Source organism: Podarcis vaucheri, assembly GCF_965113315.1.
Source record: "Podarcis vaucheri genome assembly, chromosome: 6".
NCBI lineage: Eukaryota > Metazoa > Chordata > Lepidosauria > Squamata > Lacertidae > Podarcis > Podarcis vaucheri.
The window spans coordinates 63419221-63563399 of NC_138764.1; the positions used below are offsets into that span (position 1 = coordinate 63419221).

Genomic DNA, 144179 nt, shown 5'->3' on the forward strand with positions numbered 1-144179 from the left:
GGGGGAAAGACTCATGAAGAGAGACAGGCATAACACAAAGAGGTCTTACAAGAATACTGGTTGCTATCTAGAACAGCTAGCCAAAGTTGCTACAGCCAAAAGGCCTCCTGTGTTTTGAAATCAGCTTGTCAGAATTGAATTGTTAAAAGTGGATTACGTTAGCAAGGCAGAAATCAAGAAAGCGTTCTTGTCTTTTATTCTCAACAGGCCGATTTCTTAGAGGAACAAGTCAAGCAAGCTGTATTTTAGATGCATTTGGTTCTTTTCAGTCTTATTTCACCCGGGAAAGACGACAAGAGAGTGCCAATTTTAAAAAATGCTTTATTGCAGTATGGTAAAATATCAGTAAGGTATAATTTCCTTAACAGGAGGGTTTTGAGTGACAGTGACTATCATATTGACAAACTTTATTCAAAGCTCTAATATATAGTTGGGTGGATGTATCTATAAAATACATTCCTCTCGTCTTCAAACTTGTTCCAATAGACTTACTTATCAGAAATGCTGATAGCACATTAATTTTGACTAATCGGCGTAAGCACAATGAGGGAAAAGGAAAGGCAAAAACATAGTAAGAGAGAGGCTTTTTCCTGTTGGCCAAGGTGACGGGTCTCCAGTGGTGTTTTAGGTAGCATCAGTTCATGTTTCTTTTTCCAGCTGGAGGGTTGAATAATGAAATGCCACTAGAATTCAAAAGACAAAGTTTGCTCCCATTGCTACAGTTCCCCCACACCAAAGGTTTCTAAAGTCTCTCATAAAAGCAGCATTTAGGAAAAACACATACACACCTTTTTCCTGAACAAAACACACAAGAACAATACAACTCTCTAGTCCAGTGCAGTCGCAGCTCATTATATTGTAAACTCTTTAGGGGAAAGAGATCACTCTTGACCCCCTTTTTATTTGCTCAGAATAGATTTGTATAGCTGGACTTCCTTCTCCTCCATCACCCATCCCTTGCATGTAGCTCTCCTGCCCTTTTTTGTTTCTTTTTTGGCAGTGAAGACAGGAGGGATTTGTACATACAAGTATAGCAGCACTTGTTGGGTGTACTCTGATCGGGAATGACCTTGACTCTATCAAAGTAAGCAGCCCAGAGAGGTATGAAGGAGGACGAGGAAGGACATTAAGGCACTCTGTTATATGGCAAAAGGGATGAATCAGGACAACAGACCCTACTGAGCTTCTGATCGTGCTTTGTGGCTTTGTAAGGTTTGATCCTCACAATAAATAAAGTAACTCCGGTCTCACAGGAGTAAGAGAAGGCAACTGGTGCAGCAAGTAGAAATTTTCCCCTTGGGTTTCTAGGGAAGAGGGGATTCTCCCCAACCCCCAATATTTTATATGGAAAGCAGCACTTTACAAGCACCTACAAAAAGCGAGCCAAAACCCACTTACTTCTCCTGAACGGGCTAAAAGACTCTGAAGGGTTAATGGATTGTGATACTATTAATAATCAAAGGAGAACTAAGACGTCCTTGGGACTGGTCAAGAGATTCCAGTGCTGGACTTTAAATATAGCCTGGTCTCTCTCAACCAGGTGCCCACACATGGCTGGGTGAGCAGAGCGGCTTCAGCCAAGGCTGTCTCAGGTGCATGTTTCAACTTCTTCATGTTAAGGTGAAGGCGGTCTATATAACAAAAGTGCATTTTCTCTCTTGACACACATGCAACAGGCATGCAGCAAAGATTGGGACAAAACAGCAGTGATCAGCAGCGCGTCCTCCAACGAAGCAAACCCAAACTGAAGAACTTTTGAACTGACGCTAAGCTCACCTATCCTTCCCGAGTTCAAGCGTGGCTCAAAACACCACAGGAAGGTCCCCTGATCCTAGGAAAAACCAGGCTAGCAAGGCAGAAACAGTCCAACTGCAAGGGGCCTTTTCCCTTTTGGAGTCCCTCCCACGCCATTCCTCCAAGACCCAAATCCCACACGGTCTCATTACAAAGGTTATGCTCATGGGGTCATTTTCTCCCACTCCCCTTATTCTTCAGTGATCACATGGCACAGGCAGAATGTTCCGGGAGGCTTCTTTTCCTGCGTTAAGTTCTACTTGCTGGGAGCTGGGTGATTGGAGGGAGGGGCTGGTCACAGGTTGATGTCTGTGACATCCGTAGGTGTGCTGGTCAGGCTGACATCCTGGCTGTCAGGGTAAACGGCATCCTTGGAGGGGCTGTACTCTTGCCGAGGCTGTGAGGTCTGTTTCAGGTTCTCTGCCAAGGCCGCCTCAATCTGCTCCTGACAAGCTTTCAGGCAGTCCTGGGGAAAAAGAGAGAAGAAGGAGGTGCTCTTCATTTCCACTTAAATTTTCACTGCAGCAATAACAGAGCTCCTTCAAACATCTATGCTTTGGTTGGTTTGGACAATAGGCTTTTCTGCTCCAGTGAAGGTGCACATTCACAGTGAATTTCTTCTTCAATATCATGCAAAGGGGTTTGCGGGGCAACTAGCATCCTAGTAGAGTTCTGATTATTCTATTATTCTTAGATATGTATGAACAGGAAGGTCTTATGAAGTAGGGTTAGAAATACCTTATCCTTGTTCTGTATCCTAAGCCTGAGACCAGGCTCAAGCATTCTATATAGGTGACCAGTACCTGACAACAGAGACTTTGCCTCTACTTAAAAAAAATTAAGTGTTTCAAATATGAATTCCAGCAATTAACCCTACAGTTGTGCCGCCACACATCTAGCAAATATTGAGTCTGAATGCGGCTTCTGTGAGTCTTGGAGCCTTTTGAAAATACTCATTAAAAAATTCAATGGCAATAGTCTCAGTCTGCAGTTCTCAAGACTACGATGCCTGTTAGATCAGACCAAAGGCTCATGTAGATCTCACAGTAGCCAACATGGTGCTTTTGGGAAACCTGCAAGCAGTACAGGAGAGCAACACCATAGCTGGTACTCTGAGACATGCCACCTCTGAGAATGGAGGCGGTACAAAGTCACCCAAGCTGCTAGCCATTTCTATATCCTGTAGGGGCGAATTTCACAGTTTATGTGTGAAGAAATACTTTCCTTTGTCTGCCCTGAACCTTCCCGTGTTCAGCTTCATTGAATGACCTCTAGTTCTGGTATTATGAAAGGAGGGGGGAGACTTCTCTGTTTCGTTTCTCCACACTCTGCAAAATTTAATACGCCTCTACCCTGCTCCTCCTTACATAAAAGACCTCAAATGTTGTAATTCTTCCTCACTAGCGAGTTGCCCTTTTCTGAACATTCTCCAGCTCTATGATACCCTTTTTGAGATTTGGCCACCAGAACTAAACACTGTAGTCCAAGTGCGGTGACAACATGCATTTGTGTAACACTTTTATGATCTTGGTAGTTTGTTTGTTAGTCCCTTTTTCTAGTGCTCCCTAATACAGATTTTGCCCTTTTTAGAGCTGCTGTACACTGGGTCAACATTTTATTCAACCTATCTAACACACCAAAATCTCGTTCCTGGTCAGTCACCAACACTTTACAAACTTTTATGTGAAGTCAGAATTTGCCCTAGTCCTTATCATTGCTTTTTCTGCTCAGGGCTTGCAAAGCTGTGTTAATCAGCTGATTGCTGGCACTTGGGAAGTCCTGTGCACCAGCCAGATCCAATTCCCCAACTCTATCCTAGAGAGTGATCTAATTTAGTGTGTTTATTTTACTTATATGTATTATGCAAAGCTAAAAACTTCAAAAGTGCCAAGCTTGTCTCTTACTTATTTGCAACTGGCACCCATCCTTACTAAGGAATTTAGAAAATGGAAACACTTCCACGGACAAGTAAGGCATTGCAAAAAATTCCCCTCCCCAAACCACTGATTGCTATATTAAGTACCTGAAAGATGTAGGGTTTCAACCCTAGCTACTCCACACATGGAGTATGTTCAGCCCCACCCCCAATTCACCCACTCCAACCGTGCAAAGCTTCCATTATAATCTATAAGCCTGTCTTAGAATATAAGCCCATGAACTTTTTAGAACAGTGGTTCTCAATTGGTTGGTCTGTGGAACGTACTTGTCAATTGTCCGGGATATCCCGTTTTGGGGGGCAGTGCTCTCATGTAGGTCAGAAGACACGTGTTCTGTCCCGCACCGCCGCACATAAACAAAAACTACCACAGAGATATCAAAATTTTCAAAGGTAGGGAGTCCATGGCATGGCTTTTGAAAAATGGGGTCTGCACTACTTGGCTAATTGGGAACCACTGTTCTAGAACTTTCTTTGAAGGCTAATTGCTTTTACGTCATAGCACTAGAAAGTGTTCGGCAGTACACTGAAGCCCACCCCACTAGCCTGCATGGGACTGAAAATGCTACTGCCAAGGCAGCTGCATTAATGCAAGGGGAAATCTTGACCTTACGCCTGGGAGGAGCCGCATACAGCAGCGCTTTGAGATGAGGAAACCCCTCTCGTTTTGCAATGAGTCACGGTGGTGAGCCCCAATGAACCCCATCGCTGCTGCTGCACCTCCTCCTCTAAAGGCCAGGGTTTGCGCTCTTGCCCCAGCTCACAAGAAAACTGACATTTTGCACTGCAGAGCGCCGGGGTTCTCATTGGGATCCCCAGCCGGCTCCCCGAGGCTGGGTCCATTTGCAGGATCCTGCCACATACATAATCTTACAAAGAATCCACGTTTAGTTCTTAGAAATTGACAGAGGATGTGGCAAGTAAAAATAGCAACACCCAACACTCCTTCCCTAAGACAGTTCCAGTAACTGTGGCCTCTAAAACCTCCACCCAACAGAAGCCAGGGCTCCGCAAAGGCCATTCTAAATTTATTGGCCAGTTTGTGGGTGCAAGGGAAGGAACGGGAAGCAACGCTGTGAAAGGAGGAGGATTGATTAAAGGAATTCAGAAGCACGTGCATGGGAAGCAAAAGCTGCTTTTTTGTGAATTGAATCTTGCAAGTCTGTTTTGCAGCACTGTTCAGAAACCGAGGGACTATTAAGACCTTTAGAACGCATGTGTTGCATGAAGAAAACCCCAAGTTGAATTTTCAGTTTCTTCAGGGCGGTCTTGTACCCTGGAGAGGTGCTACTGCTCAGTGGAGAACAAGGCAGCTAATATCTTTGGCGCTCCAGATAATGCTGAAATACAATCCCTAACAACTGGCCATGTGAAAGAGTTGAAGGCCAGAAACATCTGGAGGGCCACTGGGCTAGCACTGATGAACCAATGGAAGGCACCCTTCTAAAGAACTTGTGACCTTGCAATGTGGCTGTGGTGAACCAGTGCTGTATGTCTACAGGAACAGCATGGCTTATTGCCAGCCATAAAGATTCCAACTGACCCTTCAAAGCCTGTTTCTGAGCTTCTGGAAGTGTCCAGTGAGTTGCAGGCAAGAGAGATGCCAGCACAAGACATGGGGCGATTCAGGGATGGAGGGTGGGCAGTAACACGCTGGCTAATGTGATGTAACACCAATGACAAAGCAATTCGTATCTAAATGTGTTTATCCTCAGCTAACCCTGACAAGCAATTAATTAAATGGATGAAACTGACATATTGATAGGAAAGGAAAGAATGCAGGTGTGGAAAAGATATAGGAGGTATAAGGTAAGTTCAGATCACACAAATACTATTCTACATCCTTTTCTTTTGTGAGCCAGTCTCCACTACCCTCAGTCTCACACTTAACTTTCTTTGACAGTGAGGACTAGAAACATGAGAACAAAAACTCAAGTCTCAGGATTTTAAAAGTTGTGCCAGGTGATGTGGCTTGCAACAAACAGATACCCAAAACAGGAAGATTGAATAACTACAGACAGCATATCGCAGTATGTACAAAGTCCCAGACTAGCAGCCTAAACTCATGTTCTGAAGTAGATACAGAGCATGTTCTCCTTACTCCAAGTAAAAATCAAGCAAAACTGGAATGCAGCAGAAATCAAAGGTTGATTACGACTGAAGATGTTATCTAGCCTTGAGGATGCATGTTTACTACAGAAGATGAACCGGCAGAGAAAAAAATAGGTACTATCTGGGTCACTGGAACCTGCACAGTAGCCAACAGCTCAAGAGGTAACCAAAAAAACCAAACCATGAACCCTTTGACTGATATTAACCAAACTTCTTGGTAGGCTCCAAGCACAACATCTTAATTGGACTGGTGCCTTTGTAGGCAAAACATCATGGAAGCATCTAATAAAATGAGGCACGCCTAATATAAATACCAGAAAGCCTACCCAGATATATAATTTAGTGATGTATGCTTCTTTAATATGAAGTAGCATTTTCACCTCAAGAGGGCCAACCAAGTGAGAACAGAGCCACAGTTTGAAGCCCCCACCCACTGAACCTTCAGCAAAAGCCTGTTAGGCATAGCAGATGAGATGGCAGGGGACGCCACAAAGAGACATCTTCACCCCGAGCTTGTCTTCTAATTAACTTCAAAACGACACAGAGCAGAAGAGCAGCCAAAAGGAACTGGGCAAGGGAAAGACCCTCCCAGCCAGCAAGATAAGCTCAGCGTTGCAACGTAGACTAGGCCCAAGCTTCTTTGTGGCACCAAGCCTTGGCTACTTTTAGTGCTTCTAATCTGCTCTTTATGGGTCACTTTCGTAATCCTCTCCCCACCTCCCACCTGTTCTCTGCTGCCTTCGATCAACTGTGCTCCCAGGACCAGCATTCAAACTCCGCCTCCTTCACAGCAGCAGCTTGCAAGCAGCTGGCTGCGGGCAATTCAGAGACTAGGGCAAGAGGCCAAAGAAAACCCAGCAACAGATAGGTTTCTGCTCCACGACTGTCAAGCAGCGATGGCTGGATCTGTGGGAGAGGTCCAATCCCAGAGCCTTCGCTCCGCCTTTCAGCTTTCGCCAGGTAGCGGGAGACATGAAAAGCCTAGCTTCCCCCTCCTCTCTGATGCCCCTCTGGCACCCAGGGGGGGCCCTGGAATTCTGCTTGAAATGAACTTCTTTGGACTCCATGCTTGCCCCTGACAGGAATCTGACACCGCGCCACATGAACAGATGCTAAGCTGGTTCTATCCCTTCCCCATCGGCCAGCCCAATCCCTAACACCTGTCCGTTGAGGTGTTTTTCAAAGGCCTCCTGTGTGCCCGGGACAAAGAGGAGCAACTGATCTGGGACCTCATGCAAGCCATCGGTGGGAGAGCCACCTGCATCATGTAGCCATCACCCATTCAGCAGCGGGCCAGGAGCTGGCACGGCACATTTGGGAAACGTGGTTGGGCTTTAGAGAAACAGCCAAATTCATGTCAACCCCCACCGGCCAGGGAAGAGACACAGCCACTTGCTGCGCTGGCTCTGGACCAAGAAGCGAACGCTAGCTTGGGAATCAGGAGGGGAGGGAAGGATAGAGAGGAAAGCCTGCCAACCATGCAGTCTTTGCATTGAGTAGGCGAAGAAAGCCAACGGTGTCTTCCGTTTCTGGAGGATGCAAGCCCTTCCGCATCAGACAGGAGTTTAAGAAAGAATGGGCTCTTCTCAATGGATACCCGGACATGATGAAATAAGCTGTTCCGTGCAGAATCTCGTGCCAAATTAAGTAATTAAGTCTCCAAGCTGCTGAAAAAAGGTCCATTGTCCTTGACGTCACAAGCTGGGATGGCTGCTCTTACAGCAGAGGTGAGGTGGGGAAGAAATGCAGCCCTCCAGACCTCTCTGCCAGGTCCTTTGGAGCCTCCTCAGGCCGTGCCCCTAGCTGGCCCTGCTTTGTATCCTGAGCATTTGCAGGAATGCATCCTCTAATAATGGCTCCTGCTTGTCTGGATGGAGGATAAAGAGGGCTACAAACGTTTGTAGAATATAGCTGCAGTACAAAAGTGAAATTTACATTTGGTTCCCCACCCATTTTGCCTCTGGCCAGGGCCAGAGCTTGTATGTGGTCCCTGAAAGGATGTCCATAAAGGGAACAGAGCCCTCCAGCTGAAAAAGTTTCCCTACTCTGTCTAATGGGATAACACGGGTTATGGAACTGCCCTCATGGCACATCTGGGCTGCCCAGATTTCTCCTTCCACTGCAGCTTTTCACGCTGTATCCATCCAAGGGGGACCAACGCAGAAAGGAGAGGCTGCAGAACTCCAGAAGGACACCTTGCACAATATTTCTGGGCAGCATGAACAGGACGATAAACCAAACCACAAGAACTGTCCATGTCCAAAGGATCATTTCAAAGGATGGTAGTGTAATGCAGATACTTATGACTCTACCCTCTCTGCACAATATGATGGCGCTATCAGCAGACCCACAGGGTAAGAGAAACAAAGGGGGCCCAGGCTGGAAATGTCACAATACATGGTACAATAGGGGCTTGTCAGACATATCTCTCTCTCTCTCCCCCCCCCCCCGCTTCCATGCACTAAGTGAGTGAATGTGTGAAAGGAGGACTGCATCTGCTAGCCCTGTTCCCACTGACCATGCCCTTCTGAGGCCTGCATGTAATAATAAGAGCCCTCCATGTGTACAGCTGTGAATTCCTGTGGAAAAGAAATAGCCTATCTGCTAAAACCAATTTTGCTGACATATATTTTAATTTGTTTTAGTGTAACTTTAATTACTTGGGACGCAGGTGGCGCTGTGGGTAAAACCTCAGTGCCTAGGACTTGCCGATCGCATGGTCGGCGGTTCGAATCCCCGTGGCGGGGTGAGCTCCCGTTGCTCCATCCCAGCTCCTGCCCACCTAGCAGTTCGAAAGCACGTCAAAGTGCAAGCAGATAAATAGGGACCGCTTTATAGCGGGAAGGTGAATGGCGTTTCCATGTGCTGCGCTGGTGCTGGCTCGCCAGCTGCAGCTTCGTCACGCTGGCCACGTGACCCGGAAGTGTCTTCGGTGGCGCCGGCTCACGGCCTCTAGAGCGAGATGAGCACGCAACCCCAGAGTCGGACACGACTGGTCCGTACGGGCAGGGGTACCTTTACCTTTACTTAACTTTAATTATGGTTCGAAATACTTAAATACCGCTTTTAACATTGTATTTAAACAACAATTTCCACGTTTTTGTTTTTGGTAAACCGCCAGGGGGTTCTACTTACAATCAAATGGATTATAAATTTTGCTAATAAAACACCCTTCTCAGATGAAATGAATGATTTTTATATGGCAAGGGGCCCTGGGGGCTGGTTAAAGATACAGTTCGAAGACACACTTACTGCACAGCAAGGCCAATGAACTCAGAAGGGCCAACTTCTGCAGAGGATTACACTAAGTCACTGGCATGGAATATGTTAAGGAAATATGCCCCCAAATTGCCTTACCTTGACACAGACCCTCTTGCTTGATCTTGCGTACAGTATGTCTGTCCCATTCCCCGTTTATTTCTCTCTGATATAATGGGCCCTTCCTGCCTCACAGGTGCGCACTTCGGTTATAAAATAAGACAGCAACTTTCGGTCCTGAAGCCTTTCTTCCCAAAAGAGCAGCTACTCCACCAAGATGAATGGAGCAGAGGTTCTCTTCAAACATACGTCTCCTCATGTGCTTTGTACACTTAAAAAAAGAGGTGGCTGCAGCTCAGGCACTTCCTGGACTTAATGCTACTACTTTTACAATGTATTCATTGTGGTGATATGCTTTATTGCTGCCTTATTAGCTGCCTTGGACATCTAATTAACATAAAGGTTGGATTGAAATAATCGTCATCATAATACTGCATGGCTGTCGTGTGCCTCTAAAACAAAGAGGTCGGCAGGTAGAAGATGAGGCACATTAAGTCCATGCAATAGTTTCTGCAGAGAGATGCCAAATGCCACTCCATAAGTAAAAGCAAGATCTCTGGGCTTGGGCAGATGAAGCCAGAGTAAGCTTGCCTTGAGTCAAACAGCAAAACGCAAGCCAGATCCCACCTCCCCAGAACCAGAGCCCTGTTCCCCACTGAGCACATACTCACCACCTCTGTGCCAGTAATGCTAGCAAGCAGTTCCGTATGCTCCTCGCCAGAAAAATCATCGGATGAGGTAGAGAGGCCATGGACTGCCGCTCCAATGCTTCCAGTAGCAATCATGGATGGGGGATACATAGCAAATGTGTAATCTACAAATTCAAGGAGAAAGAAGAGAGGGTGTCAGGATGACACGAATTCTTTGCTCACTACAGCTTCCAATAGGCCTTTCCTATTGTCCCCAAGAGGTCCTAGGACTTCCCACCATCCAGCTACAGTATCTTAAAAAAACACGCAATCCATTAGCTTACAGAAATAGTTTGCCAATAGAATATTATGAGCAGGTTTTCCAGGAGTGGCCTGGCCAATGGACAGGAGGAACACTGAAGTCCTCTTCAGGCATTTCTCATGTGAAGGAAAAAAGTGAGTTGACAGGAGCTCCCACCCCCACTGTGTTGAGGTGTTAACTTCAGATGGACAAATGGATTTTACCATTCTATTTGGTGGGCTTACACATTTCATTCTCATTTAAATCAAACAAAGACAGCACTCTGCAATGTTGTTGTACAAACTGTCCCAGCCCAAAAGACTATCAAGGGAGAGCCAATTACTTTAGTAGCCAAATGCTAGATGCTTCTGAGAGCAGAGTGCTGGGGTGGATGTGTCTTTAATATGCAATGTGGCTTTTTTGTGACAAATTTCAATAAGGAAACCTTTTAAACAATAGTTTGCCTAATATTCATCATCCTTGCCTTTCAGTCATGAGAAACCAAAGAGGTCAAGGGTTCTAGTATCAATGGGGAAAAAGCTGGGTGTCTCTGAAAAATGAGATCCAAAGATGCCACTGATAATTTGTTTAGTATAGCTAGGGATAAAAATCAAGTTCTGTTTCATTTTAGCCTGTAATGTAACTATGCTCCACCATTCCAAGGAAGTTCACCTGTTGCAGGACATACCTGTAGCACACAATGCAATGAACGTCTGTGCATGCTTCTTCACCAAGTCCACCTTCTGCTGGGGAAGTGAGAGCCGCTGGAGAATATGATCCAAGAAGTCATTGGCTATCACTGAGACTAGGTCCCACTTTAGCTTCTCAAGGACTAAAAACTCCCAGTCCTGAATGAAAACACAATAGAGTGTTAAAACAGAATGGGCCTTTTTAACCAACTTCACACTACAAAACAACAGTGGTTCAAAAGTCACATGATGTAATTCGTAAGACATATCAACAAAAGGTTACAACAGCCAATGATTAGGGATGCAAGGGGCCTGCTTTGTTGGGATAGTCCTGTGGAGATAATGTGGAATCTGCTAGCATTCATAAAGATAGGAAGATATTGAATCCTGCTGCAAGACAGAGATCAGACAGTGGCTTGATGTATTAGCGAAGAACTGCAGCTTGTACACTACTCCTTTCATAACTTCTGCTCTTGATTAACCACAGAATGCCATGTTGTCCAGACCCAGAACTATGGTTAGTTTAAACAAGTGAGCTTCAGCCACCATGGTTTGTAGCTGGCTTGTTTGAAAGTAGCTGCAGTTAGTATAAACCTCAGTTTGCTTGTCTGGATGACACAACAAACAGGAGTTAAGTAAGAGTGGAGGCAAACATTTCTGAACTCCCCCTGGCCACTTGGCAGGACAGGAGAATGGCCAAACATGAGGCTCACTCTGTCCCACACATGTCATACAGAACTGTAGTGAGTGTGACATGAGAATGTGGCCAATTGCTCTCTGCCCTCTTCCGTCCTTTAGTTGGAACTGCAGGCAAGTATGCCTTCTGCTATTGCTTGTGGTATATGTTGACCACTCTTCCTCTCTACTCTCCTAAGGAATGAATTTACAGGTTTAAGTAGAAAGCAGAGCTATACGACATCCAAACTCACCAATGATTTGTCATCTAAGCACAGAATACAGTCAATTAGACACATCAAAGTGGACTTGGTGCACTATCCCTGTGGAGAGCAAACTGCATTCTAGGCTAACATTCACCAGTCAATGATGCCCACAGAAACTCCATGATGCAAGGTGTGCATGTGTTATTATTATTAAGACCCAACACTTCAGAGGTTCAGGTGCTTTTGGGGTCAGCAGCAAGGAAGCTGCCTTCCTCTTTTGCTTAAAATGGTATCTCATTTTTATCACCTCTTTCCACTTGTAGCAATGCCAGTTCATGGCAGTTTCCAAACTGCTTTAGTTGTAGAAGAAGCAACCCTGGCAAATGGAAAGAGAACAGAGGAGCTGAAGCGCTTTGCTCAAAAGAGCAAACATCCTTTTCCTGAACTTTCCCCTGACACTTCACAGGCTCAGTTTGGGTCACTTAAAAGAAAACAACCACCAACACAGAACAGAAAGCTGAGCATGCCGGACAGCAGTGATGTTACATAACTACCACTGCAGTTCTTCAGATAGCGACAGGGGACCTGAATGCTTGCATAGCTGTGAACAGAAAGCCCCCACCCCAAACACCCACTTTACCCCAGTTTCTCCCTGAGGAGGTGCCCCCGCTCCAACACTGCAAACTGCCAAATTCCTTAAGTTTAAAAGCTATGCAAAGATCTGACACAAAAACTATTTAAGGGAGAAATTGTGGCATTCTGCATGCACGTGTCTCTCTCCCCCCCCCCAATTTGCCCAATCAGCAGATTTTGTGCCTAAAGCCCAAACTGCATTCTAAACTCAAGAAAGCTGGATCCAAACGGAGTACATTGCAGTTAGATCCCATTCGCTTCAATGGGAACAAAGTTTTAAGCCATGACTAACAAGTCGTGTTGATTTTACTGGGACCCAAGGGAACTAGTTTACTCTGGATCAATCCCAGAGCGATTCAAGAGCAGTTTTGCATTTCTTCTGTATCAAAATCCCTGGAGAGGGGAAAAATACAGACCTGGACAACTTATGTGGAATTTGCACATGACCCCTTCTGAATCTTGGACAGGGCTAAACACACAACGTTCTGGAATATACTTTGCGCGTGCCTGCCCTTGCTTTCTCATCAAGATTTCTTTCTACATTTTTTTCCATGGAACCCTTAGTTTACTTTCAATACCACAACTTCCTCTATAGACATTTCTCAATAGGCAGCTGATGAGCTGCATCAGGCCTCTAAAGCATCTCCAACTGGCTCTCTGGTTCTTGCCCGCCTTCACCACCCATTGCTCTCTCCCACCTTTCTCCAAAAGCCTGCAGTGGCTGCCACTAGGCCAGCTCCAGCCACCATGTTTTCTTATGATGCTACAGCTGCACGATCAGCCACTTGGGAGACATGGTGACTGGGACTGGGATAGCAGCAGCTACTGTGAGCCACAGATATATGGACAGCGCTACGTCACAGAGACACCTCTTAAATTCTTTGGGTTTAAAATCCAGATTCTGAAGATGTCCCAAAGGCACTCTGACAGTGCAATTTTACACCATGTGTTACTTTATGGAACAGATTCCCTCATCACATCAAAAACAGCATATCCACACATCAAACTACCAGAAAAAAACTGCAGAAAAGGACAACTATCCCAAATGCAGTTTGCCACCCAACCTACTCAGCAAGAGATAGTGAAACAGGGAGGAAAGGAGTCCATTGTGCAAATAGGAAACTTCAGTTGAATGTGCACTGTTGCCTCTTCTGCAAGAAAGGAAAGCTAAAGGTGCTATAATCCTTGGTGAAAACTGAAACCACTTCAAGCAGTATCCTTCATAGTTTAGGGTACAGTCAGCACCCACATCCACATTACCAAGTTGAAAAAGAAGTGTGCGTACTGGGTAGCCTTAAGAAACAGAAGCTGCCTGGTTTTTGCAGGCAGATGAAAGAAGCAATAGAATCCTGAAGTAGCAGATGGACCATCAGGCTGCAGGCGGAGGGATGCCATTTTTTAAATGCTCTCCAATGTCAATATTCACCACAAATATTCTGCTCGAATATATGTGGTGCCTTTATAGATAAAAATACTAGCGTATCAGAGAGAAAGATCCTAAGTTAGCCCTCTCTTATTGTTATGCTTTGTTCCCTATTTGTAGGGAATGTTTTATATCGGGGAGCATTAAAAATGTGACATACACACATTCTTTGTAACCTGAAGTGGAACAGTTCATTCTACCACTTCATGCCCAGGGAAGTTCATAAAGAGCCAATTTCATGCCCAACAGATTTCTAAAACACTGGGAAAGTTTTCTTGCTCCCCATGGTGATGCCATAGCTTATGATCTTTGGAAAGAAACAGTCTCTGATATCTATGGAGCAGTCCAGAGCATCTTAGAGAGCAAAAATCCCAAGCGCTAGGCAGACCAGATGGTTATTGAATGAACTGTGAAAGCAGATCCCATCAAGCCAAAGACCTTGTGACCTGCTGACATGAAATGCTCCTCTAGCCATCTCTGCAGCTAAATGTGCACGCAGCAAATTGGCTGAATGAATGAAGTGCAAGGCAACTTAGATAATACCCGTGGACGGAAACCCAGCTTCCTTCAAGTGGATAAATTCCTTGTTGCATCATTTCCTTCTGCTAAGAATAACTTCATCATGATCTTGAATGCTGAGCTGCTGTCAAGCAGGCATCCTCCTCTTCTGCAAGAGGAAATTGACCTACTGGGAAAGTGAGGCGGCTTTCCTTCCAGGAGCGGCTGAGGAGCAGGCTTGATGCTACATCCTGATAAGGCACCAGGATGTAGCCATTGTCCAAACCTTGATGAAGACGCTTTCTCCTTCCTATCCCTGGATCACTCTCACTGCCCCGTTGTGAAAGTAGAGAAGCACGGGACATTATTAGCACACAGGAGGGAAGTAGCAGATCTCTGCGGTTGTGTAAGTGAAGCATTAACACTCTCAGTCCCAGGGGCAGATGCCACCCAAGCATTACCCAAGGGAGCCACTGACCCTCAGTCACCTGAGAGTCCCTTCCTGAAGACCAGAGAGTGTTTCAAGTGCAGGTCTGGGATCAAGGGACAAATTCCCATCGCAACCTGGTCTCCTGGTTGTTCACCCACTGGCTTCTAATAACAGAAATTTTCTATTTTGTTTCTGCACTAGGCAATGCACAGTGACTCTGGGTTCATCTTGTGTTAAAGATCCACTTCCTGGCATGTGTGATGCCTTTAAATAAAGAAACCCACCTTTTCTTCTTTTTCCTGGAGACAGGCAGCTGTAGCTCACAACCAGAAATATGGCCACAATGCATACTTTTCTAGTGGGCAAAGGTGGCCAGTCTCAAAACATTGAAAGCTGTTTCTTTATATCTGATTGACATACTTTGCCTAAGAACATTGCTTAGTCTGGACTCCTAACTGAAGTAGGAGGAAGCTGAGTCAAGAAGAACCTTCTCATTCTTCTTACACCTAGTTTCTTGATCTCTAGTACCCAATGAGCAGAATCTTTGTCTTAGCAGCAGTGCTTGTACTTGGCTATCGGTTGCTTCTACAACATCCCCCATCTTTACAGGAGTATTAACAGCCTGGAGTAGCTGGGGCAACCCAGCCAGATGGGTGGCTTATTATTATTATTATTATTATTATTATTATTATTATTATTAACCAGTCAGATATCAAGATGAATTAGAGGCATTCATGAGTGAACAGAAACTGCTTGCATGGCCCATTCTACAAGATTAGGAGCAAAGGTACAGACAAGTATGAAATTTAAATTCATAGCAGACCTAGATACCTTGCCAGAAAAACTTTTGAACACCAACGGGGCAGAACCTCCCCACCCCTATGAACATGTAGTACAGCGGTAGCCAACATGGTGCCCCCCAGATGTTCTGTACTGCAACACCCATCATCCCTGTTCATCAGCCTTCTGGCTGGGGCAAAACATCTGGAGGGCGCTACATTGACTAGCCCCGGCCTATTAAAACCCAGCAATGCTTTCTGTACAAGCAAACCTGCAACCACCTAGCCTGTACCAAAAAGGAAGGCCCATGGAAGCCATGGGGATTCCCCTGTTTGCATCTGCCTTAAGAAAAATCCTAACTGCTCTGACATCATATCTCTGTTCTTCTCTGCCCACACATTCTAATTTGTCAGACAGGGTCATTCACAGATCATCTCAGCCTCCTTTCAGAAAATTCCAACCAGGTGGTGATTACCAGTGTTTGCCTCTATAGGCAACCTTTCTGAAAGAACACCTGGCACACTGAGTGACATGCACTGCAGTCAAAAAGTGGCTGTATATATAAAGCCAGATTTTAAAATATTTAAATCAGATTGCAAAAAAATTAACTGCATAAGCCTAGCCCCACAATCTGTGGGTTGGGATGTAGCTGCCACTGCTGCACAAAACATGGCAGACTGAATGCTACTCTGCTAGCGGGAGCCAAGGTAGGGTCCTGAAACTAGCATTACAGGGGTGGGAAAGGGCTGGATCCTAAGCAATTCCATTCTCATGAAAGGGGCCTGGCATGGGGCCTTCAATTGTGCCAATCTAGAGATGGTGCAGCAAAAAATGAAAGACAACCTGCCTCCTTTTGCCCTGGTCAGAAGAAGCAGAGCTTTGGATGTGGTGGCCCCCCACATTTCCAATTTAGGCTTAGGATTGTTCTGCCTGGATTTCAGTTACATTAAGTATCATCTAAAACACACACAATATAAAATGGTATCTGAATGTAATACAAACAAGCACATTAAAAGGCTACATTCATCATCTTTTAAAAGTAAATCCACCACACTTTGTCAAGAATATTGTTAACCTACTTCTCTATTAAGAATGACCCAAGAACAAAACACTGTACTTTGGAAATCAAAATTTTAAGCATGACCCAATGGGTCATGCATTATATTTATTATTGTGCAAATTGTGAATATTTACCCCCAGCCTTTCAAGCATAATTTCCAGCCCTTGCTTAAGCAAAATCCTGGTTACATAGTCTTCAAGTAAACAATTTTGCTTAGGTTCCTTACATGTGCATAAGGACAGCAAAGCAGAAATCATACCTAAAATAAATTCTGCAGTGGAAAATGGGAAACCAGAGATTTTGTATTATGTGAATGATTTTGTTTACACGTTTATGAAGCTAAACAGAAAAATGCTGTCCTAAAGATTATAAAAGCAAGACTAGAGATGCTGTATTATGTATAGAAGCCCTGTTTAGTGGCAAACTGATTATGTTTTAATGCTTAAAAGCAACCAAGTAGAATGTTTATATGTTCAGGAAATATATGAATTAGGAAGTTGGAAAATTGGTTTAAATCAGTTGTTTAGTCCCTTTGCTTTGGTGGTTTAAACGTCCCTGATTTAAATCAATCCATCCTGCTGATGTCAACGGATTGCAGTCTCCTTAAGAAGTCCCTCAAAGAGAAGACACCACTTTCCTTTCCCAAGGGGACTTGTTCTAAATGCTAAGAGCTCTTCCCTGCCCTGACACACCAGCCAATCTTTCACCCCTAATTAGGCTCTCAATCCTAAATGCAATTATTAGGGAGGAAGGCCTTCTGTACACAGCAGGACTTACCTCTTAGCAAACATGCCTAAGATAGGACTGTAAGTAACATTGCAACTCATGCTTGAATTTAACGTGCCTCCCAATAGAAGCTTTTGGTCTCTAAAAGTCCAGTGCCACATTCAATCCAAAAGGTTCAGTCAGAAGACCCAGTGAAAACTCAGCAGCAGAGAATCTTTGGACTCCCTTTTTTAACATTTTCAGAACATGCATTGCATTAATATGAAGTCTGCAGTTTGAAAGAACTGTCAGGTTATTAACCAGTGCACCCATCATTGGCTAAAAATTTAGATTAGCGCATGTCTTCTCAGAAGTAGGACCCATTGAGTTGAATGGTGCTTACATCCAGGTAAGTAGGTACAGAACTGTAGTCTTAGTCTAACAACTGATGACTTACCTGTTGGTAAAGAAACTATTTGCCATCAGATCAGCACCAGAGAATATGGCCATACCTTGAGAACAGAGAATCCTGCCCATACTTATGGAAACTCTACTGAAGAAGTACCATTATCCATAGGATACATTTATGCCTGTTCATCATGCTACTGATTCACAACTAGACCTGCTACTGGCAATGGCGATACTGCTATAATGTCTGCACTTCAACAATGACAGTTCAGTTCGGTAAATCAGATTTTGCTACCTCTGCAAAATTCAGTGTTTGTCCCAAACATTCCAGGGCAGCCAACATCAAAGGCACAGTGCAAACAGTTACTGGATTCAGAGTAGCGTGTTCTGTCCCAAATAGAATTGGTTAGCTAGTGTGTCCTCTTCAAACACTGCATCCTGCACGATTCCTTGCTCATTGCAAGAGAATATGAGAGAGGCACAGGCTTCTTTCCAATATAAATTGTGCATTGGGAACAAACCTGGTTAAATGGGATGAGTGAACTCTCAGGTGAACTGTCCATACAAAATAATCAACAGCTGAGTTATTACGATGGGGATATAATCAAGAATAGAAAAATGGTGGTTCCCACATGGAAAAGCATCATGTCTACTTGGGTGTAGCAGGAGAAAGGAAACATATAGGATGCATGGAAAACAGAAACTAGACTGTCAATCCATGATTCAGTGGCAGCGAAAGTAAGCCTGTGGAAACAGGGAGAAGGAATCTTGTAACTGAAGAGGAAGAAACAGCTTACCAAAACTTCACGCGGGGTGATGGAATTGTCTGTGTAAATGCAGAGTTTCTCCACTGTTAAAGGCATGGTTTCTCGCAGCTTGGAGGCCAGGAGCATACACACAGCCCCAAGAAGCTGCAAGTGGTTTTTGCGGGTGGGGACACAGGACAGGTAACGATCCACGTAATTCATGGCCAAAGGGAAAACCTCTTCTTCGCACTTCTGTTCCTCACAAACCTGACAAAAACAACAAAAGAGAGGGTTTATAAATAAAACAGTCATCCACTGTGCCCTCTGTATGAAGGTTTCAAAAATAGTTGCTATCAAAGTGCAAAGATAAAGCAAGACACACTTAGTGACTTCACTGAGCCATACTATCTTTCCTGTAAAATGGGAATAGTTCCCTTCTCCATAGTAACCTGTAAAAACACATAAAAGTTGACACAATCAAGACACTCAGGTACTGTAATTTTCAGTTCTTTAGAGAAGGATTCGTAGCATTTTCTAACAGGAAATATCCATGTCATATGGTGATTTTATGATATTAACTACTTAAACCATGCTGTTGTAGCACTCTGATTTATTGATTTATATTTTACCTCTTTATTTTTCTTGAAGAGACAGTGAGGCAATTTACTGCTCTGTAAAATAGGCATATTAACAAACCTCTCTTTTTATTAATCATAACCCCACCTTTCCACCAAACAAAGTCAAGGGAACTAACAGCATTAATAAAAACAACAACAGAACAATCCCTGGAGAACAATTGCCTAGCAGAGGCAATGAGCACCCTCAGATTCCATATATTCAAGTTTCATGTACGGAGTACAGAAGTCCAAATGTTTCAGATTTTGAATATAGAGTGAGGAATTGGGGTTTAAAAATGCTGGTAGCATCGCACACACAATGAGCAAGAGCCCAATCATTCAGACCCATCTTATCCCAAATTCCTCAGGCTGCAAAACAATATGAGCCCAACCTTCAACCTCTTAAGACTTGTGCCATTGATTTGACTGGTGCTTGCCCAAAGGAAGCCATCAGATGAAGACAGTACTGTATTAACTAAGACCTTTCTCCTCAAATGCAAACCAAAAAAACTTCTGACTTCCAGTCCCTTATTCCGACCACTGGCTAGACTGTTACCAAGGCGCTGCCCACACTGAATTAAGTCAGCTTAGCAAATGAAACACTGAGGTTTCTCCTTTTGCAGAAGCCCATTTTTCTTTGCTGGCAGTTTTCCTATATCCTATGAGGCACTTTTTGTAAGGATTTACTGCCACTTTTGCTTCATCATTTATCTGTAAGTGACATTGAAGCAATTTACACTTCTGTAAAATGGGCGCAATAAAGGAGGAACTTTCTAAGCTTTTGATATTAACCTCAGTCATCAGTTTTAAATATCTATGAAATAAATAAAAAAACAGCCCAGCCCTACAACAAAATTTCATACTTCAAAATCCAAAAACTCTATTAGTCTACCTGCCTAAAAAGTGTGCTTTGGGGAATCAATTACTTTCTATGGAGGCCACTCTTACCTGCCACGGGCAATTGGGAAAGGTACTTTTTACAAGCCTGAATTTATTAACTTCCTGACACGCAGGACAAATGACAATTTATTCTGAATACTTTTCAAAAGCAATCCTTTGCAGGGAGGAGGGGAGGGGATATATGCATCCACATATTACTTGTCTCTTAAAGAAACCAACTGCAAGGCAAGCATAACAGCCCTGTCTCCCACAGGCTCTTCAACAAGTGTTGCTCTCTCCATTTCCAAGTCTGGGAAAGCTTTGCCTGTTAAACTTCTGCCTGCTGCAAAGCAGTGCAACCTGAATAAAGGCAGCGAACCTACCCTAGTTCCATTTCTGATACTAACCCACATTTATTTGCCTGACATGCGGAGCAAACCTTTACCCGACTTTTACTTTTGATGCAATACGTTTAAAATAACCCCCCCCCCAAAGGTGGCGATGATCTTAGTATTTGTGTCAGCCTGTACTCGCAGCCTCCCTTGCCGCTGCCTCTTCATCCTGCCCCTCGTTTTGTCAATTTGTAGATTTTAACTGCGGGGAGATTAATCAACCCCATGATCTTGCGCACGAACCGGGCGAGCGACTGGCGACCCCTAGAGGTCACGTTGCACACTGCGGAGGAAAGGTGCATGCCAGGGTGCTTTTGAACTACCCCTGCACCGAAAGACAGAACCGGAGGGGGACACGCAGGCCTCTTGGAGCCCTGCTTCAGTCATTCCCATCCACGCTCATCACGACCCACCGGCGTCTCTCTAACCCAGGCAAGCTGGCCCACGTACCCGCCTGTTTTAAGACGCATCGGTTCCGGTTATAATACGTCTTCGATCCCCCTCACCTACTGCTCCAAAACGCCCCCCACCCCCCGTTTTCAGAAGAGGTTGAATCCCCCACCCCGGCTCTCCCGCCGGATCCAGCCGATCGCAAGGCCTCAATCCAACGCGCACTTCACCTAGGGGCGCCAGTTCCATTGAACTGCACGAGATTTACTCCAGAGTAAGCACGCCCAGGATCGGGCTGTGATCCTAGACGTCCTCGCCGAGGGCAACCCAGAGAGCCTTACTCCAGAGTAAACCCGGCCTTAATGGGAAGGAAGTAAGGGAAAGGGTGTCGTGCGAGCCGGGATCTGATCCCGCGAGCGGAAGGGGCGACGCAGGGCATGAGGGGGAGGGGGGGCAACGGGATCCCGGCACAGACCTCCAACATCCAAAAAGCCAACATCTTCCGCATGTAGGGCTGGATCTCCTTCTGCACGCACTGGAAATAGGAGACCCGGGGGCTGTAGCGCTCTTCCTGACTCAGGAGGTTCTGCAGGACCCGGCGGTCCCTTAGCAGCTGCGGATCCCGCTTGGCCCGGATCACCCCCTCCACGCACAGCAGTTCCATGTGTCCGGATCCGGGGATGGGAGGAACGGAAGAGCGGAGGGGGTCCGAAGTGCCGGTGGGGGGGATCTGGCTGCTGCAAGGCGGGGAGCTCGGAGGGAGGGAGGGAGGGGAGGGCTCTCTCGCGCTCGCAGCCCGGGAGCGGGCTGGATCACCCAGCGGCAGCACCGAGCCCAGCAAAGCAGCCTCCCCTCCCCCTGGCTAGACTCCTCCAGGCTCCCGGCTGCAGAGAGGCGAATGAATGTGCGGCGGCGAGAGCTGCGGAGAGGCGGAGCCGGGGCCCGGATCCTCCTCCTCCTCCTCGGGAAGGTGGAAGGAGGAGGTCTGGTCTGCTAGGCTGACTGATGCCTCCCTCCAGGCCACGCGAGGCAGCTGCCATCATAGGGGAGGAGAGACCTCCTTGCCACTCCACCCCTGCAAACTTTCTTTTCCCCCCTACCAGAATGTTCTTTGCAGCAGAGGCTTTCAGATGTGCACCCCCCCCCTTTCTCCATTGTCATTTCATGACCTCTTGCCCCTTACGCTCCGGCTTCCTCCTGACAAGCCAGGGGCATATTCTATTCCTAGGGATCACGCAGTGCGCGCTTGGCAGGGAGAGGAATGCCGCCAGGCATTGTCGCGCATCGCTTTGCCATATGAATGGAGGAAGCGCCGTCCTGCAGAATGGCAAGGCGCAACATCCGTTTCCAAGGAAGGGCCTTGAGGACGGCTCTGGCTGCAATAGCCCCGCCGCCCGCTGTTGGTTCCAAAGACGGGGTTCCCACGAATAGGATTACGTCCCTGTGGAATCCCAGATCTCTCAATGGAGCTGATAAAGGCTCCGCATTGCCATGCTATCTTGCAATACTCCCATTGCATTCTGCAGCTGCTGTTTTGCCTCTTTTCAAGGCTGTGAGAAAAAAAGAGGCTGTAAATTGGTAGTGGTGCAATGGCTAAATGTTTGCAGCTGCAAAAAGCAAAAACAACAGCAGAAAATACTGCGATAGCCTCTGGCATCTATATCAGCAATGTAGCCAATTTGATGGTTTAGGGAAACAAAGAGCAGAATCTATGCAGGGAAGGGGATCTTGTTCTCAGAGATATGTAGGGCCAGATTAAGACCTTTAGGGGCCCTAAGCACTGAAAATATTACGGTGCCCCCCATATGTAATTCAAAATAAAATGAAATGAAACAAAAGTTTAAAAATCCCATAAATTTATTGCAGCATATGACAGGATCTGATTTCCTCGTGCAGGTGCACACACATACACACACAAATTTGCACCCCTGCTTTGCTGGTTCCCTACGCACAAAATGGGTCTGCCTATTGGGTAATCCAGCACTGGTTATATGGTGTCCAAGTAAGTGGACTAGCTTAGGGTTACCAGATGTCCCCGTTTTCCGGGGACAGTCCCCGGATTTGCGAATAAGTCTCCGGACAAATTCCATCCGTGGAATGTCCCCGGATTTCATCTAATGTCCCTGAGAAACGCAGCAGGGCAGTCTCAGCAGCTCAGAGCAGTTGGCTCTGGCTGGCTTCAGGAGCTGCTCAGAAGTCCCCATATGATGGTAGTGCGGGGGCTCTAAGATGCAGCTTCCGGGCTACCTCCACCTTCCCTGACCCCAGCAATTAAGCTGTGAAGGGAGGCTTCATGCTGCCTATCGGAGCAGCCTCCCAACTCCTACTTGCATGCAAGCAGGAGTGGGGCAGGGATATCTCAGCTGTGAAAGGAGGCTTCACACTGCCTATCAGAGCTTGTGTGCAAGGAGTCAGGGATCTCTCAGGCAACGGGAAGCCTCCCTTCCCAGCTGAGGGATCCCCACCCCCTCCTGCTTGCACACAAGTAGGAATAGGATTGGGGCTGCTCCGATGGGAAGGGAGGCATCTTGCTGCCCGAGCCTCACTCACTGCTCTCGGCCCTCCTCAAGCCTTCCATGCTTGACCCACCATGCACCACTTCACCACCACCACCACCAAAGAACCAACAACAAGCCTCGAAGGAAGGGGAAACATGGCAGTTGAGGTCAAGGTGGCAGCCTCTGCCACCGCCATCGCTGCAGCATCAACATCTCGAATGTGTAGTATTTATTTATTTATTTATTTATTTATAGCGTCCCCAGATTCATTGAAAAAAAATCTGGTAACCTTACTATGACTATGTACTCATTACTAGCTTAAAACACAAGTCTTTCATTTTCTCAATTCAGATTGAAGCTGGTTTGGGGGGGAATGCATCAAAATACAGTGGATGTGTACACATTGTACTAGCACCCGCTGCTAGTGTTGAAGTCATGTATATGTGATGCTACCCATAGCCCATATCTTGTAGTTCCTTGACAAATGCAGTTTGATGTGTTTCCCTTCAAACCAGATTCCATCCAATTCGAAAACATAATCCATAATCACTGCAGTTAAGCTGAAGTGTGAACATTTGAGACAGTCATTCTGCGTGCACAGATGAACAGGGGTCTGTAGGGTGGGTGTTTTTTGTTTTTTGCTTGCAGGTGCAGAGAAACTAAACAGGTAAGGCATACCGGGCAGAGACACCTCTGCTCCTCTGTGGTGTGTACAGCAATGTGCAAGTGTGTAACTTGCAACACAGCAGATGGAAATTACCTTGCTGTGCTTGAAGCTGCTAGTGTGCACATAACCAGTATTTCATAAGAAACAAGATGAACACAGGATAGACATGGAGTGTGGCTAATGTCATGTGTGCATTGCTTGCAAACCAGTAGTGGGATTCCACTGGATACAGAGTAATACACAGTCTAAGAAGCATGGCATAGTTCATTCTAAGCTAGTTCATTCAGAAGCAAGTGTGATGAAATAAACATGACTTATTTGCATTTATGTTTGGGACACTGCTTTCCATTGCTTATACGTGGCGGCTTACAACAGTTTTTATGAAGCACCTTTTCCTCACTAATACAATTGTTTTTAGTTAGGGTAACCATCTCTGCACAGTGCAGTACTGCACACAAGATTCTAAATTTCCAGAGATATAGTCATGTTACCTATCTCTTGAAACAAAAGCAGAAAAGAATCTTATGTTATTAGTTTTCTGTAATGGCGTTATGAAACTAAGCATTTTATTCTCAACCCTTTCCCTAAGCATCTCTAACACAAAAGTTGCCTTTTTAACAATTGCTGCCCAATGAGTTGATGTTTTCATTGACTATGTCCCAAGGTCTCTTTCCTGAGTAGTCGCATCCTGTTCTGATCCCATCAGCCTATACTGTATTTTAAGTTGCCCCCCCCCCCAATGTGCATACAATGAAATTTGCCATTATTTGCCATTTTGTTGCCCATTATCCAAATTGGAGAGATCCTTTTGAAGTAGATCGCAGTCTACTTGGATTTTCATCATCTGCAAACTTGACTGCTTCCCCAGCTCCAGATCATTTATAAATGTTAAATAGCACTAGTCCTCAGCACAGATCCTTGACACATTGCTCTTTATTTCTCTCCCATTGTTCATTTCTACCACTAAGGAGGGGCCCACTGATTATGGGGCAAATTCCAGAACAGTAACCATTGTAGCAGCAAAAGGATTTGCCTGCCTTAGAGGACAATCACTTCTAAGAAACAAATAGTTGTCCTGTGGCACTACCTTTCATATGCAATGTAATGAATTGCTTTACTGTGGCACTAGCTTTCACATGCATTAGCCTGCTTCCTTAGACAAAGTATTTCTTGAAAATGAAGAGGACAGGTTTAGAAGACTGAACAGGCCTTGAATACTAGAGCACTAAACATATGAATAGCTGTAGGAGAGAGGGAGAAGGTTTCTAGGACAGAACTAACCACCTTTGTACTGAATAAAGCCAACTGGCAGCATCTTCTGGACCTAATAACATTTGCTATGCAATCAAAGACTTATTCAGATAGTTTGATATATCCACACACACACACACACCCTGCCACTGTCAACAGTGCCCTTCTATGTTGGCTAAGCATGGCAATTCCAGAGAATTTAATGGTCACAAAGGAAAGTATTTCATTGGAAATGCAGCCTGTTGACTCATTACCTGCTTAAAACACACCTAGGTCATTCTTTTTCTCAATTCAAATCAAAGCTGGTTTGTGGGGGAAAGATTGAGGGCACGAGGAGAAGGGGACGACAGAGGACGAGATGGTTGGACAGTGTTCTCGACGCTACGAACATGAGTTTGACAAAACTGCGGGAGGCAGTGGAAGACAGGAGTGCCTGGCGTGCTCTGGTCCATGGGGGCATGAAGAGTCGGACACGACTAAAGGACTAAACAACAGCAACAAATAGGAGTGTTGGGGATACTGTCTTCCAAGTCACTCTCACAGTTCTTAAGGAGATATGCAAGGATGAAGCATAAATAAAATTGCCAAACTGTTAAACTCATCTCCCTTTGGCAAGGGATCCTGCCATAACACATTTAAATATTTATCACATGGACCACATTATTAGTCTTTCTGCCCCTGCCCCAGTTCATTGACTGCTGATGACAAAAGCACGGAGATGCTTGTGGGGAGAGATTTGTGCAATGAGCAGTTCTCTATATTATGACCAGAATGGGAATAATTTGTCATGTGAAGCCTCCCCCCCCCTGCATATTTCTTGGTGCAACAATAATATGTATTCCAGGTCAAGTTGAGAAGGATATAAATAATAACTAGGACTCAAGTCTTAAATTTGATAGCAGTTCTCAATGATAACTTCAGAGCTAAAAACTGAGATGGGGGATGGCAGCTGGTCAAAGTCTGGTCTAGATTGAGATTACTGTGATGATGACAAAACTTTACTAATGAAGCTTCTCTGGAAAGCTTAGTAATTAACAAGTAACAAAAGCATGGAATAATAATCAAGAAAACTCAAAAGTATTATGAACACAAATACAAACAAATAAAAATACTCCATTAGCAAGTGCTGTGTCAAAAGAATTTCAGAAGGTGATATCACACTCATAAATCCATCTTTAATAGCTTATGCTTGGATTGCATAAAATCTTCCAGTCTCTGTGGCCATTAAATATTTGAAGAATCCATGAGCCAAATATCTGTGTTCACCAGTGCAGGCCAGTCAGCTGAATTTAAACGATGGTTACCTACCATTCCACTTTTTTGGCCGACATTGCTTGGTTTGCACAAAGGCATCAAGTTCTACATATTGAGTGAAAAAAGGCAGAGCCTGTATTCTTTGCCAAACATTGGGAAACCAGAGCACTGGATTCTCGTTCCTTAGGTTTTCTGGATCATGTATTTTGAAACTGAAGAGCCAGGCCACACACTAAACACAGTCATCCCTGGCTTTATCCAGTGTTGGCTCCAACTCAGCATGGAATATTCTGAAGCAAAAGCTAGCAACACTTAGGAGAACAGTAAGGAGGAGAAAAAATAAGGTTGTTGCAAAATAGACCAAGTGTTCCCTCCAGATGATGACTTGGCAAAACCAGGGCACCCAAAGCCACAGTATCAGGCCAAGATGGCAAATTATAGACTGCAGCAACCCTGAAAAGCCCATTGAATGGCTATTTGGAAGGAAGGGAGAGGATGTTAGGGAAACAAGAGTTTGTTCATTGTTGACTAAGGATGGACAACTTCCTGGCTTTCCTGGCGCAGAACTTGGCAATCAGAAAAGGAAATTCTTGTAGATTTTTTTAAATGGCACTGGGGGTTTCTGGGCTTCCAATATAACAGCTATGTTTTTCTTTGATGAATCACAGAGAATTATCAAATTTTTTTGGTATGTGGATGTTAAAAGAATAATAGCCAGCTTAACTAAGGGTGACAGATCACAAGCAATTGAAGTGGCCAGCTTTAGCAATCTGTCAGGAGGATGCTGACTGCCTCTTAAGTAGAACGCACAATTAATGTAAATCAACCTGTTTATGTGTATAATTATTATGATTTACCGTACAATAATTAGGGATCTGGCAAAACTACAGATTTTTCCCCAAATGGGATTATCTTTTCCCTTCTGTCACAGTCTAAATGCTGCACAGAGATGAACCCCAAAATGCTGAGGAGTGTTCAGTTCCATGGGCTTTTTTGTTTTGTAAAATTGAGCAGTTAGACGGAGATCCCAATAAATGTAATCCCAATTGTAGAAAGAACCAAGTTATTCACCCTACAATAAAAACAATGTATGGAGTATCTGAAGAATGTATGGAGTATCTGAAGAATATAGCATAAAGAACTATGATTCATTATTGCCAGAGGCCCCCACGCCTACAAGTTGCAAGAAATTTCACAATCAAACCCCGCTTTGTGGAGGAAGGTATTCACAGATGTATCATGCATATCAGCAACTAATCAAACAGTGAGCAACGCGACTCCTAACTATCTAACATGGTTTGAATTAGTACAAGGCTGTTTACGCACATTCCCATTTATGTCCAGTGTACCCCCACTGCTGGTTTGGGAAGCAGTGAACACATGACGCTAGGCACAATTCACATCTATCCTGTCGTTTTTTATTAAATGCTGCATTTTGATGCTATTTGCCCCGGACCAGCTTTGATCTATACTGAGAAAAAGAACAGCCTAGCTGCATTTTAAGATGGTAATGTGTACACAGCCCAAGTGTTAAAATGGTCTTTCTTTTCAACATTCAGGTATCAAGTACAGTGGCCTATTCTGCAAGCATAGTCCTCACTGATGATCTGGATTAGAAAAATGATCTCTACTTTTTCTTTTCTTTGCTTTTTTTTTTTTTGTCTACAGGATAAATTCCAGTTATTTGTGCTGCAAAAGAGAAGTTTCAGATTCCATTCCTGTGTGCCTGCACTAAGCAACACACACAGAGCCTGGCAATGAACAAGGATCCCTGCTCCCTCGTTAAGGGTATGCTGCTGTGTGGTCCCACACATACTGCAGGAAGAACTGCATTGGCTACGAGTCGTTGGTGACAAAGTCGGTCTGTACTGAAAAGGGAAAAAAATAGACATTTCAGCATCCGCCTCCAGCCATAGCATTTTGTGTACAGACATACCGGTATATAAACACAACTTTTTGTCCTTTGGCTAAGATCAAGTCGGGGTCTGGGGAGAGAGCTAGGGGCATCCATGACTGAGAAGGAACAGTTTTCTTTTCCACTGCCAGATGGTTATAATAAAACTCCCCCAAGCTAGGTACTTCAACTGTTGTCAGTGGACCAAAGCAAGAAAACCTTTGCTCTATAGTATAGGTGTAGAAATCCATCTATTACATCAACAAGAAGAAATAATGCTTTCTTGACTGTTGACTACTCTGAACCCTATCTTGGAATTTAGAAGAAGAAGAGTTTGGATTTGATATCCCGCTTTATCGCTACCCTAAGGAGTCTCAAAGCGGCTAACAATCTCCTTTCCCTTCCTCCCCCACAACAAACACTCTGTGAGATGAGTGGGGCTGAGAGACTTCATAGAAGTGTGACTAGCCCAAGGTCACCCAGCAGCTGCATGTGGAGGAGCGGGGAATCGAACCTGGTTCACCAGATTACGAGTCCACCACTCTTAACCACTACACCACACTGGCTCTCTGTGTTTAAATGACACTGGCTTTAAATGACAGCCACGTCCATTAGGAAATCTGCCTCATGATATCTCTTCATGAAGTTCTCAGAGTCCACATTCTGTTCATCCTTCCCTGTTATAAGCATGACTAAAACATCATTAACAATATCATAATGAAACTTCTTAATATATCAACATGAAAACCTAGCCCACACATATCATCATCATATTATGAAGACTAGGGTCGGAAATACCCCAGATGACTCTTAAAAAGAAAGGTAGTTTTGTAATATTATTTATAATTTTCCACTTTGGGCACAGGATCACAAAAGGTTTATAGAGATCAATTCCTCTCAACACCCCATTCCAGTTAAATAAATATTTTGATGGGAAGGAAAATAAAACGACATTTTCCCAAGCTATAACTAATGCAGAGTGGGACCCTCCACTTCATTAATAAATTTAACTGTCTGTAATTTGAGCTATCTGGTGATGTGGAAGTTGCATGTAGTTTTTTCTCAAGTAATTCCCAGAACTGCATCCAAGTGCAGGGTGGAGGGATGGGGGATAAGTTGTATATGGCTTGTATAAACTGCTATTAAGGATGGTTATGTTGGAATTCTCTGCCTGGCATTCTAATTTTCTGTGTGCTGTTTGTTAATTACTTGTTTATTAAATTTGCAACCCCTTCCCCTGAAGTCTGCAGTAGTACATACTAGCAAGAACTGTATCACATGTCTCCCTTCCTGGCTCCCCCTTCCATTAGAGAGAGTGGAGCAGTCAGATTCTGAGTATTATCAAAAGGTGGCAAATTGTTACTTATTTAGTTTATTGTATTTTTACTGCCAAGGAAGGGGGTGTGCTTGTGGGATCTCCCCCCCCCCCGGTGCCAAAATATCTTGCCCAGCCTTGGATCCTTTGCCCTTGATTTGGGGCGGCAGGGTGAGGGGTACCACTTGGGGCTCTGCTTCAGACAGCAAAATGTCTAGGGACAGCACTGATCCCATGAATATTTCTATTGACTGAGGCAGGCTAATGTGCCTGGAGCTTGTTAAGACTCTGAACCCTCCATCTACTGTCTTCTTTATCACCCTTCCTCATCAGTCTGTATTTGTGTAAATCCACAAATTTTCACAAAGAGATCACACAGGTGATCACTCATCTAAAAGAAGCTGACTCTACAAAAGACTGATCTGAACTTCCTAGCTGTCTCGGAAGGGCAAAGCTAACATATCTATGCCTATGCTCGTTTTATTGAAAACTGAGGTCAGGAAGTTTTACTCCCAGCTGAGGATTAAAAGCAGAAGTCTTCTACCCTAGTTATATAAAAAAAGTAATTCCTCATACTTTTTCCTGTTGCTTTCAACTTAGTGACAGATGGATCCTAAAACATATTTGCTTAGACAGGTGACTCAGGTCCTAGCAAGTACATTCAGGGTTGCACCTTAAGGGTGTAACTCCACATTCTGTCGCCACCTGGTGTCTTGAAACTCTGTCAATTGATTCTTCTTTGCAAAACAGCAACAGGGGGACAAATTGCAGCTGGCAGCAGTGCCCCCATCTACTGCTTTCCTCTGCTAATTTGCCTCTCACACCTTCCTTCCCTGCCCCCAGCTGTGGTTCTGGCTAAGCAGAGTGATTCAGGCAACTGATTTAGTGTATCTTAGAAGGGCAGCATCTTGTTAGTACATTTATTACCACTATTATTTATGGCAAGGGTGGGGGAAAGTGCTTGCATGGCTTTCTGCCTCAGCTGCCAACATAATTTGACCTCACCTTGGGGACAAGGGACATCATTTGCTGCTCTGCCTCAGGCAGCAAAACGTATTTGGCTGACCCTGGTGTTTGCGATGCTCATCTTAAAAAAATTGGCCAACATGCAGGGGTGATGGCAGAGTACAGCTGTGCCTCCACCACAGATTACAGCAAATAACTGCATGGAACTCTGTTTCTACCAGTGGCAAAAAATCCTGATGGATGCAGTAAAATATTGGAGGAATGAAACAACCCCAGCTTCCCTCCACATCCTCCAAAATGGTGGGGACAGCAAAGAACAGTTGCAACTCAATTGTTTAAGGCTCCCCAAGCAGCTTACATGAAATAAAAAAAAGATTAGGATTTAGCGTGGTGGGAATGAAACAAAGAACATGTGCTAGTTCTCACCCCCAAAGAATTCATGTGCGCAACTGTATTCTTATTTAATGTAGCTAGTAAGCTTTCCTTACTTCCATTAATTTTCTGTTGTCCATATGATGTTCTCCTTTGCCTTCCCACACGTTCTGTTCCCTCAATCCAGATATTCCCATACCAGGAATACTCTGAAATGGAGTAAGAGAAAATCCAGGTTGAGGGAGTGGAAAATGTGGAAAGGCAGTGATTTGGAGAAGAACATCTTATAGAGAAGAGAATTAATGGAGATATAGGAAGCTTCCTAGCCATATTAAACAGCTGTATGGATGAGCTCCTTTAAGTGGTGAATAGGCTGTGTTCATCCCCTTGTGGGGAGGGGGTCTTGCTTTGAGCTGCAAACAGGCTGGCTTCCAAGAAGCTTAAAGGACTGCAAAGTGGTGAACTGACCTGAAGGACAGCCTTCAGAGGAGACCAACTTCCTTTCCCTTAAATTGATCTTGATCCAAATAAAGATGGAGCAGAGGGCATCATTGCCACATATCTTTCCACTGCAGTGCATCTAGAAAACCTCTACAACCCATTTTTGCTAAACCTACGTTTGCTGCCACCTCACCCCCCAGTGTTTTGTCTTAAATCATGTTTCCCCTGTTATATTTAGTTATTGAAGCCTTTGGCTGCGTACACACAACCATTTACTCTGTCTCCAGTGCACTAACAGTGCTGGTGTTTGGCATTAGCTGCAATCCACTGGATTAGCTCTGGTGGTACATTTGTAGCACGCTGATCTCCCTGCTGGCTGGCAGCAGCAGCTAAGCTGGTTCAGGAGGGTCAGGTGAATGTCATCTCACTATCACACCAACCACTACGGCCACAGGATGTTAAAGGTAAAGGTACCCCTGCCCGTACAGGCCAGTCTTGACAGACTCTAGGGTTGTGCGCTCATCTCACTCTAGAGGCCGGGAGCCGGCGCTGTCCGAAGACACTTCCGGGTCACGTGGCCAGCGTGACGAAGCTGCTCTGGCGAGCCAGAGCAGCACACGGAAACGCCGTTTACCTTCCCGCTAGTAAGCGGTCCCTATTTATCTACTTGCACCCGGGGGTGCTTTCGAACTGCTAGGTTGACAGGCGCTGGGACCGAGCAGCGGGAGCGCACCCTGCCACGGGGATTCGAACTGCCGACCATGCGATCGGCAAGTCCTAGGCGCTGAGGTTTTACCCACAGCGCCACCCACGTCCCCCACAGGATGTTACCTATGTAAAAATATGAGCAATTGGCCTTAGGGGGCAGGGTTTGGTCACTTCTGGTGGCTGATTTTCACTTTTCATCTGGATGGCTGCTTTGATATGTTACGCCATGGCATACAGAATATTTTAAGCCACTCCTAAGTCTGCAGACAGAGAGGTGACTGATTTGCCTGGCAGGCTGCAGTCATTTTGCGTCAAGGGAGATTGCATATTCTCAGCATTTAAAGCAGGATATTTGGTACCTTGGAACATGAGATCCATCCCTAAGCTTAGCTGCTGTAATGCAATTGCAACGTGGAATGCAGCTCCATGCATTATCATGATGGACAGTGATTGTATTGCACCTGAGATTGTGGGTGTAGCCAGAATTTTTGTTAGAGGGGGCAGGACTTTTTGCGGGGGAGGGGGGCAGAACCAACATGATTGGTCAGTTAGTTAAGTACTTCTATTGTTTAACTTGATCCAGCAGGTCCCCCTACTTTGTCTGTGCCCATGCCTGAGATGTCATCAGTGGCAAGTGATTCTTAGACAATAGCCAAACCTTGCCCATTACACTGACGCAGTTCTGTCTGCCCTATGAACACCCACAGCCATGTTGTGGCTTTCAAAAGTAAGTATATTTATTTATTTATTCACATTTTTGCCAAAGCAGAAAGGCATAAAAAATAGTGAAAAGTAAAAAATGATGGGGCACAATCATTTTGTGAGCTTCACTCACAAAAGTACTCAGAAAGGTGGCTGGCTTTCCTCTGCAAAAAGGAAATGCACATGCAGTCATGCACACAGGGCTCCAATGAACACATAAAATGATTTTTTAAAAACAATGAAACACATTTACAGTGGTACCTTGGGTTACAGACGCTTCAGGTTACAGATGCTTCAAGTTACAGACTCCGCTAACCCTGAAATAGTACCTGGGGTTAAGAACTTTGCTTCAGGATGAGAACAGAAATCACGCAGCAGCGGTGCGGCGGCAGCAGGAGGCCCCATTAGCTAAAGTGGTGATTCAGGTTAAGAACAGTTTCAGGTTAAGAACAGACCTCCAGAACGAATTAAGTTCTGAACCCGAGGTAGCACTGTATATTGCCTTCCCAAGGGATGTAGAGGATTGCACAAAGCAATGCACAAGAATAAAAAAGCAACTATCATTTTTAAAATCCATTTTAAAATGCTTTACATTGTAATTGGAGGGTGAGTGTTCCTTCAGTGCATCCTTCAAAAGTGAGAATGCACATTTAACCTTATTTTTAAAAGACGCAAACAGCAGTAAGGTTCCCTCAACCACCCTAGCAATGCTGTATTATTTTATGAACATATTGCTTCCCATTTTTTTAAAAAAGGCTGTGTACTTCTTTCTCTAGATTGTACATCTGATCTTTCAGAGGTGTGATGTAATATCCTTGCATCACTATTGTGACATCTTGCTTGGGGTGTTGTACGGATGAAGCAATCAATATGCCCCATCCACAATATTTATTTGCAGTGAGAGCAGTTTGTTGGAGTGAGAAAGACAACTTGAGAAATGTAACTGACTTTCTTTTTGAAAAGCATAACTATAAGTTATTATTTGTTTTCTCTGCAGCAGGAGCGGGCAGACTTCAGTCTTGCTGGGTCTACCTTTTAAAAACTAGAATCCCCGTAGCTGTGTCAACAGTTCTCAGAATACATTTTTCTGAGAAAATTTCTGATGTTTGTTTTTCTTACCCCACCCCCAGACAAAGGAAGATGTTTGGCAGATCCGCCCCCCCCCCCCTATTCTCCACCATTTTTGTGTGCGTGTGTGTGTGCTGCCTACCGTCTTTCTCTCACAGTTCCAGAATGACATTATGTCCAGAATATTGTGGGGAATGCAAAATGGTGGCCAAGCTGTCAAGCCAATATAGTTGCTGACACGGTGCTACTTACTGCTGTTTGTTCATAGCTGTATTTGTTCATAGCTGTATTTGTTGTAAAGCACCTCTTCTCAATTGAGACATAACAGTAATCTTTGTTTATATGTTCCTAATTGCACACTTAGAGAACACTTAAATAACATAAGAAGTGTGGCAAAGGATCAGATCAAAATCTAGCTCATCCAGCATTCTTTGCAAGTATCCCAGCAACCAGTGAACCCTAAGTTATCCACCAGAAATCAACTAGTTGTCCATGATCTGCCCATTCATATTCTACACACTACAGCAGTTGCAAGTAGACAAATTAAGCCAGAAACTGTAAAAGCTGAATGAGGTGTGGAAAGCCCCTATAGCTTATTTATAGTGAATTCTAGGGAGTTCTCTGTGGCAAGTTTTATGCAAATAGGGAAAGAGCTCTCAAATGTGTATTTTTAAGTATATTCCTGTAAATCCACCTTGTTATTCTCCAAGGCATCACACTGTCTAGAGTCTGTCTATTAAAAAAGAAAAAAGGAGGAATTGACATGAACTGAGTAATTTAATTGCATTTGTAGTGCTACAGCTCAGCTCTCCGGTTCAGTAGTAAATGCTACTGGTTTCAATTCAGTATTCATGTTCAAGCCAATATGTTTTGCACTGATGTTTTGGTTACCTTTCCCTACATACAGTTTTTAGCACAACATGTTTGCATTTCTCATGCATTGTGCACAAGGCTTACATCTTCTTCAAGTTTGCCAAATAGCCTGGAAGGAAATGCCTGGTTGCTTTATTTTCCTTGTGGGCCAATTGCCAAGTTCTTTTGTACAAAAAATGCTGGAGCTTGTATTTTTTAATAAAATAATGCTGGCTTGTTTGCTTCTTTGTTTTTGGTAAAAACTTCCTAATTTTCACTTAGTGTGCAGGTTTGATCTGCTTTGCATAGCACTAATGCAGTAAGAATTGTGGATGTTTATCTGTTTCACCACATCATTTCACACCATAGAATCATTGAATTGGTTGGACGGGACCCCAAGGGTCATCTAGTCCAACCCCCTGCAATGCAGGAATCTTAGCTAAAGCATTTATGACAGATGGCCACCCACATGCTGCTGTGGACACTACCAGATGCCTTGGTTATGGAGTGTTTGTTCTGGTTTGTTTGATGTTGCACCAAGCAATTGCTATCTCAACACTTTCCAGTCCATTTCCCCATCACTTTCCTTACTGCAAAAAGTCTAATGCAGGGGTTGTACAAGAGCCTGAAATCCACTTTAATTGCAAATTAAATCCACCTGACTTTGCTACTATGCAACTGAATCCCACCTGCAAAATAGTGGAAGTCTGGAAGCGGCTTTAGAGACTGCAATGCACATCTATGTCCTTCCTCTTTAGCCATTCCCCACAGGTTTTGGAGGCAGTCAGGAGTGGGTGACAGTAGAGCAACATGGCAACAACAGCTGTGGCGATTGTTCTTGTGCCCACTTATCTGTTTAGTTTCTTCACCCTGCTGACCTAAAATCAAGTACAGGTTCAGCTGATTCCCTAATCCAACATTAACCACAGGGGTCAAAATAAAGCTTTAGATATTACTTCCACACCGTCAGGAATGCAACAGGCTCTCCCTTAAGGCCAGTCCATCTGCCGTATGGTTCTGTTTAGGGAGCAGAATTATTCTTTCCAGTAGTCTTAAAGGTTGCACTTCTTCTGCAGAGATATCATATTTCCCCACAACAAATTGCAGTATTTTATGCCTGGGAGAATGTGATTCTCCCCTAGATTCTGCAACCATTCTTACTATGATTCCTTTGTGGCACATCCTTTTGTGTACATCCTTTTGTGATGTACTTAGTGATAAGAGATAACAATTTTGCAATTTTGTGAAGCTTTACATTTTTATTTTCCACTATTTTATTATTTCATCTTTTAGTCTTTTAAAAATGTATTTTCTATTTTAAAAATTCTTCAGAGGTTGTCCAGTTTTCTTCCTCCACTCCCATCCCTTTCTCTAAAGTGGAGAACATCCAGCCATTTTGCAAGCTGGTGTCAAAAAACTAGAGAAGCACAGTTGTTTCAGCTTCATCCCTTGGCTCTTACTTTAATTCATTATTAAGGGTTGACAACCAATCTTCTGTTTATTATTTTTGCCTCTGGCTTAGTATCTGGCATTCTGATAAATAACCTAGGTATTTTATTAAATAAACTGAGGGGAATTAAATTCCCTGCCTCCACATTCACCACATACAGTACCTTGCCTGATATTTCAGATTGCCCCTTGACCCACCAGGCCCCTCCTTGCCTTTAAAAAAGAAGCAAGCAGCAGGGGCGGCCTTCATTTCTAACTTGCCAGAACTCAACCTCTGCTCCACCCACTTGCTCATGTTAAGTTCCACTCACTGATCTGGTATTTTTAACTTGGCAACCCGATACATGGCATTGTGCAATAGCGTTTGGCTCCCAAATATGCCTTTGCTGGCCATTAGCTATTAACAACAGGGCAGCATCCACTGATCTCATGACAGCATCTCATGACCTGAAACTGTAGCTTACCTGAAACTATAGGTGTTGCAGCCTCTGAGCTTTCAGGCACAGAAGGGGTATGCTAGATCAGCCCCTGTGACTGGCAAGTAGTAGAACTTAGAAAAATTGGTCTCCCTTCCGGCCAGTTTTGCAGGCCAATTTGCAAACCGCGAAATTGGAGGGCCATTTTGGCTCGCATCCCTTTTTGCAGGTGGCGAGGCCCGGGCACCTGTTTTGAGAGCGAGCACACAAAGCTCACCATCTCCTTACTTACTGCTTCTTTGCTAAAGTCTTTTCTTTCCCAGAATGCTACACCATTCTGGGCCCTCACAAGCAGCTGCCCACCACAGATCACAGCACTGCCATCCTTGCCACTCACAAAGTCTGCTTGGGGACCACTGATGTCAACGGGTCTCACCAGACAATAATTTCCCTGGACCTTGCTTAGATATAGTATAATGGTTGGGAAAGGACAGTTCTCTTCCTCCCTATGCAGCACCCACTGGGTCCATAACATGCCAAGCATACTTTGTAATAGTACAGATTGGAATAGGGGTGGAACAGGCTTCTCCACGATTCACTGTTTGCCGGAGTCTGGCCTCTGCACTAAGCCTAGCAGCACAAGTAATGGCTTGTGCCAAAGCAGTTAAAACCTCACACAAAGCGTGTTCTCCCTAGCAGAGAACACGTGTTGCGGTTGGGGTAACAAGCCACCATGCCATGACCAGGCAGATTTGGAAAGACCCAAGCCTCCTAAGGGGTTAAGATTGGGTTGCTGGGGCAGTTTTGTTGTTGCCAAATTTGGAGGAGGGGTTAGAGTTTATAAATACAGGGGCCAGACGTTAGACGTCCTCTTGGCCGTTTTGCATCGGATCACCCGCCCTCCCTCCCTTTAACAGGGTGGTTCTACGGTTCGCTTGACCTTGCTATGCCTGTCATGGTGTCGTCTGCCTTGGTGCGGGGGCACGGTAGGAATTTTGCCATCTGGCTGATTGGCTGGTGCCATTTGGTTTTCGCCTACTGCGTAGCAAATCGTCACAACTTGTAAGGTTGGCGGTTAGGCATTGGTTAAATTGGTGCTTGGAGGGGTAAGTGCCTACCCCTCCAAATGATGCGATGGGAATTCCGTTAAAGGAATCCAGGGGCTTGCCATTCTTTCGTCCTTGTTCATGGAGATGAACCTGGGCCGTGCAAGCCCCACAGGAACATGAGGGTGAGTAGTGGGAGATTGGTACCCAGCTTCACTTTCTCACCCAATACTTGTTTCCCACTCTGGCTTCCGTTGGTGTCCGGAATGCCAGCCCTGTCCCTGAGGGCATGGACAGATAGTCATAACCAATGCCTAAGCAACCACTCACATTTTGTGTATTTGAATAAAGTTGTGGCCAAAATTATGCCAAAAACCTAAACAAAAATTGATGTGTGAAGTGTGAATTTTTTGGGGGTGGCAATTGTGGGACTCAACACGCAATCAACTCTCCCTGTACACTGTTCTTTGCATGCTTCAGCTTTTTAGATTGGTGACATCCTGCTGTAGATACTGTGGGTGACTGGGTGCAGCCTATGATCAAGTGAAAGATGAAACCCAACCCTGCAATCAGCAACATGGCATCCGTGGCCCCACTCATTTTTAAAGTTGTGTGTGAATCTCAGCCAGAGAGGTGAACGGAGGGGGAAAAACCCACATGACAGGCTGAGTTTTCATTTCCCAGGCTTCAGCTCAAAATAGCACAGCAGACATCATTTTTCTGATTCTGGGGATGTGCCCAGCTTTTGATTTGCATCCTTTCTTTCTTTGTTCTCTACAAGGTTGTTCCAGACCAGCAAGAAATGGTTCTTGCAGAAGTCGTCCTGTTTTGAAGATGGTAATGGGGTTCTGCAGCCCCGTGTCCTCCTTTTGTTCATTTTCACTCTTGGAGATTTTCTTATTCTTCTCAATTCTCCATGATTCATGCTGAAAGACTGGCTACAGCCCCAGATAGTCACAAAATATAAATTTTCCTGATGGGGCTTCCTGCTTCATCCCATACAAAGGTGGGAGGGAGGGCTTGTGTAGGAACAATTGCTAGAGAACTGTTGTCTGCTGGGCATAATGGTTGAATCAGAGAAAGATACACTTTCACATATAGAAATATTTTGTGTGTGCTTGCCTATCTTTTAGGTAGAGAACATATAACATTAACACGGGTCTTCAAAATCCATTGGATGACCCAAACTATCCACAGTATCATTCAGTAAAATTCCCACTTTTCTCCTCCATCTGAGAGGAGCTAAACAAATTCAGATCAACTGTATCCTGAAGCATCTTTGAGAATTGTATCTGTTTCCAGGGTCCCCAAAACTCCTCTGTTCATATTGAGATAGCTTATTGGAAGAGGCTGATTTCTGGAATCAAGGGATGTGGACTGGATGTTGGAACTGGGACAAAGAAATATGGTTACAAAGAGATTAGAGTTTTGGATCTTGAAAGGTATGGTTGCAAAGGAGTGGGTTCAACATAGCAGATACACAAAAGCATACCTAGGGATTCGTGAAACTGACCTTGGCTGAGGGCATAGGCCTTAAGTGCGCAAAAATCACTTGCAGACTATGGAGTGTATGGTGTATATGTGTGTGGTGCCGTGTTGTACCAAGATCAAATGTGGGAGAAGCATTCCATCCTTCTCACACTGCCGTACAAAGACGGGCAATTTTTCGCCCTCCCTCTGGACACGTCAAGTATTTGGGTTGTGTAAAACATAGGGATTTCTAATGTGGCTATTGTAGTAAAGTGATTTTTCAGGTGGGGGGAGGCACTGCCGATACAGCTCCCTTTCCTTTGTGTTGAGGCTAAGCTTATGAAGTAAGTATTTTAAAATTATCTATGGTTCATGCTAGAACAATGTCTCTAGAGAGTGGTCTTCACGATATACAAATATTCATGATGGGGCTTCATCTCAAACAGAGGAGAATCAGGGTCTGGCTGTGGGAATATTTGCCAGGGAGACATTGGGATTAGGCAATATATTCGGATCAAAGGACATGGCTGAGACACTTTCACATAGTGAAATATTGGAGGGAGTGGGTGCTTCAGGTAGAGAACCTAAAGCATCAGAATAGCTCTTCAAAAGCTATTGGATACCCCCCGCCTCAAATTCTCCACAGTATCATTTGATAAAACATTATTTCCTTTTTTTTCTCCATTTCATTGTTTAATGGTCTTGGGTCAACAGTCTCATTTTGTAATTCAACATCTCAAAGGACCCTGCAGCCCCAGCACTGTCACATGGGTAGCCATAAGACGCAGACTGAGATAGCTCGCTTGAAGAGGCTGATTTCTGGACTCAAGGGATGCAGCCCCAGTTGCTGTAACTGAAGCAGAAAATGTATGCTGATACAGAGAGTGCAGTTTTGGATTCTGAAAGGGATGGATGCAAACGAGCGATTTAGATACGGGGGTGAATCAACTTTCCTTTGTGTTGAGCTAAGATTTTGAGTGATTGTGGAGTCTGTGGGTTATAGTCTTTATTTTATTTAAAGAAAGACATTATTTTAATTCTGTAAATACATAACAGAGCATGATAATAGATTATATAGGGTTAGAATAATAGAATGATAGAATTGTATAATTGGAAGGGACCACAAGGGTCATCAAGACCATGCTGTCCATGCGAAAGCAGAATGAACTTCTGCTCATATAATAGGACTTCACCATTCTCGCCTCCCTTCTACAGCCGCCTGTGTTCCCTCAAAATCTGCTCCAGAGTGTGGGGTATTCCCCAGAACAGATTCTGAAGGCACCCTGGTGGAGATGACCGTGGAGTCCTGTTGCATGAACAGAATTCCATTTCCACAATGCAACATTTAGTCATTATAAAACAAACATTAAAACATACAAATTACATAGTTCACTGCTTACAAAATAAATTCCTACCAACACTTTTGGACTGGCCCAATAGATTCAAGCTTTTCATGATATAATTTAATAAAAGCTACATCCGTATCATTTATACCAAGTTCATTTCTTATATGCTGCATCCCAGGTTAATGCCTGTCTAACACCACTGTCTATTTCATTTGTGTACTTTGAAAGCCTGTAAGCTTAACAATTTCAAACTGATCCAAACATTTCCTACTTTTGTTCTACTATGTTTTTGATTACACTTCCAAAATTATTGTATTTGTGCTTATGTATACAGCTGGTTCTTATATCTCCAATGAAATAACAGTTTTCACATAATTCTATAAGCATAATATCAGTTGGGATTCTACTTTTAACTGGAAAAACTCAATTATAGTTATCACCAGCTTTGTTTCTTTCATACATTTGCACCACACACACAAACATGTGTGTGTGTGTGTGTGTGTGTGTGTATAATTGCCCTTTGCCTCCTGACATATTCAATATTTATTTTCAACCTTATATATTTTATAAATTTTCCATGTTGTCAAATGCCTCTGTTTAGCCATCTTGTATCAGTTTTCTCTTAATTGCTACAGAAAGTAGGATCCTCTAAATAAAAATTGCCATCCTTCATCAAGAAAAAACTGCACATACTCATGCCATTTTCAGCTTAATATTTGTAACAAATGTTTGTATTTTAAAAACGATCATACATAATTTTTATATCTTACGTTATTCCTCCAATATCCATTTCTCAAATTATTTTTCCCCCTTCTCATCACAAAGGATTAATATGATAATAAGTCAGTGGTCTTAGTTACACATTCATAATGCTTTTGATTTTTGTATACACCATTTCCCTAATTTATAAGATTCTATATATCTTTTATAATGACTAATTCTAATTGAGCTGAACTTGTTCTTGACCTACTTTCCATATGCAGTTTCCCATTTTTTACTATTTCTGTTACACATTTGTTCATAGTACTTTCTGTTTTCATTTAAATAAGCAGATGAACTTTTAAAAACCCCTTGCACAAAAGGCTAACCTATTTCCTATGCTATTGATTAGAAATGTTTGCTGTCATACTGATTTCAAGAAAACTTTTCAAGCCTACATTGAACTTAGAACACAAAAAGAGCACTGGGGGGGGGGGGACTCCATACACACTACAGTATACATTTAAAGCACATTTAAAACACATGACTTTCCCAAAGAATCCTGGGACCTGTAGTTTGCTATGGCTGCTGATAAACAACATGTCCCAGGATTATTTGTGGGAAGTCATGTGCTTTACATGTATGGTGTGTGCACAGTCCAATGGACATGTGAAGTTAAGAATGCAATTTTCTTATATATACTGTATATGATGAACACATTTTGTGTGAGCATACAAATCCAGTGTAGCTTCAGCTACCTCTCTACATATAGAGCTTTTCAGCGGAATCTTATACATGTTTATTCTGAGGGAAATCCCATAGACTTCCATTGAATTTATTTCCAATGAAAGTTGCAATGATAAGGTGCTTCAATGCAAGATTCCCCCAACCTATTGACACCATTTACCTACTCCTGAGAATCGACACCATTGTAGTCCGGTTATAAACCTTACATATCATCCCAGCTTTTAAAAATTCCTTAAGTTGTAGCAATCTTTTTTGCTTCCATCTCCATTTGAGTTTGAACAGACAAATCATTTTGTATCACCTAGTTTGGACATCCAATATATAATGTGGTTGATGAGACTAGTACTGGAGTTTGGTGATTATGTATAATCTTGCTCCTCTTCATTAATTGTCTGTTCATCTACTACCTTATTGCCCATTCTACAATAAATTTATTTAATATTTGTCTTATATTGTTCTCCTTAAAATGTATTGTTCTCTGCAGCAATGATGGTGATGCAAGCTTTTTATGGAAAAATGAATGGATAGAGGAAGTTTGTGAATTAGCTCTAGGTGGCAGGTATAATAAGGATTTTTACAGGGAAAGGGTAATGACTCCCAGGGGCTCTGTGTAAAGGGCAAGGCACCTTTTCATCAAAATAAAATAAAATATGAACTATGTGTATTGGTGTTGGTAAAGACACACATGCTCTTTTGGAAAAAAAACAGAAAAATACATACGCCCCTCTGGAGAGCAATATTAACAAAGATAGCAGCAGGTGCTCTTTGTGAGGAAAAGGAAGAGTAGATGGGTGGGTAGGCAGATTATCCTAGGAAATGTAGACACAACTGGTGCTACATAGATAAGTGGGAAGGCTGGGGAAAAGAGTAGCTCTCCCCTGAAGACTGCTATTCATGGTATAAGAACAAGATAATTAGCAACGAAAATGGGTAGCAACAGTACTATAGAATTAGCAAAAGTGAAAAAAAACCAAAATCCACCCACCCCCAAAAAGGTGGTGGCATTGTCCAGAAGTTTTCAGTTCCCCAGTCTTTGCAGCTCTTTAACACAGAATTAGGGTGCAAACCTAAAGCAGAGGTCTAAGAGAGCTGGAGGCAGGCGAGCACTGAGGTTTTGGATTTCTGGGGTTCCCATTGGTTTTCAGCCGGAGTGGCTAAATACTGAGCAGCTGGAGATTGCACAAGGAGTGTGGATTACCATGAAAAGCAAGGAGATGGAAGCAGAAGACAAAACTTTCTTTTCTGAGAAGTAGCTTCATGCTCTGAAATCCCAATTGTATCCTTGGAGAAAATCACAGGGTCAAATTCCTATGGACCAAACCAGTTCTAGAAAGCATTTGTCCTCCAGGCTGCTCTGTTCCTTTCCCATGAAATGTGTTGGTTCATTCAGCTTTATTTGTAGCCCACAATGATTCACTTTCTGCTTTGGACACAGTCCATTACGGATAGTTATACAGTACTCCATGTTTGAAAAATCACACAGTTGCATGTATGAAGTCACCATGAAATGGAGGGGCAGGGGGATGGGCAGGGAGAGGAATAATCATGCTGCTCTTTGCATTTCCCCCCTAGTAAAATATTAGGCTGGCTGAGGGCTCCAAATTAGGAGTTAGCTTTTTTTCTTCATTTCAAATACAAATTGATGAAACAATAGAGCAGCACAGGAGAGATGACAGTGGCTACAGGAATAGCCCTATTACTAAGCAGAGTGAGGAAGCTCATGACAAGAGGCAAGTTTTGACCGAATAGCAGCAGATTGCTGGTTAGGTAGTTCTGTTAGTTTTTTACCATCTGGAGGGGGGCACCATTGGATTTTCTGACTCCTGCACCCAATATCTTAAGATACCTCTAGGTAGCCTTGCTTTTGGGGGGTCCTCAACACAAAACAAGGGGAAGAATGAGTTTTATTATGAGCATAGTAGTACCATGAGACCTAGGTACGAGAGGGGGGGAAATATAATACTACTGTGGCTCTACAGAAATAATGATGAGGGTGGTGATAAGGAAAGTGTATAGTTCAGTGCAGGCATGCTGAGGGCTTGTGTTGCTCACCATTTGTGTTGCTCAGCATTTTTATCCTGCTATTCAGCCCAAAGATGGTGCAACATCAGACTACCCACCACAAAGTTCATGTTCATGTCAGAATATAAGAACATAAGAGCCCTGCCAGATAAGACCATAGGCCCATCCAAGTCGGTGACCATTACTTCTTCTTGCGGAAGTGCAATGCCCTGTGGCAGTGCAATTTATGATAAGTTATGGGGCAGTATCATCAATCAAAAACTAGACACAAATGGCCCACCACCCATGACCTGGATTCTTAAGCCTTGGCACCAGCAAGCTATACTTTGATCAAGAGAAATCCCAAAGCACAAAAAGCATATAATTTACATAATGATTCAACCATAATCATGCTCTAGACAATCTTCTGGAAAGGCTCTAAACAAAACAAGAGTCTGAATGCACCTTAAGCTGAATTCAAACGGCCACAACTTTAATCAAACAAAGTTTGGGAACATCAGAACCTGTCCCACCCGAAGCTTTGCAGAGTTCTTCCGAAAAGCAAATGCAAGCCTGCCTCATTTTTCCACTTGCTTTGACATTGCACCAATGCTCCCACACACCACTAGTCTTTGTCAGAGCCTGAAATCAGTGAACATATTTAGAGTTGCACAGCATTACACTCTTGCCTTTTCTTTTCAGGTCCATCACCTACAGCATGCTTAGGACTAACAAGTTGAGGCTGAAATGTGAAGAATGTTTAAAATTAATTTGACTATCACTGTTGTCAGCACCAGTCACCTGTCGGAGCACAGCAAGTGAGACACTCAAAATTTGTCACATGTACAGCCCAGCAGCCGAAGGCAGTCAAACCCAGCAGTGGAACTGTGGCTCCACATTTCCAGTTTGTTCATGCATGTGTGAAGGACAGCACAGGATGGCTTAGGGTTGTAAAATGTTGGTGATCTGGTGAAACATAGCTGCAGAGTGTCACTCAGTTTAAATGTTTTACAAAACAAAATGTTATTGTGGTAGAAGTATACTGGTGAGGACAGAACCTTTAAAAAAATCCCTGCTGGTTTCAGTCCTAGTCATCATTAATATGATTATGTGTTAACTTCTTTTAATTCTTTTTTTAAAGGAAGAGTTTAGTTCAGGCTTTCATAGCCTAAGAGGAACCACACAAGCCAGCAAGGCTAGCAGAAAGGAATCCTGACTGCCTCCAAAGATAGCAATCAGTGGTAGTCACCTCTGTTGACCTCCACCACATGGCTACTGAAACTGCAACGGCAAACTGACAGGGTGTGGCTGGGCACAAGCCTCCGTTTCCAATGTGAATTCTTCTGCCTGAGAATAACAACTGGAAATGGCACACACAGGGGGAGGGGGACTTCAGAAAATTTGTTGTTTTCTACAGGGGACATTTCCCTCCCACTCCTCCAAAAGAATATGGGTGGTGCAGGCCTATCTGTCCTTACTTGGCAGTAAGTCCTGCTGTGTGCAGTAAGCCTGCGCAGGATTCCAGCCTTAACAATTGTGTACAGCTGGTTCTTTATAAGGCTCTGTCTTGCCTCTACAAGCATGGAATGAGGCACTAGTTATATCATACCCTCCATCACATCACAAAACAAAAACAAACAAAAAATGAGGCACCATCTTCCGGGGCTGCACTCTGATGCATGTCATGTGACCATGCGAGTTCATGGTCCCCCAAAAGTGCTTTTAGGGCCTAGATCACAGTGCAAAATTGCATGAGATCGTGACGCTTGGGTTAAATATGAATGATGGTTTGCCCCAGGGATGAGGAATATGTGGCACTCCAAAAGGTATCAACTGTGGCCAAAGCAGTTGATAGGAGGATGAACAGGATGACAGAAGCTGTAGTCAACAGCATCTGGAATGCCACAAGTTCTCCATCCCTTGTTTAACATGACTGGCAAACCAGGCATTGCCTTAAGCAGATATTTTAATTAGATCATTGTCTTCTTTTCCTTTCTTTGGACTTCTTTTCTGAACTTTAAGCACAAGGTCTTTTCAGAAGCTATCTTCTGCTCATACTAATCAAGGCACCCCAGCTCCTGCATTATCTGAGGCAGCCCTTCGACATGACACCCTTCAGCCATAGAATAGTTCAAGATAAGCAAAAGGGCTTTTTTGTCCTACTGCTTCCCCAGCCTACCATTTACTGTCTCGGTTTCTTAGAAATCCCTCTGGTTTCAAAAGAAGACCGGGGGGGGGGGGGACAGCAGCCTGTTGACAGGGACTGATAATGCTTCATCAACAGCTGGTTTTCTACTTTATAGCACCTCCTGAGTAGGGCCCAGCTTGCAAAGAAGGTTTTAACCTCTCCGCACACACCTTTATGACCAGCTTCTGCAAACCAAGTCATGGTATACCAAGTGAATAGTGGCAATTCTCTGTGAAAAGATTCACACATACTGAAAGTAGACGGTATTCTTCTGGTAAAAACCAAGCTAGGAGAATCTGAGACTCACTATGATGGTTAAGAATTTGCATTACTAACTGCAAGTTCTTGAGATGAGATTCAAACATCTCAGCTGTGGGTTTCTTAAGCAGCCCTAGGCATAACACTGGGGCATATAGGGCTGGGCCCTCCCAAGTTATTACCTAGAAGCAGCACCAACCTGCCCACGAGGCAAGGTGAGGCAACCGCCTTAGGCACAGGGGCAGTAGATCTGGTCTCCAAGGAGTGCATCATCAGCTGCCGCTGCCACCGCAATGGCAGTAATGGCTAAAGTATGCTCCTTGGAGATGAATCATAGAATCATAGAATCCTAGAGTTGGAAGAGACCACAAGGGCCATCGAGTCCAACCCCCTGCCAAGCAGGAAACACTATCAGAGCACTCCTGACATATGGTTGTCAAGCCTCTGCTTAAAGACCTCCAAAGTAGGAGACTCCACCACACTCCTTGGCAGCAAATTCCACTGTTGAACAGCTCTTACTGTCAGGAAGTTCTTCCTAATGTTTAGGTGGAATCTTCTTTCCTGTAGTTTGGATCCATTGCTCCGTGTCCGCTTCTCTGGAGCAGCAGAAAACAACCTTTCTCCCTCCTCTATGTGACATCCTTTTATATATTTGAACATGGCTATCATATCACCCCTTAACCTCCTCTTCTCCAGGCTAAACATGCCCAGCCACCTCCCAGGATTTTTTGCCACCTCCCAGGAATTTGCCACCTCCCAGGATTTTTTGATTCATGTGCTTTAAATGTAGTGTATGTACACAGTCAGGGTCAGGGACAGGCCAGTGTACCATGTATATGATTAGAGATGCTCATTGTGTTTTTATTTTATATTAAAATATATATTGACCTTTTCTACAACAAAATGGTACCTATTCCCAAGTACGGTGGTACCTTGGGTTACAAACATAATCCATTCTGGAAGTCTGTTCTTAAACCAAAGCATTCTTAAATCAAGGCATGCTTTCCCAGCAGCAGGGGACTCAATTTACAAATGGAACACACTCAACAGGAAGCGAAACATGTTCTGCTTCCAAGGCAAAGTTCACAAACCAAAACACCTACTTGCGGGTTTGCAGCCTTCTTAATCCAAGTTGTTCATAAACTAAGCTATTTTTAAACCAAGGTACCACTGTAAATATGTTTAGCATTAGAGCAACAAAAGCAAACTTAATTTTCTTCCAGTAGCCATGATGATGCTTTGATCAAATGACTTGAAAGTATTGAAACTGCACAATCTCAGAGTATTGGCATTACTTTTTAAAACCAGGGTGGCAAAATGTCATTTATTTGTTTGATTTAATCTATCAGGAATATAGAGTAGTGGTGGGGTGAGAAGGGAAATGTTCAGTTTGTGCTTTCGGAATCAATGAGAGACTAAAAACCAGATTAAAACATGTCAAGATTCTCCATTTCTGGATAGGGTTGCCTATACATACTGTAAATGGTTTTAGCAGACACTGGAAAGAATGCAGTGTCAATAAGCAGGGAGTTCCAAAGTTTGGGTGATGCTACACTAAAATATTGATTTCTTACAAATGTGGAACAAGTGTTACGTGGCACCTGTAACAGTGCCAGTTCTGCAGATCGAGGTGGTCGAGTAGGCATACAAGGGGTAAGGCAATCTCATAAGTCAAAGGTTCCAAGCTGTTAAGGGCTTTATATACCATTATACCTTGGGTTACAAACGCTTCAGGTTGCACGTATTTGGGTTACGGATGCGCCAAAACCCGGAAGTACCAGAATGGGTTACTTCCGGTGCTCGCGCATGCACAGGAGCACCAAATTGCAAGCGCGCATGCGCAGACGCGGTGCTGCTGGTTGCGGACGCTGTGGGTTGTGAACATGCCTCTCGCACGGATCACGTTCGCCACCCGAGCATCCACTGTATTAACACCTTGAACTTGGCCCAGCAGCAAACTGCCAACCAGAAAACTGCATGTCTGATCAGAAGTGTTATATGCTGACAGGGTCTCACTTCAATGTTAATACTGTAATACTGAAAGTAACTGAAAGGTTAACTATGTTCCTCACAGCTGAAGTAGTGTAATACACATGGCCATCTAATGCGCACAGGCATAGTAAAACCTCATGGAATTAGCTAGTTGCATTACAATTCAGATGTTTCAGTTCAGTGTACACAATTCAAACATATCACCCCAAACTACACTATTCAGACAATATAATGCCAGCTTATGTTGTCAAAATATTTCACATACAACTCAGTAATCAAGAGCCATATAAATGCTTATCAGTACCACCACCTGCAAACACATTCCTTGCACTACATTTGTGTATCAAAGTATCATTTTTTGCATACCAAATACATTTTATCTGTCACACATGATACTCCTGCAAGGCCCAATCCAACTACAACAGTGTGATATATTACCTTGCACACATAAGGGATAGAAGGAGAAGAATGGTTTTGTTGTGCGGGCGGAGAACAGTTGTTGGCTCTACATCTAAAAAAATGTAACTGGATGTGTACTCGTAGCACAGGAGAACAGAACTGGAAACATTTTGAAATATTAATAATCAAATACAATTAAAGGGTCACAAAATAGCAGTAAGGGTAATTTAACTGCTATACACCGGGATCTTCATACTGATGACTACAGGGCACAAGAGGCTAACATGTTGTCCTCCATAGGTTGCTGAACTACAACTCCCTGACCTTTGGCCATGCTGACTGGCGTGCTGGGAGTTGTAGTCCTTCTGGAGGGCGTCATGTAGAAATCCTGTTAACATGGAATGTCACCATTGTGCTATCCTATGGAGTTGCACAGACAATGTGTGCAACAGCATGTCCAGATAACAGTTCCTACACTCTTACTTAGGTAATGTAGCGCATGTACAACTGGAAGTGTAGTAACCATACTGGGAAGAGGCAGATTCATTCCCCACTCTGAGATAGCCTTCTTCGCCACTTGCTGTGGCCAGCAAACTACTGTCAGGTTATGTTTTGCAGACAGTGGGTGATCTGGATGAGCTGAATGCCTTTGTCTGAGTGCACAGATGAGAACAGGAAAACTGAAATCCTTTAGAGTCATGCAGAGGGGCCCTTAGTCCTTTCTGTGGAATTTGGAGGTGCCAACTCAGGGGTTGCTTCTTGTTTGGCAGCAGTTACAGGAACAGATAAACAGACAAAACAGCAATTCACACCATGTTGCAAAGCAAGGCAACACTGAATTGTTCAGCTGCAGTATGCTGTGCTGTAGATGAGCCATTTATTAAGAGCTGGACAGTCCACCCACCCACCCCCACCACCATATTTTCTGCTGTTTCCCACTATGAAATATATTTTAGCTTTCACAGGCTGTTGTTTTTAGCTGTTATTTCACCTGACTTCATTTTCTGTTTTCTGTTGCTCCTTATTTTAAAGTGATAGTTTTCATTAGTGTCCTTAGCCTCCTTGGGTGCTATGTAGAAAGGCAGAATATAAATCTGAAGAAATACAGAAGCTTGTGTTGTGTGCAACCTATGGCTATGAATTGCAACAGGTTAATTATGTGTTCAGGGACAAAATATGTTGTACATTATATGTGAAGGTATGCAAAGTCTGACCAAATGATTTAAGGGCTGCTGGTTGCAACTGATATATGTATGATTATCTGTTCCAGGTATAAACCCACTCATACAGTTGTCACCTCATTCCATGTCCCAAGCATCTAATTCAATAACCAATAATCTTGTCACAATGTCATGTAAATAATTTGGTCAATTGCCGTGCATCTTTTTCACTCTGTCATTGTTGCTACTCCACCCCCCTCACATTCTCCATCAACTTTATCAGTGTTTTTAATGTTTGCTATTCTATTCTGAATCTAACTTTTCAGAATCCAATTTTCATTTTATTTTCAAGAGGACCACACATCTTTTTGCCCTCACTTTACAGATACCTCTTCAAAGTTATGTTTCCTTTCATTTGTAAATTCTGTCCACCCACACTGCATAACTGTGGCCAAAAAGGGACTTGTGTGAATATAATGACATAGCTAAAATTAATTTCGGGCATTATTTGACCCTATGGAAAGATCCTTGCCAAGTCCAACTGACCAGATTGTCAAGCCGTGATTCCTAAACCTTCTTTTTATAACCTTCTTGTTCAAATACTTGAAATTCCAAGATGTGCTGAGTATTTTGTTAAACTGGGGCTGCTTTGAGAACTGTGTAACCCACTTGTGCTATCATCCTTGCTTCTAAAGGTCTGCTTCTGAACATTTCAACAATCCGCTGAACCAAGCCACTAGAATTGCCCTTACACTGAAGAGGTGAGAAGATCTAGAAAGTGATATAGGTCACATGGCTTCCCTGTTCTGCTGAGTCATCTTCCAGCATCCCAAACTCAGCTTTAAGGTTAGATAGAAGTACTTGCAGTTCCTTCTTCTACCAGCTGCTGTGGTGATGCAGGAAGTAGGGAACTGCTCCCCAGAGTCTGAGACCCACAATACCCAACACTGTAGTGTGTGTGTGTGTGTGTGTGTGTGTGTGTGTGTGCAAGTTCCTATTTATAGACTATGTGGAGCCAAAGGTCCCATGGCAAACACAGTCCTGCCAACAGAATTAAAGCTAAACATCATCACACAGAACATACATTTCAGCTAATTTTATTCAAGTCACAGTTTCTCTGTGGTAGTTTGGATTGTCTTCTTCTTTTAAATAAAGGAAACCCATGCTGCAGAGAAGAAGCGTAGAGTTTGATCACACTTGTGGTTTGCTCTAAACATCCTATGCCATCTCAGCTCAGTGTGAACTGAACCCAGCTGCTCACAATTGATCAAGGAGCAGGTTAATACAAGCGTCCTGAATGCATTGTTACTAAATGCTGTTTATTCAGTGTGAACCAGATGATTGCTGTAGCCAATGTGGGTTTCTCATTTTAGGTTCATGTCCAGGCAAACTTTTTATAAGTGTATGTTGTGAACAAGGCCTAGCCTAGGTCCCCCCAGGACAATCTTGGGGATAGTAGGGGTGGCCATAGAGTACAGTCCTTTATTTGAAGGCCAGTCTAGATTCAAGCCTGGTTTAAAGATAAAAGAAGGGAGGAGTCTTGAAGCTGCCCATGGCAGAAATGTATAAAATTAGGCATGGTCCAGTGGAACCTCAGGTTGTGGACGTAATCTGTGGTGGAGGCACGTCTGTAACCCGCAGCGTTCATAGCCTGCAATGCCGTGTCTGCGCACGCGCGTGATGCGATTTGGCGCTTCTGTGGATGTGCAAGCGATGAAACCTGGAAGTAAACTTTTCCGGTACTTCCAGGTTTCCCGCAGTCCACAACCTGAAAACACAAATTCATGGAGATAAAGGCTATCAATGACTTCCAGCCACACTAGCTTTGCTCTTCCTTGTCAAAGACGGCATGCTTCTGAATACCAGTTGCTGGAAGCCACTGGAGAAGAAGTGCTGTTGAGCTTGGGTCCTGATTGTGAGCTTCCCACAGGCATCTGGTTGGCCACTGTGAGAACAGGATGCTGGACTGGATAGACTATTGGCTTGATCTAATAGGCTCTTCTTGTGCAAAAGTGTTGCCATAGAAATTAAACAGCTGGAGACATTTCTAGAAGCTAAGCTAAGCTGAAGGGGACATCTCTGTCTCCTCCACCGTCACCCCTTTGTCTCCATGCTTTAGGGAGCACAACCCTGGAGCTGAAGCTAGGCACTGGTCTTGCTTTAAAGCACTGGGTCCGAATTGTAGGTTTTGCCCTAGCACTCTCCCTGCAAAAAATCATGCTTTACTGCTGAAAACCTGGGGAAAACCTAATTTGCTTTTAAAGAGTGGGGTTTTGTGGGGAAAGCACCAAACATTTTTTTAAAAAAGTGCTCAGACATGGCACTTTACACCTGTGCCTAGGAAGCGTGGGGCAAAAGGTAAGTGTGGATGAGGCCCCAAAAGTGTGACTTGCTTGCTCTGCTGGTCCAGTGTTATGGCATTGAGGAGTCCGCCTAGAAACTAAATGAGAGAGCAAGATCTACAAGAGTGCTAATGCTATAAATCTTCCACCTTATACTTAGCATATATATTTGGGTAAATGATTATCATATCACACATAGTCTCCCCTGGCCTTCATTCCAAGGAATGTGCTGGGACTCCTGAAATCTCTCACTGCTCAGAGGGAGTGTATAATAGAGAACAAAACCTTCTGTCTGGGATAGGACAGGTGGATGCATGGAAATAGAAAAATTATGGGAAGTACTTTTGAAACCAGGGATGTTTATCATTCTAAAAGCTATTTGAAACAGACAAATACAAGATGTTCTGCTCTGTGTCTTGTTCCATTTAATTTATTTCATTTTATTTAAAATGTGTCCTGTGTGAAGCAGTGTCTTGTCCGTCCCAGAACCTTAGGGTTGCGACAGCATGTTAAAAAACAGAACAGAAAAAAAAATAAGCCAAAACTTAAATCAAAAGGAACCTGCTTGGTTTACCTTCATTACCAAACTCATTGTGTTTGGCTAGGGATCAGGTCAAATCTCCTTATGTAAAGGAAATTCTGTCATTGTTAAGTAGTTGCTTTTACTCCAGTGATGTATGTATGTTTAATCATTCCTAGGGACTGTAGGGAAGGAGACCATTTTTGAGGCTAAGATTACGGATTCACTGCTATGATGGTGATGTGTGGCTTGTGGATGTGATCCTACCCCACACCGCTGCTCAGTTATGTATCAGCTACACATCAACAGGGACTCTGAAAGTGTTCTTAAGGTTGTGAGCATGTGGGAGGCTCAAGATGGTTCAGCATTAAATAAAATTCTAAATTTAAAATGGATCCCAACTGTACCAAAAAGACACAGTTTATGATGACGGAATGGCAGGGGAAAAAAAATAGAAGTTGACTGTTTGGGACCTGGCCTCTTCATCCTCAAAACCACAACTCTCCCCCGCCTGCCCGCAAACATTAGGTCTCAGCTCAAGTCAGAAATGGTCATCTGTCTGGGTTCATGCCTATTGTTCTTTTGGATTCTGGATTAGCTCAAAAAAACAACAGATCTTTAATAAACACAGCTTAAAGTCCACTGCAAGTTGAATCGTAAACATGCAGACATTTTTCCAAATCAGTGGTTTATAAATTTCTTTTGCAGCCAAAAATATCACCCGCAAGCACCTGTTTACTTGAGGAATAACTTGTGTGGAAACTAGCAGGTAAAATCTAAATAGACAAAAAACTATTTGTATATAGTTGTTTGGGTTTTTTTTGAAACACACCATTGCTTCCAAGCAGGTTGAACATCTATTTTCTGCCTCTTCATTTGCACCCCTGGAGGAAGTAAGCTGACAATAATGGCAAGCCCAGTGAACTGAACATAGTTCTGCTTTTCATTGCCTCAACCATCACGTTAAAGGGTTTGTATGATGGTCAATTTTGGCATAGTCTTTTGCTCCTTTGTATAAAATTGGTGTTGATAGTTCATCTCCTCAGGGAAGAGCTTTCACTCCCTAGAATAGCACATTTTGCTCTGCCACTTAGGCTTCCATGATTACTAGCAGGCTGCTAATAATCATACAGGCCATCTTTCTAATATTATGTGCACCCAAATATGCAGAAGTCTAATTTATTATGAAATATAATAAAAACAGGATCCTTTAATAATAACTGTTCCATGTGCCCAATGTATTTTGAGTGAAAGCATTATTCATCTGTGTATGGTAAAATACTTATCATAAAACAACACATGTCTTATAAATAAATCATTCTTTCAAAGCATCCTTCATCAGCACAACACTTTGATAGTCTACCTGATAATTCTAAGATCAGAAGTGATTAAAAGTAAAGCATGCTCAGGAATTTCCAGGGCATGCATTCAGTCTTTTTAAAGGTTTTTCATTTAATGTGTAAATTATATTCAGATAAATATTTAAGTGTTCAATGTTCCATACCCTTCCCTTAATCTAAGAGCCAAATAGGTGATTGAATCTTGTGCAATATTTCTTCACTTCAAAGCAGCTGCTGGAGCTGCTATTTGACAGAGACGAAGCAGCAAAGAATGGGGTTGTCCTTTCCTTGATCTGAATCCTCTCATGACACTACTATTAGCCCAGGGCAGACAGAGGTACACCCACTGAGACTCTACCCACCCCAACTGCAGCTGGGGTATGTTATGGATTCAATAAATAGCATGGGATAAAGAGTTAAAAACTCCTTTGCTTCCAATTAAATATTCTTAGGATTAGGCTTGCTTAGTTTTAGTTACATTAAGGCTGTAATCCTATACTTATTTACCTGGAAGTGCGTCCCTAACAGACCCTCCAAGTGTCCCAATTTTCAAGGGACATCCCTGATTTAGAGACGCCATCCCGGTTTCTGAATTGAATCCAGAATGTCCCGCTTTTCCTTAGGATGTTGCTATTTTCATTGGAGAAATGTTGGAGGGTACGAAGTTATCCAACACCTGAGCCGTCAGAAGGCAATCCTGTATAGGGAAGGTTTTTTAATGTTTAATGTTTTATATACGTTGGAAGCTGCCCAGAGTGCTGGGGCAACCCAATAAAATGTGTGGGGTATAAATAGTAAAAATATCATTATGGAATGGGACGTCCCTATTTTCATCAGAGAAATGTTGGAGGGCATGCCTTAACTCTTGACTTACTTTTTAGTAGGCAGTCACAGACTTTCACTGTTAAATCTCTGATGAAAAGAAGAGGCAAGAGTTCAGCATGCGTATGTACATTCTGAAGAAACTTTACTGCTGCCCGCATCAAAATCTCCAGAACAGTTCCCAAAGAGACTAGTGGAAATTCTGTAGGCTTTCATAAAGAAACTACAGCAGATGTTGACGCGCACCTGGTATTTTCCACTGCTGCATCTACTGTAGTAGGTAATAGTGTGTCCCTGCCTGACACTTATAATTCTAGGTATGACAGTTTTTTTAGGCATGACAGCAATTCTCTTTGGCATTCACACTAGAGAAATAAAAATGTAAAGCACACTTGAAAGACTCAGCAACCTACAAACAAATACTTTAAATCACTTCCATTTTTCTCCCGGATTGTGATTTTTATGGGTGTTGCTAATCATCATTTTGGGCCATATACTACTGGAACTGTGCAGCATGAAGCCCAGAATTCATGGACATACTGCAGAGCACCCTTTGCGTCAGGGTGTTAATGGCAGGAGTTTGCAAATCCTGAAGACAGGAGGAATTTCTCCCAAATCGGGGGATGCCTTGGAATAACTATTTTGCAGGGTGGTACATACTGCACAGAAATGCCCTAAATAAAACAAAATAATTAGGATTGCTTAAGGCTTCATCGGTTTTTATGCTTGAAGGCTAATCAGTATTAACAGTGATTCCATGTGCGCACAAATAGTTTCTTCAATGCTGGAGCGTAGTGGGAGACCCCTTAATGTGGCTTTTCCCCTGTGGAATCATACTGAGACAGGATTCCACAGGCTCTTTTTTTTAAGATAAGGGATTGTCTCCACCTTGAACTATTTGTTTATGCAAGTGTTTCCAAGAGAAAGGCCCCATTTCCAAATGCCTCTACCTATCACAGAGAATACGGCACTTCCTCTTTAGGAGACAGCTGTTGGGAGGGGTCATCATGCGTTATCACTATGATGCTCTTAAGGTTGATATGATGATAAGCAGGAGTTGCCAACTTTTTAGGGCCTGTGGGCAAATTTGAAAACGAGTTTAGCTATTGTGGGGGCCACGCATACATTGCAACCATGCACACACCACGACCCTTTACAATGGTTACAACAAAATGCTTCTTTCAAGTCTACTTTCAGCAGAGGAAGGACCCCTGTGGATGTCAGGGTAACTTTTGCCCATTCAGTGTTTTACATATATTTATCACCACTGCATATGATTTCTTCATGGAAGATGACACTTCACTGAAGATACAAGCAGGGAAAGTACTGGCCTGGAAACGATGCCTTATGAGGAACGGCTAAGGGAGCTGGGCATGTTTAGCCTGGAGAAGAGGAGGTTAAGGGGTGATATGATAGCCATGTTCAAATATATAAAAGGATGTCACATAAAGGAGGGAGAAAGGTTGTTTTCTACTGCTCCAGAGAAGCGGACACGGAGCAATGGATCCAAACTACAAGAAAGAAGATTCCACCTAAACATTAGGAAGAACTTCCTGACAGTAAGAGCTGTTCGACAGTGGAATTTGCTGCCAAGGAGTGTGGTGGAGTCTCCTACTTTGGAGGTCTTTAAGCAGAGGATTGACAACCATATGTCAGGAGTGCTCTGATGGTGTTTCCTGCTTGGCAGGGGGTTGGACTCGATGGCCCTTGTGGTCTCTTCCAACTCTATGATTCTATGATTCTATGATTCTATGATTCTACTGTGGTAAAGCAAAAGAACAGCGCAGAAGCAAGGTTTGGCATTCAGTTTTCCATTTGCCTTTATTCATATGAACCACAGCTTCAGTCCTAAACCCTGATGCCACCCTAGTGCCACAAGATGCATGAAGCTCCGGTTTCTGCAGCACTTTACTAGAATATTATCTTCATAGCCATGTGGCTGGTAGCGGCTGATGTGAAAATGCCTACTGTTCCACACTAAAAAGCAAAAGCAAGTGAAACCAAGATAGGAGTCTCCACCATAGCACAAAAGATTTGAAATATGTCTCAAATGTATACTGAACACCACATTGTTATGACATTAGCTGTGGATATGTAAGCAAATCTACTTTGGAGCAGGAAGGCTGAAGTAACTCTTGCTCTTTTAATGAATGACAACACTGCAATGACTAAGGAATAGACTATGCACAGCCCTGTCCTGACTGGGTGGACAAAGGACAGGGAAAGCAAATCCAGAAAATGTTGTGCTCCATCTGTGCAGAACAGTTATGGGCATGGCAAGGGCCCTGATCCTTTCCCCATTTAGCGTAAAGGTAGTGGTTTTGATGAAAGCTGATTTTGCTTATCTACGGTACATGCAGCATGCAAAGAACCTTACCCATTGCCCTCCTGCAACAACTTCTACTTCTGCTCTCAGATAGGAAGTTGATTAATTTCTATTGCAGAAAGAAAATCAGATTTCAAAACCTTGGCAAATGTTCTCCAAGCTCTGTTAACTCTTTAGAAGAGGCTGCTCCGCTCTGCATCTGAGGCCCCCACAATTTAGCACTACGCTACCTGTAAATGTTCCCTTAAGTAGATACAGAGGGCTTTGCTGTTGGGTGGGGATAGCTGCTTTATTTGCATATAAAGCACGTTCAACTCACATTTAAAGCATAGGATTCCTTCCAACAAACCCTGGGAACTGTAGTTCCCCCTCACAGAGTTACAAGTCAGAGCATCTTTAACAAACTATAGTTCCCAGGATTCTTTCATTGGGTGTTCTTTTAACTGCTGAAAACTATGGAGAGATCTGGTCTTAATAGAGATATTGGATTCCTGTCTCATTACTTATGCTAATCATCTGCATATTATCCCTTGCTTTTTCCTGTAGGACTAATTGCAGTCGTTAACAGTCATCAACCGGTTTACCATACCCAGTGAGTATCACCCATTTCCTAGTACCCTCCTGGAAAAAAACCCACCCCACCCTCCCACTATATATAAGGGTCTGGTGACTTCTGTTTCAGTGTATCTGAAGAAGTGTGCATGCACACGAAAGCTTATACCAAGAACAAACTTAGTTGGTCTCTAAGGTGCTACTGGACAATTTTTAAATATATATATTTTAATGTATGGTGCGGCTCCGCTTAGCAACCTTGAGAAGGACATGATCTGGTAGTAGCCATTTCCCCCACTTTAAAAGGTTTGTGTAGACTCTGAGGCTGCAGAACAAGAGTACACAGCCTAGGGGGGGAAAGTGTTCAAAAGGAAATTCAAATAAAAACAGAAAAGGCCACTCCAGATGGATGATGGTAGATCTAGCTGCTTTATGCTTTGTTTGTTTGTTTACTTCACATGAAAACCAGAATGAGGAGCTTGTGGTCCTCCAGATGTTACTGGACTACAGCTGGCCAGGGCTGATGGGAGTTGGAGTCCAAAAACATCTGTTTTACAAGGACTAGCTGAGTTCTCTTGATGGATTGGTGCTGAAAAATAGCAAGCTTTTAAAATAGTATGAAGTGTAGCAATAGATGTCCCAGGATACCGCTGATGTCATGTAACTGCCAATGGGCATCCAACTCCTGCAGACTCAGTCCATATAGTATTCATTGCTACAACAGGAGCAGCAGCGGAAAGGGAAACAGGATCAGCACAGTTGCTTGATACAGGCAAGATGTAGTGAAATCATTTGTGGCCTGTATTGAAACAAGTACATTGGCTCCCAGCATGTTGCTGAGCTTAATTCAAAGTGCTGTTTTTAGAGCCCAGATGCTTGTTGGATTGCCTTCTCCCATACAACTGCACCTGTCTCTGAAATTGGGGTCTGAGGCCTTTCTTCAGGTACCTCAGCCATTTGAAGTATGGTACGTATGACATGTGGTGACCATAGAGAGAGACAGAGAAAGTGAGAATAAAGAGAGGGAGAGCTTATTCAGTGGTGGCCCCTTGTATTTGGATACCTTTGTAAGGGAGCACCATTTGGTACCTATAGTACTATAGTTTAGAGGCCAGTCCAGAGTTTTAAAGACTGTTAATAATTTACACACACACACACACACACACACTCTAACTGGGGATAGTTTTGATTTTTTTAAAAAAATCTAAATGGACTGTTACTGTTTTAACTGTAACTTTAGTTTTGTATATTTTGTCTTTTTATATTAATTTTTAACTTATATCCATACTGTTAGATACCTTGGGAACATTGTGACTGTGCTGAAAGTTTGGGATATTTCAAGGCCTTTTCAAACAAGCATATTACTTACTTTTAAAATTTATATCCCAAACTTTTAACATAGTCACTATGTTCCCAAACAAGACTTTTCAGGACATCTGCTTCTGTCGTCTTGTATCACCGCTCTGAGGTCAGCCTTTCCAAATCTGATGCCCTCCAGATATTTTGGACAGCTATCCAGTCTCAGCCCCAGTGAACACAACTGATGGGAATTGTAGTCCAGGTGGGCATCAGGTTACGAAGGGCTCTTTTAAGCCAACTGCATTTCCAGTCTGGTTTCATGCACAGTCAGGCTAGGAGTTGAAAGAGGTGAAAGAGGGATGCTAGAAAATGGTGGCAATGAACCTGGAAGAGTAAGGATGATGGAGAAACCTGGCTACGAGTTTCTTTGCCTGATGGGAACATAGGCCTTAATTTTGAGTCCGACCATAGGCCTACCTAGTTCAGCATTTGATAGGGAGTTTTGGGTAGGAGTTTTTCGGAGTCCTTCCTGAAGTCTGAACCTGGGACTTTCTAACAGCTCTGCCACAGTACTGCCCTTCCCCATGTTTGTGACAGCATCACTGGAGGTATGTCGCTGCCATCATGTTACAACTGCCCACCTGTACCACCAGACCAGTAATACTGTTGGGAATCATTTTGCATGAAACTCTGTAGTTTGGCCCTTTGTCTTCCTTCTGGCAGGTGCTTTCACCATCCTTAGTATAGGCCCCCTGTGCTCCACCTGCAACACCAATTTATCTGCAGGGGTTCCCGCCTTCTGACTTCCCACCTCTGAAAGACTATGGGTGGCTAATTTCCATCCCCTGTGTCAGCTGTGGTTTTTCTTGGGTATTCACCGGCATTCGCTTCATCAGAAGTAAGCCCATTGTCTCAAGTGGAACAGGTGTTTGGTTCTTTTCCCCAATGTGCATTTTTGTTTATGATTATATCATCAAACCCAATCAACTGTCAGTGCCAGATGAGAAGACCCTGCTCCTATCAAAGAGGAAAAGAAACCAGGCCTGTGAGCAGTGACAGTTGTTCACAGGTGAAGCATGAACTGCAGCCTTTTGCAACCTGCTCACCCCCTGAAAAAAGATGGCCCCTTGTCTGTACTTTTACAGGTGAAAGCTATCTTAGATATCTGTTGCCAGATGACCCCATTTTTCAGGGACGACCCTGATTTAGAGAAGCCACCCTGTTTCTGATTTGATCCCAGAATGTCCCATTTTTCCTTAGGATGTCTCTATTTTCATTGGAGAAATATTGGAGGGTATGGAATTATCCAACCCCCAAGCTATCAGAAGGCAATCCTGTATAGGGAAAGGTTTTCTTAATGTTTAATGTTTTATTATGTTTTTCATATATGTTGGAATATCTTACAGGGTTGCCCCGGACAAGTTGTGTGGTGTATACCTAAATAATAAAATCATCGTTATGGAATGGGACGTCCCTATTTTCATTGAAGAAATGTGGGAGGATATGTGTTGCCAGAGCAGAGAAAATGGAGGGTGGACAAAATAGCCAATCCCATTTAAATATGGACTGTGGAACAGGTGTTTTCCCCAAATCTGGGCAAATACTTAATATTGTATAGTCAAACTCTGGAATTCATTTTAACAAGAAGTAGTGATGGTCACCAACTTGGATGGCTTCAGAGAGGATCAGACAAATTCATGGAGGATAAGGCTTTCAATGGCTACTAGCCATAATGGCAGTGTTCTGCTGCCCATGTCAGAGGTAGTATGCCTCTGAATGCTAGTTATTGGGAATTACAAGTGCATACCTCCCAACATTTCTCTGATTAAAATAGGGATGTCCTAAGGAAATCCAGGACATTCTGGTATCAAATCAGAAACTGGGAAAGCTTCTGTAAATCCAGGAAGGCCACCGGAAAATAGAGACACCTGGAGGGTCTTCAAGGGAGGAGAGCACTGTTGTGCTCAGATCCTGCTTTCAACCTTCCCATTAGCATCTGGTTGGCCACTGTGAGAATAGAATGCTGGACAAGATGAGCCACTGGCGATTGAGCCTGGGACATTCTGCATGAAAAGCGGTGCTCTATGATAGAGCTATGGCCATTCTGCCAAAACAATGGGGAACTCAAAACAATGCCCATGTTATTACAATCTAAATAGCCAAGACCCTAAGAGCTCTTTGGATCCACCAGCCTTCTGAAGTAAGATAAGTCATAATCCAAGGTACATGGTGTTGCCTGGTCTTCTGAATGCAAAAGGCTAGGAAGGCAGCACAGAAACAAGACAGAATGCAAACTATAAGACAACTGTTCTGGAAAGTGCCAACTAAGAAGGTTTATCTTACAGATCAACATGTTTTGGAATGCAAGTCTTTTCTTCAGAAGCAATCTACAAAAAGTTAAAATTATATAAGTCAACTATTTCCTTATTCACACCTGCCTTAGGCAGTAATTTGAATTGTTTTTCAACCTATCTTTGGTTGTCCTTTGTATTCACTTAAAAACCTTTTTTAGCTGTTTTTATGGTATGTTTGTAAATCACCTTGAGACACACATAAAAAACAATTCATGAATTAATTAAGAATGATAATAGTAATGCAAACAAAATTATATACAATTGTATTTAGAATACTTCTATATTTTTAATTATTTGCATATTGCTCCTTTTGTGTTCCAAAATATGTTGAGCTGTAATAAATCTTCTTAACAGGCATTTTTGAGAGCAATTACCTCTTTTGCATAGTCTTTCCTGTCTTTGGAATGCCCTCCCCCCCAAAAGACTCACCTGGATTCAAGTTTGTCATCTTTTTAGTGCCAGGTAAAGACCTTTTTATTGCTCTGGCCATTTAAGGTGTTCTGATGTACATTTTTAACTTACTAGTGTGGATTTCAAGCTGTTTTAACAACTGCTACTGCTGCTAATGTTATAGGTTTTAATGTGATAATTTGCTGTTTTAAACTGATAATGTTTAGTTGTTACCTGCTCTGCAAACCCTTTTAAAGAGTACCACATAAATGTACGTAAAGAGATAACAGTCTCATAGGACTCCTGAGCCACAGCATCTCAAGGTGTATTAGCATTCAATTATCCACCCCAGACCTCATTCCCCAGATAATGCTTTATATTTGTCCCCATTGAACTTAATTTTACTGTTTGAAGCTCTTGTTTAGCTTGATAATTTCTTATTTTTATAACCTTTCCAGAGGATAAGTTTATAGATTAAAAAATGTGTGGCTCATCAGTTACTCAAGAAAGTCAAGATGTTTTCTCTTAAGGAAGGAATTCTATGTGAGGGACATTTTTCCAGAAAGCTGCAAATATATTGTTAGTAGGGAAATGTGATTTCTTCTCCATCTAGCACTGGTCACTAGAATTTGAAGTGCTCTCTGGAATGCATTGCATAAGCACCGCAGGCTCTTATTGGACAGCACCTGTGACATTGTTGATGTCATACACCTCAATTTCTACCCATACCCATACAATTGTGTGATCCTAACAGCAGTACTTTAACTGGAGAAAAAACGCTTACAGAAGGGCAGTACCAGAGGGCTTGTTCGCACATGCATGTACATCACTTGCTTTCTCTGAATTTGATGATGCATCTGGATCCATGATGAAGCAGTATTTCTCTATTTATTTCAAGATTTATATAGGCAAGGCCCCCACCAACCCAAAGAAGCTCACACCAATATAAAACATAAAACATATACTACAAAATGTACCATATGGTTAATTAAGTCAGACTAATAATAAAAATAGTACTATTAACAATAATTACCACCATCACCTTCACCTTCTAGTGTTAAAAAAGCAGCAGTTAAAAACAATTCAGAGCCCCACACATATTAATTAAAAACAATTTGGAATATAAACACCTTCCAGGTCCATTTAAAAGTCCAGTAAAATAGGGGTCATGTGTACTTGGAGAGGGAATTCCACAAATATGTAGCCACCACTGAAAAACCCTGCTCACCAATCTGACAGGTCATGATGGCATGCCTATGATCAGGGACAGGTCCGTATAGGTGCAGGTGGCCATTTAAATAGCTTGGTGAAATGAAGAGATATGAAGTTCTGTCTGTTGTGTGAGTTTTGGAAGGAAGGGTTCAAGTGCATGCCAGAACTTTAGGACATGGGTGGCACTGGGACGCGGGTGGCACTGTGGCTTAAACCACAGAGCCTAGGGCTTGCCGATCAGAAGGTTGGTGGTTCGCATCCCTGCGACAGGGTAAGCTCCCGTTGCTCGGTCCCAGCTCCTGCCAACCTAGCAGTTCGAAAGCACGTCAAAGGCGCAAGTAGATAAATAGGTACCACTCCAGCAGGAAGGTAAACGGCGTTTCTGTGCGCTGCTCTGGTTTGCCAGAAGCGGCTTAGTCATGCTGGCCACATGACCTGTACGCCGGCTCCCTTGGCCAATAAAGCAAGATGAGCGCCACAACCCTGGAGTCAGTCACGACTGGACCTAATGGTCAGGGGTCCCTTTACCTTTACCTAGAGTATATTAAAACACGATGTCGCTATAGCACAACAAATCCACTTTTTAAAAACTAGGTCTTTTTTGCGGTTAGGCAAGTGACAGGGAAATGCACTGAAAAGTGATGGATTGAATGAATGATGAACGGGAAGACACCCTGCAGGCAAATCAGGATGGATGCTTGTTGCTGTGTAACTGCCCTGTAAACCGAACGCCAACTCAATAAAGAGGGGACTTGGTCTAACCATCTTGTAAACTTTGGGCATGCAAATAAGAATGAATGCCAAATAAACAAACCATCCGAAGGAGCCCCCAGGGCTTTTCTCCCCAGCCAGAACTCGCTGGAACACAGTCCTGGCACCTCTCAGGTGGGCGCCATTGCCATTCTAAGAGAATGAGGGAGGCGTACATGGTGAATTCCAGCACCTATTTTTCTAGAAGAATAGCACTGAGGAGCTCACATATATGCAGAATATTGCTTCAGGGAAGTGCCAGGCTTGTTGGAGAACTCACACACAGAATTTAAACCAAGAAGGAGGGCCCCCTTTTCGGTATTCTGCAGCAAACCCTCCATGCTTGAAGTTACTTCAGAATGTTTATGACACTCAGAGAGAATATGTTTTAATCACCTACTCCCATGCCTCCTTCTTACTCCTCCAGTTGTTAGGAGGAAATGCTTTTGCCTAGCTTTAATGGCAACATTGCTTTTTATTTAACAAACAGCGGTATGACGCTTCTGAGAATATTTCTCTGCACAAGCTACTGGCTTTTTGGAGCACCTACCGAAAGGGGTCAGTTAAAAAACAACAATAGGCAGCGTAGCTGGGGGTAGCCAGGCAAATTCAGCAGAGCAGAGACAAGTCTGCAGACAGGTCTACAGGGACCAGCTGACAAGGGTCTAAGGAGACAAATATAGACCCAGAGAGGAAGAGCAGGCAATGCGAAGGAGGGAAGGGGGAAGGAAGGGAGATTATATATGTCGGCTGTCCCCAGGGTAGTGAGGGTGAGGGCAGGCAGTGAAGCCTATCAGTGTCTCCCAGCTGGTGCAGATCCCCAGGGATGTCCCGCAGGGTGCTGTCTTGATAGCAAGGCTTCGTGAGGCTTTATCGGCAGCTATTTTTCGGTCTCTCTCAGCTAACTGTACAGCTCCGAAAAGGGTGGGAGATCAGCTGCACAGAACCAGTGGTGTGTCCCCAACAGATGTGGCTGATGGTTCCCTATCTTTGCCCATTAGTTGTCTCCCTGCATCCTTTCCCTGCTGTCTATGAATGACAACCTTTCCCACCTAGCAAATAAGCAGATATCTTTTGGTTGCATTTATTCTTGGCTCTCCCTTCCAGCACACCTCCACATGTATCTTTGTTGTACTTAACTATAGTGAATACTTTCCCTCCATTTGCAAATGCTTCTGACCTCATTCTGCATTTTGGGGAAGTGAGACAGACAAAGCACTGCCAGGCCCCTTGCCCATGTTTATTCAGAGCATCTGACTGCGTATATGCCATACATTTAAAGGACATGGCTTACACCAAAGAATGCTGGGAACTGTAGTTTATAGCTCTTATATATAGCTCTTATAGAGCTACAATTCAACCCGCTAACAAACTACATTTCCCAGGACTCTTTGAGGGGGAAGTCATGCATCACTTCAAATGTGCTTTAAGGGTATGGTATATACACAGAGGGTTTTGCAGCCAAGTCACAGAACGCTCAAGAGAACCACAATTTTTAACTCCCAAGAAGCTCTGTCCTTTGGACTGGGATGCCTCCAGTAGCTTGTTGTGGGCCACCTAATAACCCTTGCTTGTTGAGACTTTCTCACCCCGCTTCAGGACTTTGTTACAAAGAAGAGGGTATTTATCAGTAGAAAAACACATGCATTTCATGACAAAAGCTCCACCATCTCCTGTGGAAGGGTCACAGGAAGCAAGGCTGGAAAAGAAGACATGTTGCCAGGCAGAGTAGGCGGGCAATTGTTCCGACTCAGCACAAGGCTCCTTGTCCCATATGCAGCAAACTTGAAGAGAAGCAAGAAACGTACATTTTAAACCATTCACCTTAAGATGTGGGTGTTTAAACATCAAACCCATTTCCAAAGCCATGTTTTAAAATAGCACATTCGGTGCTCTGCTTCTGTCTCCTTACTTCAAAGGAGCCAACAGTGCACATGTTGCAGAGCCCTTCAAAACGTTGCAGTAGCACAGCCAACAACAGGTCCAGTTCCAATGGAAGACCAAGTCAGGCATTGGCCAAGGTCCTTAGGAGATCAGATGAGCCCCTCACTGGCCGCTACAGATGTGCTGCCACGCAGCACTCTTTCACCTGGCCAAGGGGTGGTGTTTTAGCAGTGCATGGGCAGTGGTGCCACTTTGGAATGAGAGTCCAAGTCTGCATTGCATAAATCTGTTGGCTGGAAAGAGGGGAGGAGTGTGGCACTGGCAGCATTGTTTCAAGGACCCCATGAAGTCTGGTCCTGGCCAAGGATGCAAAATTTCTCTCATACACAAATTTTCTGGCCCAATATCACCAGACAGCTGGCCCACAACAACCTCTTTTGCACTGGTTCTGATCTGGCCCAGTTTATGGCAGATCTGCTCATTGTTCATCTGCAATATTTAGTTAGATAGTCTAGATAGATGGATTATTCCTCCCCCAGCCAAGAACAATGTTCTGTGATAATAAAAACACTTCTGGAAAGGCTTGTGTGGAGCTATTGGAAAGGGACTAGGCCAAGGGTTGGGGCCTTTGTGTCACAGCAACAGGGCAACACAGCAGATTTCGATTCTCCAATATATCACCCTGGAAAATGGGTGACCTTTCCCTGTTAAGTCCCTGTTAGAGCAGCCACTAACACACTACATACAATCCCCCAAAAGGAGGGAAAGGAACAACCAAATAAGAAGATGGAAAGGGGATGCAGATTTGCATAATATTAGTATATGTTGATTTTTAGGTATAGAGGCATAATTTATAAATAATTATTATATTTTAAATAGAAATTAAATGTATCTCAATATATAGTGGGGTAGACTGTGGCGAGATGAACTTGACTCTACTGTCTAAGGTGCTAACTCTTGATTGGCACCTTCAGGGCCCTTCTTGCTCTCCCCCGTATGGTTCTTTATATTTAAATATGATTTAGACTAGACAGCCCTTCAAAGACAGCAGTCATTAAAATAGAAGTCTGTCCTCCAAGTCATAGGACACATGACCACCCTACCCTTCATCAAGAGGGCTGCTCCAAGCAACGTATTTTCCAGCCTTTCCACATCACCCATGCCCCCCATCTTTGACATAAGACAGTGCCTCTCCCAGGAGACATACATCTAGAGAGTCCCCGAAGTACCCTTTGGGAGTGGGGGTGAGTTGATTACAGGTTTCCTATTTGGAACCAAAATACTTAACCCATTAACTTATGTTATATTTTATATTGCCATTCCAAAAATTGCTCTAATTGAAAAAAAAGGGGGAGAATGGTTTGGCTGCAAAGACCCCCCTCTTCTAAACACATATAACCTTCAGGTACTGAACTAATTAAAGGCAATTTATGAATGGAGTGACCACAGGTGAGTGAACAGGAAACAACTAATTAACCACTTTATAATAAAGGGACAAAGTAGAAGCTACTAATTAAAGGGGTACTAGTCCCTTAAACCCTCAACTGTACTGAAATTTAACTTGTTTTCAACAATGACATCATCTGGGTTATCTGTAAAAACCAAGTGAACAAAGGACACCCATTTCAGACTAAACAACTAGTGTGGAAGGAATTAAACTTCACAAAATCTCCACTCTTTTAGTGTATACGTAGAAGAACCTCATGATGTGCCAACTGGGAAGAACACCCTCCCCCTACACAACTCAGAACACACACCCTGCAATTCACCACCCTTCCTGTGGTTTCCTGAAGGCTTTGTAGTTGCTTTGTCGAAGATTATTGTGAGAAACCCTAATGTGGTAAAGTGCGAAGATAAGCGGCCCCTTTTGGGGAAAAGAGATAGATGTCAATGCAGGTCGCAGGGAGCAAAGCTGTCATTGGTATAACCTTGCAACACCTTTCTCTTTGCAAAGCTTTCAGAAATGCATACAACAGAGGATTGCAGTGTAGTCAGCTAGGCTCTCTGGCTCTCACCTAGACCATGATTATGCAGAGGTTACCATCCTTCCTGCCTTTCAGAACTCTAGCTTAAATGTAGTTGCTTCTTTGCATTTAGAAAACAATGCCTAATGTATTCTTTGTGCATGCACAGTTTGCTATAATGGGATACACCATACAGAAGGATTGTATTCGCTTGTCTTTGTAAGTGCTCATCAGTTGCAAATAGGCCATTACTTGTGGGCACAGCATGGGATCCACAGGGTAGCACAGTGGAGACATGGGGCTTCTCTGGTCTGAGGTATCCATGTACAGTTTCAATGAAGGTTCCTTAGACTTTTATTCTAGCTAATCTGGGTTGCTAATTTCCCTTTCCAAGCTTGAATCTTTTAGTTGCCAGTAAATCAGATCTCCTGTGCTCAACTCCTGTGTTTTTAGTAGCCAGCTAAAGATGCTATGTATTTTAATGATGCTGAGGTTTCCAGTACAGCGGTGCCTCGGTTTAAGAACTGCCCTGTTTACGAATTATTCGGTATATGAACTCCGCAAAAACCAGAAGTAGTGTTCCGGTTAGCGAACTTTACCTCGATTTACAAACAGAAGCCGAACGGTGGAAGGGCACAGGCGGTGGGAGGCCTCATTAGGGAAAGCGCACCTTGGTTTAAGAATGGCTTTGATTTAAGAACGGACTTCTGGAGCAGATTAAGTTTGTAAACCGAGGTACCACAGTATCATATTTACACTTCAGATCATAGGCATTGTAAGTCTGAGGAGGACCAGAGGATATGGACTCAAGTATCTACAGCTCTGTACATACTCCCAGTTACTGCACATCCAGTTCATTCCTACTGCTGGTTTGAGAAGCAGTGTGCATGGTGTTAGCTATAATCCACATCTAGCCTGTATCCATCCTAGTTTTTTTTTTAATTAAATACTATTTTTGATGCATTTCCCCCAACCAGCTTTGATCTAAATAGAAAAAAACCCATGATCTAGATGCATTTTAATCTGATAATGTAAAGAGCCTTAATACTTGCCACATCTATGGTTGTTTACTGCATACTTTCCTGAAGAGATGAGGAACCTGTGGCTCTCCTGATCTTGTTGGACTCCATCTCCCTTCAGCCCCAACCAGGATGGCTAATGGCCAGGGATGATGGGAGCTGTGATTAAACAACATCTGGAGTTGTGCAATGGTTTTGCACCCCTGCCCTTCTGGAATACCCAGTGTGGATTCAGTAAATTCACCAAAGCTGTTTTTGCTGTATCAGCCTTAATTAGACATCAAGGTCCAGTCTGCATTAGTGTGGATTGCACACAAGTGTACACTGTTTAATCATCAACAATATTATTTCCCCTTGATACACGGAGGTCACCCCTTCAGCTCTTTTGCCTTCCAAATATATTCTGCAACACTAGTTCACACATTACTGCAGCCATTATTTTGCCACCTCATCAAGTAAAAGAAGATAAAAGAACCAGAACCTCTTCCCAACCAGATGATTTCATTCATTGTAACCTCCAAATCCCAAAGTTCTTGGCAGAAAAAGAGAGAGGGAAAAGACAGGGCAACCAAATCTTCTGAGTCACCCATCAGATGTGCTACAATTACTAAAAATCTCTAGTGGTTCTCGGCAGTCCAGGCTTGGGGCTTTCTGTCAAAGCTGTGGGTCCACATGCTTGTTTGATTAGACATGAGGCTGTGACTCAGAAACCGAGATGCGTTTTTCTAATTTACCAGGAATATGACTGTGTACTTTTACTCCCAACACATCTCAGAGAGTTTGGTGGCGAAACACATAAAATGTCTCAGACTTCAGAAGCCATTAGGTGAGCAGGATCAAATGTCTGTTTCTGACTATAAGCTGAAGGGTCCTAGCCAAGTTCACAGAAGTGCTGAGTCAAGGAATAAGAAAAACGGTCCAAGGAGAAAAAAAAGCATCTGTCCTGAGAAAACTGCACACCAGGTGTGTACAGATTCTGAGACTTTAGCGTATTCACTAGAGAGCATGGCTGGGGAAAAGGTTACATCATCTTTACCCTCACCCCCTGCTCCCAAGGCAGAAATGTGTGAACAGCAGTATGTGGGGTGCTGTCTGGTCACTGAGAAAGAAGAAATTAGTCAACTTAGGAAGCTTTATGAGGTTTGAATACCATAAAAAGGTAGAATGTTAATGCTGTTGCCTGGTGACAACTAATTTGTGGCTCTACAAATGTGCTTGGATTACAACTCCCATCATCTCAAATCACTGGCCATACTGCGTGGGCCTGGTGGGAGTCCAGCAATGTCTGCCCACAGATTCCCCACTCCGGCATGGTCTTTCAGTGCCAACTGTACAGGTCCCCTATTCTGTTCTGCTGCTCAGAGAACAGACACAGATTTACTCTAAATTTGCTTTGCTCTGCTGGTAAGGGACACATCAGCACCAGGTGGCTATTAAAAATCGCCCAAGTCAAAGGAGAGCCACTGTGCAGGTTGCAGAGGCTGCTGGATTGTTGGGCTTGGATATGGGAAGTGCAAATTCAAATACCAGCTCTCTCATGCAGCTTGACTGCATGGTGGTCTTGGACAAGTTGCCAGCTCACAGTCTAACGAAAACTGTGAGGGGAGAGAGACTGCTTGCTGTCAGGGGGTGGTTGGTTCACGTGTGCTGCCCTATCTTCAGCCCAGGAAACCATCAAAAGGGAGTTGCTGCCAGGGGCATCATATGAGAATGTGTATTTTAATGAATAGAGGGAAAGATTAGGAATCATGGGGGTGAGGAGAGTATGTATATGAACTTAACAGTGCTTAGTTTATCTTTTGGTTGCTGTTTTGTTAATGTTGTTTTATGCATTATAAATGATGCATTGATTTGTTAATCATGTAATGTAACTTTTGCTTTAATTGTGATCATAGAATCATAGTGTTGGAAGGGACCACAAGGATCATCTAGTCCAACCCTCTGCAGTGCATGAATCATTTGCTCAACATGGGGGTCAAACCCAGGACTGAGATTAAGAGTCTCATGCTCTACCGACTGAGCTATGCATTGTTTACAGTGTTTTATAGATAGTACAGATTAATGGTTGCAATGATTTGTTAATTATTCTATAGGATTTATGCTCTATGTGTGATGTTCTACTATGTTAAATCATAAAAAATTCCTTCCAGTAGCACCTTAGAGACCAACTTAGTTTTGTTATTGGTATGAGCTTTCGGGGGCATGCACACTTCTTCAGATACCAACACGGCTACCTGTTCAATCATGTTATTCTTATTTATTGTTTGTAAGATGCTTTGGAATTCATTTCAATGAAAAGTGGCATAGAAATCTAATAAAATGAAAGAAGATTTTTACTTGCAAGTGGCAGTAAGCTTTCCTTCTGAGTTGAAATAGGAAGAGATGAACAGTTAACTGGTCGAAGTCTGCCCCCTTGTGGCAAAGAAATATTAAAAGAATGGGAAAGACAGTGCTTCCGGACAGCGGCATCTGGATATTGCAAATGGGTTACTGGCAGCATATTCCTTTTAATTCAATGGATTTTCTGCAGAAAAGATAGTAAAGGTAAAGGTACCCCTGCCCGAACGGGCCAGTCTTGACAGACTCTGGGGTTTGTGCGCCCATCTCACATCTATTGGCCGGGGGCCAGCGCTGTCCGAAGACACTTCCGGGTCACGTGGCCAGCGTGACAACGCTGCTCTGGCGAGCCAGAGCCGCACACGGAACGCCGTTTACCTTCCCGCTGGTAAGCGGTACCTATTTATCTACTTGCCCCCGGGGGTGCTTTCGAACTGCTAGGTTGGCAGGCGCTGGGACCGAGCAGCGGGAGCGCACCCCGCCGCGGGGATTCGAACCGCCGACCTTTCGATCGGCAAGCCCTAGGCGCTGAGGCTTTAGCCCACAGCGCCACCCGCAGAAAAGATAGATACAGATTAAATGAAAAAATACAGGCTGACATTTTGATGGATGCTGCAAAAATATAATATGCATGAGCAGTACCCATCCCAATATAAACACCTGTCTTGGAGCACCCAGAGAGCACGTAAGTATTCCAAACTTAAAAATGGAAAGCGTAATGCTGGTGGTCAACAAAAGAGGTTTAAAGACAAGGCAAATCTTAAAAAATGTAGTGTACACACTGACAACTGGGAAACACTGGCCTGCGAGCGCTTCAGTTGGAGAACAGCCTTTACCAAAGGTGTCATGGGCTTTGAAGACACTCGAACTCAGGATGCAAGGGAGAAACGTGCTAAGAGGAAGGCACGCTTGGCAGATCCGCACCGTGATCAACTCCCACATGGAAACCTATGTCCCCACTGTGGAAGGACGTGTGGATCCAGAATTGGCCTCCACAGTCACTTACGGACTCACTGTTAAAACCGTGTTTATGGAAGACAATCTTACTCAGCTATGAGTGATCGCCAAAGAAGAAGAAGATAAGTGAACAGGGTGGCTACCACACTTGCCATTATTCTGGAACTGCCATCCTTTGTTCTCTCCCTTTTATCCAGATGACACTGTTGCAGCCTGTTGCATCCCAGCATTCTCTTCTGTTGCCCTCCCAACTTTTTTCAGGCCTGCTCTGAGAAGATCCACCCAAGAGAGCCCCAGCCCATTTAATACAGTAGCAGTGCCAGCCTGTCTAATACAGACAAGCAACATGCTATCAAAACTTTTCATGGGTCCTGTTCTTTAATTAGAAGCTTCCTCTTTGTGGCTTCTTCCATTAATCAGTACTCAGCTTGGCTGTGGCATTACTAATGAACGAGTCACACAGTGCAATCTTATATGTGTCTACCCAGAAGTAAATTCTATTAAGTTGAATGGGGCATACTCCCAAACAAGTGGAGATAGGATTTCAGCCTCACTTCCTGTCCCAGATGGAATGCTAATCGGCTCAGGGTCCAACACTCTAAATACTACCCCACACGGGCTTTACCAAAAACAAATAATTCATCATCTAAGGTAGGCATCGCCAACCTGCGGCCCTCCAGATGTTTTGGCCTACAGCTCCCATGATCCCTAGCTAACAGGACCAGTGGTCAGGGATGATGGGAATTGTAGTCCAAAACATCTGGAAGGCTGAAGGTTGGGGATGCCTGATCTAACAATCAAAATTCAAAACTGACAGGAGCCAGAAGGAATAGTTCAAACAGTTTTTATATGATAACATACAGGGACGTTGTTGCCAGTTACTGAATACAGAGGCCACTGACAGGAGGGCCTGGCCAAAATTAAGGGGTAAATTTATAGAAGCTTCTAAAAGAAAGAGAGTGCCGCAACATAATTTATATGATTGATTCCAATAGGAAGGAAAAATAATGATGCAAATAGGCATAGAATAGACTCATAGAGTTGGAAGAGACCACAAGGGCCATCGAGTCCCACCCCCTGCCAAGCAGGAAACACCATCAGAGCACTCCTGACATATGGTTGTCAAGCCTCTGCTTAAAGACCTCCAAAGAAGGAGACTCCACCACACTTCTTGGCAGCAAATTCCACTGTCGAACAGCTCTTACTGTCAGGAAGTTCTTCCTAATGTTTAGGTGGAATCTTCTTTCTTGTAGTTTGGATCCATTGCTCCGTGTCCGCTTCTCTGGAGCAGCAGAAAACAACCTTTCTCCCTCCTCTATGTGACATCCTTTTATATATTTGAACATGGCTATCATATCACCCCTTAACCTCCTCTTCTCCAGGCTAAACATGCCCAGCTCCCTTAGCCATTCCTCATAAGGCATCGTTTCCAGGCCTTTGACCATTTTGGTTGTCCTCCTCTGGACAGCTGAACTAGAGATGAACTCCTTTGGCAGATGAACTAGAGATTCAAGATTCTCCCAGACCCCTGTCCAAATATTAAAAAGGAAAATTACACCTATCTCCCTGGGCCAGGAGAGGTACAGTGTTATTCAGATTATTATTTTTAAATTCGTTTGACAACATCAGACGAGAGATGGAACTGTAGCCCCTCTTTGCAACATTTCTCACAAATCTTTAGCAAAACCCATCTCTAAGCAATGCAACAGTAACCCCTCTTTAAAAACAATGTTAGATGTGTACATATATATGTTTGATCTGGTGTGGCACCAACCAACTGGCCAGGTTTGATATGAGCAACATTCAGGAACTGATTGCAGAACACAATAAACATATGCCTTTGAGATGGTGCCTGTAAGTATAAATCACAGTCTAAGTTGGCATGCAAAATATATGTGGGTGTGCACACCATACTTTTCAAAATGGTTGCTTATGAAGTTTGCAGGTAAACACCGTGACTGACACAGATGCACCCATGCAATTACACACTTTGAACTCAGGATGTGGCTCCAGGAACCCAAGATGCAAAATATAAAACAGCACCAATATTGGAGGAATAATAGAATAACGAAAGCCAAAAAAGCAACACCAGTGGAAGGAAAAGCAAAACACCACAAACAGTCAAGCCAAAAAATGCATGAGAAATGCCTATTCTAAAAATCACATTTTGCTGTATGTTTAAAAGCCAGTTGATTTAAAAAATAAAACATATCATCTCAGACCAACCAGTAGTCAGATCTGTATTTACTCTTTCAGGTCCTGAGTATTACCCACATGAATGTATATATCCCTTTGGATTTCAGCATGAAAACATCTTATTTTAATCACCCCAACTTGTTTATAGCATCTGGAAGGCAAAACGTTAGCAAGCCCTTAGGACATGAATTCTTTTTTTTTTTGCTATTTACATTTAAAGAAATGGAATCACTTCCTACCTCATAGCTGGCAACCAAGAACTCTTTTGATACAGATGTACATATATTTAAAAAGTAATCCAGCATTTCCTAAGTTCCAATTTATATTTTCATGGTCATCCTCTTGGCTTCCATCACGACCAGGAAATCAGTGTTGGCTGGAATAGGTGTTGCGCTTTAAATCAACACAGTATAAGACCTTTAATTTTTCTGACTTCTGACAGTTGTTTACATTTCTGCATTTCGGTGACGCCTTTTCTCTGCCACATGCATTGTACTTGAACAGGAAGTGGGGAGAGCAGAGGGGTTGTAGGAGGTGGGTTTCCTGTTGCACAGTCTGTAAAACACACAAGTTTTGATACTCAGTGGAGTTTTGATCAAAACATCACCACCTTTGAAGAGAAAGTGAAGCTGAAGGGGAGGGGGGACCAAGTAGAAAAATTAATGCTGAAAACACCACAACATTCCCAGTGTTTGGGAGATCTAACCAAGAGGTGGAAGCTATTTATATACTAATGTTTTAAATACGTATTATACACACCCGCTGCAGAAACTCACAAATGCTGGTTTGAGAGCCACCCATGCAGTCTGACAGCTTAGGAGCAATGGATATTGGAGACAATGCAGCAAAAGAGGTAAATGGATGGATGGACACCACAACGTTGTTGTTTTTGTTGAATAAGTTTGGATGATCAGCTCAAGAATTCAAACAGTTGCTTGCGTCATTCCTCCTGAACATGCATCCTCTTACTGGCAAGTGGTATAGAGACGTCCAACTGTACTAGCCTAAGGGACTATGGGAGAGACTGACTGTTCTTGGCTCTTAGATTTATATATAAGTAGCCACTGCCACTTATGTCAAAATTATGTGAGTGAGCCTTTTGCCTGGCACGCTGGGAGCTGAGGTGGCTCTGGTGCGGCAGCATTTTAACTGTTGCCCCAATACACATGTCAGGGAAGAGCACTAAAAGAGACACAGGAAATTTCTCACACTGAGTCAGGCTACTGATCCATCCAGCTTGGTATCACTGACACTGACTGGTAGCAGCTATTATGGGTTTCAGGCAGGAATCTTTCCCAGCCCTACTACAGATGCCAGGTTTTGAGCCTGGGACCTTTTGCACGCAAAGCATGTTCTCTCCACCAAGTTATGATTCTTCCCTTTCTGCTGTCACCTGTGAGTCCTTCTGCTCAGTTCTTTAAACTGATGTTTTCATGCATAAAGATGTGAAGAAAAGAAAACTTCTGGAAGTGCAGCTACTATTTAATCCCAATGTTAAAAGCCGCACATACCAAAATTCTCTGCTCTGTGCAACTATTAAAAGTACAGGAACCATGTCCACCTTTGCCTTGGATCACCCTATAAAGGTGCTCAACCCCAGTCAGACGTTTTCATAGTCATGAGAGGCAGGCAGCAGTGTACTGGCAGGCTGATATACACACATTCACTGCAGTGCTGAAAAGACCCCTGCTCAGACAACTATACATGTGGAGGGCTTTCTTCCACACATTCAGTAACCTTGCTCTTCTTCCTGCATTTGGGAACCTACATTTCTGTGTTCCTGAACACAGAAAGATTCCTTATGCTGCCTTAGACTACAGTGGTATCTCGGGTTACAAACTCTTCAGGTTACAAACTCCGCTAACCCAGAAGTAGTACCTCGGGTTAAGAACTTTATCTCAGGATGAGAACAGAAATTGCGTGGTGGTGGTGCAGCAGCAGCAGAGGGAGGCACCTTTAGCTAAAGTGGTACCTCAGGTTAAGAATGGTTTCAGGTTAAGAATGGACCTCTAGAACGAATTAAGTACGTAACCAGAGGTACCACTGTATTGGTAAATCTAGCTCAGTATTGCCTATAGAAGTTCCCTCAACGTGTGTAGAAAGGGCACCAACAATGAAATTATCACTCATGAACCAAATTAGTCTAGACACTACAGAAGAGATTAATTGCATGTTTATTATCTCCTAAATTTTTTGCTTCAGGCTCTCAGTAAATAAAAAATTATAAAAACGCAAATGAGCACAGTACATTTGTATCCCACAATGGCAAAGATGATGATTTGGGGAAAACTATGCTATGAAAGCAGTAGCCCTCTCCTGATATTTGCCTCCTCACAGCACCTCTTGCAACAGATACTTCATCATATACACCCTTTGAACCTGGGCATTCCATTTAGCTATACAGTGGTACCTCGGGTTACATACGCGTCAGGTTACATATGCGTCAGGTTACAGACTCCGCTAACCCAGAAATAGTACCTCGGGTTAAGAACTTTGCTTCAGGATGAGAACAGAAATCGTGCTCCAGTGGTGCAGCAGCAGAGGGAGACCCCATTAGCTAAAGTGGTGCTTCAGGTTAAGAACAGTTTCAGGTTAAGAACGGACCTCCGGAATGAATTAAGTACGTAACCAGAGGTACCACTGTATTGGCTAATAGCCATTAGCAGGCAGGACCTACAACAAAATGTTGAAATCTGTATTGGCCCTGATCAGAGTTCCAGCAAGCCAGACATGACCCCTCATGGGATACTCCGTTCCATTCTCCTCCCTCAACTCATAACTCTGTACAGCAGTGCCCCGCAAGACGAATGCCTCGCGAGACGAAAAACTCGCAAAACGAAAGTTTTTTTCGTTTTCGAGTTGCCTCGCAAGACGAATTTCCCTATGAGCTTGCTTCACAAAACGAAGCAATCTTCTCCCCGCAGCCCCTTGCTTCAAAAGAGGTCCGGGGACAGCGGGAAGCGCAGCGCGTCTTCCCCTCTCTCCCCGAACCCCTTTTGAACCAAGGGGCGGCAAGGGGGAGAAGCGATCTTCTCCTCTCCGCCCCTTGCTTCAAAAGAGGGGACAGAGCGGCGCTTCTCCTCTGTCCCCGGACGGTCTCCATAGGAACGCATTGATTGATTTTCAATGCATTCCTATGGGAAACCGTGCTTCAGAAGACGAAAAACTCGCAAGAAGAAAAAACTTGCGGAACGAATTAATTTCGTCTTGCGAGGCACCACTGTACTTTTTTTGTACTTGTGCAAATTGTGGGGTCTCCTGAAGTCTGCTGCTACCTCATTTTTGTGCATGAAGGGGCAATTTTGGCTACATTAGGATCGGCACTGAGTTTGCTGTGTGTATGGACCTGCATAACAGGGGTTGGACTAGATGACTGTTGGGGTCCTTTTAAACCCTACAGTTCTAACCACATGTTACAGTGTAGAGTCCCCCTATTCAGGTTTCCAGCCATTTTGTCAAATCCTCTCTTGAAGCCATTTAAGCTAGTGAAGACCATCATATGGAGGTTTCATTGGAGGTGGGTGGGTGGTCATCTGTCATGGATACTTTACTTGAGATTCCTGCATCGCAGGGGGTTCACAGAATTGTAGAGTTGGATGACCCCAAAGGTCATTCTAGTATTAGGAGAAAGGAAGGAAATTTCCCCAGGGAATGTATATAGATGTAATAAAATGTGAACTTCTAACATGAGAAATATTTATTTAGACAACTGTTTTTGTGCACTTTACCTCTTCTGCTGTGCTGTGTGCATGGCTCCTAAACCCAACCATGCCTACAATATTAAGAGTGATAATTTCCATAGGAGTAGCCGCATTAGTTTGTTGCAGCAAAGAATACAGTGAAGTTCTGAGCCTCCTTCAGCACTAGCAGGTTTACTTCACTACTGTCTAATGTCACTGAAATATACTCGGAGTCGAGATTGGATTTCATGCTCTTTATTCAGCTCATAGTGGTGAGCAGGAATGGAAGTTCCCCCACAATATCTGCTTTATATACATTATTTACACAATGGGCTGCACGTGATTGGCTAATTCTGGGATTCTCCTGGAGGCCAATCAGGTTGTGGATTCACTTTCACCTAGAGCTGGATTGGGTGGCTCCTGCGGACCAATCATACTGCTGCATTGTTCTAGGACCAATCAGACTGCTGCATTCTGAATCCTATTGCTCTAGGACCAATCAGACTGCTGCATTTTGGATCCTATTGTTCTAGGACCAATCAGACTGCTGCATTTTGGATCCTATTCAACTCAGTACATAACAGTCATCTGAGTTGCACAAAACAACTCACAGGCTGCACATTTTAGATTTCTCTGCCCCCTTCCACCTACGTTTACAACCCCCTTTTAAAAAAATCATTATTATTTGATTTTACAGATATAAATTGATAACGATACCAAATACTTACCCATGTATAGAGAATTCTCTGCATCTCGAGACTTCCCCCCCATCCCCTCCATGGGTCCTATTGTCAACATTTTCAACTGCATATCATTCCGTACTCTATATTTTATATCCAAAATTTTATATCCAAAATATTTGTCACGTTACAAGTGAAATTAAAATCCTGCTAATGTTTTCATCTGCTTACAGTAAATTATTGTTTACGACACCTCTGAAGCGCACGCACTCGGCCACGTGAGGAGGAAAACACTGCAGGCATCTGAGGCATAGTCCAAAAATTTTTTATGGATGCAAAAAACCCAAAACCCTCTTCGTTGTCATGCTTATGCAGGATCACTTTTGCTTCACCGTCTCAGAAACGTTTCGCTGCTCGGGTTGCTTACAGCTGCCTGCGGCCCTTCTTGCCTGCCCCCCCCCCATGGGCAACTATAACCGCTACCTGCGGGGACGCCTGCTGGACCAACCCTTAACCCTCCCGATCAATAGTAGTACCAGAGGGGAGCGCCACAGTACCGCCTCCCCGCGAACTACAACTCCCACCATGCTGTTCGTAGAGGCGCATGCGCGCATCCTCCCATGGATCCAAGATGGCGGACCCGGGGACCGGCGGCTCTAGTAGCTCGGGCACGGTAAGGCTGGGGCTCCGGAGCCCTTTTGGAGGGGAGGGCACGACCCACCTGCGGGCCCGCTTTGTGGTCACCAGGTGCCCGCCGCAGGCTCTCAGGACAGCGCGTGGCGGCGTCAGGACACCGAGGAAGGGGGAGGTTCTGGGTGGGAGACGGGCGCTTCTGGATTTGCGGGGCGCCATTGCTTGCTGCCGATCACTTTCAGACCTCTCTGGGTTTCGGGGGCAGCGCCTTTCCATTCCCTCTTCTGCGATTCTGCGCTTGCAGAAAGCCAGATAACGTTGCAAGCAGGTGGCCACCCAAAACATGCGCGCAAAAACACCAATTTCTAAGATCACGAGAACTGTGCACGAATCTTGAGGTCACGTCTGGACACACGCGTTCCCCCCTATCTTCTTCCCCCTTTCCGGAAGCTGACTTATATTGAACCATGCCATTTCTCCACCTTGCCTGCCCAGTACTATGTCCCCCTGACGCAACACATCTACCCAAGGCGGGGGTCGCTGGCGGAAGGGAAAGGCAATTCTGAAAGCTGCTGCTTGAGATCCTCTTTAACTGGAGAAATCAGGGATGTTGCTTTTGCACTCCTGTTCCCATGAGTAAGCATGAGGCTAATTCCTTGCTAATTTTGCACACTTGGAAAGTAGAGAGAGCACTGTCAGAAGTGGGACATGAGAGCACATGTTGGACTTTGGAAGAAGGACCCATTTGAGACATGTTTAGCAGTAACTGAGGGTGGGACTCACATAACGAACACTGTTAGTGGAAGTGCAAGGACTTCTACCCCCCACCTACCCTACCCCCGGTGCTCCTGAAATTGGCTTGGGAAGCAGTCAGGAGAACCCCCAGAACAGTGGAGGGAGGATGTTGTTGTTGTTTAGTCGTTTAGTCGTGTCCGACTCTTCGTGACCCCATGGACCAGAGCACGCCAGGCACTTCTGTCCTCCACTGCCTCCCGCAGTTTGATCAAACTCATGCTAGTAGCTTCAAGAACACCATCCAACCATCTCATTCTCTGTCGTCCCCTTCTCCTTGTGCCCTCCATCTTTCCCAACATCAGGGTCTTTTCCAGGGAGTCCTCTCTTCTCATGAGGTGGCCAAAGTATTGGAGCCTCAGCTTCACGATCTGTCCTTCCAGTGAGCACTCAGGGCTGATTTCCTTCAGAATGGATAGGTTTGATCTTCTTGCAGTCCATGGGACTCTCAAGAGTCTCCTCCAGCACCATAATTCAAAAGCATCAATTCTTCGGCGATCAGCCTTCTTTATGGTCCAGCTCTCACTTCCATACATCACTACTGGGAAAACCATGGCTTTTACTATACGGACCTTTGTTGGCAAGGTGATGTCTCTGCTTTTTAAGATGTTGTCTAGGTTTGCCATCGCCTTTCTCCCAAGGAGCAGGCGTCTTTTAATTTCGTAACTGCTGTCACCATCTGCAGTGATCATGGAGCCCAAGAAAGTAAAATCTCTCACTGCCTCCATTTCTTCCCCATCTATTTGCCAGGAGGTGATGGGCCCAGTGGCCATGATCTTCGTTTTTTTGATGTTGAGCTTCAGACCATATTTTGCGCTCTCCTCTTTCACCCTCATTAAAAGGTTCTTTAGTTCCTCTTCACTTTCTGCCATCAAGGTTGTGTCATCTGCATATCTGAGGTTGTTGATATTTCTTCCGGCAATCTTAATTCCGGCTTGGGATTCATCCAGCCCAGCCTTTCGCATGATGAATTCTGCATATAAGTTAAATAAGCAGGGAGACAATATACAGCCTTGCCGTACTCCTTTCCCAATTTGGAACCAATCAGTTGTTCCATATCCAGTTCTAACTGTAGCTTCTTGTCCCACATAGAGATTTCGCAGGAGACAGATGAGGTGATCAGGCACTCCCATTTCTTTAAGAACTTGCCATAGTTTGCTGTGGTCAACACAGTCAAAGGCTTTTGCATAGTCAATGAAGCAGAAGTAGATGTCTTTCTGGAACTCTCTGGCTTTCTCCATAATCCAGCGCATGTTTGCAATTTGGTCTCTGGTTCCTCTGCCTCTTCTAAATCCAGCTTGCACTTCTGGGAGTTCTCGGTCCACATACTGCTTGAGCCTTCCTTGTAGAATTTTAAGCATAACCTTGCTAGCATGTGAAATGAGTGAAATTGTGCGGTAGTTGGAGCATTCTTTGGCACTGCCTTTCTTTGGGATTGGAATGTAGACTGATCTTCTCCAATCCTCTGGCCACTGCTGAGTTTTCCAAACTTGCTGGCATATTGAGTGTAGCACCTTAACAGCATCATCTTTTAAAATTTTAAACAGTTCAGCTGGAATACCATCACTTCCACTGGCCTTGTTATTTGCAGTGCTTTCTAAGGCCCATTTGACTTCACTCTCCAGGATGTCTGGCTCAAGGTCAGCAACCACACTACCTGGGGTGTACGAGACATCCATATCTTTCTGGTATAATTCCTCTGTGTATTCTTGCCACCTCTTCTTGATGTCTTCTGCTTCAGTTAGATCTTTACCACTTTTGTCCCTTATTATGGTAATCTTTGTACGAAATGTTCCTTTCATATTTCCGATTTTCTTGAACAGATCTCTGGTTCTTCCCATTCTGTTGCTTTCCTCTATTTCTTTGCATTGCTCGTTTAAGAAGGCCTTCTTGTCTCTCCTTGCTGTTCTTTGGAAATCTGCATTCAATTTCCTGTATCTTTCACTATCTCCCTCGCATTTTGCTTGCCTTCTCTCCTCCGCTATTTGTAAGGCCTCGTTGGACAGCCACTTTGCTTTCTTGCATTTCTTTTTCATTGGGATGGTTTTAGTTGCTGCCTCCTGTATAATGTTGCGAGCCTCCATCCATAGTTCTTCAGGCACTCTGTCCAGCAAATCTAAATCCTTAAACCTGTTCCTCACTTCCACTGTGTATTCATAAGGGATTTGGTTTAGATTGTATCTTACCTGTCCAGTGGTTTTTCCTACTTTCTTCAGTTTAAGCTTGAATTTTGCTATAAGGAGCTGATGATCTGAGCCACAGTCAGCTCCAGGTCTTGTTTTTGCTGACTGTATAGAGCTTCTCCATCTTTGGCTGCAGAGAATATAATCAATCTGATTTCGATGTTGCCCATCTGGGGATGTCCATGTGTAGAGTCGTCTCTTGTGTTGTTGGAAAAGCGTGTTTGTGATGACCAGCTTGTTCTCTTGACAGAACTCTATTAGCCTTTGCCCTGCTTCGTTTTGAACTCCAAGGCCAAACTTGCCAGTTGTTCCTTTTATCTCTTGATTCCCTACTTTAGCATTCCAATCCCCTATAATGAGCAGAACATCCTTCTTTGGTGTCACTTCGATAAGGTTTTGTAAGTCTTCATAGAACTGGTCAATTTCAGTTTCTTCAGCACCAGTAGTTGGTGCATAAACTTGGATTACTGTGATGTTAAAAGGTCTGCCTTGGATTCGTATCGAGATCATTCTATCATTTTTGAGACTGCATCCCAGTACAGCTTTCGCCACTCTTTTGTTGACTATGAGGAACATTTATAATAGCACAGTGTTGAATTCCACCCTAAGTGGCGTTGTTGACAACTTCCGCATGCTCCTTATTTATGTGCTCCCTTTATTAATCACATCCTCCTTGGTTGGGTTTGGTTCCAGCAGCGATCAGGTGGCAAACACTCTTCAACCCCGGCAGATAACTACTATTTGGCTCGAAGGAGGACCCTTCAAGTGGTGGTTAGTTCGTTGCTGACAGAGGCTGGGTTTGAGAGCTCTGAGAAGGCTGCTGTGGAGACCATGACAGAGATGCTCCAGAGCTGTGAGTATCCCTAACTGTGTAATACTGAGAAACCTCCACTGCTAGTATTAGGCACATTAGCTTTAACCCTCCCCACTAATGACAATAACAGACACAGGCATTTGCAATTTCTGCAGGAGGAGCTGACCAAAATGGGGGCTCTGCTTCTTCAGGAGTGGCTTGAAAGGGAGATGTTTGGCAGCACTTTCACCTTCTGTGTGGTGCTGCAACAATTTTGGAGCTGCCATTTGACGTGCTTGCCATCAAGTAGACAGCATGACCCTGCATACCAGTTTCACTGCCAAAACTCTGTTTTGAGCAACTGAAGCCCTTTGGCGATTGCTTGACATTATTTAACAAAGTAGGAGAACTGTGATCTTGATTTCCACTGGGAAACGTAAGCGGTTTGGAATAGGAACGCATGGTGTTGCTTTGCTTTCATGTAGGTGTCCAAGTTTCATGTATTTTTTTCACATTCCTGTTTGTTTGGTGGTGGCAAGTAGCAAATGGCATCAAATATCTTGACCTTCTCCCTTACTCCTGTTCTTAAAACCTAGAACAGGCTTCCTCAACCTCGGCCCTCCAGATGTTTTTTGGCCTACAACTCCCATGATCCCTAGCTAGCAGGACCAGTGGTCAGGGATGATGGGAATTGTAGTCTCAAAACATTGGGAGGGCCAAGGTTGAGGAAGCCTGACCTAGAATATGACAAACACACCATTACCAAGTCTTGTTTTATATATTCCTTACTATTTTCTTGGAGGGAAAGGATTCATTTTCTAAAAAATGCTGAGTACTCCACAGTAGAATACTAGGTTTCTATTCCCCCCACTTCCTCTGCAATCTAAATGCTATGGATAGATGATGGTCTCTAGAGATTCAGCTTCCGTAAATTCAGAATAGTGCTAAGGTGAGCATGTGATGATATATCTTGACTCTCAGTTCTGTGGTGATTTTTGCTTTGCCAGACATTTCAGAAATTGGGAGGAGTGCCAAATCTTTCTGTGAACATACTGCGAGGACTCAGCCGACCCTTTCAGATATTGTCGTCACCTTAGTTGAAATGGGTGAGTGTCAGGATTACATGGTACAGGCATGGCAGTTGCGGAGAGGTCAGAAGGGATTGTGTAAGTGTAGTCATTGAGCAGATACAGCTATTACTCCTACAGTGGACGTACCATTGATTGGATGCTTGATCCACTGAGCATGAAAGGTGGGTTGCCATCCTTTGGGAATCTTTGGGAAGGATACCAGAGTCCTACTGCCCAACCCCTTTTCCTGCTATTGAAGCTCCATGTCACCTCTTTGTGCAGAGGTTCAATCCATCCACCACCTCATCTTCCTCCTTACTGTGGATGGCGTACCTCCATTCGACCCATTCGGTGTTTTAGGTACTCATTCATTCATTTGAATATATATTCAAGTAAACCTATCTGCTATTCTGTCTGGATCCCTCTAGAATCAGAGAAGGGAGAGCAAATGCTGGTGAATTAATTGATACTTCCCTCCCCACATAGTGTAGCCATAGTGCCAGGGCTTCAGTGGTGGATGAGTTAAGATTGCACCGTGGATTGGCTTGCTAGAATGACTTTTCCTTTCTTTTGTTTTAGGCTTCTTTGCTTTCTTCTGTTTCAGGCTTTAATGTGGAAACACTCCCTGCATACGCCAAACGGTCCCAGCGGATGGTGATCACTGCCCGTATGTGAGCTCTTGCATGCATTTTATTTCATTCATACTTAACTTTGTAAAAGGAACTTTGGCTATTACTATTGGGACATGTGCTCTGTTGCTTTGGAATTGTGTTGGGCCCATAACTTTTTCATATTCCATATTCTCAGCAGGGAAAGGAGTGGTTTCTGCAACAGACTTATTCAGTTGGCAAAGCAGTTCACTATTTTTCAATTTAGGCTCTGTGAATCCCTTTAAGATGTTCTTGTTAGCTTTTATCACAGACTGAAACTCAGTTTTATTTAGTATTCTGCCAATTGTATGTTGCATGGCTGCTGAAGCTATTGCATGATCACTATTTCATTAAACATTTCTTAAGAAGCACATCTTAGATGGCAGTTTTAAGCACACTTAGCTGGGGAGTAGGCTCTGTTGAAATATGTGGAACTTGATTCTGAATAAATGTGTTGTGTGTGACTTGGGCCTTGAATGAGAACAAAGTAACCCAAGGCTTGTTCCTACTTTTGCAGAGTCTTAATATTTTTGAGTTATGCCATATCTGTAGGTAAATATATACTGAAACAGAGTTCCAGTGACTGAAGTGAAATTTTGGCTGCAGTGCTATAAGCACACACATTTGGTTTGAGTGAAATGTTTAAGGCTTTAAGGGCCAGAGACCAAAAGTGAGGGAAGCAATTGATGTCACTCTTACCTTTGTTCAGTAGGCTGCATTCCAGGCACACAGATGCCAGAGGTTTCTACATACACAAACACTTCACACATCTCTCCATATTCCATCCAGGCAAGCAAGAGGCATTCTTGCAGCTCAAGGACACAATCCAGCCAGGCAAAAGCACTTGAGGAGAGTGCAGAGCTGAGCCAGTGAGGGGTGTGGTTTGAGGAGAATGTGCATAGCCTGGACTGAGTCCCAAGAGCCTCCTATACAAACTTGGAGGGCTCCAGGCCTGAAGTTCCCCATTCCTGCCTGAGGAGTGCAGCCATAGGCAGAAAAAAGTTTGCCCAGCTCTGGCCTAAATAGATTTGTTATATCGGTTGCGCTAAGTTGAACAGAGATTGCCTCCCTCTTAAACTCGGCTGAGACCACTGAGGCAGAGGCTGCCATGACCGAAATTGTCTTTCCAATTGCAGCACCTGTAACAAATCAGCCCGTGACTCCAAAAGCCCTGACGGCCGGACAGAACAAGCCTCACCCATCCCATATCCCTGGTCACTTCCCAGAGTTTCCGGATCCTCACACTTACATCAAGACACCAGTAAGTAGGTCTGCCTTGCTTAACAAAACTGACCAGAGATGGTAGACAAGTTGTTGTGAGACACTTTCAGCCTTTGTGGATGACCACTGTTTTAAGTCCACTGAGCTATTCCTTTTCCGTTATTTCTGAAAATGATCCTAAATAGGAAGATTTGGTTGTCTACTGGATAGATGTGAACTTAACTGCACTGGAATAGCTGGATTGCCCCCAGTGACTCTAAGCAATACTGATTTGAAGTCTGTGCATAGTCATTGTCGCCTCCCTCTCTTTGCCTTACAGACGTACCGGGAGCCTGTGTCGGATTATCAGATCCTGCGGGAAAAGGCTGCTTCTCAGAGACGGGATGTTGAAAGAGCTCTGACACGCTTCATGGCAAAGACAGGAGAGACACAAAGTCTTTTCAAGGATGATGTCAGCACCTTCCCTTGTAAGACAATCAATCCAGTGGCAGGGCACCTTGTTTCAAGTAAGATGCTGTGTGTCTAGCGCAGCCTTCATCCAACTAGCCCCCTCCAGATGTTTTGGAGGGCCAGCAGGGACATTGTGCTCCAAAACATCTCACAGGCACCAGATTGGCCTTTGGGCTGTCCTATATTGTAAATGAACCCTCCTTAAATGAGCTGCATTTGCAATAAGGAAAATTACAAATATGCAGTATGACATTGTTGTAACTTTGCCATAAACTTTCACATAGCTACCACAGTTGGTGACATCTTTACTTGTAGGCTGCTGGTGGTGACAAGTTTACGGCATAACTTTTTCCTTGACCTTGAAAGCATGCATAATAGGAAATAAATCTCAATAGTCCATGGTTTTCTTTGCGTTTTCTCTCACTTCCAGCCTTTTAGGCCGGACACCTGAGAGATGGATCTCAGTATCTGAGATCATGTCTTCTTCTTTATCCCTAGTGATAGCCGCCAGGCCTTTTTCAATACCCTACCTGACAGCTCTGCTTCCTTCTGAATTGGAGATGCAGCAGATGGAGGAGACGGATTCATCCGAACAAGATGATCAGACAGACACAGAGAACCTCCCCTTGCACGTGAGCACGGTAGAGCCTAGAGACTCGGTTCGATTCAGCGTGACGTTGGCTCCAGATTCCTGGAAACACTGTATTAAACGGTCACTTAAGTGCAAACGAGATGTTGCAAGTGGCATTTGTTGGGCAAATGCATTTTATGTACATAGTTCTGGCTGCAGAATATGCTTGGGGCAGAAGGCAAGTGTGGGCTCCTCCTGTGAAATGCACTCCCTTCTCAGCAAATGTTTGCATCCATAGAAGGCTGGGAAACTTTGCAAGGGGTGGAATGGGGAGAAGAGGAGCCAGGTCCTTGTTGCTGGAGCAATTAGGCCAATGCCTCACCCCAATTCAGTTGCTCATCATCGGTGGTAGGAACAGAATGTGGATGGGATAAATATAGTGGAGTGGTGCATGTATCCCCTTGCCCCGAACCCTCGCTATGATCCCTTGTTCAGGATAACGCCTGAATCTTCAAAAGTTTAGGAAAATTCATTTTGAATTCCATAACACGTTTTTGTTGCCTGCCAGCAGAGGGCACCCAACTCTTCTGTGTGCCAGCATTGATTGCTCGCTGGTTTGTCTCCTGCATGTCCTTGTTGCTTTCTGCCTTGCTTGTTCTTGTGTGTGCTGATTTGCCAGCTGAGACCCTGACATTGTTCACATCTTGTCTTACCTGCCAGGATGACCCAGGAGCTGAGAAGGAGAATGCATCGGTATTACAGCACAACACCTCGCTTTCCGGCAGCCGGAATGGAGATGAGAACTTGATAGACAATCCCTATCTTCGCCCAGTGAAGAAGCCCAAAATCCGTAGGAAGAAGTGAACTGTGGCAAGATGATGGGTGGGATAGGAGGAAGCTTTTGGACCTCCTGTGGTCCTTGCAACTGCTGAGATGTGGCATGGGAAAGGCAGAAAGATTCTGCTGGTTGAGGGACAAATGGAAAAGCAGTCTCTTTGGTTCAGGTCCTTTTCTCCCCAACAGTTTGTTTTATAATTTAAGGTGAAGTCTGAAATGCTCACCTAGAAACATGGAAATTTATCTGTCTCTTCCAGGGAACAGCATGCTGCAGCTTGCAGTACCTACAGCATCTCTTGCCATCCTCAAGTGTACCTTCTTTTTTTGAGGACTGCAGACACATTAGCAGGAAATGCAAAATACTTCCTCACCTTTTGCCAGGTCTCCTGGATCTTCAGAAGGAGAATCATCTCTCATCTCTGCTTGCCTTTCATATGTGCTACTCATCCTGGGATTCATGCCACATCACCTTGCTAAATATGACATGTTTGGATGAGGGGTAGCCAAGGGCATCAGCTGGATATTCACTGTTGTGCCTTTGCAAAAGACAAAGCCGTTCAGAACCACATAATTTCTAAAGTCTCTGTGTGCTTGGAGCTGATGGTTTGGTCTGATCTTATCTCTGGTTTGAATTGTCGGGAGAGCTGAGCAGAGAAATTCGATGGTGGCAGAGCAAGAAGAGAAACATCCCAGCAGATCTGCAATGCTTGACAGCACAAGACAACTCACTTTTTACAAGTGCATGTTGATTGCGGATCTTGTTTTACCTGGATGAGAGAGTTCTTTGTTTAGAATCTTATTGCCTGTGCATTGGCTCAAAGTCTTAGATTTATATTCTCCTTGGCAATACAGCAGCAGTTTTTCTACCATCCTCTTGTCTCCAAGCAACGTTGACAAAGGCTGTATTTCTGTCCGTGATAGGAGACACGGAAAAAATGCCACCCAGAATGCAATTATAAGCTGTCCACCCTGCTTGATGTTGATGGCTGGGTGTGTGTGTGGGTGTGTTAGGAATGTGCATGGTTGCCTCTACTTCAGTCTGCCGTCAGCAGAGAGAAGCGAGAAACTACTCTCTTCCCCCAACACCTTCCACCCTGGCCAGGATGTGCCAGCAAGGCCTGGGATGTAGCAGTAGACTCACTGCATCACTCGCTGACTCCATCTTCAAGTGTCCCTTGCTATTTGTATTATATGCCTATCAGTACACTTTCCTAAAATATTTGATTGAAAAGGAAAAAAGAAAAAGACCACACCTTGCTTTTTCTTCTCCAAAGTTTCTGATTACCTTTTGGGAATTTAGTTTTATATCATCCGCTTCTGGAAGGAAATAAAGAACAGTGAGATTGCCTAAAGAAACCTGGTTCAGATGCCACATCTTGATTATCCAGGCTATGGTTTGGAGAGTTGAGAATATACTGCAGCTCTTACTCTCAGTCTTAACCCTTCAGGTGCCTCTATTTCTTTGTTTCCTCTAACCATTGTTTGACATGATGTCTCAGTCAGGTAGACTGTGGTTAGCACTAACCTCCAAAACATGATTTGAAACAGTTGTTTGGATGCACTCCTGGTTAGCTATAGCAGTTGTTTGGAAGATAGTCTTAATTGGTTTGTGCTAGTTGGGTTGTGCTAGTTGGTCTCTGGTGATAACTTTACTATTCTGTTTGGTGAGTAACAATTCAAATTAGCATCAATCCACTTTAACCACAGCAACACTAATAAGAAGGGCTTCCAAAATGTGATGCTGAACACAAACTGCAAATTATGCCATGTAAAAGCAGAATTGTGCTGTAGCTTTGTAGGTTCACAATGGGCCCGTTTGGAACTACTCGGAGCTCAGTTAATATCCTGTTATGATTTGTTTGCAGCACCTCTCTAGTGCAAGTGCAAATTACAGCAGCTGCTCTCTAAATGTCTGTATACATCTGCTCTGCATTGCTCATACCTGTGGAAAATACTGGTTTAATAGCACTATCTCTTCATCTACCCAGTTAAGTTAGCTGGTAACAAAATCCTTTAGATTCCTCTTCACCTATTCCTCTGCTGATTTGCCAGATAATTCACTGCTCTTCTAGCTCATTAAGAGACATTAGAAAGGCATGGTGCTCTTTAAATGTGTAGAGTTGCCCCAAATGATCAGCTATTTTCCTCTAGGTCCTTTTAGTTGTTGGACTAGAGTGTTCACCATCTCTGACCACTGGCCATGATGGCTGGGGCTGATGGGAGTTGGAATCCCAGCAGTATGTGGAGGGCTCCCCACGACTCTGTAGGTGCAGAGTCAGCGAAAGGAAGGCTCCAGCCTTAAAGAACTGGTTGGTGTGGAAGGGAAATAAACTTAGCAGAGTTTCTTTTCAAAATATCCCAAGAGCTTGCACTTATTAAACAGTCTTTTTTGCTATAGCCTTCATTCCGTAATATCCAAGCAGCTTTTATTGATATCTCATTCCCTTTCCTTCAGTGTAGCCTGTGAGCCTAAATGGATTCACAGATTTTGGCGAGTGCAACATTTGCTGTCTGTTGGTGCTGTGAATCTTTCTATTGCTGGGATGAACAAACTCTGGTGCTCCAGATATTGGACCCCCAACTTCCATCAGCCTTATGGTGAGGAATGATGAGTGTTGTAGTCCAAAAACATTGAGGACCACAGGTTCTAGAAGATAAGCTGCATTGCTTTCCCCTGCCATTAAAAAAAAAAGGAAAGGAAAGTCTTTCACATATCAAATTATTCTGTCCATGGAGATCTTGGGGAAAAACTGTTATCCATTTTCATTTGCCAAAAAACTCTTTCACTGTCAATCCTGCTGATATACTTGTATGTACAAATGTAAATAAAGACAGTTGTATATTTATACATTTATATATTTTTGGTCACTGGTTAGGTTTTTGGGTGATTTAAAATGTTAGCCAAATATACACAAATAGTGAAAATAGTTTATTTTTTCAGTTCATAATAAAATGGTGCCTGCATAAGCCAAACTGAGTCCTTTGTTTTATATGACTGGTCTTGCATGGGAACTGATTGTCCATTCTCCTTGAATCTCATAGACATCTGCTACCTCTCCATAGCATTGAAGAATGCACCACTAGCTTTTAAACTTTTCCGGTGTAGCAGCATCTATATTTGAGCCCTCGGCTGGTGTCATAACTTTTTCACATTCTGTCCTGCTCCCCCCCCCCCGAAAGCATTAGTGTAGCATTTTAAAGCAGCATTTCCTTCAAAGAGTAGGGAGAGGACATAACAGGTTAAAGCCAATGAAATGGTCCAGTAGGAAAGAGATTCTTAGTTGAGTTGCAGATTAACAAGCTCCAGAACCTGTCTTTAACAATGGCAATACAAAGTGGGTGTCTAATACAAAATCAAATAATGTTGGCTATCTAGCTAATATTTTGCTTCAAATAGAGGCAATTAAAGGTTAAACAGATTAATTCTTGCAATAAATAAGTAAGTAAGTAAGAAAGAAAGAAAGAAAGAAAGAAAGAAAGAAAGAAAGAAAGAAAGACTGGTTTTAGGTTGTCCCAAATTACTGGCACTGAAAGTAGTGGAATTTATTTTTATGAATCAATAGCTTGTGTTCAGCATAAACCATAGTGTTTAGTGGACCTATTGAAATATGTTGCTAGTCATGACTGACTTAACTTGAGATGAAAGAAGGAGCGATGGCAGATTTTGCTTACAAGCCCAAAACGAAATGGTGCCGTAGAAATAATGTAATCACATTTGTCTGCATGCACCTGTATGCAGGTGCACCTCTTGGTAGCAGGAGGTGTGATCCCAGGGTTTGAGAAGGTGGAGCTCACTTCACCCATTTCTATTGGAGCTGTTGACTTCTAGGTTAAGGTTAATGACTTTGAGACCTTGGGACCTTGACCAACTAAGATAGAGAGTACCAGTAGCTTCAAGGCTGATAAGCCTGCGTTTATGTAACCATTTTGTTGGTTCCCCTCATATCTCAATAGTCAACGTAACACTTGATTTTGAGAAACAAATAAAATTGACTTTCCTGCCATTTTCATCACCACCACCATCATTCTTTATTTAAAGTTATGTCTTGCCTTCCTCCCAAAGGAGCCCAAGGTGTCAAACAACAGAACAGCAAAACAATGCAATAGCAAATTTAAAGCCAGACAAATATTCTCACAGCTGATTTCAAGGATTTCTTGGAAGTTTATTTTAGCCACCAAATTTCTTGGTGAACAGGAGTGTTTTAAAATTACCCCTCAATATTAGTAGGCATTCCACAAATGGGGACCCACCTGCCATGTCATGGGTCAGAACCATAGCTAGTCTTACTCAAAAGACAAGCTGCAGTTTTTGAAGCTTGGAATAATTGCTCAGGAATCCACTGATTCAAATAAAAGTACTGTAATGAATTAATAGCTCTGTAATATGGTGGCTGGTTCCAGCCAAAGAAGGGGATGGGGGATTACTTTGCAATTCTGAAGTGCGTTGCAGAGGGAATGCTCAACAGCAAGGTGCCTGGTGAGAAAACTAGAGATTGGTTTGGAGTTTGGTGTAAGCAGTATTCTGGTGGCACCCAGCTCCAAATCTTGTTTTCATTCGGCCTATGTCATATAGGTAAGTATGCTAGATATGTGGCCATGGAAAGTGGATGTTAGCTGACTCAAGATGACTAATAAATTGTAGCAGACACTGATAAAATGCTTCAGCAAACGTAAGGTTGCGGTCACATTCTCATTTAACGTACTGTCTCCAGCTCTGATTTTTAGTCTGTGTTCACAAGACATTTAACCAAAATGGGTATGTATTCTATACTTTGTTGTACGATACTACAGTTGGATACATTGTTTCTCAAACCCGCTTCACACTGACTGGAGTCTTTCAGTCCTCTCTAGTCAAAGTGTGAACACCATGGCACAGGGGAAAAGACATTCTGTCAACGGCGTGTAGACAAGCAGGAACAAACGGAATCTGCAGGTGTGAGCAGCTGGGCAGGGAGTGAAACAGCTTTGAAAGGCACCAAAAACCCCCCTTATGAAGGCAGTAATGGGAACACCCTTAAGGGTCAAAGTACAGGCACGTTATATGATCATGGACTGGGCTTATTTCCATTTTTGTGAGTTTGCTAAACTGAGAATTGTGAACATTTGACTTGCTTTTAGCTGAAACCCTTGGCAACCAAATGGGGCTGTTTGCATACTTGAAAATTACCCAAAAGGAAATTATTATAGACACGTAAATTTCATAATCCTTTCCTCTCTTTCATTGCCTCTTAATGCATGCACCAAAACATGGACAGTGCATTGCTTTTTAGCAGTCCTTAACTTTCTTTGGAGCTCTCCCTTCCACCCAGCACCTTAAAGCTGCTACAGCAGTGTCCCAGGGGCACATGAATCTATGAAGCTACCAACAAGTCCAATTGTCTATAGCAGTTGATGGAAAGGCTGTAGCTCAATGGAACAACCTTGCATGTGAAAGGTCCCAGGTTCAGTCTTCAACATCATCTCCAGGTAGGGCTGGGAATGCCCGGCCTGAAATCCTGGAGAGCTGCTGCCAGTCAGTGTTGAGTGGCAATACTGAGTTAGATGAACCAGTGAGTCTCACTCGCGATAAGGCAGTTCACTATATTCCTTCTCTAACCTGGTGCTTTCCAGATGTTTTGGATTACAACTCCACTATCCATGCTGGTGGAGCTGGTGGGAGTGGACGTTCAAAACATCTGGAGGGTATCAGGTTGGGGAAGGTTGGTCTACACTGGCTCACAGCATCACAGGCAGAATGCTATTTCCAGCCCTTGATCCTGTTTTTCTCTCGAGATGATGGAGGCCAAACCTGGAATTAATCTCCATGTAAAGCAAGTCTTGGGACGCGGGTGGCGCTGTGGGTAAAAGCCTCAGCGCCTAGGGCTTGCCGATCGAAAGGTCGGCGGTTCGAATCTCCGCGGCGGGGTGCGCTCCCGCTGCTCGGTCCCAGCGCCTGCCAACCTAGCAGTTCGAAAGCACCCCCGGGTGCAAGTAGATAAATAGGTACCGCTTACCAGCGGGAAGGTAAACGGCGTTCCGTGTGCTGCGTTGGCTCGCCAGATGCAGCTTTGCCACGCTGGCCACGTGACCCGGAAGTGTCTCTGGACAGCGCTGGCCCCCGGCCTCTTGAGTGAGATGGGCGCACAAACCCCAGAGTCTGTCAAGACTGGCCCGCTCGGGCAGGGGTACCTTTACCTTTACCTTTAAAGCAAGTCTTCTTGTCATTGAACTATGGCCCTTCATCTTGCTGCATCAGCTCAGCTCCACCACCCCTGGCTCCAAGTCTAGCTCATCACTAGCTTTTGAATAGTTCTGAAAGGAAAAAGTCACTAACAAAGTGAACATGCCTTGAAATGCAAAGTAATTTGACCCCAGTCAAGCTTGCAAAAATATACCATTTGCCAGACAATAAGTGTTGGAAATGTAAAGAAACTGAAGGAACATTCTTTCACCTTTGGTGGACGTGCCCAGGGGTTAAGGCTTTCTGGGAAATGATCTATAATGAGCTAAAAAAGGTATTTAAATATACCTTCCTTAAGAAACCAGAGGCCTTTCTTTTGGGCATTGTCGACCAAATGGTGTCAAAGAAGGACCGAACCTTTTTTATGTATGTGACAACAGCAGCAAGAATACTTATCGCAAAGTATTGGAAGACTCAAGATTTGCCCACTCTGGAAGAATGGCAGATGCAATTGATAGACTACATGGAGAAGGCAGAAATGACTGGCAGAATCCGAGACCTGGGAGAAGAGATAGTGGAAGAGGACTGGAAGAAATTTAAGATCTACTTGCAAAAGTATAGTAAATTGTATGAATGTTAGAATGATGTAGGATATAAAGGTAACGTGGCGTTAGTGACAAACTTGAAAGGAGTATGTAAAAATTGGTTTACAAGAACAAAGGTGAAACTCGAACAATATTATGTTAAGCTCAAATAACTGAAAAGAAATGGGAAAAATTGGAGACGTAATAGTTGAATTGTATAACATAAAATAAGATTTGAAAGAAGGTGAAGTATTGCTGAATAAGATTTCATAAACAGGAACACAGAAAAGGGAGATGCGAGGGAGTCATGAAAGAGGGTTATGGAAACTATTTAAGAAATTGAATCATTTCCTTTCTTATGTTTTTTATGTTTTTTTGCTTGTTCTTTCTGTATGTTTCGTATGTTTTTCTTGCCTTTTGGTGTTTTTCTTTTTCTGGATTGTGAATGGGAAGTTTGCTGGTTGTCTAAATTGTTTAAAACTCATAATAAACATTTTATTTAAAAAAAATGAAATGCAAAGTAATTATTTAACAAAGTGTTGAATACCAGTCTCATGATATACCTGGCCAAGATCTCAACTCTGTAGGCATACTGAAATGTTATCATGTTTGGTGTAACACTTCATCATTTCACTGTCATGAAATTAATATGTATATGACAGAGATCTACTTTTTCATCTATGGCGAGTTCTAAGTGGATGGTAGCAACATTAATACCTATGCAACATATATTAGTGGCCCAAGTTTACTGAGCTAGGGGCAGCTAGTGAAATATGACAAGCCATCTATCACACCACTGAAGTTGCTAGTAAGGGTTAAAATCACACTAAAAGGGGGGGGGGTATGGTTTCTATCCCGAACTGGTTGCACATCATGGCTGGTTTAAGGAATACAAGGGTTCCTTATGCAAAAAGAAGCCCCGGTGGAAGAGACCCAGTATTTTACAGGTTCAAGGAATCAAACCCTTTCTGCAAGGAACAAATTCAGCACAGATCTAGTCCATGGGGGGATGTTGGTGGGAAAGGGGTGTGGACTGCATACATAAAACATCATCTGCAGAATACTTTGACCTGGTTGTGTTTTCCATAAAAAATGTAGCAAGCAAGGCAATTGGGCACTCAGTAAAAATACCCATATTACCACATTGTGAATCTAGATAGAAAAATAACACAGTATGGCTTAATCCCCACCAAGTCTGAATCAAAAGCATTAGGGGTTTGTTCTTACTGACTTCATTATGATTAATTATTACTTTTTAAAAGTTCAGTAGACGTGTTTTGCTGTGATCCTACCTTCTCAAGAGTACAGGTGTGCAGGTTCCACGGCGATAAGAAGGCCTTGCCCTCCTATAAAGCACTGCTCAGAGCTTCACCTGGCGCTCCTTCATGTGAAAGCAAGATGGGGAAGGTGCTGCTGTGGGTCGGTGAGTCATTTATAATATTTTGTATACTGCCTCTCTTAAGGTTTGTAAGGTGGGATTTCATTTCACAGACACCAAGAATGGTGCTTTGTTAAGCTACATAGCACAATTTTTCCATTCCTTTGGACTCTCTTCTCTGTTCTTTGCAGGTTTGGCTGTTTTGCTGCAGTTGCAAATCAGTAAGTACTTATTCCATTCCTTAACTAGGGATGAGCAGTGTGTTTGTGTGCGTGTGTGCAGAAGATGCAAATAATAAACAAACAGACAAACAAAAAATAACCTGCCCATCTGGCTGGGTTTCCCCAGCCACTTTGGAAGGCTCCCAACAGAATATTAATAATAATTTTAAAAAGTGATAAAACATACTCTACCCAGCATGGTGCTGTTAACTGAATTTCAGACTTGAGAACCTCAGGTTTACTTTCCTTCTACCTTAGCCATCCCAGGTAGACATGTCTCATTACTTTAGAGTCATTTCAAAGGTAAAAAAGGGATAATGTATATTGCAAGCCATCAAGAATCCTGGGAATTCCATGTGAAAGAAATATTTACAAATAATCAGAACTGCTATTTAACTCAAATTAACCAGTGCCCCACCCCATGTTTTATTCAAGTTGGCACTCCTGGTTGTATATATATACTCGAAGTCTTCTCCCTCACTCCACAATTTATCATCTTGCTACATGCGAAATTTGCCTGTGTGATGAAGATTTTTGGCAAAATGGTACAAATGAAAATAGCCACATCCCATTTTTCCAAAAGTTTGTCCCATAAGGGTTTTGTTTTTGCTTGCTACACAGTCCTTGCATGCTTACCTGGCATATAAATATATGGTTGGGAATGGGATTTTAATTAAGAAATGGGATGTAATGAGTATTTTAAACAGCTGCTTCATTGTTTCGTCTATTCCGATCAGGCTCGGCATGCAAACTTGTATGCTATTTCACCAACTGGGCTCAGTATAGGCCAGAGCCAGCCAAATACTTCCCAAACAATGTGGACCCACAACTCTGCACCCACCTGATCTATGCTTTCGCTACGATGAATGAAAATAAGATTGCCCCTTATGAATGGAATGATGAAGACAGGCTCTTCCCAGAGTTTACTGCACTGAAACAAAAGTAAGCAGCAATGCAAAACCACAGAGCAACATTTCACATATGGATGTCTGTTTAGGGCCATGTAACTGTCAATTTATGTGCCAGGGTGATAGGAATTCTTCTGAACAGTGTCCCTTCACATGACACATTTCAGCTAATGTGGTGATGCCAGCTGTTTCAGTCTTTGCTTGCTGCTGTGCATTACAGCAGCTTTTGCTGTGCTGTCACTAGCTAATATTTAGGAACTTTGATTCCAGCTGCAATATAATATTTGCTGTGCACTGCAACTGATATATAATATTAGGCCCACAATCCCTGAACTCTGATTGCATCAGCTAGAGAATGGATGGATTCATGCCCACTGGTGGAGGAATGGGGGGCGGGGGCAGAGGGCGACCCCCCCAGCACCATCGGTGAGGGGGGTACCATCGCGGTTCCACCCCAGACATGCGCCGCACCCCCCCACTGCACCGGGTGACCACGCCCCCAGGATGCACGCCATACCCCTGTGATGCATGACACCCCCACAGGCAGCATGCCACGTCCCCGGGATGCACGCCACGCCCCCACGGACAACGTGTCATGCCCCCGTGACGTGCGCCAGCCATGCCCCCACCTGCTCTCCGCCCCCGGTACCGGAGCATGCAGCTTTGCCACTGTTCATACCAAAATGGTTCTTTGCACGCTAATACTAATATACTAACCGGTAGTTTGAAGAGTTTTACTGAAAGGCGTTAATGGTCCGTGGCAGAGTGAATGGCCTGGCTGCCAGATCAGGTCAAAAGTATACATTCTGTCCTCACATTGACCAACCAGATGCCCATGGAAAGGACATGAGCACAATAGCATTCTCTCCACTTGTGTTCTCCATCAACTAGTATTTAGAGACATACTGCCACTGATCCTGGAGGCAGCAATGAAACACTGTGACTAGCCTTATTCATCATGAATTTAAAGGTCTCTGGGTTGGTGGCCATCACTGTATCTTGAAGAAGCAACTGTGTGAAGGAGGATTTCCCTTTTTCCATCTTGTGTCTCCCAACACTTAGATTCTTTGGTTCTAGTATTATGAGAAAAGATGAAAACAACCTCCCTGCCCTCTTTCTCCAATCTACGCAATAATTTTACACACTCGGGTGTAGTGACTAGCACATGGAAGTTGGTTTGGGTTTAAATATCCACTCAGTCCATGTTACTTACTAACTGGTCTTGGGCAAATCCCCACATTTTAGCTTGACCAACACTGTTGTTAGTAGAATAAACTAGGATAATTCCATGTAAGCTGCTTTGGGCTTCTTGTAAGAAAGGGAAGATACAAATGTGATCAAGAAATAAGCATTGGGTTGGATCCAACTTAAGTTAAACACACTTAGGTCCTATTGAAATAAATGTGTGAAAAGTTATTCTGTTTCAGTGGGGCCTAAATGCAACTCCTTTAGGTTAGATTCATCCGACTGATGCATGTGCCGCATAAACACATAATTGCACAGGGAATGGTGCTGTACTGTTGTGTATAATGCTGTCTTGAGTGTATAAACCTAGATCTTTAAAAATGTTTCTCTATTCACTTTAATATATTAATATATTTTGTGCCTTTTAGGAATTCCGAACTGGTTCAGCTGTTGGCTATCGGAGGGTGGAATTTCGGCACTCAGAAGTGAGAACGGCTTTTGTTTATTTACCTCTACACTGACAAAGAGTCAAATTATGAAGCAACCAGATGGTTAGAAACCACACTAAGCTCTACCAGATGTTAGAAATTCTGAAACTTCACAGCAATAAAGGGAAATTAAGTAGTCTGTACGAAAAGGCAGGGCTAGAGCTAAGTATTAATTTATTTGCGAACATGTTCTTGCAAGTGTTCATACATTCTCTAAGGGAGGCATTTTTACCTTAAAGTAAGTTTTCCTTAGTACCACAGTAAAAATGCAATACTGAGAATGAGATCTGTTCCTTTTAGATTCACCACAATGGTTGCCACAGCTGCCAACCGAAATACCTTCATTGATTCAGTGATAGCATATCTCCGCAAATTTAATTTTGATGGGATTGACTTGGACTTTGAATACCCGGGCTCTAGAGGCAGCCCCCCTGAGGATAAGCAACGGTTTACCATCCTGATTCAGGTGAGGTACCAGCCCAGCATTCTCTCACAGATCTAGTATACTTCCATAGCTAGCTTAGCCTACTGAAAGCTTTTAACAAACATAGAAATCTCATTAGTAGAATGGAAGATAAATGCTGTTGAGTTGTTTCTGCCCCTAAATGGGCTATATACCAAGAACCTCAACTTATATACAAGGTTCCCCCTAAAGTTGCTTATCCAACCCTGTCTTGGAAATAACAGAAACCCAGCATTTTTCGGGATTGTGTTAATCAGCATGTTGCTGATCTTTGCAGATTAAAAACAGATTAATGTTTGGGATATATTGTTACCATTTTCAGAGCTAAAATGTTTTCCTCTCACTATCGCAAAGGGGAAAAAATATACATTAGAATCTGGCAATTGATGAGCATGTGAAGAGGAACTTAAAAGTCCTTTGCTGCTAAATGGCACAGATATAAAGTTAGATCAGTATGAGGCAGACCAGGTTGTAAGCCTAGACTCTGGCCTTGCAGATGGATCTCTTGAGATGAAAGGCAAGACGCTGGACTAGCTCAGCTTTCTGACTTAGTTACTGAGAGAATCCCTGATAAATTGTTACTCTTGACTGAGATCTCTGATACCATTGTCAGTTTTAGAATGGTCATTTAACCTCATGGTCAGAAAGACAAATGACCTTCTAATAGGCATGTCTGACTCCACGTTTAGGGTGCCTAGGCATCCTACTGTTTGGGCACTGTCATTTTAATTTGCATCAGTGCTCCACATTGATGCAATGCATTGTAGGAAATTGAAATGACCACAGCTGCCTAGTTCCAGGAAAAAATGACACGTGTTTGCTCTTGCTCTGCTAATAGGTATTCACTAATAGTTCTTCTTCCCTCTTTAGGAAATGTTGGAGGCCTTTACAGCTGAGGCTGCCAGCACAGGTCGCCCCAGACTGCTAATCACAGCAGCTGTGTCTGCGGGGAAAGGAACCATTGACGCTGGGTACGAAATAGCCGCAATAGGAAAGTAAGTAAATGAAAACATGCATTTTCTTCATAATAGCCCCCTTCTCTGACTTTGGCTTCTCTTAGATAGACTCCTAGTGCCTGTGTCAGAACGTTGGCTGTTAACTCTGCTTCTTGTGCGACTTCCTCCAGGCTCCTGGATTTCATCAGCGTGATGACATATGACTTCCATGGCGGCTGGGACACCTTCACAGGCCACAACAGTCCATTGCATGTGGGATCCAAAGACCAGGGTGACTTAAAGTATTTCAACTGTGTAAGGAGATGGAGAATAGATTTGACCAACTCCCATAGAATAAGACAGATATTAAATCCCACAACCCCCTCCATATCATATTCTTTTTTTCCTAAACAGGAGTTTGCAATGAAATACTGGAGAGACAACGGTGTTCCAGCTAACAAGCTTATGATGGGATTTCCCACCTATGGACGCACTTTCAGGCTTACTACCAGTGATACATCTGTGGGCGCTCCTGCTTCTGGGGCTGGCTCTTCTGGACCTTATACTAGAGAAGCTGGGTTCTGGGCCTACTATGAGGTAATGATTTGAGGAAACTTCAGGTTGTTTCTTCATTGAATGAATATTAATGCCTGCCATCATCTCTACCATTTATACATCATTTTCATATAGTTTTCTTTCAAAAGAGAACAATCTGTAAATTTCAAATTTATTTTCCACAATTTTCCCCAGTCCTCAAATTGTATATTATGTCCTATATCTTCATTGAATGAGTATTAATGCCTGCCATCAACTCCAAGCACGAATGCATTCATTCTGGGTAAGGATTAGTGCATGTTCATGACAAAAGGCTGTAGCTCAGTGGCGGAGAATCTGCTTTGCATGCAGATTGTCCCAGATTCAATCCCCGGCATTGCCAGATAGAGCTACAGAAGGACACCCCTGTTTGTATTCCCGGAGCTGCCGCCACCAATTGGTGCAGACGGTACTGAGCTAGATAGATGAATGGTGGGACTTAGAATAATAGAACTGTAGAGTTAGAAAGGACCACAAGGGTTGTCTAGTCGAATCCCCTGGAATGCAGGAATCTCTTGCACAAAGTGGGGCTTGAACCCACGACCCCGAGCTTAAGAGTCTCATTCTCTGTCAACTGAGCTATCCCATAAAGCAGCTTCCTGGGTTCTTATAAATGGGTGGCCAGCCCATTGGCCACTCCCTACACATTTGAAATGATTACATAGGAATGACAGGTTCCCTAAAAACAATCCATAAACTGCCAAAATGGAAGGTTCATATTGCATGTGTAGAGAAGCCTATGCATCTTTGGGTACAAGCATAGGCTCCTATGCAAATTTATTATAATAGGAGGCTAATTAAATTGAATACCAATTGAGTACAATTACATTTAAAAGATACAAATAAATTCACAAAGGAGCCATCTTCTGCAAGTGACAGGCAGGAGCAGCTGCAGGTAAGATCCTAAGCCTCTCAACTATGTGGTAATTTCTAAGCATAATGAGTGCCATTGTTTTCTTGACATGACCATTCTACTTCTTCATTTTGTCTTCTTGCTAATATCATAACATTTTGGCAGATCTGCACATTCATAAGAGATGCCACGGTTAGTTGGATTGAAGACCAGAAGGTGCCATATGCCTCCAAAGGGAATGAATGGGTTGGCTTTGACAATGCCAAGAGTTATGAGTACAAAGTAAGAACCCTTTTTGCATACAGCTTTCCCCCTTACATTTGGTTTGTCACAGACATCCTTATCAGCATTCTGAACTTTGTGTGTTCTGTCACGTTTTGTTCTATCACAATTTACATGTTGTAATGTAAGTGACTTCTTCCATGCAAGGCTTACCCTTCTAAAAGATTCAGTGTGTGGGAAACCAAGGAGTTCCATGTACAAGCAGATAACCATTTGTGTGTGTGCATTATTCCATATTGTTTTGTGAAATTGTAACGTTATATGCTGAAAACTTCCCCGAGTGGTCTTTTTAAGGGTGGGGCATGAATGTTTTAAAAAGCAACTAAATGAAATACAAGTCAGATGGTAATATGAATAGCACAAGAAGAGGCCTGATGCAACTGAAGCTTCCTCCTGATGAGAAAATGGCATTTTAGGAATGTCATGATGATGATGATGATGATGATGATGATTTTCTTGCAGGCCCAGTTTGTGAAGGATAATAAGTTTGGGGGTGCCATGGTATGGGCAATTGATTTGGACGACTTCAGTGGTGGATTCTGTGGTGAAGGAGCCTACCCATTGATAAACAAACTGAAGAGTCTCCTTGCAGGAGGTAAGGCACCTAAATGTAACACCAAAGGCCATCTTGGGCTCCACTGTGTGTGAAGCAGGATCTTACACGGGCTCTCCAAATACAAGGTGGCCCTATTTACAACAGTGTGACATTCCTTCCTTGGGTGGGCGGGTATGTATGTATGGAGCCAGTAGGAAGAATGCCAGCAAATCTGATTCCCTAGCATGTAACAAAGAGATTTCAATGCAGAGTGTGAATGGATGAAGTTCTCCCCCATGTCATTTGATTTGTACCTAGCTACGCTCAGTTGAGGCTCACTGGGGAAAAAGGCAGAGACTTTCCTCGGTTGTCAGCTAATCTGGCAACAAATTCCTACCTGGTACCAATTTGTAGGTTCTTAGTCTATACAAATTACGTTTGCTGTTGCCTCCTGCCCTCTATCTTGTGACCAAGTGCAGATTTTGTACCTTCCAACATCAGGCCAGCTCAGCAGCCTGATGAAGAGTTCAGAAGAAGTAGAAATTTTGCTCATTGTTTTGTGACATTTTGGTTGTTCCAAAGTATTGGTCAGTTGTGGATTTTGGTTTCGTTGTTATAGAACATCAAGCTACTTTGGTCTTTTTTAGCAATGAAAATGTAACCTATCACTTGCCCATCCAGTGATGTACACCAGTATGCCTGTTGACGTGAACCTAGATCAGAAGTCTCAGGTGAATCTCAGAGTAATTAGTTTTTAAAGATTAAATGCCATTTCCCATCAAAACAGGAGCTTAAATGTATTTCTCAAAAGCCAGTAGAGCAATAAGATATTACTGACAGCTTAAAATACTGAACAAATCCAGAATTGTCAAAGTAGCCACATAAGTCAAAATGCCTATTAAATGCATTCGAGATTTCCACATGCCTTTCTGAACACCTGTACTTCTTATTGTTAGGCTGTGGTGATGTTCCAACCGTTGATCCTCCCACCATACCTCCTGATGAAACTACTACTCTTCCTGATGACGTAACACCACCTCCTGAAGAAACCACTACTCAGGTTCCTGATGAAACAACTCCTAAGCCAAGTGAAAATCCTGATGAGGGTGGTAAGTTTGCTGTGGACAAAAGTTACAGTTAGCATGTAGGAAGATGTAGGGATGGAGCAGCTCATGGGCTGGAACAATTTTTAAGCTGGCTTCTGGTGGCCATGCAAGTGATTGTCAATATGTGATAAAATATGTCCACAATTTTATTTGTGCATATGTGTGTGTGTGTGAAACATGTATAAATGGAGAGCCATAAACACTCAAAATATATTTAATATGATATCTGTATTTTAGTTGTCAAGGTGATGTTCTGGCATAATATTCTGCCAACATTTGCCACTTTTCCTGCACACTTTGGTTTCTGGCTCCACTCTCTGAAAGGTTGACCATAAGTAGGGAAAGGAAGGTTCTCTTTGCTTCTCATTTTTTCCTGTCTTAAATTCAGTTCCCTACATTTTGCAGCAATTTGCAATAATAAAAAAACCTCATGAAAATTCACCAGCATTTTCATACGAATTTCTCCTAATAAATACATTTTTAATAGACAGTTCATAGACACATTTTTGCAAGCCATTTCCCCTAATATAATGCATTTTTAACTAATTTATTTTTATTAATTCCTTCATTTTATGCATACCTTCATTTTTATGCATATCTCCATTTTTTGCATATCTCCATTTTTATATCTTTCCCCACATATATGCAGTTTTGTAAACATAGGGTTCCCCGATCTTGAATACTGCAGTCGGCAACAGTATCCAGACAGAAATTTGAAAAAAAAAATATCCACAAAAATAGCTCAAAAACGATGATTTTGGCAAAAAAGCTCAACAACTTTGGGCAGAACTGAAAAAAGTTCTACACTGAAATATGGCAACCCTACTAAACATCACTTGATTGGAGAACTGCATCAAAAAACTTGGATAAATGCGAACTTTGAAGGATAGCTGTGTTTGGGTTCACATATTATTTCAGAAACAATATTGGTTACCCATTACTGAACTATAGCATTAAATTGGAAATGGTAGGCTTGGGGAACGATATCTCAAAGTTGTGTGACAAACTAGCTCTGGGATTTTGTGCTGTAGTCCCCATTCCTTCTAGCCCCAGACTGTCTTTAGAACTAGGAAAGATTGCATAATTGTTATGTCTGCCGCTTAAAAATCCTCCATCCAGACATGCTCTTAGAGGATAATGACTGAATGAACTCTGAACATGACTTTGTGTCAACAATGGCACCATCTCCATTTTCTCACCAGGCCATTCCTGCAAAGTTGTGTGCTATTTCACCAATTGGGCTCAGTACCGCCCTGAACCAGCCAAGTACTTTCCAAACAATGTGGACCCACATCTTTGCACTCACCTCATGTATGCGTTTGCAACTATGAACGACAATAAGATTGCCCCTTATGAGTGGAATGACGAGGACAGGCTCTTCCCAGAGTTCCAAGCGCTGAAGCAGAGGTCAGCTTTTTCTTAGACACAACATTAAGATGTAACTGTGATGTGGGTAAAAGAGGTGCTTAAATTTTTGTAAGATACTTCAGAGCTGTTCTAGAAGCTGATACAAAAGCTGTGGGTCCACCAGACATTTCTCTAGCCTAAACTGATACAGATATTGCAGATGTACCATCTGACCTGGTGATAATGATACATTGGTAGCAGTAGATCTCATAAAGAAAGAACTTGTTCCATAATCTAAACTTGACTTTATATAAGCATTAAGTAGAAGTCAGCGGGAAATTTTGGCAGGCAGAAGATATAAATAGTGAGCAGCTTAGTTTTTACAAGAACAATATCTATAGATTTTCTACATCAAATCTGTTTTCAGTTTTTGTTTATATATTTCCTTTTCACAGAAATTCTGCCTTGGTGACATTGCTGGCTATTGGAGGGTGGAACTTTGGTACACAGAAGTAAGTTTTCTCTATAACTTTGGAAATATGAGTGGTAATCAGCATACAACTGTTGAACATAATAGTATTTGACAACTGACAGACTGTGAGTGGAATCAGACTCCTGTAAGCTAAGCAGTGCCATCTGGGATGCCCTCCCTCAAGATTCCAGGTCTGTTTGACCTCTCTGTACTTTTTGTAACAGGAGAGTAAGAGACTGAGAATGGCAAGTGCAAGGAGAAGGGAGAGCTATTCTCTGACGTGCCTAATTCAGTCACTTCCTTCTTAGATGTGACAGTGCCCACAACTGTATATACATCATACACTTAAAGCACATTTGAAACAAATTCTTTCCCTCAAAGATTTCTGGGCACTGTGGTTTACGTCTCATGGAGTGACAATTCCCAGCCACCCTTAACAAATTATGGTACCCAGAGTTCTTTGAGGGGAAGAGCGTTCTTTAAAGGTATAATGTGTACCCAGCTATAGACAGCTGTATATTTACACTCACGGTTTGCTGCTTTCTTATTCCTTCTTTAGGAGATGGAAGGCAGGAATGGAGGCAGATGCCTGGTCTGTATCGGTAGTAAATTGAGGTGGTACAGTCCTGAAGCGTATAGTGGACTGTATCATTTCAGGCTGCAGATCAATAATGCCATTTTTAAAATGTCCCGTTCCATATTAAAAATACATGAGAGACCTTTGTACTTGAAGAAAACTAAAATGCACTAAAAATTTGAAAGCAACCGTCCACTCCAGACTGAAATGGTACAGCCCATTTTACCACCTCAGGGCTCTTTTCCCCTTCTTTTACTGCATATGTGGACCAGCCCAGACTGGGGATATCCATGGGAGAGGTTAGTCCATTCTTTCCTCAGATGCACTCTGGCCTCTCCTTCCCCACTCTCCACTTTTAGCGAACACAAAGAGATAAGGAAAGTTTGGCCTTCCACCCTCTCTTGCAAGGTGCTGCAGACCAAGATGTAGGGGCGGGGGGGGGGGGACAAACCCAAACACAGATTTATGCAAAGCTAAATGTCATATAACTGAGGGTAGGACGGTGGCTGATAATGGAAGTATCTCAACTGCATAAAGCAAAGAAAGCAAGAAAACAAAGCTGAAGAACAGAAAAAAATAGTCTGTAAAGCAATGTGCAGTTGGGTTGGCTGACAGGGAAAAAACGAACAACAAACCAAAAAACAAAACAAAAGGAAAGATACTAGCAACAGATGCAAGAAAAACAGAGGTGCAGAACTGTACCTTGGTATATTGGATGAAGGTAGGCTATACTCTTGCCTAGGAATGCTCTTTTGAGAAGGTGCTGCCAGACTCTGCTGTTGCTTTTGTTTTCCCCAGATTCACTACCATGGTTTCCACTGCAGCCAACCGCAAGACTTTCATAAACTCGGTTATAGCATACCTCCGCAAATTTGGCTTTGATGGGATTGATCTGGACTTTGAATATCCAGGTTCTAGGGGTAGCCCCCCTGAGGACAAGCATCGTTTCACTATCCTGATCCAGGTATGAGATCAGTAGGTTCAGCAACCCGGCTGGCCAGGCTTCGCAGTTGGGGAAGAAAGCTTTGCTGCTCAGAAGAGGTTTGTAGAGACCTGTAGAAATAGGACTGTGTCACTTAACAAAAGGCTGGGATAATAGTTCATTCTCTTCCTTTAGGAAATGGTAGCAGCTTTTGACAAAGAGGCCAAAGAGACTGGGAACAACAGGTTGTTGGTGACAGCAGCTGTCTCTGCTGGTAAACCGACCATTGATGCTGGATATGAAATTGCAGAAATAGGAAAGTAAGTGGAGAGGGGAAAAAAAGAGCTTTGTTAAATGCAATTATATTAATGCTTAATTGATCAAGCCTGCTTGGAATTCAAGTCCTATGACCTTATCACTCGATGCTAAAGGAAGCTACATACAGAGGTGTACTCCCTTGCCAATTATTGCTTCACATGTTGCCAGAGCTGAGACTGCCAACTAGAAATGAGTACCAAAGGCCAAACGTCCTGCGAGACTTGTTGCATTGTTTGGCCTCACATGGCTGATTTTTTTAAGGCATACTGCCCCCCGCCCCCGGCAGATCAAGACCATGAAGTGAAGGCAGGCGGAAAGGTGTTTTTAACAGTTTTCAACCACAAAAATCCCAATCAGAATCGCCCTCCTTCATCCTTGATGTCAAAGGGAGAGCTTTCCTTCCATTGTGAATAGCAAGTGCAGAAGGGGGGCTTTTTACAGTTGGAAGCATGGCCCCCTACCATGGTCCTCACTCTCAGTCCTCACCTCAGCAGCCTCTGGGCAAGGCCAGAAAAGACATAAGCATCACAAAGAGTTTGGCCTTGACTGAATTTTGACTTTCTTTTCACCCCACATTCTGACTGATGGTCTCTCAGACCCATGGTCCCTTGCAGGTGAGGTTGATAAGGTTCTGAATGCACCAGAAAAACATTTTTATTGCAAAAATATGCTGATGTGAAAAGTTTATTTCACTCTGTGGTGGGTGCGGATCCTCCAAATAACAAAACCTACCTAGACTTGGTTGTTTGAATCAGCCTAATTCTAAAATGCACCTTTCATTTCAGACATCTGGATTTTATTAGTGTGATGACCTATGACTTCCATGGTGGCTGGGACACCTTTACAGGGCACAACAGCCCACTGTACGTTGGTTCAGCTGATATTGGAGACTTCAGATATTTCAACTGTGTAAGAATATAAAGCACGGTTTATTTTCTTTAGCGGGTTGCTTTGTGTTGTAACATGGAGTCCTTGGAGCACCCCACAATTGCCTAACTTTGACTCCCATAGGTTCAGGTCGGGTGTCACAAACATGAGACTTTAGCCAGGAGATAGAACCAAAACAGTGGCCTGTAGGCCTGATCTTTATTGTTGCAACAAGACTTCCCACTACCACAAAGACGAAGCAGCCAGAAGCCCCGAACAATGGTTACACCAGTATTTTAAAGTTTCCCAAAGTTTCCCATAATACATCTCAGGGTGCATCATCAAGACATCATGGATATGTCACAGAAAAGGTGTGGTCTTCGGTAGATTGTGAAATCCAGGCATGCCCATGTCACTCAAATACAGTCTTTCACACTTACTCCATCACAGTACAAAGAAAAGTATTTACAGTTCCCTGGTTGCCAAGTCAAGTCAAATACACCCCTTTGTCTTGTCTGGGCTTCATCCCACTATGGGGTGGGTAGGCATTGTGATTGAGATGGTTATCTGTCTGGCGCTCTTGGGGCAGGATATCACCGGTCATGACTCCTTGGGAAGGCCCTGCAAACATGACTGTACATCTCTTGGGGATTATTGTTGGCTCATACACCCCTCCCCTTATACCTCACTTTCCTGGGTCCTAAATGCCATTGGAACTGAGAAGATTGATACAAGTGATTTCTAAAGTTTTCCCATTGAGCCAGTAGGTAGATACATTTATCAAGTGAATTGCTACATTTAGTACTGACACTTCCCCTGTTTTCCTTTGTTGGAGACCTGGGGCTCAGTGGCGAGTCGCAGGCTCCTGCAAATTGAGCTGAGCTTCCCTTGCAGATGCAATGCCTTTGTAGATTGTAGATGTTGTAGATATTGCTGTGTGGGGCAGGGAGGTCTCTCACCCCCATTCCAATTTCCCGGTAACAGTGTTGGTAAACAACGATTGTGAGGTTAATTCACAGTGTCATATTTGCAGGAGTTTGCCATGAAATACTGGAGAGACAATGGTGTTCCTGCTGGGAAGCTTATGATGGGATTTCCCACCTATGGACGTACCTTTAGGCTTACTACCAGTGATACATCAGTGGGCGCTCCTGCTTCTGGGGCTGGCTCTTCTGGACCATACACCCGTGAAGCTGGTTTCTGGGCTTACTATGAGGTAAGATGTTGGAGAAGTCCTAGGGCAGGATGCCTTTTAGGTTACAGTCCTATGTATGCTTACCTGGCTGAGAATAAGTCCTATTGAATTCAGTAGAGCATGCTTCTGAATATAGAATTGCACTCTAATACAGTTACAATCTTATGCCTGCTTACTAAGAATTAAGCTGTATCATAACTATACTTTAGGACTGCACTGCACATGGTTTGCTGCCATTCTCATGTTTTTTTTCAGAATATATAAACCAAATGAGCCAAAATTATTTTATATACAAGTGGCTTCAAAATCTTGAACCTAACACACTGGAATATTTTGACAATATTACGCTACAAGTTTGGCCCAAAATAAATATCATGCTGTCTTTCTACTTGCCTTCTGGATTTGGATAAATTACAATTTTTTTTTTAGCAGCTGTTATTATGGTTGTGTGAGGTTATTTGCTGAATTTCTAATATTTTGGTATCTGCGTATATCAGAGTAGTTTTACCCACACAACAAATCTGTAGGGGAATTCAAACCTCCACTGTTACAACAGCTGCTTAGTCTGCAAAGCAGCTTTTATGGTGCAGTCATATTGTTCCTGTAAGGGCATCTTAGGAGCTCTAGGATGCTGTAGCCCTCCATCTCCAAAAGTCAACAGGGACGTCTGCTGTGTTCCTCTCTTAACTGGGACAGAAAGTTCTGTTTCTGTGGTTTCCATGAATTTGATCATTTAAAACCAAATAACTTCTCTTTTGTGACTTTAATTTCATGTTCCACCAGATTGTTGTTGTTGTTTAGTCGTTTAGTCGTGTCCGACTCTTCGTGACCCCATGGACCAGAGCACGCCAGGCACTTCTGTCCTCCACTGCCTCCCGCAGTTTGATCAAACTCATGCTAGTAGCTTCAAGAACACCATCCAACCATCTCATTCTCTGTCGTCCCCTTCTCCTTGTGCCCTCCATCTTTCCCAACATCAGGGTCTTTTCCAGGGAGTCCTCTCTTCTCATGAGGTGGCCAAAGTATTGGAGCCTCAGCTTCACGATCTGTCCTTCCAGTGAGCACTCAGGGCTGATTTCCTTCAGAATGGAGAGGTTTGATCACCAGATTAATCTGATTCAAATCCATTAATCTATTAATACCGTACTGTGCTTGCAGATCTGTACCTTTATAAGAGATGCTACAGTTAATTGGATTGAAGACCAGTGTGTTCCCTATGCGTACAAAGGTTCTGAGTGGGTTGGATTTGACAACAAAAAAAGCTATGGATGCAAAGTAAGGCTGCCTTTGTTGACTATGACCTTTTATTTTATGCCTTCTTATTACCCACAGTGCTGTAGTGAATGCCTGTGTTGCATAATTTGAACACACGAGTTGCCATTTCTCATTTACAGATCTAAGTGACCTTTAGATGTTGTCCCAACCATTTTGGAGCTGGAAGATGTTTTCTCAACTATTTGTTTATTCAGAGTGCGGAATTGAAGTATAATGATTTATTTATATCATGCACTGAAATACACAATAAAACCATAACATAAAATGACTCAACCACGTGGGCAGGGTTTTATTGCATGTGTCTTTCCAATGGAATCTACATTGTGCTGTGGGTGCCGATTGCCTAGAAAAACATTTATACCCCCATATGGTTGGGTCCTTTAAATGTTCTCCCAGCTGTGGGGAAAGGAAGCTGTTTGCACATGACTGGCGGAATGTTTAGAGGGCATCAGCAGTGAAGAATGGAGTTGCATATTGCAGACCAGGAATAGCCATTGTGGGTTGGACTCCCATCAACCAGTATGGCATGTGGCCAGGGATTATGGGAATTCATCCATTTACAGGCCTGTGATACCACTTTAAACAGTTATGGCTTCTCCCAAGGAATTCTGGGAACTGTAGTTTGTTAAGGGCACGGAGAGTTGTTAGGAGACCCCTGTTCCACTCACAGAATTACAATTCCCAGAGTTCCCTGTGAAGAGAGATTGGAGCTCTGGGAGGGGAAGAGGGGTCTCCAAACAGTGCTCAGCACCCTTAATAAACTACAGCTTCTCTTTGTGGGAAGCCATGACTGTTTAAAGGGGTATCATAGCGCTTTAAAGGTGCAGTGTGAATGTGGCCTTTGTTGGCTACGTAGAGCAACCCACAAACATTCAGGATACAAACATCAAGACAAGATTAATGGCTGATGTAATTTTGCCGAGTAGCCTGTTTGGTAGTTTTCCTGGTGTCATACTGGTGTTGAATTAGTGGATTTTTCTCAACAATTTTCACTGCTTGGGAGCAGAGCTTGCCATAAAGCATTATCCTTTTTGTTTATAGACCCAGTTTGTGAAGGACAACAAATTTGGTGGTGGCATGGTATGGGCTATTGACCTGGATGACTTCAGTGGCTCATTCTGTGGTGAAGGACCTTACCCTCTCATAAATGAGCTGAAGAACCTACTTGCAGGCAAAGGTAAGATAGTACCAAAGGATCATTGGAGGTGTGGGAGTTATCAAAAGCCAAACAGTTGTTTAGATTCCACACCTGACTCTTTGCAGCTATGTTTTAGTAATGGGAAAGATGCACATTCATTGTCCAAACCGCCCAGTGGCAAATGTTTTGGAACCAGCACATGGTGTTTAAAAGCTCATCTCGCCACATGATGTCTTAGTGTGTGCTATTTAAATGAAGAAAGAAGCAGATGAACTTTTTGCAGTGCGTGCATTCCTTAAAAGTCAATAGTCTTGACTTTCACCAGGTTGTATGGGGAAAAAAGGCACAGTCACTTCATGTGGCATTTGTTTCTATGGACCATCACACCAAATCCTACACAACATAGCACTTCATTTTGAGGAAGATGCCTTTTCCATTTCTAGTTTAGTTTTAAAGTACCAAGCTAGCAGAGTGATAAGCTCCTTTTAGAGCATGCATTATTTTGAATGCCCAGTTGCTGCTGCATGGCTTAAAACATTATTTAGGAAAATGAATCTCATTGTATACAGAGTTTCTGAATTCTATTAGAAAATAATTTGTACAGGATAATAAGTTTTGCCTCCATGATATTTTATACAAACATATTATATAATGCTCTGACACCCAGTTACATGCATTATGTGAGAGTAACGATGTTTCCCATTATGGAAAGTGCAGCTCACTACTATTCCTCCTTCCTAAAGGAGGTGGTTTTTATACTCACGGACTATAATGGTTCTAGGAAGAAGTTATTGGTGGATGAAAGCAAATTTCTGATTCCTGATTTTGCATGTTTCTTTCAGTTTGTGGTGACCCAGGAAGCACCATAATACCATCAACCACTCCTGAACCTATTACTACTCCGGGGCCTACAACCACACCTGATCCAGATGCTCCCACCACTCCTCCTGGAACAGAATTTTGTGCAAACAAAGCTGATGGCATGTATGTTAATCCAGATGATCCCAATAAATTCTACATTTGTGCTGGAACTGCAACATTCCCCATGTCTTGTGCAGCTGGCCTGGTCTTTGATGAAAGTTGTAAGTGTTGCAACTGGCCATTGGATTAAGGACTCTCAGATGCAAGGTGCTAACAACAACCACCTCTTCTTACAATGCCTGTAGCACCTCCCTTTCCCTTCATATGGAGCAATAAAAATTATTCATGGATCTCGGTGCTTTGATGTTTCATTTATTCTTTTGGGAGGCAGTGGAAGGAAACTGGCCAATTTTGCCCAGTTTTAGGTGCACCAACCTAACTATTGTAAATGGAGAGAAATTCAGTGCAAACATTTCACAACACTTGAAACTGTATGTGTGTGTTTGACTGGCACACTTTTTCTGCATGTGAATGGTTTCTGGCCACCAAGAACATCCACCTTCACATTAGATCCCTGAATAATACTTTTTTCAGACCATCTTTTAACGAGAGGAATTGGGTGGAAGGATGTAAGTTAGAACTTTGGAGAGCTGGCAGCAAAAGTATTTATTTTACAATGTATTTATTAGGAATATTTCTAAACTGCCCTTCATCCAGGGATTCTCAGGCATTGTACAATAATTCATCGTCAGACATGGATGTTACTATTTGCCTAATTTATCCCTTCCCACAAGGGATCCTCAGATCCCCAACACAGGCCCTTCCCTCAGGTACTGACTGGTGGATCCTTGACTCCACAGAGACACAAGAACCCTTTGCATCCTAGGGGTTCCTTCTGTGTGCAGCAGCTACCTATCCTTTACCTTGTTTCCAGCTCTCCAATGACCTTGGTCATCTTTGCTTTCCCTTTAATCCTTTGTGCCTGAGTCCCTGCTGAAGGAGAGGCTATAGCTTGCTCTGCCTTTACACCTCCTGACCAGGCTTCCTTTCCTGGAGGACCTCTCTCTTTTCTTCTGCCCAGCCATTCCCAATGGTGGTGCTGTGCTCCCAAATGCCCAATGGTAACCTTTTTGTGGGGCCATAGTGAGTGCAGGAGTGTGCTGCCATTGCACATCAAGGCCCCGAGCTCCCCACCCCCCATTTCTGGATAATAACTCACATGGACACCAAAATTTGGGTTAATGGGCTAAATAAGGCCACAACTTTATTGGTTACAGATGTGAGTGGTATTGGCTTAGGCATTGGACTAGAACCGACTATATCTTACTCCTGCCTGCAATGCAGGTCGTCTAGAAAGGGTCAACCACCAACAGGGGGAGCCCTGTTGATGTACATCAACTGTGAGCTCCCCCAGGGTCCCCGATGGGGTTGTGGCATGGCCCTAGCCCATACACAGGCTTCGGACAAGATCCATACCCCGGATCCCTTTAACGTAAGACCCTTAAAGAGGAGAGGCAGGTGAAGGCCACAACCTCCCCTCCCATAAACCAAGTTTTTCCAATGCCTAACCACCAAACCTTATAAAGGTGTGACAATTGCTACAAGGCAGGGGAGAACTACATGGCTGGTGCCAATTTGCCAAGTGGGAAAATTCCTACCTGGTCTCCTCAACAGGTGACCAACCGTGGTCTATAGCAAGGCCAAGATGGCAAATGCATGGAAAGAGGGCAGGAGGGTGGGAGATCCGAAGCCCGAGTAGGCAAGAAGGGAGAGCCCCCCGGCTGCGTGGCTGTTTCAGTAGCCCAAGCCACGCCCCCTGACTGGATTGATTGGCCAGGGGCCGTGATGCGGCCAGGGACGCCCTGTAATGCGGGCGGCATCGCCACGCCCTCCCCCGCTGTGCATAGGTAGAGCGTGAGGCCCAACTGCAACCTCTCCCCTCCACCATGACTCCTAGGTCAAAGCAAGACTCCCGTGGAGACCACAACACGACTGTCTCCTCACATTTATCTACAGCTAGGGAGGGAGGAGAATTTAAAGTGAATGAAGTCCATACATGATTCAATTCATTTATGTTATTTTCACTAATTTATGCATTTTGTGCATACTTTCCCTAATCTGTGCACTTCTGTACACTTTTTTTGGGTGGAAGTACTGTATTGCAAAAATCAGAGCAGTGTGAATATCAAAGGAGGTTTTGAATCACAGATTCTTTTGGGAAATGCAGATCAGGTCTGTTCTCGTTAAACTGTGAGATGGACTGAATCCCTGGAGGTGGATTTAAGGGAGTGCGACTGGTTTGGTTGCACTGGGTGCAGAGAGGGGGTGCTGCGGGGGGGGGCACAATTATAATGTTAAATGGAAGGCAAGGTGGGGGGGGACATCAAATATTGGCATTGCACAAGGCACCATTGAATTTTGAGACCCACAGTTCTACCCCCATCCCTAGCTACAGCAAGGTTTTTTGCTCCTCTTCCCCAGCACCCCTGAAAGCCTGTACGCCAAAATTGCCATGCCAGCACTTTTTGTGTGTTTCTTATTTCTGGTCAGAGCCAGAATATATGGCTCTGGTTGTCGGTCTGCAACTCAGAGAATGTATGTGGGCCTTTCATAGTTATGTAACTCAAGGAAGGGGATGCAACTGTGGATACCTCTTCTTCCTCTAGCAGGCTGGAAAGAGAGTGGCTAAAGGGGTGGGGGAGACAGAAGAGGAGCCCAGTTAGAGCTGCAAATTTTCATGGCTGTTGAGCTGTGAAAGGGTCGTGCATTCTCTACTCCGGTTGCTGGACAACCCTATTAGGACTCTTGGGCTTGCAGTGTTTGCCTGAATTTGTCCTCTTGGCTAGCAGATGGTCTGCTGGCTGCCAACACAAGTGAGAGAAACCTTATGAACCAGCTGAGGGTCTCAAAGGCGTTCCAGTTGCTATGCAAAGCTGTTTCTAATAAATGATGCTGGGGCCACAAGACCTTCTTCTCACTAGCAGAAATGAAGTATGAATGTGTAAACCAGAGGAATGGTTTGTGATGACATTACAAAGTGTGAGATCTTTCACTGCTTGTTACTAGCAAGGAGAGATGCAAAACTGCTGGTTTCAGCAACAGCAGCTAAGTATCCCCCATAGCATCCAGCCCTGCCCAGAGATTACTTTTTGTATTTTGTCCATGAATTATGCATTTGCTGATGGGGTTGCAATTATGAAAAAGAGTCTTAAAATTCCTCAGGATGCTATATGCATTCAATTCTTTTAAGTCTACTTAACAAAAACTTAGTTCTTTTAAATCAATTTCAAACTTTCATGTAATGGCATCCTTTTAAACCTTGGGGTCTTGTACCACTATCCCTTCCTTCTCACATGTCAAAGTTATTTCATTGTGGAGAGTCCCATCCATACAAGGACAACTTGATGAACATAAGCTGACATTTGTTATGATTGAACTTAAAGAAAAACAGATGAATTTGAGGACCAGAGCCCTACCTGAATTGGAAAAGGAAAGCTTGACAGAGTTTCAGGAGGAGACAGGACTAACATCGGTTGAGAAAGAGAGGTATTTGGGGGTTAGTATGACCGCCAAAACTGTGAATCTATTCAAGGATAACTGTGAAGGACGTTGGATTGAAGAGAAGGGGGATTTGGAAATATGGACAAATCTGAAGTTGTTATTGTTGGGCCGAGTTGCTGTGGTGGGGATGAGGCTTGCTGTGTTGTCGGGGATGTTGCTTTTGTTTCAAACATTGCAAGCTTTGGATGGGATGGATTGTTTCAGGAGGTGGCAGAGGGACGTCTCTAGATTTGTTTGGCAGGGCAGGAAGCCTCGAGTAAAATTTAAGATATTGACGGATGCCAAAGAAGGAGGTGGACTTGCCCTGCCAGACCCCTAAACTTTGTTGTGAACCATCTGCTTTTTTGCTGGCTGAGAGAATGGCTGCTTCTTGAAAGCACTGAAGTGTTGGATAATGGCAGATGAAGTTGATGGACTATATGGAATTGGCGGAAATGACTGGCAAGATCAGAGACCAGGGAGAAGAGTCGGTGGAAGAAGACTGGAAAAAGTTTAAAGACTATTTATAGAAATATTGTAAAATTAATGAATGTTAGAAGAATGTTGGAATGAAGTTATATGGCTTTAGTAGAAATGTTATAAGGAATTAAGTATAAATAGATTAATAGAAAATTAAAGGAAAAAATAAGGCAAGAATGTGTTAAGATAATTATAGGATAGAAAACAGGAAGATGGAAAGGAATTGCTGAAACAATTAATAGAAGTGGAATACAAAAAGGGAGGTGTGAGGAGGTCATTGGAAATAAGCGAATGAAAGATAAGATATTGAAAATGTTTGAGGTGTTTTTAAATTGTTTTTGTTTGTTTTTGTTTTGTTTTGTTAGTTTAATGTGTTATGTAGTGTTTTTGTATTGTATTTGTATTGTTCTTTTTCTTTTCTTTTTTTGTTTGTAGTGTTGTGTTGAAACTGTTTGAAAAGTAATAAATATCATTTTTTTTAAAAAAACAACAAAGTTAATTCATTGTAATGGTCTTATAGCCCAAATGCATCAACATACATCAGGCCTGCACAACTTGTCACTTGCAAAACCAAGCATAGTCTATTGTCTTACTGCATTTCTTGGCAATAGAATTTTATGGCAGAATGCCTAATACAAGACTCAGCTATCCAACTGCAAATAAAACATGTTAAGTGTGTTTTAAGTGCAATATACCATGTGACACTAGATGGTGATGGTGAGCCTTAAGGAAAATTCAATGTAATTTTAAAAAATGCTTTAAAAAGCATTTTCAGAACAGTTTTTATATGTAGATTCCACCACAGTTGCTAATGAGTTAAAGTAGTTTTGCAGTCCTTAGACTAAAAAGAACATAAGAAGCTGTACTGCACATTACCAGGTCACGGCATCAGTCTTTCTAGCCTAGCACGTTATTATTCATATGGACAGGCAGTTCTCCAGGGTTTCAGGCAAGGGTCTTTCCCAGGCCCAGTTGGAGATGTCAGGGCCTGAACCTGGAGCTTTTATATCCACTACTTTCAGGCATAGCAGTAACCAATGCTGAATGATCACATCAAGGACCAGTGCTGTAGCCAAGATGGGGCAAATCGGAGCACAGTCGTTGTCTTCCCCACCCTGAGCTGTGCTTTGTCCCCCCTCTGGATTCTTAAAAATTGTCTTTTAAATATGTGACATGACAGGCAAATAAAGCGCCTCCATTTGAAGAATGACAACTTGTTTTAAGAAGAGGAGAAATTTAAGAATTGGAGCCTCTGAAGTATTCAGCGAAAAAGGCAGGGTTGAGCACACTGCAAAAGCCTCATTTGGAAGAGCCACCACAAAGTCTGCTCACTCAAGATTTTCCCTGACTACGGGTGGATTTTCCATTATCACAATCACCCTATAATTACTTAAGTGATCTTGGGTGTGTGGGGTGGGGATGGAGGGTGGGGAAGCCTGCATTGTCACAGCAACAATCGCAGATAACAATGGCTCTCAAAGTGAACCATTCAGAGTGGGATCAGGTGTTAAACAGGGTTGTGTTCTTGCCCCAACTCTATTCATTATTTTCATTGCCATGATCCTACACTTTGTTGAAGGGAAACTCCCCACCGGAGTAGAAATCATTTATTGAACAGATGGAAAGCTCTTCAATCTGAGCAGGCTGAAAGCAAAGAGTAAGGTTGCCGTAACTTCTGTCATAGGGCTTCAGTATGCTGATGACAACGTAGTATGTGCATGCTCAGAGGATGAGCAACTTTAAAAACGCCCATCTTTCTAAAAGACAAAATGGAGACAAAGAGAAATAGAGATATTCCATGGTAAATAAAGGTAGCTGGAGCATGTGCATCAGTGACAAAATTATTACAATGCAGAGATTGCCAAGGCTGCTCCTTTTTCCAAGGCAGTCCTGTTTTAAGGCGTCATCAGGGACACACCAGGCCTCCTTGGCAACCAAATAGCCAAGATCTGTTTCCAAACAGCTGATCTTTCTCCCTGCAGAATTGGCAGATTCAGAGTGGATTTGGGACAGAGCGAACTGCCTTGGCCGACTTTAGTGATTAGCGCGCAGGTGATTTATAGGCCATTCATCATGGTCTGAAGGGCACACTGACCCTTTTGACACCTGGCAGGCATGGAATTTAACAAGACCAGAAACCAGGACAGCTGATTTGCTCCTATCAATACCCTGTAGGCTTTTCTGCTTCTTATCAATATGGTTGCAAGGCAGTTCAGTGGATAACAGCCAAGGAGATCAAGGTTTTTTGTGATGGGCTGAGTTATGTAACTCACAGTGCAATCCTATACTGTACATGTCTCTTCAGAAGTAAGTCCCATTGAGTTTAATTTGGGCTGCCATATCCCCAAAATATCTGGACAAAGTTGTTGATCTTGCTCCCCCCCGAAGTCCCCCCAAAGCCTAAGTTTTCAGCCTTTTTTGAATTTAAAATGATTTTTTAAAAATCTTAACCCTCACCTTGCCATATGTCTGGGTTCCCCCAGACATTTTGAATATTTTCTGAAGATACGCCCAGACGCCATTTCCCTGTAACCCAGACATATGGCAGCCCTAGATTACTCCATTCTAGGGTAGAGAATGGCAGCCTTTAGTTTGCTACCTAGCTTTTCTTAGCAAGTTGCCTTAGGCTGCAATCTTATGCATACTTACTTGAATGAAAGCCCCATTGAAGTTGATGAGACTTAGGCTGTGCACACATTCCCATTTACACTGCATCCAGTACATTCTCAATGCTGGCACCCATTATATCAGCCACAACTCATATCTATCTGGTGATTTCATATGAAATTCTAAGTTTTGATGAGTTGCCCCTTCCAAAATCAGCTTTAATCCAAATTGAGAAAAAGAACAACTTTGCTATGTTTTAAGCTGGTAATGTGTACACAGCCTTACTTTTGATTGATTTTGATTTAGATTTATTGCGGCCATTGGCCCATATCAAAACGAAACATCAGAATTTATCCATAAACAATACAATTTAAAACAGTTCCCAGTTAAAAACACCCATATAAAACCAATTTAACTTCAGTTAAGAAAACACTATACACAATAAGCTCCCTCAATGTAAACCGCAATTCAGATCCATCAGATTTTGGGGGGTATGCATCTTAGTTCTGGCACTTATTGATGGTTCTTAAGTTTAGCTAAGCTGTCAGAGTCATACAGTAATCCATTTCTCCTCTTTTGAAATAAAACATTAATCAAGTATCTAGCGACTGCCAGGGATCTACTTGTATCTTCGTCGTTTAATAAGTATATTATTTGGGCTTCCCGAGGACCGTCAGAAATTTCGATAAATATGTGGTCAGAAACTTGGACCTTGCAGCCGAATGTAATGGACAACAGAAGATTATATGATATAACGATTCTATAGATCCACTTTTACAGTCACAGAGGAGTGAGATCTGTCCGTTGGAAAGTCTGTTACCCAACACATTTGATGGGAAAACATTAAATCTGGCCTTTATAAATGCATACCTATGCGTCACCACGGATAAGGTAGTTAAGTAAGATGGATGTTTCGTTGGTGGTGTTAAGCCAAGGTTTATCGGCGAACAGGTGCCACCACCTGTCGCAATATTAAATTGTAAATCCATCTCCTCTAATTTGTGAGTTATAATTCTTTTGGCAGAAATTAAATCCAATTTTAATAGTTCAGATGGAGATAGTCCTAAGGACACAAGTTTCCCATGTATTATTTTTGCCCAGGGGCTAGGGAAGTCGTCTCTCCAGAGACACTGTATCAAGTGGAGATTTGGAAGTTTATGCCATAATGCCAACCAGTAACAGAGGATGCATTTCCATAATGTGGTTTCTAGAGATGTAACATTTAGTTCCAGTCGTATAGCAGTATTGCTTACACACCTGGGTAATTTTAGCAACCTTCTTAAAAGCTGGTTTTGGATTACCTCCAAATGGGTTAGGTTAACAAAAGACCCCCATAATGGGATTGCATATGCTATTGTTGCAATCACCTTTGCCTTGAAAACTTTTAACCCAGATGGAATATGGAAAGCCCCATCTGAAAAGAAAAAATGCATTAACGCGTAGGAAAGGGCTTTAGCTCTGTTTAATACATATGCAATATGGACCTTCCAGCCCATGTTGTGTTGGAGAAAGACTCCCAAGTACTGAAATTTAGGGACTTGGTCAATAGCTTTTCCGTCTATTCTCCAATTATAGGTTTTTCGACTCTTGGTGAAAATTAGAACTTTGGACTTAACATGGTTAATTGTAAGAAAATTTGATTTGCAGTAAACATCGAAAATTTTTAATGCCCTCCTGAGACCAACTCTTGAGAAGGATAGGATCACTGCGTCGTCTGCGTAGAGTAGAAGGGGGCAACGATACTGGGCAAGACGGGGGGCGTGGATCGTTTCTTGAGACTCTATCAGAGACGCCCTCATATCACTTATAAATAGATTAAAAAGGGTCGGAGCAAGGATACATCCTTGACGAACACCTCTATTGATAGTTACTGGATTTGAGAGGTCGCCGGCCGGAGTGATTCTCACCCTAGCGGCCGAACCGTCATGCAATTTAGTTATTAGCCACAAAAGTCTTTTATCTATTCCCCATCGGGCTAATTTCCCCCAAAGTAATCCTCTGGGGATGCTGTCAAAAGCGGCCTTTAAATCAATAAAGGCCGCACAAAGTTGGCCTCTGTTTGGGGAGGAATATTTCCGGGCAAGGTGGTATAAAACTAAGACCTGATCAACCGCTGACTGATTCGGTCTAAAACCAGCCTGTTCAGGCCCAATCAGGTTGTTCTCTTCGGCCCACTTAGTAAGCTTAGTTAACAAGAACCGTGCATATATTTTCCCAATTAATGACAATAAACTGATATTCCTGTAATTTCCCGGATCATCTGTTGAGCCTTTTTTTATGAATTGGAACAATAATCGCTTCCTTCCATATTCTTGGTACCTTCCCACTGTTATTTACGGCATCAAAAGTAGCAGTCAGGATTTTCGCCCACCAGTCTGAATGAAGTTTTATAGCTTCCACCGGGATGAGGTCAGGACCGGGGGCTTTTCCTTTTTTAAGATTAGAAATGAGCCCGTAGATTTCTTCCGGGTCAGTGGGTGGCCAAAGAGGGAGCTGCTCATAGACTCCATCGATTGTATTAATACTAAGGTCTGGTAAGGCAAAATAGTTCCTTAGAAAGGATTCCCAAATTGGGGCAGGAATAACTGTTAAAGGGTATCTTTTAGGTTTTCTGTTAACCAACAGCCAGAATTTTCGGGAATTACGGGTGCTTGAGGCAGCTATTAGTGCTTGCCAGCGGTTCAGTTGCCATTCCTGTCTGGCCTTTTTTTGTACATATTTATAAGCAGATTTTGCCTGATATTACTCCTTGGGAAGCATACTCACCCCTGAGGATTTGTAATCATTATAAATAGCACTGAGATGTTGTTTGGCTTGCTTGCAATTTCGGTTAAACCACGGTGCACCTGTCTTGGCGTGGGCCCAATTTACCTGGTGGATTGGGACAGTAAAGAATGACGTAAGGTCATTTAACAGATTGGCAAATAGATTAATAGTTTGATCATGTTCATATGAAGTTATGCCAAGGGCTGAATAGGTTTGTATGATCTCCTGCTGAAAAAATTCAGAATATTTTTGAGTCTGCGTTACAGACCACTTTAAACCCTTCACTCGTATTGCCGTATTTATACCCTCTACCCGGTTATCTACGTTAGTATCTAATTGAATTGGATGGCTGTGCTCGTCCCCATGCCAATCTAGAGCAAACGGTAGCAGTAAGTGGAAGGTGATCACTATGCTGAATATTGTCAATCTTAAAAGAGAGAGCTTTCGAAATCAGGTCACTCGAGGCTAAAAGGTAGTCTAGTACACTGTTTGATTTTATGCCTAGGTGGGTGAACTCCCCCGGTATATCAGGAGGGCAGCAGCCATTCAGGGGTACTAAGTTTAAACGAATAGCCATATGGTAAAGAAGTACTCCAGCCTCGTTTACTTTAGAGTCTTTTGAGGTTCTCCCTAAGGCATGCCTCAGATCATAATTGTCGAGGCATGGAGCAGTCCACCATTTAGCTTTAATTAAGTCGGCCCAGTTTGCTGCTATACGTGTGTTAAAGTCACCACCAATTAAGGATTGGCTATTGGCATATTTGACTCGGCATGATATTAAATGATCTTCTAATATTTCCCATCTATCATGCACTTCAAGGGACGAACCCCCTGGCGGGAGGTAGACATTGGAGATTAGCAGTGATACTCCCCCCCCCGACATCAACCCGTATAAAGCATAAGGGGGATCAGTCAAAACTAATGGAAATTTGAAATGCAGCTTCAGTGAGATACCAATTACTAGACCACCTTTCTGGGAGGGATAAGCTGGGAGGGATAATAGATCGAATCTGTTTATGACAACTTCACCCTCCTCCCAAGTTTCTTGCAATAGAATGATACGAAACGAGTTGATATACGACTGGAAATCTGGGTCACATTTTTTCCTACGCCAGCCAGCTATGTTCCAACAGAGGATCGATATTGGTGGTTTTCTGGGATGTCCGGCTAACCGTCATTTAAATTCTTGTGGGGGGCTCTTATGCGACCAGGACGCTCCCTTAAAGAAGTCTGTTATTTTCCTTTGCTGAAAGTTGTCGTCCTGGTGTGGTGAGTCTTTTGCTCTGATGCGCACCAGTTGTGGGGAGTCTTTTGCTCTAGTGCGCGCCGGTTGTGTCACGATCGAATCACGAGGGCCAGAATTTATTTGGGGCAGAAGAGGGTTAACATCCTGGTGGGTAGAGATAATATTTGGCGGTTTTAGATGTCGGGCCCAACTAGTCTCAGAAGAGGCTCCTGCCAAGTCCGCTGGAGCCGTCCTTTTTGGGGATCTAACCGGTACACTTGTAATCATTTGATTTATATGTCCTGCTGGGTCTTCAGTCCACTCTGTGGTGACTCTCGACACAGTAGTGACTTCCTCACTTAATTGTTGGATTTTTGGTGGACAAGAAAGCGCTGGAGAAGCCTGACTTGGAGTGGCCACTACCATCTCAGGTTGTGGATGGTCTTCGATGTATGTTGATTCCAAGTCTGGCATGGAGGGATGAAGGGGCGATGATTTATCCAGGAGGGTATTGTCCTGAGTTCCATTCTTTGATCGGTTAATCACGGAGGGAACAGATAAGTCTATTAGAGGCAGGGATGAGTTACCAGCATGAAGGGGAGGAGAAGAGTCTGCCTCCAGCAGTGAGACCTTCCCATCCAATGCAGAAGGGACCTTATATGCTGGGTATTGGGGAATTGTTGATTCCACCTCCATGGGGCAGGGCACCACTAAATTAGAGTGGGTATTATTTGTCGAAACTCCATTGCAGGCGATATCTAGGAGCTGAAGTTTAAGTAGGTCTAGCCTATTTATAATTTCTTGTTGTTCCCTCGCTGGTAACTCTCCAAAGGAGGCGATAAGCTCTCTTTCCTCCTGGGGTGTCAAAGAGTTACTGGCACAATCGTAGTGTTTAGTTGTAGGAGTGGAGGTATTTTGGGACTGGCCCAGGCATGGGGTGTACAGCTCAGCCCCCTTTTGTGGTTCAGGACGGGGAGGTTGAACCATCTCCTTGATTAATCCCTCCGATAGGAGAGGTCTAATTATGGAATCCATGAAGACTCTCGTTGGAAAAATGCCATGACTATTCAAAAACACTTTTTGCTTAATAATAAGAGAGGGGATTTTTGCAGAGTGGAAAGCCAGCAACATTCTCTGATATCTGTTCTGGTGGATTAATGGAAGCACAGCACAAAGATCTATTTGTGATGTCTCGAGTTTTAGAAGCCATCTAAGGTGCTCTTTAGTCCCACGTAGCGTTGCCCAACTTGGGTCCTTTTCCCGGAAGGTAAGGGAAATCTTCCTCGGATGTAGAGTCAGGGATTGGCGATTCAGAGAGGGGTTGAGATTGTATTTGTAGTTCTTCATGCGATCAGTGTTAGGTGGCGCTTACTGCCGGCACAATGGAACATCTACTGCCCCATCTTGGGCTGTCTGTACCGGCTGGTCATCCAGTTTTTGCTGAAGGCTACGCAGCTGAGAAGATAGGCCGTCAATTCTCTTAAATATACAGTTTAGAGTTCTAATTATTAGATGGAGTTGCTCACAACCTGAGCAATCCGCGGATTCGGCTACCAACACCTCCTTCAGATAGGGACCATCCCCATTTGTGTACCCATTAGCTTTTCCAATTTGTAGCGTCTCAGGGGCCTCGTCTTTTGATGTTGTTTCAAGGGCAGTTAGAGGATCGAAATGATTTTGAATTGCTATTGAGTAGATACATTCCTCGGGGCCTCTCCCACCTTTAGGTGAACCCTTCCTTGATTGCTTAGGCCACGGAGAGGATAATGCCTCGTCAGGGTCTCTTGGGCGTTTTCCATGGCCCATAAGTTAATTTTGCAGGGGCACCATCGTAAGCACTGTGCTGGGGAGCTCCTTAAACCCTTTAGTCTTCCTCACAGGAATACTACCACTTCCAGGAGAGTGGTGCCGCAAAACTACTCACGGTAAGACAGCCAGTTCAAGCCTCTTCCTTCCCCTCTTCCTTAATCCTAGGATTTTGAAACAGCCCGGTTCCAGCAGTCGGGCAAGCTTCACTTCGCGATATGCAGTATGCAAAAACTAAAAGGAAAGAGCTGGTCGACAAGGCAGAGGATTTATGCCCAGGGGAGCCTTTCACTTATCTCTCCCAGTTAGGGAGGTGGTGGCAGCCGTGGCGGTGAGTCCAGGGGGGCGGAACAACCCAGATAAAACAAAAATAACACAAGTGGAGAAATAATTAAAAGACAGCCAGCACAGCCAGCAGATCATTAAAACTCTCGGATAAAAACAAAGGAGAATAAAACCGCTTAAAACCACTTAAAAACTTGGATAAGGGCAAACGAAATTACTCGGTAACTGCCTTTGTCGCCATATTGGGTGGCTCCTCCCCCAGCCAATCTTACTTTTGATTAAACATGCCTAGGATTCCATTGTGGTTGGGAATCAGGAGCTAGAATTTGTCACAACTTTCATTGCAACTACTTGGTGATGTAGCTGTTCTATGGGCTATTCAATGCCATTGCAATCTTTAGGGGACTTTGGGAGATTTTATCCTTGTGAAGGCTTCTGAGCAGTTGTTGACCTTGACTAAATGAAATTTTCTACCTGTGATATTTCATCTGAACTTTTTGGAAGTCTTATCTCCCTCATTGCAGGTGTCTGGGTCCCACAACGATAAGAGGGATTTTGCCCTCTACATAAAGCAGATCTTACCATTGGGAGTTGGGCACTCACAGTTGGGAAAACCAGGAAGATGGGGAAGGGTCTGTTGTGCTTTGGTGAGTATACCTTGCAGTTTTCAAGCTTCCTACTACAATTGTTAGGAAGGACAGAGGTTTCCTACAGAGTTGGTCTTAATAGCCATAGAGTGAATGTTCTAGAAAAGGTTTCACAGTATTGTCTTCTGAGAATGAGCAATAATGTTCAAAATGCTGTCACATGCTTTGGAACTCTTGTTATTAGAGTTATGCCAAATTTGTGCCAACATAAAATGTATGGGGGAAATGTGGAGCTACTGAGAGTGGGATTTCTCCAATATTTTTGAAAGAAGGCATCTTCCTGAGGTGATCCCAGGTAGTCAGAATCTACTTAGAAAACACTTAGATAACACTATCTCATCATGTCATCATTCAGTCACTTAAATATAGCTATGTGATGATACCGTGAAGCCAAATCAGAGAGACGGTTGGAAACTCAGGCTTCTTGGTGATGCCAGGTACAGTAATCAGCTGGGTTTGACTACACAGTGATGTTACAAAGCCGAATCAGAGTGAAGGGAATGCTTTTGGTGAACTATTCTGTTCTGCCTTGCGGCAGAATCCTAAAAATAACCCTAAAAGTGGGTATAGGGTGGTGCTGGTTCATCGCACAGGTGGTGCATTGTGTGAAGCATGGCCCCTCCATTTTGATTCAACTCTACATACCGATGAAAATATTTTTATCTGTTTCTAAGACGTTCGCTTTTCTTTTGCAGGTTTGGCGGTTCTGCTGCAGCTGCAGCTTGGTGAGAAACTTTCCCTATATGGTTAATGAGACTAAAGTAAGGGTGGCTTTCTAGTGAGGCAGAGTGTTTAAACCAGCCATATTCACTATGCTGTTATAGTCCACAAGGGGTCACACAGTGAATATGACTGCTTGGGTAACAAATGACTATTACAGCATTAACGTGTCTGGAAGGGATAAAGCTCTTTAAAAGTATAGTTTATAGATATTTTGGCATGAGGATGCCATAGGGAAACAACTTTGGAAGCTCAGTAGGATCAATGAGAAGGAGACTAGACTACCCTGAAGGATGGTGGAGTTATTTCAAACCATATGTGATTATTCCTCCAGTTGTTCATTTTTTTAAAAAAATCACAGTACAGTCTTGCATGAGATACATGGTAGGAAAAGGGGATGTTTAACCCTTCCACCTGTTCATCTTTGAAAATAGTCATGCCTAGCTATTTTCCCACCCACTAAGGAAAATATAAAGGCTCCCTGTATTTTTCCAACTTTGTACAACACTTTTAAAACCCTCCAATTCTGAAACAAAGTAGCCCTTCTGCCAATCCATGCATTTTTTTTTGGAGGGGGGAGACGGACATCTGTAAAGGAGAGCCTGGTATACATGCACAAAATCTCCCTGTTTTGGAACTCTGAGCAGGGAGAGATAATATTCACAAGGAGGTCCCCTTTTACAGACACCTTCCCTGTGTGGGCAGTGGGAGGTGGATGGGGGAAATGCCCAACAAGGGCTAATTTGCAGCGAGTGGCTATTTTACTAGCTAGAATAGTTTTTATAGCATAGTTGTATAAGGCACAATGACAGCAAGGATGAAAATGAGCCCTGCAAATGTTGCTCATCTTCGTTTCACCCCTTTTCAGGTTCTGCCTACAAACTAGTGTGCTATTTCACCAACTGGTCTCAGTATAGGCCAGAGCCGGCCAAATACTTCCCAAACAACATTGATCCAAATCTCTGTACTCATTTGATATATGCCTTTGCCACTATGAATCAACATAAGATTGCCCCTTATGAATGGAATGATGAGGACAGGCTCTTCCCTGAATTTCAAGCACTTAAGAACAGGTCAGTATTTTCTTTCTCCAGAATGATTTGAAAACGGGTGATTTTCCAAACATGTATGGAGGTGCAAATAGTATTGAAGACGGAATCACATATAACTGTTTTGATGCAAACGTGAGCACAAATAATCACGAATGCACAATAACAAACACATCTGGAGAGGCCCATAGTCTAATTACCATGTAAGCTTCATGCAAGCAAATCAAGATGAATCAATAGGTCATCTGAAGAAGCCCTGTCTATTTGTACAAGCATGTAACATGGATCCTTTTTAAAAATTTCAATTTCAAGAAATTGTTGCAAGAGATTTTGAAATAACAGAAATAATAATAATAATAATAATAATAATAATAATAATAATAATAATAGGCAACTTTGTGCCTTCAGCATCTCAACATTCCTTTAACATTCCACTTTTGACTCTGGAATCACCATGCAAGTTTCTAGACTGATATTCTCTTACATGTTTTACAGCAACCCCAATCTTGTCACACTGCTAGCTATTGGAGGCTGGAATTTTGGCACACAGAAGTGAGTATCCTTTCCACATACATACTAAATTGTGACAGTATTAAGACTCTGAACCCATAGAGTGTGTTCCTGTTGAGCATTTGAAACGAAAGCAGACATAAGGTTCAGGCCACAGTGATAGCTATTGACAAGCAATGATCTGAAATTAAATTCTGACACTGATTGAGAAATAAGGTATGGGTTGTGATAACAAACCACCCCAGCAGGGTAAAAGTAACTTTTGATGAGGGGTTCCAGTGACCTTGTTATCTAGGAATAGGGTCAATAAAAAGTGAATGATAATTGACATGATACCTGCAGAACTGTGTATGCTGTGTTCTAAATAAAAACACAAAAGCAACAAATCACAATTTTGTGCTATGATAATCTAGTTCTATGCCAATAATTCTGAGTTCTGTATAAATTATTACAAAATGGACATATTTGCATATATTTCTTTCATTTGCACAACTTAATCTGATATGGCTAACCAGAGGAAGCTATCGAGGGTACAGGGAACTTCCTCTGCCTGACCTGTCCTACTTAGCCTTCCTTCTGACTTCTGAGCATGAGGGAATGTCCAACTGTCATACTTCTACTGGGTTCCTCTTACATGTTTCACAAGTCGCTTGCCCATGGGCAACATCTGCATGACTAGAGCAACATTTAAAGGACTCAACCCTATGAGTGGGGACTGATTGCATGGACTTCAGTCAAGGAATCAATGCTTTGCCAGGAAGGAATGCCAGTTACATGGGAAAGGTCTATATGATCAGACCTCTGACCAGTGATAGGGCCATTTTAACATTACTTGAGCTGTGTGGGAGATGGTCTTGGAGAAGTGGCTCCAACATGGTTGTGATAAAGTTTATAAAGTACATAGCAGCATGCATTAAGTAAGGGAACAAATTTGATGCAATTCTTAGGGTGTAAATTGTGCATTCACTACTAATCTTTCACTGTGCTTTATACATACTCCTGATTATGGGAGTATGTGTGATATCAGTTGCAAAAGAGAACATACATACATTAAACAGCATAATATATTTTGTTTAATAAAAAGGGAATGATATCTAAATGGCATGCAAGGGCATGTGGGAAACTATCTAAGAATCCCCTCTTCCTAGGTTCACTGAAATGGTTGCCTCAGCTACCAATCGAAAAATCTTCATTGATTCAGTGATTGAATATCTTTGTAAGTTTGGGTTTGATGGGATTGACCTGGACTTTGAATACCCAGGATCGAGGGGAAGTCCTCCCGAAGACAAGCAACGCTTCACAATCCTGATTCGGGTGAGAAACCAAGACACTAGTTTTGATAATCCCCCACAATCTGTGCTTCAGAAAATCAGCAGTAATGTTTTATTCCCAAAACCCCTTTGAAACCACACTTTCCTTATGTCTTACAGTTGTACATAAAGTTTATGTGCAGTTATTCACTACGCCGGATTTATGTCCTGCGCGAAAGCTTAAATGATTGGGACAAAATATTTTTGGCATAATATTTTGTAGCCTTTCTGGCTTTTGTCACTTTAAACAACACAATTGTTAGATTAGCACTGCTACACCAGAGCTGCACACTGTACAACAGGTGACACTCTTCCTCCAAGGATTTAAAAGAATAGCAGCATCAGCAGCTAAAATATAAGCAACAGGGCATGACCAATAACTTAGTAATAATAATGACTTAAATGGGTGTAGGCATGTTGGTCACTTGCAGAAAACAATGGAAGAGAGTTCAGTGGCACCACAGGACGCTAGTCTGTTAATCTTTAAGGCAGGAGTAGGGAACCTCTGACTTCTGAGCTGGATGTGGCCTGTGATGGGTTCTCAAATGGCCCTAGGCCTTTCCTCCCCAGTCCTGCTCACATAGTGACAGGAGAAGACAGATGGAGGAAGAGAAGTCCCACAAGGCTCTGTCATTTTAAATAACAGCAGCTCTAAGAAAAGTTCACAAATTGGTTTGGGTGGGTAGTCATGTTGCTCATCAGTAATTGTGCAAAAAAGTAAATCAGTCAATAGGTATGGCTCTTGCACTATTACGTTTCACTCACAATTCAGAAAAGGAATGGAAGCACGTCTTGGGACAAGAAACTCATTCCCCCCCCCCCGTACAAAAATATTATGTTTTCAGTGCAGGGAAATGCACTGGAATGAATGCAACAAATGTCCAGCAAGTTAATAGTGTGGAATGTTCTAACATTTATGTACAAGATGTCTGTAGATCAAAGTGGTGTTTGACAACTTAAAAAAAAAGACATACATGCCAATAAGGTGACTGGTGAAATAACCATATATTTATGTAACATGTTAACAAATTTAGAAGTTTTTTTTAAAAAAAAACCATGCAAGATTTTATGAGAAGCAATGGGAAGGGGCTGTTTCAATGTCTCCTATAGAAATGTGTGAATAATAGATACTCATGAGAAACAACAGTAAGGTTTGACATAATTCTAAATACTGTATCTCTCCATAGGAAATGCTGGCTGCCTTTGAGAACAGTAAATGTAATGGGAAAAGGCTTTTGATCACAGCAGCAGTTTCTGCTGGCAAAGGGACCATTGATGCTGGATATGAAATTGCTGCAATAGGACAGTAAGTACCAGGAAGCTCAAATGAGGATTTCAACTCTGTTCCTAAATCAGTGGTAGAATGTCCATTTTGTGCAGTTAAGTACCAGTGTCACTGATGAAAACCTAGGAAGATTATAGAGTCATACCATAGCCTGGTATTGGATTTCCCAGCGTTTCTTATGTCATTACTCCATGAGAGGGGTTCTCATATTTTTTACCCCAGGGCATCACTTGAGATAACTGAAAACTACCAAGGCCCACCTTGGCTCAGAGCCAGAGCCAGTCACATATTGGTGGTGGAGCTTGGCCTAGTAAGCTGGCAAATATCAACACCATTTTCTGCTGATATCTAATCACTCTCTTGAAATTGATAAATTCTTCTCCACAATTATTTTCTTGTGGCAAGGAATTCCATAGTTCAGCCTTCTTCGAGCTAAGTACAGACATAAGCTCTGGAGGTTTTGTAACTCGGAGTCCCTGTTTTGGGCAGAATCTGCTAATCCAGAAGTGCTGAGTGAAGACAGCTTTTGATTTTATATTTTCCCTTCTGCTTGTCCACATGCTGCTCAAAGTATTTTTTTTTACTCTTGTGTTGCCTTTCTTCTCCCACTCTTCTATCACATTTCACTTGTACCCCATTCCTCTCCAAACTGTGAGTTTCTTTCACCTTTCCTCTCTACCCCTTTGACATTTACTTCCTCCTAGAGCATCTTCCCTCTCTTATCCTCTTCTCTGTTCCCAGTTTATTTATTTTTCTAAATATTTGTCTTCTGTCTTCAGCACCTCCTCTTGCCCTTTCCCCACATAGGAGAGAGATCTCCTTTTCTTCCTTGCTCCCGAACATCTGTGTCCTGACCACTATGTGAGGAGCTGCAGGTGTTGGCACTGGCCCAGCCAAAAACTACAGCATAGCTAAGGGGGCAGGGGCACAAGGTGGGTAAGTGAGGAGGTACTGTGGCACTGAGGCCCACCTAAAAGTGGTCCGAGGCCCACTGGTAGTCCCCAGCTCACTGCTTAAAACAAAGTTGTCTGTAAGAAACCATGTACTAGCTATAGCAATGGTTTTGTTTGATTTATTCCAGACTTTTAGATTTCATCAGTGTAATGACATATGACTTCCATGGTGGTTGGGATACCTGCACAGGACACAACAGCCCATTGTATGTGGGATCCAAAGACCAGGGTGATTTAAGGTATTTCAACTGTGTAAGTAAAGCCTCCTGATCCAAGAAATGCTATTATTGTGCGTTTTTCACGAGACAGATGAATATACAGAGTCCTAATTCCACCATTCCCCTTTTCCTCAGGATTATGCCATGCAATACTGGAAGGACAATGGTGTCCCAGCTGAAAAGCTGCTTATGGGATTCCCCACCTATGGGCGCACTTTCAGGCTTACTTCATCAGATACAGGTGTTTGCGCACCTGTATCTGGGGCTGGCTCTGCCGGCCCTTACACCCGCGAGGCAGGCTTCTGGGCCTACTATGAGGTAACTCTCTTGCGCAACTCTCTTTCAAGCTCCGCTCCGCTTGTCAGGCTAAATGCGATATGACTGTGTATATGTTTAGTTCCTGGGTCAAAGGGGGAGTACTTGAAGAAGGAGCTTCCTGTAGAGGTGAGTAGTAGGAAGAAGCCCAGAGACCTAGGAGTAAGCAAGGCTCCTTGTCTGCTGTAAAACAACTCAACAACTGCTTGCTTTAATAAACACTTTCTCTGCGTATGTTGGACAACCTGGAACAACAGCATCTTATTAAGAAATTAATTAAATGGCAATTCTAGAGGAAAGGATGAATGTGGAAGTATCCTTAGTTGGAGCTGAAAGACTTAGCATTCCATGTCCTGTCGCCATCTTGTGCTCTTGCAACATTGCTTAATGGCAACAGGTCCGCTAATAATGTCCCATGCAATATGAGAGGACTACCACATAGTGCAGTTGGCATGGACTAAGACTGATAAACTAATGGATTGCATGTTCTCACAGTGCTGGCACATGTTCCCAAGTAGTGGCATTATTGGAAGGCCACCCCTCCCCACATGCTATACTCGGTCTTAGATTATTTAAACACCCAATTAGAGAACCGGACTACAATAGTTTTGTCATAAATGTTTCTCTCTATAGCTATCATGCTTATGCCAGCATTTTAAACAATATCAGACATTTACCTTATCAAATGTGATTTCTTGTGCTCAATAATAGGTGTTTAGCTGTGGCTTGCTTTTCTTAACCTCTGTTTCCAGGTCCACACCCTCTTTTTAGATTTGTTCTAGAGGTCCAGTTTGAAATATTAATGATTTACTCTACACAGAGGTTCAGATCAAGGCCTTAGAAAAATGTGGCCATTCAGAGATAGATGTGTCAGGGGATGCTCTGATATGAGAGAAAATCCTTCTCAGGAAACGCTAACCCTTATTAGTTTTTAGGTGCCTGAAGCAGCACAAAACAGGGGCCAAAGCTGAGCCCACAATGATGTCCTCTGGTATTATGAATTGCAGATTGATTATTATTTTTTGTAATGTTTTCACAGATTTGCACATTTTTAAAAACTGCCACAAAAGAATGGATTGATGACCAGAAAGTTCCATATACCTACAAGGGTAATGAATGGGTTGGATATGATGACATTTGCAGCTACAAATACAAAGTAAGATGAATGTGTTTCATTTTCTTTTTACCATTTCCCTAAAATTAGGACATACGTGGACTGCATGTTTGAACTGACATGGGATTTAGCAAAGATGTGAATTATCGCTGTCCAAATAAGAAGTGGTTTGAGTAACAGATATGAAATGAAAAGGAAAAATGCTGTGGAATTTTTTATTAAATAGAGCTTTGTTTTGTTTTTTGCCAGGTCAAATACCTGAAAGAGAACAATTTTGGAGGTGCCATGGTTTGGGCAATTGATCTGGATGATTTTCTGGGTACATTCTGTAATGAAGGAAAATATCCTTTAATAAATGAGCTGAAGAGACTTCTTGAATCAAATGGTAAGCTGTTTCCAGAAGGGTAGCCATGTTAGGATCTTGTGGCATCTTAAAGATGAGCAAATTTCCTATGGCAGAAGTGTTCATGGGATGGATACAGTTCATGGCATGAGTTGCATGAAGTAGCAAACAGATATACAAACAAAAAGGGTGATGGTGGGAATGTAGAGGACTGAGGTAAGAGGAAAATGAAATGCAGAAAGAACAGACTGTGTTGATTACCTGAAAGCAAGATAGTGACAGTGACAAATTAGCAAGGCGGCAGTGATCGTGATGACACCCTGGCATTAACTTAATCTCAGTTTAAGATACAAGTGACAGAAATGAATTGCCTGATAAACTATAGTTCAGCGGTTTCCCACTGAAGTTTCCATCTGTAACTCCTTTGTTCAATGATCTAGGACACTTGGAAAACTTATTCCTGCTCAGTTATGTTATTGTTAAGTAAATAGGCATGGTTAAGTAAATAGAATATTTGACTTACTGTTTAAATAATGCTTCCAATATGGCTCCAAGACTAGGAATAGTTATACACTGCTCCTAAATCACCAGAAACAGTGTGAATGCTTAAGGATTCAGTCTCTGGCACGTGGTCATAACTGGTGACCTTGCACAGCAGCAATGTCAGGATCTTAGCACAATTGCGTGTGTAGGTCCCCAGGCCACCCCTCAAATAACTTCACACATAACACGTAATTTTTGTTTTGGTTTTTGGGCACTATTTTGGCCACAACTTTATTAAAATACAAAATCAGTGAGTGGTTGCTTAGACATTGGTTATGACTATCTGTCCCCCCACCTGGGACAGAACTGACATCCCGAGGTCCGATCGGTAGCCAGTAGAAGAGAAAGTCAAACTTGGGGGTCATTTGAGCTAAGCGTCGGACCCACGCCGCTCACCCCAGCAGCTCCCCGAAAGCTTGCCTGCCCGGTCCTATAACAAGGATTCCCATAACAGGGATTGGGCGGCCCTGGTCCCATAACAGGGATTGGACGAAATCATGGCAAGCCCCAGGATTCCTTTAACGGAATTCCCTTCAGCGCAATAGGAGGGGCAGGCCCAGCCTGACCCCTCCACCACCAGCATATTATAACCAATGCCTAACCGCAACCTTACAAGTTGTGACAAATTGCTGAGCAGTAGGCAAAAACCAAATGGCACAGCCAATCACCAAGTGGCAAAATTCCTACTAGGCCCCTGCTCCAAAGCAGACGACCCCATGACAGGCAAAGCAAGGTCAACCGGAAAGAGGGCGGGCGGGCGGGTGATCCGATGCACTCTGCAAAGACAGATAGGTAGCCGTGTTGGTCTGCCATAGTCAAAATAAAAAAAATTCCTTAAAGTAGCACCTTAAAGACCAACTAAGTTAGTTCTAGGTATGAGCTTTCGTGTGCATGCACACGAAAAAGAAGGAGGTATCTGAAGAAGTGTGCATGCACACGAAGGCTCATACCAAGAACTAACTTAGTTGGTCTTTAAGGTGCTACTTTAAGGAATTTTTTTATTTTGACTCTGCAAAGAGAAAGAGAAACCACAGTGCACCGATATTTAAAGACTATGGTCCCACCCACCCAATTTGCAACATACAATTTGCCCCAGCAACCCGGTTACCCAATCATGATGCCAGGCAACAACTATTAACCTGCCTGGCAACAAGAGGCCTGGCCTGGTGGCCCACACCGCAACACGTGCTCTCATTTATTGGAGAACACGCTTTGCTACGCCTCTGCTGCTCACACAAGGACACTCACATTGGCAGTGCGGAATGGAGCAAGGTTTCCCTTTATTTTTTTATGTTGCATTCCCTGGGCTTCTCATACTTTGGACATAATATCCTGGGATTATTTTAACCTCAGAATGATTCCACATAGGGCCAGATTTAGGTTTGATGAGGCCCTAAGCTACTGATGGTAATGGGGCCCTTTATATGTCCAGCTGTCCTTTGTCAACAACAAAATGTCGCTGTTTTTTGTGTTGAATATATGCTATACAGTGGAACCTCGACTTACATATGCCTTGTCTCACGGACGTTCCAAGTTGCGTCCGCAGCAAACCTGGAAGTAAACACTGGGTTTGCCATGATTTGTGCATGCCTGGAAGCAGCTTCTGTCATCTGCGTAGAAGCGCGCTACCGCCAAATTTGTTGATCATTTTAATACTTTATTTATTTGTAATTAAATTCATTAATGGTTTTATTACAATCAAGCAGCATATACCGGTAAATGTTGTGAATCAATCCATCAATCAATCAATCAATCAATCATGAAGCCATTTTCTAAAGTGTGAGAAGAGGACCATGCCTGTAAACAAACAGTGGAAATAAGCAACACCGAGTTGGGGATTCCCCTTGATATATCCATCATATGATCTCATATAATATGATCATATGATCCCATATAATTATGAACATACAGAATTCCTTTACAGGGTTCTGTGTTCAATGGGAGTCACAAATTCCCAAGCCTTAAGCCTGTCTCCCATGTGAAGTGCAGGTCAGCCCCTAGTTGATCATGTACCTCAATGAAATGAATAGCATTTGAAGAAGGCAAGTAGACTGGACATCTTTGGTTTACATATGCACACAATGAGCTTTGCCTGGGAGCACTTTCTTATTTATTTCTTTGTATCTAAATTGATATGACCTGTTTGCATAAACACACCTTCCCTGGGTGGCTTAGTCCTTTAGTATGATTCCATAGGAATATGATTTTCTCACTGTGTTGTTAAATATTAATTTTAGAGCCTATTGTGCCAGACTGCCCTGGTGGTGTAACTCCAACCCCTTCCACAACTACTACTACAACTAACGGAGGAGGAGGAGGAGACCCTACTCCTCCTCCTGCAACTACAACTGTGGGGCCCCCAGTGCCTGGTAACTTTTGTGCCAACCAACCGGATGGTATCCATGCGGACCCAGAAGACAAGACCAAATTCTACATATGCGCTAACCATCAGACTCACAGTTTCAGCTGTGCAGCTGGATTGGTTTTCAATGACAGCTGCAAGTGCTGCAACTACCCTTAAATATTAACAGGTGGTTTCCATCAAGGAGAGATGATTAAAATAATGTAGTCTTGTGGTCCACAGCAGACCCCTTTGCCTACAAATAAAATCTACCAGGCATGGCTAAAGTATGTTTGTGCTGATGTCTTTTTGGTAAAATATGTTGGCTGGGTGTTCTTACTTTCATTCATGATAAATTTAAAGAAGAAGATGTGACTTTTTATGTCCCTGGGCAAGATGTCATGGAGCTAAATGTAGCTCACCCAACATAGGCTCGTGCATAGGAGGGAATCACCAAAGGGACTTGAAAATGGGGAGGGCATAATCCAAAGGCATACGATGCAGCAATTTTGTTAAAGTTAATACTAGCAACAGAGGAAGTTTTCTTTATCTAGCCCAGCACTGTCTACTCTGACTGGTAGAGATTCTTTAGATTTCCAGGCGGACAGTATTTCACAATTCCTGCTCTCGGAAATTTGGATGAAGGGCAGTATACAAATAATAATAATAATAATAATAATAATAATAATAATAATAATTGGAGATGTCAAAGATTAAACCTTCAGCATGCTAAGCATCCCTCCCCAGTCCAGTCTCAGTGTGGTGATTGCTTAGATGTGAAATTGCCCAGGAATTCTGTGTATTCTGCCCCCCATTCCATCACAGAAAAACAAACAAATAATAATAATAAACAGTATCTTAATTTAGGCTGAATTCTGCCCAAATTAATAGTGTTGCATGTTATCCCAATCTTTGAGTGATGCAAGATTCCAGAGGTTCCAGGTGTGCTTACTCACGGTCCATGTTTCCTTTTGGAAGTGAGGCACAGTGGAGACTGTGGTGTCTTTAGGATATGTGTTTATTTACATAACCTGAGCCTACGATGCAGGGTTTCACAGCATTAACAGAAACAAGAGGGTCTTGTTTCTCCTATAGCTGCAGCCTTGGATTCAAATAGACACCAGCCATGGGTCTAATCCTCTCTCCAGCTTGCTGCCTTTACCAGACTGCAACCTTTCCCCTCCAGGTCACATCCCAGCCAACTCTAAACCCTTTATTTTGTTCTTCTGAGCAGGAGGGTTCCCAATCGCTTGACATCTAGTACAGAGCCCTTGCTGTCTTAATGGCTTTCTTAATGGCTTAGCACCTTCCTTTTGTCCTTCTAATGGCCCATAATCTCAGTTGTTTTTCTGCTCAGAAAATTGGCCTATCTTATATACTGTATTAACAATTGCCTTGATTAAATTCTAACCTCTACTGGGCCCAGGAATTTAGAGGAGTCTGGTATAACAATAACAATATCACTCTGTTTAGAAATGACAACCCACCTTTTAACTTGCCAAAATACCCTAGCTGAGATCCAGAATAAATTAACAACACAACATGGGCGTGCAATACTGATGAAGCTCTGTGGAGTGGTGGAGTTACTGCTGCATCTGCAATCTGGTTACTCAGCAGAAGGTGGTGGTGGGGAGAGGTAGATTGGGTCTGAAACTGGCTTTCTGCTGGCACTGCCAGTTGGGAGAGTAGCTTGGGCAGACCCCATTTCAGGGCCTTCTGTGGGGCTGCACTGGCAGTGATACCCCTGGCTAGCATCCTGCATGCCTGCAGATTCAGTGGGTGGGGTGGGTACGGTCTGTGCTGGTGGGAGGCTGGCTGCACTGGCTGAAATGACCAAAGGAATGACTCCACTCAGTGCTTTTTTCTGGGGGGGACACAGGATGTGCATATCCCTAAACATTTTGTGAAAGCCGGTCACCTTCTGAGGTGGGCTGGGTTGCAGTCAGGCCTTGGACTCTTCCTGCATCCAGCGGGGGGCGTGGCTAGTCCGCTGCACCATAGGGGGAATCCCAGTAGTGTCATGGCCACAGCCAGACAGTCTGGTTGGCTAGGGAGCGTGGCTTGCGGCATTTAAACAGCCACGTGGCCGAGAGTTCGCCCTTCTGTTCCTGCTTCCTCGGATCTATGTTTGGCCTCATTGAGGGGCAATATTTCAATATGAGTTGGAAAATGAGAGTACCCCTAAACATTTTTTTAAGGAAAAAAGCACTGCCTCCACTCAATCCAAACCACATACATGAGAGGGGTGTGTATGTTGAATTGCATTAAATATCAAGTTTCAAAAAAAAAAAAAAAAAATAGCAGAAGGGCAGCAGTCAAATAAAGAGGCACAATTAAATCCCAAAGCAGCAGTAGAAGATCATCATGCCACAGTGCAATCAGAAGCACAGGCAAATAAATTATTTTTAATCCCTCTCCTACAATTTAACAAAGATGGCAGCAGATGGACATTTCCAAGGGAGGCTGGCCCAAGAACAGATGGCACTTCAGGAGAAGGGCATGTTTGGGTGCCCAGGCCCCATTGTTCAACTTCTGATTGCCTTTTGTAAGCTGCCTTGGATCCCATTTTGGAGGGAAGGCATGGGCTGTGTTGTGAACATTAGTTCTACTAAGAGTAGATGTATTAAGCAATTTGAGTAATTTAGGCCCCTTCATTTCAGTTGGCTGGATTCAACTATCTGGTTCCACTAGCAGAAGCCAGTGCAATGACTCCCACTAGCACAGAGGGGCTTTTCCAACTCTCTCTTCCCCTTGCATGCCCCCAAGTCTGCTCTGGAGGGTCAGAAAATCCCTGGAACAGCAGTTTGGGAGCATGCTCCAATGGGCAAACAGAAATGTTTGCGCTAATGGTACAATCTTCTTAGAGCAATGTTGAATTCCCCAATGGGTCTACTCTAAGTAGAATTTATTTAAACTTGTCGGGTTGATTCCAAGTAATAATTTATCCCTTTCATATATGGTGGAACATTTGCACACACAGATATGTAAATCTGTATTTATTTGTGCCATATATAAGCAAATGTAAAACAGTTCATAGCATAGAGGAACCTCTACAATTTAAAAATAATGTGCCCAACATCAAGAAATTGAAGTGTTCACCAACACTGGGTGGGCCACTGCTAAATAGCGTTTACAGTAGATGGCAGTCTTGGAATGTTAATCTTAGTCCACTAGCTCAAACCATCACCTCTCTCTCTCTCATCATCATAATCAACAACAACATCCACTGAGTGTGTTGTAAACTAACATGGGCTATAGATAGATGAGTGGAATTTGATTTGTGCAGGGTTCTTGGTTTCTCTCTGCATTACATTATCCTATGCCCCCTAAAATCACTCCTGAGGGCCAAGCAACCCTCTGAATAGCATGTGTGCAGCAGGGCATAGGGATGCTGCAGAGGGATGAAATTTGTAGTTGTGCACACACTTTCAGAAGTGTACACTGAAAGCACATGGGGTGGGGCAAACAGGTGTGATTCCCATTTGGCTAGAGATGATACACATGATCAGTGCCAAGTGGTTACAGGCATACCATTATACTTTACTTCCCTGTCTGGTATAATGTATTCCTTTTGGGAAAGTATCATATTTTCTTCTTAAGGCTGCATTGTTAAGGGCAAACCTCTTGTGATAATGAGGAGCAGCTTATTAGCTATGTGCACAATTTATGCATGATGACTAAGATATTACAGTGGTACCTCGGGTTACAGGCACTTCAGGTTACAGGCTCCGCTAACCCAGAAATATTACCTTGGGTTAAGAACTTTGCTTCAGGATGAGAACAGAAATCGTGTAGTAGCAGCACAGCGGCAGCTGGAGGCCCCATTAGCTAAAGTGATGCTTCAGGTTAAGAACAGTTTCAGGTTAAGAACGGACCTCCAGAACGAATTAAGTTCTTAACCCAAGGTACCACTGTATTGTTAAATACCATGGTGATTTTTAAAAATGCATAAAATTAACACTGAAAAACTTTTGCAATAGCTGAACTTTGTAAACCTTTTGTGGCGTGGGCAGGCCTGGAACAGGTTCCCATGTCTTGTTCCTCTCTAAGGAATCAAGTTCAGCCTTCATGGCATTTAACCATGGCTCAGCGTCCTCTGAAGTTAAACTTTGGACCTCTTGGAAGCTTGAAGGTTCCCAAACCTTCTCTGAGTTACTAACAACAGCTGTATCTACGACGACTGTTTTAGCATACCTTTTGGGTGGTTTACCCTATGTGGCCCTTTCAGAGCTACATCCTATACACAACTATGGGCCTGGGCAGGCTGCAGGTGGCAACAGAAAGCAAACTAAAAATGCTTTTGCAGTTCATCAAAACTATCCAGCAATATCAAGTTATAGGAAAACGGGCGCTATTAACAGTAATCCTTCTAGTTGGTTAATTGGTTCGGCAACTTCCATGCGCATGACATGTGATGCTAATTATTTTCCCCAAGAGTTAAATGATAACTAATCAGAGGCAGCTACAGGAGAGCTATGAGATTCAGGTGAGGGTCAGATGCCTTGTCAATCCCAGCAGCTATATAAGAGGACGACCCGGACTGCGGCCTGCCCACATGGTGGGTCCATACTTCACATAGCAGATATTATTGCTCAGGTATACTGTAGCACCCTGCTTGTGGTTAACGCTTAGCTGGAATGAAATATTCAACGCAGCAATAGAGAAATTAAAATAATAATTTATTTGTCAGACAAATAAATGAGAGACACAGTGGTATATGGATACCAAAGCTCTGCCCACTCCAGCCCTGATGACCAGCACTTATATTTCCTCAGCCCAGCCCCCTTGCTCCTCCTTTGGCTGCCTCTGTCCAATCAGCCTGGTTGAAATTCCTATTGGCTGTTTGCTAGAACCAATCATAAAAGATACACCCATTTCCTATTACCTTTTATGGGAGACAAAGAGCTATATTTCCTTCTATCCATAAATGGCAGACAAGTAGCCATATATCTTACATTTGCCTCGACAAGGCACCTTAATTACCAGATCATCTTTGCCCTATTGCCCTATTGCCCTATTACCCCTTCACTCCAAAACAGATGGCTAAAACAGATGGCTCATGGTTTTAATTTTTATCTTAAACAGAGATCTTGGGTTCACCTTCTCACACACCATCAATGAAATAAGAATCTAACATAAGAATATAACATTTATTACTTTCTAAATCCTTTGCATAATTACATTAAGCCAATATATTTCATACATTAACATATATAGCTTTTTAGAAGGAAAGGAACTTAGTAAAAACAGTTTCCAAAAGCAACCCCTTAAATTTACACCCCCCTTTCAAGCCAGCTGCTGTTCCTATTAGCTCTTGCCCTTTAACCTTATGAAAATATGGCTCAAGTCTAATGGGAGGCACCTAGTATTATTTTCTGTTAAACAATAAATCTCACTATTTACCAACTCTTAATTGTGTTTTTGCAGCTTGATTGTATTCTGTAATATGTATGGTCACTGTAACCTTTGCTCCCAGCCTGTAATTTCCTTTTACAACTTTGAGGTACTCGTCTCCTGCTAATGCTATAAATCAGAGGGGCCCTGTTTAGGAAGATAAACATCTGCCAAAGTACTTAGCCAGCTGGTTTCTGCCTGGCATGAAAGATACAGACATTTACAAATATATTTTTTAAGCTCATTTTAAAATACAGGTCTTGACCAGATGCCTCAATACCAGTGTTCAGTGATGTTTTTTCCAGCAAATGTACCATGTGGGTGGCATGTCTGCATCTTTAATCAGGCTAGGAGCTTGATTATATTATCCACAATTTGTTTATTTGCTTCAGAAAACAGCAGTGTCATCATAGCTTCCATAAAGTGTGGCGTCTTAAAGTGAGTAATAAAATGGATTATGTTTACATCACTACTACAAGCCCCAAGTTCACATGCAACCATTTCCATTAATTCACTGGGTAGCCCTGGATAAATGGATATATCTCAGCATTCGGCTTCAATCCTATGCACACAACTTTAAGTATCATTGAATAAAGTGGGTCTTATCTTTTAGTAAACACACACAGAATTGCTCTTTACATTCCCAGTCTGTAAGTGTAAAAAGTACTATAGAGTTGGTTCATTCAGTTCAATCCTTTGCCCCAAGAGCATTCATTAAAAGATAGCCATAGCAACTTCTGTAAAAAAGGACCTAATGAGGAAATCTTCCAACCTCATTAGGTGACAACTCTGTTCCTGGTTGGTTCTATTCATTTGGCTGTTTTTGTAGCCTCTCAAATCTACACATCTATAAAATTGTACTTTTAAAAAAATCCTTCCAACTAGACCATCATAATCTCCATGGTCATCATCATGTGGTCTTCAACAAAATTGCTTTCCGGTCTCATCCAAAATATTCTCCAACTTTCCCTATCTTATGCTATGGCTTTTGTGTTGTTCGCTTCAGTTGACCAGAAATAGAAATGTGAGCAATGTAACCTTCATAATAAGTGTATAAAAACATTTCCCTCTGTATAATTGCTGTGGAAGAGTCTAACTTTGGCTTTGCATACGTGAAGGCAAACCAAGGCCGTTGAATAGGAAAGCCAAATGGGTATTTTCAAAACAATAGAAACTGCTTTGCTGTGGATATGGCAGGCTAAGTACAAACAGAGGGAGGTGGCTGGTGAGGCAAGAATAAATAGCCTTGACTTTCTTTCATTATTAGATGAAGCTCAATCAGTCAAGCTACTTGTCACGTTCTGAAGGTTAAGTTGACACCATGCCCAGTTAGAACATTTCAAAGAGTTTGCTCTGATTGATCAAATGTTTGCTCCACTCTTGCCAATATTTATCTTTATTCAAGGGGCATTCAGCAGAAAGATGCCAAAGGGGAGGAGGCTATTACTGAAGAAGTACTGAGTCACTGCACTTCTCTTATATCACCCTATCCAAGTCAACAAATCTGAGAAACTCAGATGTTGAACATCTGAATTGCTCTATGACTGGCTCAACAAATAGCATCATCAAAATGGAACCACCTAATTAAACCAGGGCTGTGGAACCTGTGGCCTTCCAGATGTTCTTGAACTACAACTCCTATCATCCCTGATTCCCCCCCCCCATGCTGGTTAGGCCTCCAACATCATGGTCCAACACCATCTGGAGAGCCAGAGGTTCCTCGTGACTGTATTAAAACCCTGGGTACTTTGAATATTAGTGCTATGGTTTATTTCCAGCCTGCCATCAACATGGAGAGAGAGCATCACCTGCTGATTCAAAATTGATTATGAAACCTGCCGATGTAGTCCTGGATGTATGATGGATCAACACAAATATTTGACTAGGATCTGCATCAAAATATATTTGAATATGCATAAAAGCAGAAACCAGTGACATCATGTTCTGCACCATTTTTCAAAAGCATGCAAAAACTGACCCTGACTGTATTTGTCATGCAAATTTGTTATGGGGGTATAATTTCAAACAATAAGAGAATTTGTTGTCAGGTGAAATGTACACACATTTTTGCTGGACCCACTAGGATAAGACACCTGCAGTTTTATTTGTTATTATTTTATTACATGAATATCCTTCTCTCCCCCTAAGGAGCTCAGGGAACATAGATGGGCTTCTTCCCTATTTTATTCTCACAGCACCCCGTGAGAATAAAATAGGGTCAGGTAACAGGGGATGGAAATTCAGTTCACATTTAAAGCAGAATCTATAAAATTTGCAAAACAATATGAGAACCACAACACAACCATCTTTCAATGTTCACACTTACCCGAATTTTGCAAGGGAGTTCCCCAACCAAAAAATGTTTACAAAAATGCATATATTAGGGGAAAGTGTGCATTAAAATGAATACAGTCATACCTTGCAGCCAATCAGAAGCTGTGATTTGGTTTTTGAATATTT

At 43.1% G+C, this 144179-nt stretch overlaps 4 protein-coding genes across 8 annotated transcripts; 3 read left to right on the plus strand and 1 right to left on the minus strand.

The window, feature by feature from the left end:
* Nucleotides 1-301: 301 nt before the first annotated feature.
* Nucleotides 302-74582, minus strand: CCND3 (cyclin D3). Of its 2 annotated transcripts, none has more exons than XM_082227185.1 (5): nucleotides 74284-74582; nucleotides 18395-18610; nucleotides 10779-10938; nucleotides 9832-9974; nucleotides 302-2260 (listed from the first exon to the last, which is right to left on the minus strand). In XM_082227185.1, exons 1-5 carry the CDS (start codon nucleotides 74347-74349, stop codon nucleotides 2090-2092), a joined length of 756 nt encoding a protein of 251 aa, XP_082083311.1. In that variant the 5' UTR covers nucleotides 74350-74582; the 3' UTR covers nucleotides 302-2089. The 2 variants fall into 2 exon arrangements, with proteins under 2 accessions (XP_082083311.1, XP_082083310.1); XM_082227184.1 differs by lacking the exon at nucleotides 74284-74582 and adding an exon at nucleotides 21097-21688.
* A 4426-nt stretch (nucleotides 74583-79008) lies between these two features.
* On the plus strand, nucleotides 79009-90262 carry TAF8 (TATA-box binding protein associated factor 8; the record flags this gene model as incomplete). Of its 4 annotated transcripts, none has more annotated exons than XM_082227180.1 (8): nucleotides 79009-79077; nucleotides 82706-82865; nucleotides 83813-83911; nucleotides 84480-84542; nucleotides 85662-85786; nucleotides 86066-86213; nucleotides 86695-86837; nucleotides 87488-90262. In XM_082227180.1, the coding sequence occupies 8 exons, from the start codon at nucleotides 79009-79011 to the stop codon at nucleotides 87629-87631; spliced, it is 951 nt and encodes a 316-aa protein (XP_082083306.1). In that variant the 3' UTR covers nucleotides 87632-90262. The 4 variants fall into 4 exon arrangements, with proteins under 4 accessions (XP_082083306.1, XP_082083307.1, XP_082083308.1 ...); XM_082227181.1 differs by having other exon boundaries at nucleotides 82709-82865; XM_082227182.1 differs by having other exon boundaries at nucleotides 82709-82865; nucleotides 86695-86828.
* Nucleotides 90263-95720: 5458 nt separating this feature from the next.
* LOC309534778 (acidic mammalian chitinase-like) lies at nucleotides 95721-112618 on the plus strand. The gene is made up of 20 exons (XM_082227152.1): nucleotides 95721-95771; nucleotides 95918-95947; nucleotides 96685-96889; nucleotides 98469-98525; nucleotides 98829-98994; nucleotides 99862-99986; nucleotides 100118-100241; nucleotides 100341-100523; nucleotides 101539-101655; nucleotides 102118-102250; nucleotides 103147-103299; nucleotides 104499-104703; nucleotides 105099-105155; nucleotides 106491-106656; nucleotides 106810-106934; nucleotides 107718-107841; nucleotides 108833-109015; nucleotides 110153-110269; nucleotides 111311-111446; nucleotides 112250-112618. The coding sequence occupies exons 1-20, from the start codon at nucleotides 95747-95749 to the stop codon at nucleotides 112516-112518; spliced, it is 2700 nt and encodes an 899-aa protein (XP_082083278.1). The 5' UTR covers nucleotides 95721-95746; the 3' UTR covers nucleotides 112519-112618.
* Nucleotides 112619-125599: 12981 nt separating this feature from the next.
* On the plus strand, nucleotides 125600-136584 carry LOC309534787 (acidic mammalian chitinase-like; the record flags this gene model as incomplete). Its single annotated transcript, XM_082227174.1, has 11 exons — nucleotides 125600-125624; nucleotides 126320-126349; nucleotides 127213-127417; nucleotides 127889-127945; nucleotides 129052-129217; nucleotides 130401-130519; nucleotides 131580-131703; nucleotides 131805-131987; nucleotides 133024-133140; nucleotides 133348-133483; nucleotides 136222-136584. 11 exons carry the CDS (start codon nucleotides 125600-125602, stop codon nucleotides 136503-136505), a joined length of 1446 nt encoding a protein of 481 aa, XP_082083300.1. The 3' UTR covers nucleotides 136506-136584.
* Nucleotides 136585-144179: the final 7595 nt, after the last annotated feature.

What these genes read in the sequence shown, in the direction of transcription:
- CCND3 (XM_082227184.1), bottom strand. Translation starts at nt 21,285, where the DNA reads ATGGAACTGCTGTGCGTGGAGGGGGTGATCCGGGCCAAGCGGGATCCG. An exon ending in TGGCTTTTTGGATGTTGGAG is followed by an intron (nt 18,611 to 21,096) that starts GTCTGTGCCGGG and finishes TGTTTTTGTCAG; the next exon opens with GTTTGTGAGGAACAGAAGTG. An exon ending in GCATTACTGGCACAGAGGTG is followed by an intron (nt 2,261 to 9,831) that starts GTGAGTATGTGC and finishes CTTTTTCCCCAG; the next exon opens with GACTGCCTGAAAGCTTGTCA.
- LOC309534778 (XM_082227152.1), top strand. Translation starts at nt 95,747, where the DNA reads ATGGGGAAGGTGCTGCTGTGGGTCG. An exon ending in GTTTCACTATCCTGATCCAG is followed by an intron (nt 106,657 to 106,809) that starts GTATGAGATCAG and finishes CTCTTCCTTTAG; the next exon opens with GAAATGGTAGCAGCTTTTGA. An exon ending in GAAATTGCAGAAATAGGAAA is followed by an intron (nt 106,935 to 107,717) that starts GTAAGTGGAGAG and finishes CTTTCATTTCAG; the next exon opens with ACATCTGGATTTTATTAGTG.